The 142,724-nt window shown below is 49.6% G+C and overlaps 1 protein-coding gene and 4 non-coding genes across 5 annotated transcripts in view; 2 read left to right on the forward strand and 3 right to left on the reverse strand.

Annotated features, from left to right (window-relative positions):
• Nucleotides 1–46,599: 46,599 nt before the first annotated feature.
• Nucleotides 46,600–46,671, forward strand: TRNAP-GGG (transfer RNA proline (anticodon GGG)). The gene has a single exon. It is a non-coding gene; the product is annotated as a tRNA-Pro (tRNA).
• Nucleotides 46,672–68,264: 21,593 nt separating this feature from the next.
• LOC132570020 (aquaporin-3-like) lies at nt 68,265–102,722 on the reverse strand. Its single transcript, XM_060236461.1, has 6 exons — nt 102,521–102,722; nt 83,525–83,651; nt 80,664–80,801; nt 74,912–75,033; nt 73,211–73,428; nt 68,265–68,572 (listed from the first exon to the last, which is right to left on the reverse strand). Exons 1-6 carry the CDS (start codon nt 102,626–102,628, stop codon nt 68,401–68,403), a joined length of 885 nt encoding a protein of 294 aa, XP_060092444.1. The 5' UTR covers nt 102,629–102,722; the 3' UTR covers nt 68,265–68,400.
• Nucleotides 102,723–105,030: 2,308 nt separating this feature from the next.
• TRNAP-GGG (transfer RNA proline (anticodon GGG)) lies at nt 105,031–105,102 on the reverse strand. Its single transcript has one exon. It is a non-coding gene; the product is annotated as a tRNA-Pro (tRNA).
• Nucleotides 105,103–128,904: 23,802 nt separating this feature from the next.
• On the reverse strand, nt 128,905–128,976 carry TRNAT-GGU (transfer RNA threonine (anticodon GGU)). The gene has a single exon. It is a non-coding gene; the product is annotated as a tRNA-Thr (tRNA).
• Nucleotides 128,977–142,693: 13,717 nt separating this feature from the next.
• Nucleotides 142,694–142,724, forward strand: part of TRNAI-GAU (transfer RNA isoleucine (anticodon GAU)) — a 72-nt gene continuing 41 nt past the window's right edge. The window contains exon 1 of the tRNA in view: nt 142,694–142,724. This exon is cut by the window's right edge and continues 41 nt beyond it. This is a non-coding gene — a tRNA (tRNA-Ile).

Raw genomic sequence — 142,724 nt, forward strand, 5'->3', positions numbered from 1 at the left:
GTAGATAAAGATATTGGATTTATATCCCGCCCTCCACTCCAAAGAGTCTCAGAGCGGCTCACAATCTCCTTTCCCTTCCTCCCCCACAACAGACACCCTGTGAGGTGGGTGGGGCTGGAGTTTGGTGTATATTGGATTTATATCCCGCCCTCCACTCTGAATCTCAGTCTCAGAGTGGTAACAATCTCCTTTACCTTTCCCCCCCACACACACATACAACAGACACTCTGTGAGATGGGTGGGGCTGAGAGAGCTCTCCCAGAAGCTGCCCTTTCAAGGACAACTCTGCAAGAGCTATGGCTGACCCAAGGCCATTCCAGCAGTTGCAAGTGGAGGAGTGGAGAATCAAACTTGGTTCTCCCAGATAAGAGTTTACGCACTTAACCGCTACACCACGCTGGCTCTTTAGACAGGAGTGCACCAAGGAAGTCCACCAATCAGCTGGGATGACAGCAAAATACAAGAAAACCCCCTTTCGTTTGGCTCTGCCCACGCAAGCGTCCGGTTGTCGTTCCTCTGACTGTGCAGTGTGAGCGCCTGGAACAGCAGCGTTTATTGGGACTTCCCTAAAAGTTAGCAATGCTTAAATAGGGATTGTCCCAGGAGTTCTCCCGTTGGCGCGCGACTGCAATAAAACGTCTCCAAGGTGGGGAACGCCCTCCGGTGCCGGCCAGCCAAGTCAGTTCTGCATCTTGCCTTGGCTATCTTCCACCGAATGGGCGTTCCGCTGCTATGGAACAGCTATCAGGAATACCTCTCTCTGCGCGCCGTTGGCATTCCAGCTTGGCACCCGTACAGGGTAATTTAAAGGGTGCCCTGGGCAAAAGACTGGAAACGCACAGGGCTTTTAGAAGGGCGTGCCGATGTCTTTCAGGAAAGATGAGTCCCTCTTGTTTGCAATAATAATAATAATTGTGCGTTGTCAAGTTTTGGCCAACTAGGGTTGCTAACTACCAGGTGGGGCCTGGAGAGCTTGTAGAATTACAACTGATCTGGAGGAAACGCCTGCTTGGGAAGATGGACTGTAGGGCATTATATCCCACGGAGGTGCCTCAGGTTCCCGCCCTACGTCTTCAAGGAGCCACCTGTTTGGATATTATGACTGCATGCAAGAGGGCCTGGGAGGGAAAGGGTTAAGGGAATTCTCCCTCTCAGATACACTGGGCAGTCGGCCCACCCTCTTCTCATGTCAGGGGTGTCAAACATGCAGCCCGGGGGCCGGATCAGGCCCCTGGAGAGCTCCTATCAGGCCCGCAAGCAACTCATTGTCACCTGCTTCATTCTCCTTCTCTCTTGCTTCCTTCTGCATCACAGCTTGCTTTGCCAGGCTTGCTCAATCGCACAGGAGCTACAGAGCAAAGCCTCTGTTTTCTCCATTGGCTGAGCAGCACATGAAGCAACTTAGGTACAAAAGCTTGCGAAGTCCAGCCATTCCATGATTTCCTCTGGGTCTTAGAGAGCCAGTTCGGTGTAGTGGTTAAGTGTGCAGACTCTTATCTGGGTTTGATTCCCCATTCCTCCACTTGCAACTGCTGGAATGGCCTTGGGTCAGCCATAGCTATCGCAGGAGTTGTCCTTGAAAGGGCAGCTGCTGTGAGAGCCCTCTCAGCCCCACCCACCTCACAGGGTGTCTGTTGTGGGGGGAGAAGATATAGGAGATTGTAAGCCACTCTGAGTCTCGGATTCAGAGAGAAGAGTGGGGTATAAATCTGCAGTCTTATTCTTCGGCTGAAAGCACTGACCATGAGATTTCTGTAATGAACGTCAATAAATCAAAAGTAGGTTTGCAATTTACAGACACACATCTGAACAACACCTGAACAGCATGCTCAGGATGGCTACAGCACAGACATTGTCTCCAGATTTTGAGTAAACAAAATACTGCAGGAGTACTAATCTTTTAAGCATATTTTAAGTTCTTAAACTTGCTTGTTTCCTTTATAATCTTAAGTTCTTAAACTTGCTTGTTTCCTTTATAATGTCTATATTCCTTTATAATGTCTATATCTCTGCTACCTGGCATTACATTTTATGACACACATGGCCTGGCCCGACAAGGTGTCATTTATGTCAGATCCGGCCCTCATAGCAAATGAGTTTGACACCTGCGGGTTAGATGTTGAGCCTCTTTGGGCCTTGCTGGCCTTCTCTATTTTCATCTCCTCCTCCTCCTCCTCCTCTCTTACCTGGGCTTAGAGTTGTAGTATGTTAAGCTTTTTGAAGTTAACATTTCCAATAAGTTAAACATCCTGAGGAACTGGTTGGCCACTGTGTGAGACAGGATGCTGGACCAGATGGACCTTCACTGGTCTGATCCAGCAGGGCTCTTCTGATGTTTTTCTCAGGGGAAGGCCTCGGCCTCTCTATCCTGTTGTTGACCCTCCAGAGGAACTGGTTGGCCACTGTGTGAGACAGGATCCTGGACTAGATGGAGCCTCACTGGTCTCATCCTGCAGGGCTCTTCTGATGTTCTTCTCAGGGGAAGGCCTCAGCATCTCTGCCCTGTTGCTGGCCCTCCAGAGGAACTGGCTGGCCACTGTGTGAGACAGGATCCTGGACTAGATGGGCCTTCACTGGTCTGATCCAGCAGGGCTCTTCTGATGTTCTTCTCAGGGGAAGGCCTCGGCCTCTCTACCCTATTGTTGACCCTCCAGAGGAAGTGACTGGCCACTGTGTGAGACAGGATCCTGGACTAGATGGGCCTTCACTGGTCTCATCCTGCAGGGCTCTCCTGATGTTCTTCTCAGAGGAAGGCCTCGGCCTCTGTGCCCTGTTGTTGGCTGTCCAAAGAAACTTGTTGGCCACTGAGTGAGACAGGATGCAGGACTAGATGGACTATTTTTCGGATCCAGCAGGGCTCTTGTGTTCTTATTGGAGGCTGGTAACCCAAGTAGGCACCCAGAGAGGCAGTGCTAGACCTGAAGGCAGCCTCTGTCTCTGAAAGGAATCTCACCCTCCTGCAGCACCCTCAGGCTGCCTGTCAGACTCCTGAAGAACCCCGCCTTCTTTCTCAGGCTGCAACGCTCCCAGCCCCACCCAGGCTTGGAAGGTGTGATTCAGGTCACAGTACCTTCAACCTGCAGTCATAGCTGGCTTTTTTCCCCCCAGTAGGCTTCCCAACCCTCCCGCCCTGGCGGGGGACCCCAGGATTTCCACCCTCTTCCCCCGCTCCCCCAAAAAATGGAAGCGGGGGGAGAGGGGGGAAACGGCGCCGAGCTGCCGGATCCTGGAGCCGCCCCCTCCCCGCCCACCGCAGTTTCTCCTTCGAGATGGGCCCAGGCTGAGCCCATCTCGGAGGAGCAGCCAAGAGGCGGCAGCAGCACAGGGGAGGGCGAGGCAGGCCAGGAGCATGGCGAGCCGCGAATCCAGGCCCTTCTAGGACCTGGACTTGCGGCTCGCCACGCTCCCGGCCCGCCTCCACCCCCCTCCGCTTCCACCCCAGAGGCGGAGCGGGCGAGGCGGCAGTGGCGCGGCAGCCTCTTCTCTGCTCGCCGTGGCTGCTCCTCCGAGATGGGCTCAGGCTGAGCCCATCTCAGCAGCCACGGTGAGCGGAGAAGAGGCGGCAGCTGCGGGGCGGCTCGCCACGCTCCCTGGCACCGTTTCCCCCCTCCCCCCTAGCTCCACCCCAGTGTCTCCTGGCTCCACCCCCAAAGTCTCCAGATATTTCTGGGGTTGGATTTGGCAACCCTACCCCCCAGAGGCCACCAAGCTAATCCTCATTTGAGCCACACAGAGTTCAAGATCCTGTGAACTTTAGGAGGAGGCATTTGTGAATTTTCTGCATTGTGCATCCTGCGAACCTAGGGGCTTTTTTTGCGGCAGGAACTCCTTTGCATATTAGGCCACACACCCCCTGATGTAGCCAATCCTCCAAGAGCTTACAGGGCTCTTAGCACAGGGCCTGCTGTAAGCTCCAGGAGGACTGGCTACATCAGGGGTGTGTGGCCTAATATGCAAAGGAGTGCCTACTACAAAAAAAAAAGTCCTAGGGGGAGGTATTTGTGAATTTCCTGGTGTCGGGTGTGTGTGTGTAGCCTAATATGCAAATGAGTTCCTGCTGGGCTTTTTCTTTTAAAAAAAGGCCTGGCTGTAAGCATCACCATAGCCCCTGCTGGGAACCCGTGAAGCAAGGCATGTATCGTATTGGGTTACATGCAGGGGTCGTTTTGTAGGAAAACAGGTGGTGGAGCTCATCCAGGAATTGTTATGCAGCTGCACCTGCTATTCAATGGACAAGGAGGTGGGACTTTCAGAAGGAGGAGGCGGAACTCTCAAAAGGAGGAGGCGGAACTCTCAGAAGGAGGAGGTGGAACTCTCAGAAGGAGGAGGCGGAACTCTCAAAAGGAGGAGGCGGAACTCTCAGAAGGAGGAGGTGGAACTCTCAGAAGGAAGAGGCGGAACTCTCAGAAAGGTTCAGGAGCTGCGCTCCTGTGAGCTCCCACTGAATCCGAGACCTGGTTAAATGTATTGGGTTAAATGAGCCTGTTTCGGCAGGGAGGGCAGGATGTAAATCCGATTTTAAAATATAAATAAATAAATATCCTTTGCCTTGGAAGCACTGAAGCTTTACATAGTATCCCCGATCTTCTGTGTTTCCCGATTAAGGGGAAACTGCTGTCCAAACAAATGACAAAGACGATTTGACTCCAAAGGCAGCAAGAGAAAGAAGTTTTACATACAAAAATAGAAGGACTTTGTTGTGTCTTGCATTTCAGTCCTGAAGTTACAACACAGCGAACGCTACAGGGGTGACCAGTGGGAGTCCACTGGTCCCCGGATGTAGCTCGCAAATACGCTCCGCCAATCAAGCTCTGTGGCGGAAAGTTTAACTGGCCAGGATTGGACCTGGCCAGACTGAGGGTTGTTCCGGGGTATGTATATAAGCGGGACCCAGCCCGCATTTCCTCGCCTTGTGAGGTACTCGCTAATAAAGCATGTTGCCTTCAACACGTCTCCCCACTCAGTACATTACAGTGGCGACAAAGGTGGGATACTAGCCAGGTAACTCCCAAGCGGGACTTCGTTGACCTGGCCGGAGACGAGGAAGGCATGCAGTCTAGGGAGACTGAAGCGCCTGCCGCCGCCATGGCTAACCCGAGTGGGACGACGGGCCACCTTGCAGAGTTCAACCCCGCCAACCCCGATAGGTGGGAGACCTATACAGAGCGGGTCGACTGCTACCTATGAGTGAACATGATTACAGATGACAGCTGTAAGAGAGACGTGCTCCTGAGTGTCTGCGGGGAGGCCACATTCGAGATCGCAAAGGGTCTCTCGGCCCCTGCAAAGATCACGGAGAAAACGTACGAGGAGATAGTCAGACTCCCGAATGGGCACTTCTTGCCCCAGCCATCCATCATCGCCCGCCGATTTCTCTTCCACAAGAGGGATCAAGGGGCGGGAGAGACAGCCGCCGTCTACCTGGCCACCTTCCGCCAAATTGCGGGGAACTGCAACTTCGACAAGCTGGATGAAGCCCTGAGAGATCGATTCATCTGGGGCCTCCGAGATGAGAGACTGCAGCAAAATCTCTTCACAAAAGAGGAACTCACCCTCCAACTCGCCTTCAATGAAGCCACCGCGTTCGAGAGAGCAACCAAAGCTTACCACAACCCGCGAGTGGAAGCTGTCCACCAGGAGGAGATGGCACAGGGCAACCCAGAGGAGGAGGAGGCAAACCAGCTCCGTCGCCAACCAGGAATGGGGCCGAGAGCACCCACTAGGCCACGAGCGACCGAGAGACCAGCCAACACCAAGTGCGCCAGCTGTGGAGATCCACACGAGAGACGGGACTGCCCCTATCGCAACGTGGACTGCAGGGAGAGTGGGCCCACATAGTGCAGGCTTGCCGGGCCAAGGCCACCTGCAGACGCCAGTCCACCAACCACGACTCGACCGATGCATACTCAACCGCATCGACTAGCCTGCAGCAGTGGTGGGATTCAGCAGGTTCGCACCAGTTCTATAGAACCGTTACCTAATGCGCTATCGGTTCTATAGAACCGTTTGTTGGTCGGGCACCCTCGGATCAACAGGGACTTTCCCCTCTAAGTGCCTAAAACTCACCAGTTTCTTTTCCCCACCAGACTGCAAAAAAGCCCAAGCGAACAAGTTAGACGCGCGCCCTGCCAGGAATTGCGTCTCACTCCCTCCAGCCCCTTCCAGCTTCACCACTCCCACGTGTGATTAAAACCCAGGCGCCGAGGAAAAAGCAGCTCAAGCTAACCACCGCGGCGCCTTCTGGGACTCGTAGTCCTTGCGCTCAGTAGCGCAGCAGGCAGGAGGCTTGAAAGACTACCAGACCCGGCATGCCCCTTGGCAAAGAAGGGCTCCGCTCGCTCGTGCGCGCCCGCGGAGTCAGGAAGCCCCGCCCACTTTCATTCCTGGAAGGATGAGTAGGCGAAGGTCTGTGGGCTGCAAACGCTTGTGGGGGCGTCGGGCTTGTTTGGGTTTTTGGCAAATGGCAGTCAAATTAGTTGACAGATTTTTCTTTTTGCAGAGAGATAAATATTGGAGCGTGTTGCCATGTATGCAAAACAAGGCTTGATAGCCGGGCTTTTCCCCAGCCAACGGTTGATCTGTTCAGATGGGTTCTGTGGCATGCATTTGGGTGCCCCAACTGTAGTAGCTTTCAGGTGATGGTAAAAAAAAACCTCTGCCTGGACATGTGAGTCCTCCACCCATGTTTGCTCAAGCTTGTATAACCAGCTTTGGTTGGCACACTGCTTTTTTAGGGAGGCCAGCCTTTTAAGCTCACATTGCCAGAGTGACACTTCGTTCTGCAAAGCCAGGGTGTCAAACATTTGACCTGGGGGCCGAATCAGGCCCTCGGAGGGCTCCTATCAGGCCCCTGAGCAACTGACTGTCATCTGCTTCCTTCTTTCTCCTTTCTGTATAACAGCTTGCTTTGCAAGGCTCCCTCAATTGCACAGGAACTGCAGAGCAAAACTTCTATTTTCGCCATTGGCTGAGGCTCCTCCCTTGGGGGGGAAGGAGGAGGAATAGCTTGCTTTGCCAGGCTCCCTCAATCGCACAGCAGAGATACTGAGTGAAGCCTCTCTTCCTTCTATTTGCTGAGGCTCCCCCCCCCCCCCCCAGTCCCCTGGGGAAGGAAGGAAAGAGCCAGAGCTTCCTTTGCCCAGTTCCCTGGATCCCATGGGAGAAATACAAAGAAAGCACCTTTAAGACCAACAAGTGCTAATGCTTTTAGCATGTTTTAAGTTTTTTAGGAAATATATTTGTGTTTGTGTCCTTTATAAAGTTTGTATCTTTGCTACCTAATCTTTAAATAGGAACACACATGGCCCAGCCTGACATGGCCCAGCCAGACAAGGTCTCCTTTATGTCAGATTCGGCCCTCATAACAAAATGAGTTTGACACTTCCATAGCAGTCTGTACACTGGTTGTAACAGGCTTGAACCTCCCACCCCCACCCCGCTTCAGGTTCCACTGCAAGATTCTCTGGTTTGATTTTGGTTCTCTGGCTTGACACATTGGCTTGTGGTTCCTCTGGGATTACTGAGTTCTGTAGAAGTTCTGCTGAACTCGCTGTCTGTCAGTGATTCCTACTTGCAGACATGGGGGGGGGGGGGGTTGCCCTGGAATCAGCTTGCAGGGTTTTCTGTCCCCCCTTCCACTGGAAATAATGTTCAGAGGCCCATAAAATTGGACTCACTCCTTGGTCCAATCGACTTGAAACTTGGGGGTTATTTAAAGCAGGGGTCCCCAACCCCCAGGCCATGGACCGGTCCCGGTCTGTGGTGTGTTAGCATCCAGGCTGCACAGGGACAGCACTCTTGGCTTCCTGGGTCACAGATCTGGGAAGCTGAGAGCGGTGGGATGGATCAGCGGCGTGTGCTCTCCTCCAAGCCCTGCTTCCCAGGCATAGAGGAGAGCAGGCTTGCTCCACCACCCCTTTTGCCCACCCACACAGCCTCACTCCAAAGACGGTGGTGGATGAAAGAGGCAGTGTGGCCTCGCTCTGAGGCTGCCTCCCCTTCCAGGGGAGGTGGCCAGAAGCAGCCCCAGTCTCCCCCGTATTTAAAGTCCCCCATGGGGGCAGGGACATGGGAGCAGGGTGGCCTGGGGCAGCAAGAACCCCTGCACCACCCCCCACAGTCCGTGGAAAAATTGTCTGCTACAAAACTGGTCCCTGGTGCCAAAAAGGTTGGGAGCCATTGATTGAAAGGACAGGCACCAGCAGCTTCCCTGCGATTGTGGTGCTTGTGCCTCTAAAAGCCAGTTTGGTGTAGTGGTTAAGTGTGCGGACTCTTATCTGGGAGAACCGGGTTTGATTCCCCACTCCTCCACTTGCACCTGCTGAAATGGTCTTCGGTCAGCCATAGCTCTGGCAGAGGTTGTCCTTGAAAGGGCAGCTGCTGGGAGAGCCCTCTCCAGCCCCACCCACCTCGCAGGGTGTTTTTTGTGGGGGAGGAAGGGAAAGGAGATTGTGAGCCCCTCTGAGACTCTTCGGAGTGGAGGGCGGGATATAAATCCAATATCTTCTTCTTCTTCTTCTAAAAACAACTCCCCCGGCCACCTGGAAATCTTTCAAAACAACTGTTCCATTTCCCCAGCCATTCCCCATACAGAATAATTGTCCTGAAAAAACTGGAAATGGGGGGCGGGGGGCCCCCTCCAAATCCAATTACCATACAGGTATCTGGAATTCAGGAATCTTGGAATTACCAATATATTCCCAGTCCAATATACCTGAACCTGAAAAGGTACTTTTTTGGCATGTCCCACCCAGGACCCTGGGAATTATATTGTTATGGACAGTTGTTGGTATTTATGGAGAGAAAATGGTTGGATCCAACACTGAAGAGGGAAAAAATAAACATTACTAAGGACATAGGTGTATTAACAGCAGTTAGTGACTAGTTTACCAGGTTTCTATCCTGTTTATCCTTTCTATCAAGAGCCAGTTTGTTGTGGTGGTGAAGTGTGCGGACCCTTGTCTGGAAGAACTGGGTTTTATTCCCCACTCCTCCACTTGCAGCTGCTGGAATGGCCTTGGATCAGCTATAGTTCTTGCAGAGGTTGTCTTTGAAAGAGCAGCTTCTGGAAGAGCTCTCTCAGCTCCACCTACCTCACAGGGAGTCAGTTGTGGGGGAAGAAGATAATGGAAATTGTAAGCCACTCTGAGACTGATTCAGAGAGAAGAGTGGGGTATAAATCTATGGTCTTCTTTTTCTTCTTCTTCTTCTCTTCCTCAAAATTGTTCAAAGAAATTGTTCAAATTGTTCAACGTTAGGAGCAATCATGTTTTATTTAATTGGCCAGAAGAAGAAGCCAAGATTTGTTGCAATCAGAATTCTGGACTGGGAAGACTGAAGGTCAGATTCCTGCAAAACTTACAGGCTGATTTCAATCAGTCACTATCAGTGTAATCCTAAAGCCATTTCCCTATGCAGCCCAGTTGCATAGACCTGCGTGAGAGTCTGAGTTAGATCTCCTAAGGATGGTGCTGTGTCTGTCAGCCCCACCTACTGCACAAGGTTGTGCGGATTTAAAGGGGAAGGCTAGTAAACCATGTATAACATAATGAGTACCTGAATACAAAGATGGGCTACATCAGGGGTAGGGAAATGGCTGAGAAGCTGAATGCATTTTTTGCCTTCACTGTGGAAGATGAGAAGTGTTGCCCGCTCCAGAACCACTAATTTTGGAAGGGGTGTTGAAAGACCTGAGTCAGATTGAGGTGACAAGAGAGGAGGTCCTACAACTGATAGACAAATTAAAAACGAATAAGTCACCAGGTCCGGATGGCATACATCCGAGAGTTCTGAAAGAACTCAAAGTTGAACTTGTTGATCTTCTGACAAAAATATGTAATCTTTCATTGAAATCTGCCTCCGTTCCTGAAAACTGGAAGGTAGCAAATGTCACCCCCATCTTTAAAAAGGGTTCCAGAGGATTTCCGGGAAATTACAGGCCAGTCAGTCTGACTTCAATACCGGGAAAGTTGTTAGAAACCATTATCAAGGACAGAATGAGCAGGCACATTGATGAACACGGGTTATTGAGGAAGACTCAGGATGGGTTCTGTAAGGGAAGATCTTGCCTCACTAACCTGTTACAGTTCTTTGAGGGGGTGGACAAAGGGGACCCAATAGATGTTGTTTACCTTGACTTCCAGAAAGCTTTTGATAAAGTTCCTCATCAAAGGCTCCTTAGAAAGCTTGAGAGTCATGGAGTAAAAGGACAGATCCTCTTGTGGATCAAAAACTGGCTGAGTAATAGGAAACAGAGAGTGAGTATAAATGGGCAGTCTTCACAGTGGAGGACGGTAGTGCCTCTCCCCAAAATACCCTCCCAGTTTCAAAAAGATTGGACCAGGGGGTCCAATTCTATGAGCCCCAAAAGAAGGTGCCTTTATCCTTCATTATTTCCTATGAAAGGAAGGCATTGAAAAGGTGTGCCATCCCTTTAAATGTGAGGGCCAGAACTCCCAATATGGAAATATCTTCAATAAATCTTTCTTTAAACATAATCTAGTTGTCTTTACCTCTTTTACTGTTCTTATTGCAGTATTTAATGCGTGAATTATTAAACTACCTTTCGGTATATCTTTTGATATAGTTAAAATGGTCATTAGGACATAGAACCTGTTGTTAATTTATTTGAATCCCACCACTGGCCTGCAGGTAATGAACTTGCCCCTCACCAGCCCCAATAAGGTCAGGGTGTTGGTCCTAATTGAGGGCGCTCCATGCCTAATGGAGCTGGACTCGGGCTCCTCCATCTCCATAATTTCAAAAGAGTCTCTAAGAAAACTTTGCCCCTGTAGCCGGCCCCAGCTGCGACTGGCTGATTTCATACTGCGGGACTTCCAAAAAAATCCGTACAGATTTTGGGTTGGGCCACTGTAAGGGTAGAGTTTAAGAACTTTAAGGGCACGCAGGAAATACTAGTGGTCAAACGCCAACTCACCACATTACTGGGGCTGGCCTGGTTTCGACCTCCAACAGGAGACCGTGGTCCTGGTACGCCTAGACTTTGAGGGGGCATACCAGAGCCAAATATTCTTTATTTTAGTCGATGCATACACCAAGTGGTTGGAAGTGATTCCCGTAGCTTCAACCTCCACTGCGGCGGCGGTCAGAGCCTTGCGAAGGGTCTTTTGCACTCATGGAATTCCCAAGACCCTCGTCACGGACAATGGGACCGCTTTCACCTCCCAGGAATTCCAGGAGTTTTTGAATAGGCACCTCATCCAGCACATTCAGTCCGCCCCTTTTCATCCAGCCACCAACGGCTAAGCAGAGCGCATGGTCCGCACCACTAAAGAGGCCCTGAGTCGCATCGTACAGGGAGATTGGGACCACCGCCTGGCAGCCTTCCTATTTGATAACAGAATCACCCCCAACCCCATCACCGGGTTAAGTCCTGCCGAGTTTCTAATGGGGAGGAAGTTGATCACGAGGCTAGACAGGCTGCATCCTGACCAGGCTACGGACCTCCGCAGTTCCCCCGAAACCAGGGAAGCCGCTAGGGGATTCTTTCCATGGGATCCGGTATACACGAAGAACTTTGCAAGCGGCCCAGAGTGGTTAGCCGCCCGGGTGCTGCGGGTCACTGGGTCCCACTCCTACGAGGTCTCGACGGAGGGGAGCCAGATTTTAAGGAGGCATATTGACCAGCTGCACCGTCGCACCTTGCCGGAAGAACCGACAGCGATCGGGGGAGTACTAACAGCAACACTCCCAGGAGCTACCCAGCCTATGCCGGCCGCACCGACTATGCAGGCGGAAGAGCACCACAGCGGAGGGAGCAGCCTTCCTCACAATCCTCTCTGGTTCTCACCACCCTGAACAATTTAATGTCATCCGCAAACTTGGCCACTTCACTGCTCACTCCCAACTCCAAATCGTTTATGAACAAGTTAAAGAGCACGGGACCCAGTACTGAGCCCTGCGGCACTCCACTGCTTACCGTCCTCCACTGCAAAGACTGCCCATTTATACTCACTCTCTGCTTCCTATTAATTAGCCAGTTTTTGATCCACAAGAGGACCTGTCCTTTTACTCCATGACCCTCGAGCTTACTAAGGAGCCTTTGATGAGGAACTTTATCAAAAGCTTTCTGGAAGTCAAGGTAGACAACATCTATCGGGTCTCCTTTGTCCACATGTTTGTTCACCCCCTCAAAGAATTGTAACAGGTTAGTGAGGCAAGATCTTCCCTTACAGAACCCATGCTGAGTCTTCCTCAATAACTCGTGTTCATCAATGTGCCTACTCATTCTGTCCTTGATAATGGTTTCTACCAACTTTCCTGGACTTTTATGACTTAGGTGCATTTGACATGAGCCAAAGGTGAGTATTCAAGTCAAGCTGAGCGTTCAGGAAAGGTTTGATGGTATGGTTGCCAGGTCCAATTCAACAAACATCTGGGGACTTTGGGGGTGGAGCCAGGAGACATTGGGGTGGAGCCAGGAGCAAGGGTGTGACAAACAGAAGGAAGGAAAGCAGTCTTGCTGCAAAATAGTAAAGAGCCCAGTAGCACCTTTAAGTCTTACAAATTTTTATTGCAGAGTAAGCTTTTGAGAAACAGAACTCTTTTCGTCAGCTGCAATGCTCAGCATCTGAGGAAGAGAGCTATAATCCCCGAAGGTTTACGCTGCAATAAAATTTGGTAGTCTTAGAGGTACTGCTGGACTCTTTACTATGATGGAAAGAAGAGACAGTTTCCTCAACACAACAACAAGGGCACTCAACACTCTGTGTGAGCCAGCCTCTTACAAGCCACAACTGCACACTCGCTGGGCAGAAACAAAACCAGAAAGTTTGCTGCAGTGAAATGCTGCCATCTGACCACTGGGGAAATGAGGTCACCTCTGCTGTGGTTGATTAAAGAGAGAGAGATTGTGAGATTATAAGACTTTCCCTTCCTCTGAAGATGAGTAAGAACTGTATACTCATCAGGCTTAAATGAACCTCTTGGAGAGGATAGGCGGTGTGAACAGCTAAAGGCAGGGCTGCCCTTCCCCCGCTGACACCTGGGGAGCTCTTGGAATTAAAACTGCTTTCCAGATGACAGACATCAGTTCCCCTGCAGGAAACAGCTGCTTTGGAGGGTGGCCGCTAGATCACGGGTGGCCAAACTGCAGCTCGGGAGACATACACGGCTCTTTCACACATACTGTGTAGCTCATGAAGCTCCCCCCACCTCGTTGGCTGGCTTGGAAGAAGCATTTGTCTCTCTGAATCACCTCCAAGCCAAGCCAGCTGGCGGCTTAGAGAATGCATTTAAAGTTGTTTTCTTTCTACCTCTGCCTCCCTCCCTCTCTGTTAGCCGTCCTTTCTTCCTTTGGTGTGAGACCTCACATAGTATTGAAAATGTCCACTTTTATGACTTGGGTGCAAGAGAACTTGTTATATCCTGGGACGCAGAAGGGGCTGCATTAAAAGTTGTTTTCTTTCCACCTCTCCATCCCTCCCCCTCCATCAGCCTTCCTTCCTTCCTTCCTTCCTTCCTTCCTTCCTTCCTTCCTTCCTTCCTTCCTTCCTTCCTTCCTTCCTTCCTTCCTTCCTTCCTTCCTTCCTTCCTTCCGTGTTAGACCTCACACAGCATTGAAAACACAATACTGAATCTGAAATCAAACTTGAATCGAGTGTAGCTTTAAGACCGCTGTATGATTTTAATGTTTATGTATATAAAAGCCCTATATGGCCGAGGACCTACCTACCTAAGGGACCGCCTCTCCCCATATGTTCCCCAGAGAGCACTGAGATCTAGCTCTCAGAACCTTCTAACAGTCCCTGGGCCAAGAGAAGCTAGGTTGAAGGCTACTAGGGAGCAAGCCTTCTCAGTAATGGCCCCGCGTTGGTGGAACCACCTTCCAGAGATGGTACGAGCCCTGCGGGACCTGAATCAATTCCGCAGGGCTTGCAAAACATTTCTTTTCCAGCTTGCTTTTGAAACAGAACCTGATTAACTTGACGTGCGGCCACCTAGCCATCTTGGGGATATTACAGTATTTTAGCACTCATTTTATATATTTTATCTATTTTAAATAATTTATTGTGTAATTGATTGTATTTGAGACTGTTTGCATTGTTTTACTGAATCATGGAATTGCCATGTCTGTGAGCCGCCCTGAGCCCGCCTTTGGCGGGGGAGGGCAGGATATAAGAATAAAATTATTATTATTATTATTAATAATAATTGTTTATATTTTTAACTATAAATTATGAAATGTTAATTTTAATGCTTAATTTTATATTTTATGTTAGTTTTACATGTTGTAAGCCGCCCTGAGCCACCTAGTGGGAAGGGCGGGATATAAATCTTAGATAGATAGATAGATGATAGATAGATAGATAGATGATAGATAGATAGATAGATAGATGATAGATAGATAGATAGATAGATAGATAGATAGATAGATAGATAGATAGATAGATAGATAGATAGATAGATAGATAGATAGATAGATAGATAGATAGATAGATAGATAGATAGATAAAATGTCCACTTTTATGACTTAGGTGCAAGGGAAATTGTTATATCCTGAAATGTAGGAGAGAACTCATTTAAATTGTTTTCTTTCCACCTCTCCATCCCTCCTTCTCTATCTTCCTTCCTTCCATCCCTCCTTCTCTATCTTCCTTCCTTCCTTCCTTCCTTCCTTCCTTCCTTCCTTCCTTCCTTCCTTCCTTCCTTCCTTCCTTCCTTCCTTCCTTCCCTCCCTCCCTCCCTCCCTCAGTGTGAGAGCTCACACAGTATTGAAAATGTCCACTTTTATGACTTAGGTGCAAGGGAAATTGTTATATCCTGAAATGTAGGAGAGAACTCATTTAAATTGTTTTCTTTCCACCTCTCCCTCCTTCCTTCCTTCCTTCCTTCCTTTCCTCCCTCCCTCCCTCCCTCCCTCCCTCCCTCCCTCCTTCAGTGTGAGAGCTCACACAGTATTGAAAATGTCCACTTTTATGACTTAGGTGCAAGGGAAATTGTTATATCCTGAAATGTAGGAGAGAACTCATTTAAATTGTTTTCTTTCCACCTCTCCCTCCTTCCTTCCTTCCTTCCTTCCTTCCTTCCTTCCTTCCTTCCTTCCTTCCTTCCTTCCTTCCTTCCTTCCTTCCTTCCTTCCTTCCTTCCTTCCTTCCCTCCCTCCCTCCCTCCCTCCCTCCCTCCCTCAGTGTGAGAGCTCACACAGTATTGAAAATGTCCACTTTTATGACTTAGGTGCAAGGGAAATTGTTATATCCTGAAATGTAGGAGAGAACTCATTTAAATTGTTTTCTTTCCACCTCTCCCTCCTTCCTTCCTTCCTTCCTTCCTTTCCTCCCTCCCTCCCTCCCTCCCTCCCTCCCTCCTTCAGTGTGAGAGCTCACACAGTATTGAAAATGTCCACTTTTATGACTTAGGTGCAAGGGAAATTGTTATATCCTGAAATGTAGGAGAGAACTCATTTAAATTGTTTTCTTTCCACCTCTCCATCCCTCCTTCTCTATCTTCCTTCCTTCCTTCCTTCCCTCCTTCCCTCCTCCAGTGTGAGAGCTCACACAGTATTGAAAATGTCCACTTTTATGACTTAGGTGCAAGGGAAATTGTTATATCCTGAAATGTAGGAGAGAACTCATTTAAATTGTTTTCTTTCCACCTCTCCATCCCTCCCTCTCTTTTAGCCTTCCTTCCTTCCTTCCTTCCTTCCTTCCTTCCTTCCTTCCTTCCTTCCTTCCTTCCTTCCTTCCTTCCTTCCTTCCTTCCTTCCTTCCTTCAGTGTGAGACCTCACACAGTATTGAAAATGTCGACCTTTATGATGTAGGTGCAAGGGAACTTGTTATATCCAGGGATGCAGGATAGGATGCATTTCATAATGCATGCTTCAAAAATTCTTCAGGCACCAGACAGGAGAGGTCCTTTGATGGAATATTAATAAGTGAGTGCAATGAGAACCAGTCTGGTGAGACAATCAGAGTGCTGGAACAAAACAGGGTCACACAAAAGCTTATACCTTGAATAAAGAGTCAGTTTGGTGTAGTGGTGAAGTGTGCGGACTCTTATCTGGGAGAACCAGGTTTGATTCCCCACTCCTCCACTTGCAGCTGCTGGAATGGCCTTGGGTCAGCCATAGCTCTGGCAGAGGTTGTCCTTGAAAGGGCAGCTGCTGTGGGAGCCCTCTCCAGCCCCACCCACCTCACAGGGTGTCTGTTGTGGGTTAGGAAGATATAGGAGATTGTGAGCCACTCTGAGTCTCTGATTCAGAGAGAAGGGCGGGCTATAAATCTACAATTCTTCTTCTTCTTCTAAAACTTGGTGGGTCTTAAAGGTGCCACTGGACTCGAACTTCGTTCTACTGCTTTAGACCAGCCCCGCCTACCTCCCTGAATCTGAGTGCTAGAGGAGGATCTGGGAGTCTCAGGTTCGAATCCCTGCTCTGCTGTGGAAGCTTGCTGGGTAACCTTCGGCCTGCCGGAAGGAAGGAAGGAAGGAAGGAAGGAAGGAAGGAAGGAAGGAAGGAAGGAAGGAAGGAAGGAAGGAAGGAAGGAGAAGCTGAGAGCAATGGGGCAGGGGAAGCATTGGCCAGAGGCGCCCCATAGGTGAGGGGGCAACCCAAACGGCTGCCTACCTCACCTACTCCCGCGCTCTGGCCATGCTCAGAGGCCTGTAGTGATATCTTAGGAATTTCTGCCAGGGCTTAGGTAGCACTAAAGGGTGAGTGCCCTCCTCAACCTTGCTGTCTTCCCACCCACCCAAGGGGAGCTGATCTCTGCCATCTACAGATCAGTTGTAATTCTGAGTGATCTCCAACCCTCACCTGGAGATTGGCAACAGTGGTTCCTGTCTATCTGCTGCTGTAACCGGCCCCTCCCTGCTGTGAATGAACATTCTTTTCGTGTCAGTTAAACAGAAAGAGCGGCTACTGTTTTGTCTCATGAACAAGAGCCGGTTTGGTGTAGGGGTTAAGTGTGCAGACTCTTATCTGGGAGAACCAGGTTTGATTCCCCACTCCTCCACTTGCATCTGCTGGAATGGCCTTGGGTCAGCCGTAGCTCTGGCACAGGTTGTCCTTGAAAGGGCAGCTGCTGTGAGAGCCCTCTCAGCCCCACCCACCTCACAGGGTGTCTGTTGTGGGGGAGGAAGGGAAAGGAGATTGTGAGCCGCTCTGAGTCTCTGTCCTTGAAAGGGCAGCTGCTGTGAGAGCCCTCTCAGCCCCACCCACCTCACAGTGTGGCTGTTGTGGGGGAGGAAGGGAAAGGAGATTGTGAGCCGCTCTGAGTCTCTGTCCTTGAAAGGGCAGCTGCTGTGAGAGCCCTCTCCAGCCCCACCCACCTCACAGGGTGTCTGTTGTGGGGGAGGAAGGGAAAGGAGATTGTGAGCCACTCTGAGTCTCTGTCCTTGAAAGGGCAGCTGCTGTGAGAGCCCTCTCAGCCCCACCCACCTCACAGTGTGGCTGTTGTGGGGGGAGAAGATATAGGAGATTGTAAGCCGCTCTGAGTCTCTGTCCTTGAAAGGGCAGCTGCTGTGAGAGCCCTCTCAGCCCCGCCCACCTCACAGGGTGTCTGATTTTGAGCTGGTCTGAAATGTTGGAATGGACCACCAGGGTCATCTAGTCCAACCCCCTGCACAATGCAGAAAACTCACAAATACCTCCCCCTAAATTCTCAGGATCTTCATTGCTGCAGATGGCCATCTAGCCTCTGCTTAAAAACCTTCAAGGAAGGAGAGCCCACCACCTCCCGAGGAAGCCTGTTCCACTGAGGAACTTCTCTAACAGTCAGGAAGTTCATCTTAATGTTGAGCCAGAACTTCTTGATTTAATTTCAACCCATTGGTTCTGGTCCTGCCTTCTGGGGCTACAGAAAACAATTCCAAACCATCCTCTATATGACAGCCCTTCAAGTACTTGAAAATGGTGATCACCTCTTCAATACTAGAAGGGCTCTGAGATTCGGAGTGGAGGGCGGGATATAAATCCAATAGCTTCTTCATCATCTTCTTCTTCTAACCCCACTGGTGGTCCTCCTGATGGCCCCTGGGTTTTGGCCACTGTGTGACACAGAGTGTTGGACTGGATGGGCCATTCATTGGCCTGATCCAACATGGCTTCTCTTCTCTTCTGTTCTTAAAATTGCTTCTTTGGAGGGTGGATTCTGGGGTATACCCAGCTGAGGTCCCTTCCTTTCCCAGGTTCCATCTCCAGGACTTTCTCAACCTAGAGCCGGCAATGTTACTTTGCACCCGTGTTCCCTCTTAAGTTGCAGAGTCTTGTGAGCAAAAATTCTACTTTGTGAGCTCCTGGCATTAAAGTGGTGAGCTGCTGCATCAATGAGTGTGCTCTGGGGCCATCCTTCCTGAGCTAAGACAAAAACGTGTGAGCTGGAGGCTAAAAATCTGAGCTGGCTCACGCTAACTCAGCTTAGAGGGAACACTGCTTGGCACTGGAAAAGGCTGTATTCTTGGAGAGATGGCAGCTACACCCCTACCCGTCCGGGCAAGGGGTGAGATCTGGGCTGTGCTATTATGCCGTTTGCTGGAAAGAACCAGTCTGGGGCTTGGAATGGAATGTGGAACAGGAGAAAGGGGCCAGCATTTTTTGCAGCCGACTTGGGGAAACCCTGATGCTGCTTTGCATTTCAGGAGCTGCTTGACTGTCAATAAAGCCACGGGACAGCAAGAATAAGGACCTCTCCTGACACTGGCTCAACGGGTTCAAAGTTTGAGTCCAGTAGCGGCGCCTTTAAGACCAATAAAAGTTCAGTTCTAGGTATAAGTTTCTGCAGGCATGCACACTTCTTCAAGTTTGGATGTATCTGACAAAGTGTGCATGCACATGAAAGACCAGAATTAAATTTTTCTTTCTTTCTTTCTTTCTTTCTTTCTTTCTTTCTTTCTTTCTTTCTTTCTTTCTTTCTTTCTTTCTTTCTTTCTTTCTTTCTTTCTTTCTTCCTTCCTTCCTTCCTTCCTTCCTTCCTTCCTTCCTTCCTTCCTTCCTTCCTTCCTTCCTTCCTTCCTTCCTTCCTTCCCTTCCCTTCCCTTCCCTTCCCTTCCCTTCCCTTCCCTTCCCTTCCCTTCCCTTCCCTTCCCTTCCCTTCCCTTCCCTTCCCTTCCCTTCCCTTCCCTTCCCTTCCCTTCCCTTTCCTTTCCTTTCCTTTCCTTTCCTTCCCTTCCCTTCCCTTCCCTTCCCTTCCCTTCCCTTCCCTTCCCTTCCCTTCCCTTCCCTTCCCTTCCCTTCCCTCCCTCCAGCCTGGAGTAATATCAGTAAATCCCAACTAGAAATATAAGGAAGCATGAGTCAGATGGGAGAGAAGATGGGAGCTTTGAGTCTTGAAAGCATACACTCCAGACATTGGCCTCAAATTGAGCTGTTCTGTTGCATACCAACACGGCCACCCTCCGAAACAAAAGTTCCAAAACTGTCCCCAAAGGTCCTACCATTTGGGAAAACAGAGAGCCACGACCTGAGGCGAGGAGCCGCTTATGCGCAACTCAGGTGTGATACTTTGCCAAGTGGGGAGGGGAGGGGTGCACGCGTGGGAAGAGTCTCCTGCAAGGCACGCTAGATTTTTTTCTGGTTCCAGACACCCCGAGACAACGGTGTCATTAGGCTGTCTCCCAGATAGGCACCGGCAGGCAGATCCTCTGGGAGGAAAGTACCGGAGGAAGACGCATCGGCAGGGTGTGTGTTGTCGCAGCAACCTTGGCAGGTGGAGGCAACCGTTCCCACCAGACAGGATGTATGTTTTATTTGGGCGGTGGGGTGCAAGAAGAGCCAAGGGAGAGAGAGCTAGTTTAATCCAGCCACAGACACGAAGCGGTGCCTCCAGAAATCATAGAAATGTGATTCATTTTTCCCTTCCCGCCAGAAGCACTGGGCCAGTCGGGGCCTGCATGGATCCCGGGCAAAAGCAGCTCTCGTTTGGGGGGTTTCTTGGAACTTGGGGAAAGGTCCACACCCTGAGTGAGAAGGGGGAGCAACTGTGGGTGGCCATCGAAACCACACAGGTATCAGTGTGGGGTGGAGTGGGGGGGGGGCGGTCTGGTTTGGCTTGAAGTTACAGCAGTTTCTGCCTCTGTGTCTACAAAGTGTGTAATTTTCAGGAGGCCAAATGCAGGAACGTCTGGATAGTATCTCGTGTGCTCGATTTACAAATTGTACACAAATAGACTATTCGCAACATTCATCTCATATAGCCATGAATATAAATCAGACGGTTGCAAATACACAGTTCCAATCACTGCATAATAGCATCCGTGGTAGGCTTGCCAATCCCCAGGTCCCAACGGGGGTTCTTCCGCTTTCCCAGACTCCTTCCCACCCCCAGTTAGCTGGCCAGTGGGGGAAGCCCCGCCCCCAGAGGACCATGTGTCTTTCCACCTCCGGAGGCTTCAGTCTCCGATTGAAACGCTTCCTCTTGGGATGGGCTGTCTGTGTTGCTGTGAAGAAGGTGGCAGCAACTCATGGGTAGAGAGGCCAATACCCCTTCAGAGTCGCCAGAAACCGGGGGGGGGGAGGGAAAGTGGAGGGAAACGTCTGCTGAGCACTTCATTATTCCCTATGAGATCGATTCTCATAGGGTATAATAGGAAATTGATCTGGAGGTTTCAGGGGCTCTGGGGGAGCTGTTTTTTGAGGTAGAGGCATGAAATTTTCAGTATAGTATCTAGTGCCTCTCCCCAAAGTACTCCCCAAGTTTCAAAACGATTGGACCAGGGGGTCCAATTCTATGAGCCCCAAAATAAGGTGCCCCTATCCTTCATTATTTCCTATGGAAGGAAGACATTTAAAAAGGTGTGCTGTCCCTTTAAATGTGATGTCCAGAACTCCCTTGGAGTTCAATAATGCTTGTCACACCCTTGTTCCTGGCTCCTCCCCCAATGTCTCCTGGCTCCACCCCCAAAGTCCCCAAATATTTCTTGAATTGGACTTGGTAACCCTAATCGGTGGAGAAATGCCAGGGAAAGCTACCATCTGATGTTATTAAGCGGTGCTGAGAAGAATCCATTCTGCATACCCTGTAGTTGTCGGCATCGCGACCACACAACGTGGCATCCAGTCAAGAATAAAAGAACACGAAAGACACTGAAGACTTGGCCAACCTAAAAAATCAGCAGTGGCCGAACATAACATAACTCAAACAAGTCACAGGATCTTATTACAAGACACTGTAATACTGGGCAACACATCCAATTAACATGTAGATAGATCCAGGTGGGCGGCCACGTTTGTCTGAAACAATAGAACGAGGGTGACCAAACTTGCTTGACGTAAGAGCCACCCAGATAAACGTCAGATGTTTCGAAGCCACAAGACATAAACGCCAGATGTTTGAGAGCCACAAGACAGGAATGAAGGAAGACATATAGATGGGGGAGGGAGGGAGAGGTAGAAAGAAAGCAACTTGAATTTTAAATGCGTTTTCCAGGCCGCTGGCTGGTTTGGCTTGGAGAAGTGATTTAAAGAGGTGAAGGCAATGGGGGCTCCAAGAGCCACACGATATGTGTGAAACAGCCACATGTGTCTCCCATGCGTCCTTCTCCCTTTTGCTTCCTTCTGCATCACAACTTGCTTTGCCAGACTTGCTCAATCGCACAGGAGCTACAGAGCAAAACCTCAATGTTCTCCACTGACTGAGGCTCCTCCCTTAGGGAGGAAGGGGGAAGGGAGAGCTTGCTTTGCCAGACTTGTGCAATCGCACAGGAGCTGCAGAGCAAAGCTCCTCCCTGGTGCAGAAGATGGGGGAAGGAGAGCTAGCTTTGCCAGGCTCTCTCAGTTGCGCAGCAGAGTTACTGAGCCAAGCCTCTCTTCCTTCTGTTGGCTGAGGCTCATCAAGTCAGCGAGGTGGATTAGGCTGAGTGTGTGCATCGGGGTCCTTTATAAAGCTTATATCTTCCTGAACTGGCATTACATTTTATGACACACGTGGACCAGCCCGACAAGGTCAAGATCCGGCCCTCATGGCAAATGAGTTTGACACCCTTGACTTAGAGGGAACACTTCCCGGCCTGGCTCAGTGCCTTGTCTTTCGTCTGCCTCGTCAGCATCAGTTCTCATCCATCTGCACACATGGGAAGATCTGCACGGGAGCAGGTGGAGATGGAAACAACGAATGAGGCCACCAGCTGTTATCGCTGTGCTTATTGGAGTGATTTTATTAGTCTGTTGCTATTGGTGTTAATGACTGATGGGATGTTTTAGACAGTGGTTTGTGGATGCAATGCTTGTTGCAACCTGCCCTGAGCTCAATAAAACAAAAACAGAAGCTCAATAAAACAAAATAAATTTAAAAATAAAATAAACTGCAGAGATCGGTTCTCCTGGAGGAACCGGCAGCTCCGGAGGGTAGTTTTGAATGGAATGAAATCCCTGCTACAGGCTGTTCCTTCACAAAACTCTGTCTCCTAGAAGCTGTACCTCCACTTGCAGCCGTTGGAATGGCCTTGGGTCAGCAGTGGCTCCCACATAGGTTGTCCTTGAAAGGGCAGCTTCTGTCAGAACTCTCTCAGCCCCACCTACCTCACAGGGTGTCTGTTGAGGGGGAGGAAGATAAAGGAGATTGTGAGCCCCTCAGAGATTTTGAGATTCAGAGTGAAGGGTGGGGTGTTAATCCAATATCTCCTTCTCCTCTTCCTCCTCCTCCTTCTCCTTCTCTTTCTCCTCCTCCACCTCCTTCTGCTCCTTCTCCTTCTCCTCCTCCTTCTCCTCCTCCCCTTTCTCCTCCTCCTTCTCCTCCACCTTCTGCTCCTCCTCCTTTTCCTCCCTCTCCTCCTCCTCCTTTTCCTCCTTCCCCTCCTCTTCCTCCTCCTCCTTCTCCTTCTTTTCCTCCTTCTCCTCCTCCTCTTCCTCCTCCTTCTCCTTCTTTTCCTCCTTCTCCAGGTCCTCCTCCTTCTCCTCCTCTACACATTTCCTAAACTGGAGCTGGCCACTGGAGCTGCTAGCATGGTGATTGTGGGAGATTTGTCAAGACGCGTGGATAGAAGGCAGCTGGTGTGCTGTGCTTCACAAGAACCTCTAATCCCACACCAGCTAACCATGGGGGAAGAAGCCCCGCCCCCACAACCGCAGAGAAGTGTCACGAATTGGGTTCTCCCCAAGCTCCATCTCCAGATTTCCAGAAGTGTCTCCACTTGGATCTGGCATCCCTACCCCTGCATCCTCTGCCTGGCCGCCCTAGCTCCACCTCCTGCGGCAGCCATTTTGTGGCAGCCAGTTTGTTGCTATGCGCACCAGGGCTCATTCTGTAGCAGGACCTCCTTTGCGTATTGAACATATGAAGCTGCCTTCTATGGAATCAGACCTTCAGTCCATCAAAGTCAGTCTTGTCTACTCAGACTGGCAGCGACTCTCCAGGGTCTCCAGCTGAGGTTTTTCACGCCTACTTGCCTGGACCCTTTTTAGTTGGAGATGCCGAGGATTGAACCTGGGACCTTCTGCTTACCAAGCAGATGCTCTACCACTGAGCCACAGCCCCATTCAGGGTCTCCAGCTGACTTTTTTTCACGCCTACTTGCCTGGACCCTTTTGAGTTGGAGGTGCCAGTTATTGAACCTGGGACCTTCTGCTTCCCAAGCAGATGCTCTACCACTGAGCCACAGCCCCATTCATGGCTCTCCAGGGTCTCAAGCAGAGGTGTTTCACGCCTACTTGCCTGGACCCTTTTTAGTTGGAGATGCCGGGGATTGAACCTAGGACCTTCTGCTTACCAAGCAGATGCTCTCACCACTGAGCCACAGCCCCATTCATGGCTCTCCAGGGTCTCCAGCTAAGGTTTTTCATGCCTACTTGCCTGGACGCTTTTTAGTTGGAGATGCTGGGGATTGAAACTGGGACCTTCTGCTTACCAAGCAGATGCTCTACCACTGAGCCACTGTCCCTCCCCAAATTAGGCCACACACCCCAGACGTAGCCATTCCTCCAAGAGCTGACAGGGCTCTTCTTACGGGGCCTACTGTAAGCTGTCAGAGGATTGGCTACATGAGGGTAATATGTAAAGGTGCTCCTGCTACAAAATGAGCCCTGATGGCCACCATGCTGTGTCCGAATTCCAAAGGTGCCCACAGGCTCAAAACGGTTTGGTATCCCTGTGCTATACCCTGTTGGCTTGCAGGGGCTTGCATACTTGAAAGATCTCCTGCACTAATGAGGACTACATCCAAGCCTCAGTCATAAAAGGATTCCGCGCTTCTGCCAGATCTCTTCATTTTCTATGTGTGGGAAGAGCATTCAGGCCTGCAAACCCTTGCCTTATTCCTAAAGCGAGCCCCGGGCAGGCTGCTTGCAAATGTTGGCAAGAGGCAGTGGAAACCCAGCTGCTTGACTTGGGGAGTCCCCTTCATGGCTCCCTTTGCCAGCCCGGCATCTCTTCTCCCATAGCTTGCAGCAGAATTGAAAAACCAGAATTCTCCCCTGGCCTTTCCCTTGATTTTCAGCAAGCTTGAAGGGGAGGGTTGGTGGCTCGGTGGCAGAGCATCTGCTCCGCATGCAGAGGATTCCAGCTTCACAAGAGGATTGGATAAGCATCTGGAGCAGAGGTCCATCAGTGGCTATTAGCCACTCTCTGCCTGGGGCAAGTGATGCTCTGTATTTTTGGTGCTTGGGAGGGACAACAGTGTGAGGACTAGAAGTGTTCTGGCCCCATTGATGGACCTCATGATGGCACCTGAGGTTTTTTACCCCTGTGTGACAGAGTGTTGGACTGGATGGGCCATTGGTCTCATCCAAGATGGCTTCTCTTATGTTCTTATGTGACACAGAGTGTTGGACTGGATGGGCCTTTGGCCTGATCCAACAGGGCTTCTCTTATGTTCTTATGTGACACAGAGTTTTGGACTGGATGGGCCATTGGCCTGATACAACAGGGCTTTTCTTATGTTCTTATGTGACACAGAGTGTTGGACTGGATGGGACACTCGCTTGATCCAACATAGCTTCTCTTATGTTCTTATGTGACACAGAGTGTTGGACTGGATGGGCCACTCGCCTGATCCAACATAGCTTCTCTTATGTTCCTATGCGACACAGAGAGTTGGACTGGATGGGCTATTGGCCTGATCCAACATGGCTTCTCTTATGTTCTTATGTGACACAGAGTGTTGCACTGGATGGGGCCATTGGCATGATCCAATATGGCTTCTCTTATGTTCTTATGTGACACAGAGTGTTGGACTGGATGGGCCACTCGCCTGATCCAACATAGCTTCTCTTATGTTCTTATGTGACACAGAGTGTTGCACTGGATGGGCCATTGGCCTGATCCAACAGGGCTTCTCTTATGTTCTGTGACACAGAGTGTTGGACTGGATGGGCCATTGGCCTGATCCAACAGGGCTTCTCTGATGTTCTTATGTGACACAGAGTGTTGGACTGGATGGGCCATTGGCCTGATCCAACAGGGCTTCTCTGATGTTCTTATGTGACACAGAGTGTTGGACTGGATGGGCCATTGGCCTGATCCAACAGGGCTTCTCTGATGTTCTTATGTGGCACAGAGTGTTGGACTGGATGGGCCATTGGCCTGATCCAACAGGGCTTCTCTTATGTTCTTATGTGACACAGAGTGTTGGACTGGATGGGCCATTGGCCTGATCCAACAGGGCTTCTATTATGTTCTTATGTGACAGAGTGTTGGACTGGATGGGCCATTGGTCTGATCCAAGATGGCTTCTCTTATGTTCTTATGGAGAGCCATTGATAGCCTGAATAGGCAGTGCTGACGGTGATGGCCTGAGGGTCTTCTTCTTCAGTAGAAGGCAGCTTTCCAAATCAGTTGACTTGCTCCACCCCCATGTGATACTTCTGGAATATATAGTGGCAGAAGATAGATCCAGGTGGGGAGCCATGTTGGTCTGAAGCAACAGAACAGAGTTTGAGTCCAGTCAGGGTTGACGGATCCAATTCAAGACATATCTGGAGACTTTGGGGGTGCAGCCAGGAGTCTTTGGGCCGGAGCCAGGAGTAAGGGTGTGACAAGCAGAACTGAACTCCAAAGGGAGTTCTGGCCATCACTTTTAAAGGGACCACACACCTTTTAGATGCCTTCCCTCCATTGGAAATAATGAAGGATAGGGGCACTTTCTTTGGGGGCTTGTAGAATTGGACCCCCGGTCCAATCTTTTTGAAACTTGGAGGATATTTTGGGGAGAGGCACTGGATACTATGCTGAAAATTTGGTGCCTCTACCTAAAAAAAACCTCCACCCCCCCCCCCCCCGAGAGCCCCGGATACCCGCGGATCAATTCTCCATTATACCCTATGAGAATCGGTCTCCATAGGGAATAATGGAGTACCCAGCAGACATCCGCCCCCCCTTCCCGCTTTCTGATGATCCCGAAATGGGGGGAGGGCCTCCAAACCAAGGGATCCCCTGCCTCCACCTGGGGATTGGCAACCTTAAGTCCAGTGGCACCTTTAAGACTAGCAAAGCTTTATTCTGGCTATAAGTTTTTGTGTACATGCACACATGTACATGGGAGGGCTTCTAGTGTCGTGGCCCCACTGATGGACCTCCTGATGGCACCTGGGTTTTTTGGCCTCTGTGTGACACAGAGTGTTGGAATGGATGGGCCATTGGCCTGATCCAACATGGCTTCTCTTATGTTCTCATGTCTGGGGCAGTGATGCTCTGTATTCTTGCTGCTTTGGGGGGGCACGGTGGGAGGGCTTCTAGTGTCCTGGCCCCACTGATGGACCTCCTGATGGCAACTGGGTTCTTTTGGCCACTGTATGACACAGAGTGTTGGACTGGATGGGCTATCGGCCTGATCCAACATGGCTTCTCTTATGTTCACACTTCTTCAGATACTTCTTCAGCGCGTGTGTACATCCCCGGAATAAAACTGTTGGTCTTAAAAGATGCCACCGGAGTCACGCTTTGTTCCGGCGTTTAGGCGTTCAGTTTGGGCCCCCCGTCGAGTAATTAAAATTAGGGTTGGAACAAGAGTTGCCTCGAATACTATATAAAATATAATAAGGTCTGTTGTAGTAAATGTGAGTAGTAGCGTGGTTTGTAGTATGGCGCACGTTGTAAGGAATATTCGTTTCTGATTGTTCGGCTCAGAGGCTGTGAGGTTTTGGTTGGCATAGGGGTCCCAAATCCCCCGCTAGGCCTGGAGACCCCCGATTTGGAGCCTCCTCCTCCCGCTGGCCATAAAAGGGAAAGCGGGGGGGGGAGGGGGAGAATGGCAGCCCTTCCCACCCAGCCCGGATCGCAGCAGCCAGAGCTCTTCCGTTTTCTCAGGCTGCTTCCCGCCCCCAGTCAGCTGGCCGGTGAAGGGAGGGGAGCCCAGCCACGCCCCCAAAGGACCATGTGCCTTTGCACCTCCGGAGGTGAGTGAGTTCTGTCTCCTGCATCAGATTTCCCAGAAAGGGGGGGGGGTGGAGGGGGGTGGAGAGGGAAACGTCTTCTCATAGGGTATAATGGGGAATTGATCTGGAGGTTTCGGGGGCTCTGGGGGAGCTGTTTTTTGAGGTAGAGGCACCAAATTTTCAATATAGTATCTAGTGCCTCTCCCCAAAGTATCCCCCAAATTTCAAAACGATTGGACCAGGGGGTCCAATTCTATGAGCCCCAAAAGAAGGTGCCCTTATCCTTCATTATTTCCTATGGAAGGAAGACATTTAAAAAGGTGTGCTGCCCCTTTAAATGTGATGGCCAGAACTCTCTTGGAGTTCAATTATGCTTGTCACACTCTTGTTCCTGGCTCCGCCCCAATGTCTCCTGGCTCCACCCCCAAAGTCTCCTGGCTCCACCCCCAAAGTCCCCAGATATTTCTTGAATTGGACTTGGCAACCCTAGGTTGGCAAGAATTATAAGTGGAAGAAGTCAGCCTGATAGGATGGATAGGGGGGTTGGGATGGGGCCTAGTATGAGTCATGTGTTTAATGTACAGGGTTTAAGGTTAAGTGACTGAGTGAATCGTTTTAGTATTAATAGGGTGATAATTATTGAGTAGGTGGTGGTGGTGGTGGTGGTGGTGAATATGTGTTTGGTTGGTAGGAGTAGGATGGTTGGAGTGAGTATTAATCCCTGCACAAAAACGCCCTGCGAGGTAGGTGGGGCTGAGAGTTCTGACAGAAACTGCTCTTTCCAGAACAGCCTCTGACAGATTTATGACTGACCCAAGGTAGGGTTACCTTGCCTTGCCTTTTAAATGCCTTCCCTCTGTTTGGAAATAATGAAGGCTAGGAGCACCTTCTTTGGGGGCTCATAGAATTGGACCCCCTAGTTCAATCTTTTTGAAACTTCAGGGTGAGGTATTTTGAGGAGAGGCCCTGGATGCTATGCTGAAAATTTGGTCCCTCTAGCTCAAAGAATAGCCCCCCCCCCCCAAGAGCCCCAGATACCCACAGATCAATTCTCCATTATATCCTATGGGAATTAGTTTCCAGAGGGTATAACGGAGTACCCAGCAGACATTTCCCTTCCCCCCCCTTGACTTGATGATAAAATTACTAATAGAAATCTATTACAGCATAAAGGGTCATAAAAGGATTGTAGGATTTATTGGTAATATTAAGTTAAAATTTGGAGACTTGCAGGTAGAATAAGCTTGGTTCTGTAGTCTATAGTAGAAATAATTGCAATTTGTATAATCTGCTTTTCTTTCTTTCTTTCTTTCTTTCTTTCTTTCTTTCTTTCTTTCTTTCTTTCTTTCTTTCTTTCTTTCTTTCTTTCTTTCTTTCTTTCCCCCTCTTCCTTTTTTACTTAAACGTAATAAAAACTTGACTTTAAGGGATCCCCCAGTTTGGAAGCCCTCCCCCCGCTTCGGGGTTATCAAAAAGGGGAGGAGGCAAAAGTCTGCTGGGCACTCCATTATACGTTATGGAGACCGATTCCCATAGGGTAGAATGAAGAATGGTCATTTTTCTCTGGATCTCTATCGCTTGGAGATGTAGGAGATCTCCTGCCACCACCTGGTGACTTGAGAACCTTGTTATCTTGGTGGAGTTTTTTTGGGGGGGGAGGGGGGGACAGTGGGAGGGCTTCTGGAGTGCTGGCCCTCCTGGTGGACCTCCTAATGGCACCTGGGTTTTTTGGCTACTGTGCGACACAAAGTGTTGGATTGGATGGGCCATTGGCTTGATCCAACATAGCTTCTCTTACGTTCTTATCTGTAGGTTTTAACGGTATATAGTCTGCCTTCAAGCCCAGCCATTGCCTTTAGAAGAAGTGGAATAAATGTTTTAAATTAATAAATAATGAATCGAACATAAGAGAAGCCCTGTTGGATCAGGCCAATGGCCCCTCCCGTCCAACACTCTGTGCCACATAAGAACATAAGAGAAGCCATGTTGGATCAGGCCAGTGGCCCCTCCAGTCCAACACTCTGTGTCACATAAGAACATCAGAGAAGCCATGTTGGATCAGGCCAGTGGCCTGTGTCACACAGTGGCCAAAAATTTTATACACACACACACACACACACACACTGTGGCTAATAGCCACTGATGGACCTCTGATCCATATTTTTATCTAAACCTCTCTTGAAGGTGGCTGTGCTTGTGGCCGCCACCACCACCTGTGGCAGTGAATTCCACGTGTTAATCACCCTTTGGGTGAAGAAGGACTTCCTTTTATCGAGATGCAATCCATGTAGTCATGGGATCAGCTGTCATTCCAGGAGGTCTACAGTTCCCCCTGCCTCGCACCCCTTTCCCCATAAATGTTTGCTCATCGTGGTTTAGCCACCAAGAGGGACCTAACAGAGGAGCTGGACTTTGGGGTCTCCCTCTCTATGGAAATGGGGCTGGGCGGGCCTCACGTTTGACGGGAGCGCAGCTAGCCGGGGTCACACACTTTTGCCGATTCAGTGAAATGAAATTTCCCAGGCCTCGACGACGTGTGCTCATCAGCGGCTCCGAAATTCAAAACACTCATTTATTCCGAACCTGTTGATCTTTCTTTTGCGCCAAGATGGGAGTGGCGGGGAAGGTGTTTGACTCCGGGCCAACAGCTGTTGCTGCAGCTTGTGAGAACTCCACTGCGATGTCTGCTCTTCAGCTGCTGGTAGGAACATTAACGTCGATTCGGCTTGACATTTCTTGCAGCCTAGAGGCAGGATCCAGGGGAGTCCTCTATTGCAGGCGTCCCCAATCCCAGGCTGTGGACCGATACCAGTCCATGGTAGGGTTGCCAATCCCCAGGTCAGGGCAGGGGATCCCCCGATTTAGAGACCCTCCCCCCGCTTCAGGGTCGTCAGAAAGCGGGGCGGGGAGGGGAGGGAAATGTCTGCTGGGAACTCTATTATTCCCTATGGAGATTTATTCCCATAGAAAATCATGGAGAATTGATCCGTGGGTATCTGGGGCTCTGGGGGCCCCTGTTTTTTGGGGTAGAGGCACCAAATTTTCAGTATAGCATCTAGTGCCTCTCCTCAAAATACCCCCCAAGTTTCAAAAAGATTGGACCAGGGGGTCCAATTCTAGGCACCCCCAAAGAAGGTGCCCCTATCCTTCATTATTTCCTATGGAAGAAAGGCATTGAAAAGGTGTGTTGTCCCTTTAAATGTGATGGCCAGAACTCCCTTTGGAGTTCAATTATGCTTGTCACAGCCTTGATCTTGGCTCCACCCCTAATGTCTCCTGGATCCACCCCCAAAGTCTCCTGGCTCCACCCCCAAAATCCCCAGATATTTCTTGGACTCGGCAACCTTAACTGGACTCAAACTTTCTTCTGTTGCTTCAGACCAACATGGCTGCCCACCTGGATCTACTTTCTGCCACTATTTATTCCAGAAGTATCACATGGGGGGTGGGGCAAGAATCGTATGGAATCATAACCCTCTCTGAGCTCCCCCTCTCTGTTTTCTCCAGGCTCTGCCCCCAAATCTCCAGGAATATTCCAGCCCACAGTTGGCAACGCTCAGGGGTGGAATTCTATCCGGTGCTCCTTTGCATATTAGGCCACACACCCCTGATGTAGCCAATCCTCCTGGAGCTTACAGTGGGCCCTGTGAGAAGAGCCCTGTCAGGAATTCTGGCAGGACCTCCTTTGCCTATTAGGCCACACACCCCTGATGTAGCCAATCCTCCTGGAGCTTCCAGCAGGCCCTGTGAGAAGAGCCCTGTAAGGAATTCTAGCAGGACCTCCTTTGCCTATTAGGCCACACACCCCTGATGTAGCCAATCCTCCTGGAGCTTCCAGCAGGCCCTGTGAGAAGAGCCCTGTCAGGAATTCTGGCAGGACCTCCTTTGCCTATTAGGCCACACACCCCTGATGTAGCCAATCCTCCTGGAGCTTCCAGCAGGCCCTGTGAGAAGAGCCCTGTCAGGAATTCTAGCAGGACTCCTTTGCCTATTAGGCCACACACCCCTGATGTAGCCAATCCTCCTGGAGCTTACAGTAGGCCCTGTGAGAAGAGCCCTGTAAGGAATTCTAGCAGGACCTCCTTTGCCTATTAGGCCACACACCCCTGATGTAGCCAATCCTCCTGGAGCTTCCAGTAGGCCCTGTGAGAAGAGCCCTGTAAGGAATTCTAGCAGGACCTCCTTTGCCTATTAGGACACACACCCCTGATGTAGCCAATCCTCCACGAGTTTGCAAAAAAGAACCTTGTAAGCTCTTGGCGGATTGGCTACATAAGGGGGGGGGGATAGCCTAATATGCAAAGGAGCTCCTGCTAGAATTCCACCCCTGGCAATGCTAACAAGAGAGTTGTGACTCACTTTGGAGTCACAGTAGGGTTGCCAGTCCCCCGTTGGGTAACACAGGAGACCACACTTTCACACTACAAATAAACTTTGCTTATAATTCTATTGCTTATTTCTTATTCCATCATACTATATTTGAAACAACAGAAATTATATATGCTGTTCACGTGCATTCCAGCATCAGTTTCCGAAAGGCTCAGTTCCAACAATCAGTCTTTTAAAAAGACCATACACGTGCACTCTCATTCAAATTTCCAAAAGGCTCAATCCTTCGATACTCAGGCTTTGCAAGAGACAGCTCTACATTTAATACGCTCGGGTGGAATCCGAATGACTGGCCAGTGAAGAAAAAGAAGCCGTCTTCTGAAATGATGATGAGGTGCAGAACCAAAGGAGGAAATTCTCTTTAGAGGTATGAAATATTCTCCAAAGAGGCAGCATATGTGTATGGTCTTTTTAGAAGACCTCTCCACGGCAGTTTCTGTGTGTTACCCAATCCCCAGTTGGGGACAGGGGATCTTCCAGTTTGGAGGCCATCCCTCCACTTCAGGGTCATCAGAAAGCAAGGGGGGGATGTCCACTGGGCACTCCATTTTACCCTAAGGAGACTGATTACCATAGGGTATAATGGAGAATTGATCTGTGGTTATCAGCCAGTTTGGTGCAGTGGTTAAGTGTGCGGACTCTTATCTGGGAGAACCGGGTTTGATTCCCCACTCCTCTACTTGCAGCTGCTGGAATGGCCTGGGGTTAGCCATAGCTCTCGCAGGAGTTGTCCTTGAAAGGGCAGCTTCTGGGAAAGCTCTCTCAGCCCCACCCACCTCACAGGGTGTCTGTTGTGGGGGGAGAAGATATTGGAGATTGTAAGCCGCTCTGAATCTCTGATTTAGAGAGAAGGTCGGGGTATAAATCCTCAGTCTTCTTCTTCTCTGTGTAGGGCTGTTTTTTGAGGTACAGGCAACAAATTTTCAGCAAAACACCACCCACCCCCCCGAAGTTCCAAAAAGATTGGACTATTCTATGAGCCCCAAAAGAAGGTGCCCCTATCCTTCACCATTTCCAATGAAGGGAAGGTATTCAAAAGGTGTGTGGTCCCTTTAAATGTGATGGCCAGAACTCCTTTTGGAATTCAATTGTGTTTGTCACACCCTTGCTCCTGGCTTAAACCCCAAATCTCCTGGCTCCACCCCCAAAGTCCCCAGATATTTCTTGAGTTGGACCTGGCAACCCTAGGTCACAGTCTATAGCCTGAGCATGACCCGCTTCATTTTTACTTCCTTGCGTCTGCTGCTTTTGCTCTGAATGGAACCGTCAGGCTTGTTTGCAATTCTGCAAAGTACAGCATGAGCCAGGAAGCTTGCTGATATCAGATCGGGGCTGGAAAAAGCCATTAATTGTACTAAATGAGATTTTTACACACCTGACAGATGTAATAATAACAACACTTAGCATCTACATTGCACCTTTGGGGCCCAAGGCAGGCCCCCAAGTTACCTGGTGGCGTGACTCATACCAAACCTACAAGGCAGTCCCATGATATTCTCTCCCTGTTGATGATGATATTGGATTTATATCCCACCCTTCACGCTGAATCTCAGCGTCTCAGAGCGCCTCACAATCTCCTTTACCTCCCTGCCCTGCAACAGACATCTGGTGAGGTGGGTGGGACTGTGAGAGAACTACAATTTAAGAAGAATATAGACAAGCTGGGCAAGGGGTCCAGAGGAGGGCGATGAAGATGGTGAGGGGTCTGGAGACCAAGTCCTGTGAAGAAAGGTTGAAGGAGCTGGGCATGTTTAGCCTGGAGAGAAGGCGGCTGAGAGGTGATAGGATCACCATCTTCAAGTACTTAAAGGGCTGTCATATAGAGGATGGGGTGGAATTGTTTTCTGTGGCCCCGGAAGGTAGGACCAGAACCAGTGGGTTGAAATTAAATCCAAAGAGTTTCCAGCTCAACATTAGGAAGAACTTCCTGACTGTTAGAGTGGTTCCTCAGTGGAACAGGCTTCCTCCTTGGGAGGTGCTGGGCTCTCCTTCCTTGGAGGGTGACGAAGACGGTGAGGGGTCTGGAGACCAAGTGCTCTGAGGAAAGATTGAAGGAGCTGGGCATGTTTAACCTGGAGAGGAGGTGACTGAGAGGTGACAGGATCACCATCTTCAAGTACTTGAAGGCCTGTCATATAGAGGATGGTTCAGGATTGTTTTCTGTGGCCGCAGAAGGTCAGACCAAAACCAATGGGTTGAAATTAAATCCAAAGAGTTTCCAGCTCAACATTAGGAAGAACTTCCTGACCGTTAGAGCAGTTCCTCAGTGGAACAGGCTTCCTCCTCAGGGGGTGGTGGGCTCTTCTTCCTTGGAGGTTTTTAAACAGAAGCTAGATGGCCATCTGACAGCAATGAAGATCCTGTGAATTTAGGGGGGGGGGGTTTAGGGAGGGGGAGTTTCCTGGATTGTGCAGGAGGTTGGACTAGATAACCCTGGAGGTCCCTTCCAATGCTATGATTCTAAGAATCTGCTTCCTACTCCCTCTTGCTTCCTTCTGCATCACAACTTGCTTTGCCAGACTTGCTCAATCGCACAGGAGCTACAGAGCAAAGCTCCTCCCTGGTGCAGGAAATGGGGGAAGGAGAGCTAGCTTTGCCAGGCTCTCTCAATTGCGCAGCAGAGTTACTCAGCCAAGCCTCCCTCCCTTCTGTTGGCTGAGGCTCATCAAGTCAGTGAGGTGGATTAGGTTGTGTGTGTGCATCGGTGTCCTTTATAAAGTTTATATCTTCCTGAAATAGCATTACTTCTTCACCCAAAGGGTGATTAACATGTGGAATTCACTGCCACAGGAGGTGGTGGCGGCCACAAGCATCGCCAGCTTCAAGAGGGGTTTAGATAAAATATGGAGCAGAGATCCATTAGTGGCTATTAGCCACAATGTGTGTGTATATATAAAAAAATTTTTGCCACTGTGTGACACAGAGTGTTGGACTGGATGGGCCATTGGCCTGATCTAACATGGCTTCTCTTATGTTCTTATTACATTTACACATGGCCCAGCCCGACAGTCAAGATCCGGCCCTCATGGCAAATGAGTTTGACACCCTTGACTTAGAGGGAACACTTCCCGGCCTGGCTCAGTGCCTTGTCTTTCGTCTGCCTCGTCAGCATCAGTTCTCATCCATCTGCACACATGGGAAGATCTGCACGGGAGCAGGTGGAGATGGAAACAACGAATGAGGCCACCAGCTGTTATCGCTGTGCTTATTGGAGTGATTTTATTAGTCTGTTGCTATTGGTGTTAATGACTGATGGGATGTTTTATTTATTTTTATTTATTTATTTATTTAAGATTTATATCCCGCCCTTCCCACAAGTGGCTCAGTGGTTTGTGGATGTAATGCTTGTTGCAACCTGCCCTGAGCTCAATAAAACAAAAACAGAAGCTCAATAAAATAAAATAAAATAAATTTAAAAATAAAATAAACTGCAGGGATCGGTTCTCCTGGAGGAACCGGCAGCTCCGGAGGGTAGTTTTGAATGGAATGAAATCCCTGCGACAGGCTGTCCCTTCCCAAAACTCTGTCTGCTGTAAGCTGTGCCTCCACTTGCAGCCGTTGGAATGGCTTTGGGTCAGCCATGGCTCTCACAGAGGTTGTCCTTGAAAGGGCAGCTTCTGTCAGAGCTCTCTCAGCCCCACCTACCTCACAAGGTGTCTGTTGAGGGGGAGGGAGATAAAGGAGATTGTGAGCCCCTCAGAGACTATGAGATTCAGAGTGAAGGGTGGGGTATAAATCCAATATCTCCTCCTCTTTCTCCTCCTCTTTCTCCTCCTCTTCCTCCTTCTCCTCTTCCTCCTTCTCCTCCTCCTCGTTTTCCTCCTCCACCTCCTCCTCCTCTTCCTCTTTCTCCTCCTCCTCTACCTTCTCCTCCTCCTTTTCCTCCTCCTCTTTCTCCTCCTTCTCCTCCTCCTGTTTCTCTTCCTTCTTCTCCTCCACCTCCTTCTTTTCCTCCTCCTCCTCCTTTTCCTCCTCCTGTTTCTCCTTCTTATTTTCCTCCTTCTCCAACTCCTCCTCCTGTTTCTCCTCCTTCTCCTCTTCCTCCACCTCTTTCTTCTCCTCCTCCACCTCCTTCTCCTCCTCCTTTTCCTCCCTCTCCTCCTTCTCCTTTTCCTCCTTCTCCTGCTCCTCTTCCTCCTTCTTCTCCTCCTCCTCCACCTCCACCTCCTTCTTCTCCTCCTTTCCCTCCCTCTCCTCCTCCTCTTCCTCCTTCTCCTCCTCCTCCGCCTTCTTTTCCTCCTTCTCCAGCCCCTCCTCCTCCTCCTCTACACATTTCCTAAACTGGAGCTGGCCACTGGAGCTGCTAGCATGGTGATTGTGGGAGATTTGTCAAGATGCGTGGATAGCAAGCTCGCTAGTGTGCTGTGCTTCACAAGAGCCTCTAATCCCACACCAGCTAACCGTGGGGGGACAAGCCCCACCCCCACAACCGCAGAGAAGTGTCACGAATTGGGTTCTCCCCAAGCTCCATCTCCAGATCTCCAGAAGTGTCTCCACTTGGATCTGGCACCCCTACCACTGCATCCCCTGCCTGGCCGCCCTAGCTCCACCTCCTGCGGCAGCCATTTTGTGGCAGCCATTTTGCTGCTATGTGCACCAGGGCTCATTCTCCAAAAGCAGCTGTTTCCTCCAGGCAAAATAATCACTGTTGACTGGAGATCAGGTGATCTCCAGGACTCACCTGGAGGTTGGCAACCTTAGCAGTGACTATCCCATTTTAATCTCCACAATAAACGTGTGACTGAGGCTAGGGTGAGGCTTTGGTTCAGGGACAGAACGCAAGCTTTGTAAACCAAAGACGAAGAGATTGAATTGATACCCCACTCTTCACTCCGAATCTGAGAGCAGCTTCCAATCTCCTCCCTCCCTCTCCCCACAACAGACCCCCTGTGAGGTTGGTGGGGCTGAGAGAGCTCTGAGAGAACTTGTGACGGACCCAAGGTCACACCAGCTGGCTGCTTGTGAAGAAGGAATGGGAAATCAAACCTGGTTCTCCCATATTAACATCCCTGCACCAAACTGGCTCTCCTACACCAAACTGGCTCTCCCAGTTCAATCCCTAGTTTATGGGAGTAGATGATGGGGGAAAGACCTTTTCCCTTTACCAGAAGACTAGGGGTGCCAGTCTCCAGGTGGCTACATGAAGATCTAGGAGAACTTGTTCCCTGTTGTGTTTACAGAATGCTGTTAAGAAACTTGACTCCCAATCCCTCTTGCCAGTTCTGAGGCCTGGCCTCAAGGTCCTCTGCCGACCCGGCACCTGGTTGTCACAGAGACCAAAGTCCTTCTTTGGGAGACCCCTGGAGGATTGGCATCCTTGCCAACTGCATGCCTTCCCCCTTCCCGGGACTCCCCTCTTACAGCAGCGTAGTCTAAGGTGGTTGGGGAATTATATGACATTATAGGGGGACTCCACTCTAAGAACATAACATAAGAGAAGCCATGTTAGATCAGACCAATGGCCATCCAGTCCAACACTCTGTATTTTTGGCTTCCCGCCAAAAATCTCTAATATAAAACCCAGTTCCCGCCCAGTAACTGGTTTACCCTCCTGCAGCCTTCTGGGAGACCAGCCTGAAAGACTTCCTGTCCCTCTAGGACAGGGGTAACACACACACACACACACATACACACTGTGGCTAATAGCCACTGATGGACCTCTGCTCCATATTTTTATCTAACCCCCTCTACACCAGTTTGGTGTAGTGGTGAAGTGTGTGGACTCTTATCTGGGAGAACCGGGTTCGATTCCCCACTCCTCCACTTGCACCTGCTGGAATGGCCTTGGGTCAGCCATAGCTCTGGCAGAAGTTGTCCTTGAAAGGGCAGCTGCTGGGAGAGCCCTCTCCAGCCCCACCCACCTCACAGGGTGTCTGTTGTGGGGGAGGAAGGTAAAGGAGATTGTGAGGAAGGTAAAGGAGGGGTGTCAAACATGCAGCCCAGGGGCCAAACCAGGCCCCCAGAGGGCTCCAATCAGACCCCCCGAGCAACTGGCCGTCATCTGCTTCTTTCTCCCTCTCTCTTGCTTCCTTCTGCATCACAGTTTGCTTTGCAAGGCTTGCTCACACAGGAGCTACAGAGCAAAATCTCCTTTTTCCCCATTGGCTGAGGCTTCTCCCTTGGGGAGGAAGGGGGAGGGGAGGCAGAGCTTGTTTTTCCAGGCTCTCTCAATCACAAAGCAGAGCTACTGAGCCAAGCGTCTCTTCTTTTGGCTGAGGCTCCTCCCCCACCAGTCCCCTGGGGACAGAAGGCAGGAAAGAGCCAGAGATTCCTTTGCCCAGTTTCCTGGATCCCATAGGAGGAATACAAAGAAAGCACCTTTAAAACCAATAAGTGCTAACCTCTTAAGAATGTTTTAAGTTTTTTTTTTTTTTTTAAAAATATTTAATTGTGTTTGTCTGTGTCCTTTATAAAGTTTATATGTCTGCTACCTAATCTTAAACAGGTACATACATGGCCCAACTGTCATGGCCCGGCTCGACAAGGTTTCATTTATGTCAGTCTGGTCCTCATAACAAACGAGTTTGACACCCCTGCTCTAGGAGGCTCCCCACAAAATCACCGTACTGGTTCCGGACAGGCTTCCCAATCCCCAGGTCCCAGCGGGGGATCCCCCGATTTTACAGGCTTCCCCCCTCCCCCAGCCAGCTGGCCAGCGGGGGAAGCCCCACCCCCACAGCCATTATGCACCTCCACAAAAGATTCCCATAGGGAATGATGGGGAATTGATCTGTGGGTATCGGGGGCTCTGGGGGGGGCTGTTTTTTGAGGTAGAGGTGCCAAATTTTCAGTATAGCATCTAGTGCCTCTCCCCAAAATGCCTTCCAAGTCTCCAAAGGATTGGACCAGGGGGTCCAATTCTATGAGCCTCAAAAGAGTGTGCCCCTATCCTTCATTATTTCCTATGGAAGGAAGGCATTTTAAAAGGTGTGCCGTCCCTTTAAATGTGATGGCCAGAACTCCCTTGGAGTTCAATTATGCTTGTCACACCCTTGCTCCTGGCTCCGCCCCAATGTCTCCTGGCTCCACCCCCAAAGGCCCCCGGATATTTCTTGAATTGGACTTGGCAACCCTAGTTCCGGAGCAGAGAGGAGGGGGCGGGGGAGGAAGAGACTAGGCCCCAAAGCCTGCCTAGAGTTTAATAGCCTCCTCCAGCTAGCTCTCAGTGAAATACAGTCACAAAATGGCATTTCTCCACAGATGCTATTATGCAGTGATTGGAACTGTGTATTTGCAACCATCTGATTTATATTCATGGCTATACGAGATGGATGTCGCGAATAGTCTATTTGTGTACAATTTGTAAATCGAGCACACGAGATACTATCCAGACGTTCCTGCATTTGGCCTCCTGAAAATTACACACTTTGTAGACACAGAGGCAGAAACTGCTGTAACTTCAAGCCAAACCAGACCACCACCACCCCACTCCACCCCACACTGATACCTGTGTGGTTTCGATGGCCACCCACAGTTGCTCCCCCTTCTCACTCAGGGTGTGGACCTTTCCCCAAGTTCCAAGAAACCCCCCAAACAAGAGCTGCTTTTGCCCGGGATCCATGCAGGCCCCGACTGGCCCAGTGCTTCTGGCGGGAAGGGAAAAATGAATCACATTTCTATGATTTCTGGAGGCACCGCTTCGTGTCTGTGGCTGGATTAAACTAGCTCTCTCTCCCTTGGCTCTTCTTGCACCCCACCGCCCAAATAAAACATACATCCTGTCTGGTGGGAAAGGTTGCCTCCACCTGCCAAGGTTGCTGCGACAACACACACCCTGCCGACGCGTCTTCCTCCGGATCTGCCTGCCGGTGCCTATCTGGGAGACAGCCTAATGACACCGTTGTCTCGGGGTGTCTGGAACCAGAAAAAAATCTAGCATGCCTTGCAGGAGACTCTTCCCACGCGTGCACCCTTCCCCTCCCCACTTGGCAAAGTATCACACCTGAGTTGCGCATAAGCGACTCCTCGCCTCAGGTCGTGGCTCTCTGTTTTCCCAAATGGTAGGACCTTTGGGGACAGTTTTAGAACTTTAGTTTCGGAGGGTGGCCCTGTTGGTATGCAACAGAACAGCTCCATTTGAGGCCAATTTCTGGAGTGTATACTTTCAAGACTCAAAGCTCCCATCTTCTCTGCTGTGGCATAGCCTGACTCATGCTTTCTTATATTTCTAGTTGGGATTTACTGATATTACTCCAGGCTGGAGGGGGAAGGGAAGGGAAGGGAAGGGGAGGGGAGGGAAAGGGAGGAAGGGAGGAAGGGAGGAAGGGAGGAAGGAAGGAAGGAAGGAAGGAAGGAAGGAAGGAAGGAAGGAAGGAAGGAAGGAAGGAAGGAAGGAAGGAAGGAAGGAAGGAAGGAAGGAAGGAAGGAAGGAAGGAAGGAAGGAAGACAGACAAGGTTTAAACCAACCAAGTTTGATTCTGGTATAAACTTTCATGTGCATGCACACTTTGTCAGATACATCCAAACTTGAAGAAGTGTGCATGCCCGCAGAAACTTATACCTAGAACTGAACTTTTATTGGTCTTAAAGGTGCCGCTACTGGACTCAAACTTTGAACCCGTTGAGCCATTGTTAGGAGAGGTCCTTATTCTTGCTGTCCTGTGGCTTGGATCAGGCCAATGGCCCCTCCAGTCCAACACTCTGTGTCACAGAAGAACATCAGAGAAGCCCTGTTGGATCAGGCCAATGGCCCCTCCAATCCAACACTCTGTGTCACAGAAGAACATAAGAGAAGCCCTGCTGGATCAGGCCAATGGCCCATCCAGTCCAACACTCTGTGTCACATAAGAACATCAGAGAAGCCCTGTTGGATCAGGCCAATGGCCCATCCAGTCCAAACACTCTGTGTCACATAAGGACATAAGAGAAGCCATGTTGGATCAGGCCTGTGGCCCCTCCAGTCCAACACTCTGTGTCACACAGTGGCCAATATATGTGTGTACACACACACACACACACACACACACACATATATATATATATATATATATATATATATATATATATACATACATACATACATACTGTGGCTAATAGCCACTGTTGGACCTCTACTCCGTATTTTTATCTAACCCCCTCTTGAAGCTGGCTATGCTTGTAGCCGCCGCCACCACCTCCTGTGGCAGTGAATTCCACATGTTAATCACCCTTTGGGTGAAGAAGGACTTCCTTTTATCCGGAGAAAGAGGAGGAGTTGGAGAAGAAGAAGGAGGAGGAGGAGGAGGAGGAGGAGAAGGAGAAGAAGGAGGAGGAGGAGAAGAAGAAAGAAGCCTAATTGTGGGTCATTTTTGAAGGGAGACGTGGAAGACTGCAGGATGGTGACTTCCTGGTGACTTCCTGTAGCCAATCCTCTAAGAGCTGACAAGGCTCTTTTTTGTAAGCTCTTGGAGGATGGGCTACATCAGGGGGTGTGGCCTAATAGGCAAAGGAGCCCCTCCTAGAATTCCACCCCTGAGCCTCAGCCAACCAGGTCAAGGCAAGAGAGGTTCAGAGGTCGTTTGCTATGGGCTGGTTCTGTATCGTGACTCTGGTCTTCCTTGCTGGTCTCCCCTCCAAAGCCTAACCAGGTGCTGGACCTCCTTAGCTCCTGACAAGATCGGGCTAGCCCGGACCATCGCGGTCAGGACGCCTCGTCGTCTCTGCTTGCTCTTAAATTCCTCGTGCCAAGCCCAAAGTCACCTCCTTTCGTTTTGCCTTCAGGTTTTAAGACGTTTCCCCGGCTGGGCGGTTCCTCACAACCTTGACCTGGACCTGCGTCTATTATTAGGGATTTTTATTAGGCTCGACAGCAGCACTTCATCGTCAGTGCCTGAGGGAGGAGGCAGGCAGGCAGGCAAGGTACAGGCAGCCTAGGGGTCCTTTCTAGGGTTGCCATCTTCCAGGGGGGACCTGGAGATCTCCTGAAATCACAACAGTCAACAATTCCCCTGGAGAAAATGGTTGCTTTGGGGGTGGGACTCTATGGCATTATATCCTTTGGACGGCTCCACCTTTCAAGTCTCCTGGCTCCATCCCCAAAGTCCCCAGATATTTCTTGCATTGGAGTTGGCAACCTGATTGCAAAGACTTTTGCAGAAGCACCGAAGCCGAAGCCGGTGTGGAAAGGAATTGCCGATGTCAGCAATGCCGCAAATTTGGATGCAACCGGGCAAATTGTCCCACAGCAGTGCTGGATTGACATATTTTTGAGTGGGGACAAAACCAAAAAAAAATGGCGCCCCCCCACTCAAAAAGTGGAGGGGGGAAGCCACAGGGGGTTGTTTAAGTGGGGAGGAAGCCATGGGGCTGCCTTTGCTGCGTCTATGCCTTGCGGAGAGAAAGTCTAGGTGTCATCTCCTTGAATTGGACGCCAATCGTGGCCTCTGTGGTCCGACTCCACTTTAGGGTTGCCAGTCCCCAGGCGGGGCCAGGAACAAAGCTGATCCTGAATGCAGAAAAGAAGTTCAGCTATTGCTTTGTATGAATGATTCAGGATCGGTGAAGCTTGTTAAAGCCTCAAGTGAAGCAGGGCTACATGCGCTTCCCTGTCGCTCTATTGCCGCTTTTCGCTTCTACACGCCTTCCCGGCTGAAAGAATTGCGAAGTTGCGCTGTGTCGCCTTAGCGGAATAACGCTGTGGATTCTTCTATGCACACCTTCCTGGCCGAAAGGATTTATCTTCTTGGAATTGCACTTCACGGCTTTTCAAGGCTTTTCCCCCAGACTTCTATCAACAAGAAAGGAACTTTCGATTGAAAGATAAGACTTTGTCTCCGGGGGATTCACGTAATTGTTTTTGTTTTATGTTTTTGTAATTATGTATTACAAGTATTGTCTCTTATTTAACAAGTTACTTATATAAAGTTGTCCATAAGTAAGGTTGGTTGTTCGTGGATGCCTTTGGGCCTTGTTCCTGCTTCACTTTTCCATGTTGCTCTTTGGGTTACTCAATCCCCAGCTGGGGACAGGGGATCCCCTGGGTTGAAATCCCTCCCACTTCAGGGTCATCAGAAAGCGGGGCAGGGAGGGAAATGTCTGCTAGGCACTCCATTATTCCCTATGGAGACGGATTCCCATAGGGTATAGAAGATATTGAAGAAGATATTGGATTTATATCCCGCCCTCCACTCCAAAGAGACTCAGAGCGGCTCACAATCTCCTTCCCCTTCCTCCCCCACAACAGACACCCTGTGAGGTAGATGAAGATATTGGATTTATATCCCGCCCTTCACTCCGAAGAGTCTCAGAGCGGCTCACAAACTCCTTTCTCTTCCTCCCCCCACAACAGACACCCTGTGAGGTAGATGAAGATATTGGATTTATATCCCGCCCTCCACTCCGAAGAGTCTCAGAGCGGCTCACAATCTCCTTTCCCTTCCTCCCCCACAACAGACACCCTGTGAGGTAGATGAAGATATTGGATTTATATCCCGCCTCCACTCCGAAGTCTCAGAGCGGCTCACAATCTCCTTTCCCTCCCTCCCCCACAACAGACACCCTGTGAGGTAGATGAAGATATTGGATTTATATCCCGCCCTCCACTCCGAAGAGTCTCAGAGCGGCTCACCATCTCCTTTCCCTCCCTCCCCCACAACAGACACCCTGTGAGGTAGATGAAGATATTGGATTTATATCCCTCCCTTCACTCCGAAGAGTCTCAGAGCGGCTCACAAACTCCTTTCCCTTCCTCCCCCACAACAGACACCCTGTGAGGTGGGTGGGGCTGGAGAGGGCTCTCACAGCAGCTGCCCTTTCAAGGACAACCTCTGCCAGAGCTATGGCTGACCCAAGGCCATTCTAGCAGGGGCAAGTGGAGGAGTGGGGAATCAAACCCGGTTCTCCCAGATAAGAGTCCGCACACTTAACCACTACACCAAACTGGCTCTCCAGAGAATTGGAGAATAATAGAGAATTGATCTGTGGTTATCTGGGGCTCTGAGGTAGAGGCCCCAAATTTTCAGCATGGCATCCAATGCCTCTCCTCAAAACACCCTCCAAGTTTCAAAAGGATTTGACCAGGGGGGGGGGGTCCAATTCTATGAGCCCCAAAAGAAGGTGCCCCATTCTTCATTATTTCCAATGGTGGGAAGGCACTGAAAAGGTTTGCACCGTGTGGTCCCTTGAAATGTGATGGCCAGAACACCCTTTGGAGTTCAATTGTGCCAATGACGTCGTGTGTCGGCTGCTCTAGTTGCTTCTGGGAAAATATACGGTTTTCCTGGACGCTGTAGCAATTTGGGAGGAAAGCTCTATGGTGCCAAATCTCTCCCCATACGAACCCCAGAGAGTACTGAGGTCAGCGGGAAAGAACCAGCTGAATATCCCTGGGCCGAGGGAGGCCAAATTGAAGAACGCAAGGGAACGGGCCTTCTCTATCGCAGCTCCACACCTGTGGAATCAACTTCCGGACAAAGTGCGGGTCCTGCGGAGTCTTGACCAATTCCGCAGGGCTTGCAAGCGTAGCAGTAGAATAACGAGGCCGCACACTTACTGATTGAAAACGAGGTATTTTACTATTTGGCACCAATAGCAAGGTTCATTTGAGCAGCAAGGCTCCCAAAAATAATGAATCCCGCACACTTCTCAAACCATCCGTTTTAAGCAAAAAAGCAAACCTTCAGGCTGGCCCCTTACACGTTATCTGATTCACATCTACGGCTCTGAATCGTGGGTTTTATACCGTCATCACCTGCGACTCCTCGAGCGCTTTCATCAGCGCTGCCTTCGCACCATCCTCAACATCCACTGGAGTGACTTTGTGACCAACACTGAAGTTCTCAAGCAGGCGGAGGTTACCAGCATCGAGGCACTGCTGTTGAAGACGCAGCTGCGCTGGGCAGGGCATGTTTCCAGGATGGAAAACCACCGCGTTCCCAAGATTGCCCTGTATGGCGAACTCTCCACCGGCCATCGAAATAGAGGGGCACCAAAGAAGAGGTACAAGGACTCCTTGAAGAAATCCCTTGGCACCTGTCGCATCAACCATCACCAGTGGTCTGACCTAGCCTCAGATCGCAAAGCATGGAGGCACACCGTCCACCAGGCTGTCTCTTCTTTTGAGAACGCACGCATAGCTGGTCTTGAGGACAAAAGGAGATTGAGGAAGAATCGCACTGCTACAGCACCAACCCCAAATCAGACTTTTCCCTGCAGCCGCTGTGGCCGGACCTGCCTGTCCCACATTGGTCTTGTCAGCCACCAGCAAGCCTGCAGCAAACGTGGACTATTGCACCCTTCTTAAATCTTCGTTCGCGAAGCCAAGCCGAGAGAGAGAGAGAGAGAGATTCACATCCCCCCTCCCCTTTCTCCCTTGTAGTTTTCCAGTGTGTCTCTGCTTATCTATTCAGCAATAAGTTTTCTTAGAGAAGCCTGTCTGCTTATCAATACACATTTGTGACTCACACCCATTGGAGGCATGTCTGGTTTCTTATCACATTTCAGCTTCTCCAACCATTATATCAGATGCCCTTTCTGCTTCAAGAGCATATTTTCATTTATTATTATATAGGGGTATTCATTAATTATTCAGGGGTCTCCCTTTCATTCCCCCCTTTCAGTTTTCTGAAAGCTTTTTATTATTATTATTTTAAAATCTGAAGGAGACTGACCATGATCATTAAACAAATCAATTCTGTATGCCCACTCAAGGACAGCTTGGTGACAATTTGGTTTTTGACATTCCCAAGAAAGACTGAAATGACACTATAATGGGGTAATGAAATAGTATATTGACAGAGATGGGGTATAGATGGGTCATGGGAGGAGAGAGACAGTGTTGGGATTATCCATTCACACTGGCACATCCCAGTATTTTCCATCTAGAGAAGATGTGTGTGTGGGGAAGAAGGTCACTCAGAGGCATGCCTTGGCTATGCAGCCCAGCCTTCCAATGTGGAGTTTTCCTGATCTCCATCATGGGGCCTTTCTGGGCACACAGACTAGCTTGAGAGGGGGGCCCCATGTCTTTTGAGGCTACCCTCTTTATTTGGCAGCACTCTGGTATCAATTTTCCCCCTTTGGCACCGTCTAGTCCTTGGAGGGTGTGTCACATTTCATGGTGCACTGCCGATCAGACTTCAAACAACCAGGGTTGAGACAAAATTGGGACAAAGGGAAATGGTTTTAGGAATGTCAATTACCAAAAATAGGCTATACATGAGTAAAAATATAAAATAATCCATTCATGGTATATCCATTGAATAATTACATATGTCCAGTCTAAATTTGTGAACATAGATCTTGGAAGGATCCTAGAGAACTTATTTCTTTATCAATAAAACATTACTAGTTACGATGCAAGAATACAAGAACTCGTCTCACTTCTGAAACACATAAGGGACATATGCAAATGACATGCTATAAACTGGATCAACTCATGTGCCTTTATGGCAAACACCTTGTTGTAGCCTAGGTGAGTAAGATACACACATTCAGACATACTTAGAAACATTGCCAGTTCTGGGCAGTCCACACTGGCCACGTGATTACAATACAAAAACCATTTCCTGACTAATTCCTTATTCCCCTCCTCCCTTAGTCTAACGAAAGGTCTTCTTCCTTGAGTTCATGGAGAGTTTGCGTGCTGTATGCATGACAATCTTTTCACAGGGAAATCTGTTTCTGTTGCAGCCAAAAGGAATTCCTTTTCCTGGAAGCACAACTTGGGAGTGGCAGTGGGCTGCTGTTATGATCAGCTGAGGCAACCGGCCTTTTGCTAGGCAGAGGAATTTCCCTGGAAATATGTTTTCTCCACAACTCAATTTGGACGGGGTTCTCGGGGAGGGCTTTCTTCCAACATCAATGAGGCATGACCAAGCAAATTTCAGGACCTCTAGGTAGGGACGGTGGCTCAGTGGTAGAGCATCTGCTTGGGAAGCAGAAGGTCCCAGGTTCAATCCCTGGCATCTCCAAAAAAGGATCCAGGCAAACAGGTGTGAAAAACCTCAGCTTGAGCCCCTGGAGAGCCATGAATGGGGCTGTGGCTCAGTGGTAGAGCATCTGCTTGGGAAGCAGAAGGTCCCAGGTTCAATCCCTGGCATCTCCAAAAAAGGATCCAGGCAAATAGGTGTGAAAAGCCTCAGCTTGAGACCCTGGAGAGCCGCTGCCAGTCTGAGAAGACAATACTGACTTTGATGGACCAAAGGTCTGATTCAGTATAAGGCAGCCTCATATGTTCATATGTAGATATGGAAGAGCCTGGAAAACATACTTAAAGAAACAAACAAATAAAACAGCAATAATAGGTGTTTTTCCCTTTTAAAGCTTTCCTTGGCTGTCCACAAATTGCCATAACTTGAGTCCAACCCTTTTGAGTTAGGGTTGCACACAAATTATCTAAATTAACATGCTTGCTTTGGACAGGAGACTTCCTCCTTCTCACATGGTGTTTCAGTTTGACAAGGTAGCTACCCTTCCAATGCTAAAGGACAGATTTCATACATTATGCAGAACACAAATCCACAATATAACCCATGCATCACTTCTCATGATTCAGGCTAGTGCATATCCATACAGAAAACGAGCACCTCGAGGTTCATGAGAGGTTTTTTATTTTGTTGCAGCAGATATGAATCTTAAAAAGAAAACATGAAATTGTGCACAAAATTTGGAGCTCCAAAAAGAGATTACCAGAATTGAAGTTACCCCTGGATTATGAAAATGGATTTGGGGCAGTGCCAGATGATACCCTATGGAGGCCCTTAGGCAGTCAAAATATCGGGGGGCCCCTCGCAATACCTCTCAGAGTTTGAGCGTCCACCCCACCACCCACAGTCCCCACTGCAGCCTGCAGCCAGCTTCTCAAAAGCCCCTTTGACAAAGCTGCAGGGGTGAGGCAGAGAGAGGCAAACTTGGCGAAGATGCCAGCAGCAGCTACACCAGGCAAGTCGGGCGAAGAGCAGCTCAGTTGCTGGCTGCGCGTGGAGGCTGGGAGGGCTGCAAGCAGGGGGGAAACTGGGAGGAAAGCCAGCCCGGGGCCCCTAAAGGTGTGGGGGCCCATAGGCCAGTGCCTAGTTGGCCTAATTGTTAATCCGGCCCTGGTTTGGGGGAGCAGAGGGGCATCAAAAGGATTTGGTTTCATGGAGTCCAAAGGAACTTTTTGCTCCGTAGGAAATTAGGTCTGTAGTCTGGAGTTCAATTAGGGTTGCCAAGTCCAATTAAAGAAAAATCTGGGGACTTTGGGGGTGGAGCCAGGAGACATTGCGGGTGGAGCCAAGAACAAGGATGTGACAAGCATAATTGAACTCCAAGGGAGTTCTTGCCATCACATTTAAAGAGACAGCACACCTTTTAAAATGCCTTTCTTCCATAGGAAATAATTAAGGATAGGGGCACCATATTTTGGGGCTCATAGAATTGGACCCTCTGGTCCAATCGTTTTGAAACTTGGGGGGTATTTTGGGGAGAGGCACTAGATGCTATACTAAAAATTTGGTGCCTCTACCTCAAAAAATAGCCCCCCCAGAGCCCCCAATACCCACGGATCAATTTCCTATTATTCCCTATGGGAATCGTTCTCCATAGGGAATAATAGAGTGCCTAGTAGACATTTCCCTCCCCCCCCACGCTTTCTAAAGGGGGGAAGGGCCTCCAAACTAGGGAATCCCCTGCCCCCTGCCTCTCACACACACACACTTACCAGATCTTCCTCCGGACAACTCTACTTCCTGTGAAAACGAAAGCAAAGAAAGGGAGGGGCCGTTCTCAGAAGCCCTTTCTGCTTCCTGCCCAGCCTTAAAGGGGCAGACATTTTGCAAACGGCTCAGGAGCTCTACAACATGAAGCCTAAAGGTATGTTCTCCCCCCCCTCCACCCCCCACCCCCGCTTCCAGAGTTTTAAAGAGCGGGAGATGAGGCTGCGAATCCAAAAGTCTCCCGCCAAAGCGGGGGGTTTGGGAAGCCTAAGTTCAATTGTAATTCCAGAAGTTTTCCAGGCCTACTTTGTATTGGGATATTTGATTAGTTTGCTCAGTCATAAAAAATATGATCCTGCGTGCAGGAAATAAATCTCCCAGGAAGGATATTGCAAAAAGGATCCACTTCCAGTTATTCCAGTAGATCCAGTTCACATTCAGGTTGCAGTAAAAAAAAAAAAAAAACAGAGAAGCCTAATCTAGAGAGTCCTTTCCCTGCCACAAATGGGCAGCTAGCCTGGCATTATCATGTGTATGGGAGTCTGTGGGAATTGTCTCTACAGGAGGGACCTGCAGAGACATGTGTCTCCATGGAAGGCCATGTGAGCAAAGGGAGAAGACAAAGGGAGAGAAAGAGGAGGGCCAGAAGGCAACTCCCAGGTTATGTCAAAGAGAGGCATCTTATTCAAGGGGACAACATCTAGACACACTTAAGAGTGATGTAGCACCCCCTGCCCCCCCCCAACGTCCAGGCATGCTGAGTCACTGACCGATTCTCCACTAGCCTTACCCCACTCTCACTCTCCTGTTCTCCGTGGGGCTTCCGTCTGATTTCGCACAGGCTGCCCCAGAGCTGCAACTCGCTCTGCCTCTTTCGCGCAGCAAGCAAGATCCTCTAATAACTGGTGTCTGTTTGCTGTGCGAAAGAGGCGAAGCGAGTTGCAGTCCCAGGTAGGCTTCCCAATCCCCAAGTTCCAGCAGGGGATCCCCTGGTTTTACAGGCTTTCCCCTGCCCCCAGCCAGCTGGCCGGGGGGGGGGGGGGAAGCCCTGCCCCCACCGTCACCATGTACCTCTAAAGTTCCGGCAGGTTTAGAAACCTGCAAACATGTCCGTTTTTAAAATGTGTGCCTTTAAAGTTGAGCAGGAAACAGGAAACAGGAAGTGCCTCATGGGGAAGAGTCAGCAGCAGTTTCGTCAGAGCACAGACCCTCCATTTATTTTGCTTTCATTTTCAGAGCAAGTAAAGTTGTGGAGAAACCAGACGCAGTAAGTGTGTGTGTGACATAGAGAGAGAGAGAGCGGGAGGGAGGGGGCAGGGGATTCCCCGGTTTGGAGGCCCTCCTCCCACTTTAGAAAGCTTTAGAAAGGGGGGAGATGTCTACTGGGCACTCTATTATTCCCTATGGAGAACAATTCCCATAGGGAATAATGGGGAATTGATCCGTGGGTATCTGGGGCTCGGGGGGGGGGGATGTTCTTTGAGGTAGAGGCACCTAATTTGCAGCAATGCATCCAATGCCTTTCCTCAAAACACCCTCCAAGTTTCAAAAGGATTGGATCAGGGGGGCCAATTCTATGAGCCCCCAAAGAAGGTGCCCTTATCCTTTATTATTTCTAATGGAAGGAAGGCATTGAAAAGGTGTGCAGTCCCTTTCAATGTGATGGCCAGATCTCCCTTTGGAGTTCAATCGTGCTTGTTCCAACCTTGCTCATGACTCTACCCCAATGTCTCCTGGCCCCACCCCCAAAGTCTCCTGGCTCCACCCCCAAAGTCCCCAGATATTTCTTGAATTGGACTTGGCAACCCTAGCCTTGGGGCAGCTTGTGTGAAATCTGACAGAAGCCCCGCGGAAAAGAGGAGAGTGAGAGTGGGGTAAGGCTAGTGGGGAATCGGTCACTCACTCCAATACTTGCGACAAAAAGAGGGAGGGAAGTCCAGCTCTTCCCCAACCTTCCCACATTGGTGCCACGCTGTTTCCCCTACCCCAGATCCTCACTAGGGGCGTTCCCTCCCCCCTCCACTATGAGAAGGCTTTTTGTGCAAAAAAAAACAACCTCCCAGCAATTGTAATGTTATCTAGTCCAGGGTTATCTAGCCCAACCCTTTGCAAAATACAGGAATGATTGTTAGCCGCCCTGATTCCGCTCGAGGAGAGGGCGGGATAATAATCCAAAGTAAGTAAACAAATAAATGGTGTTATAATGTTGTAGCAATCTAGCCACTTGTTCCTTTGGATTGCAAATGTTAAAGGTCATTTTGTTGTGGACATGCACCTTCTCCCTTAATTTCTCTGCAACAAAAGGGGGTGCAGACTTTTAAAAAATGCACTGGGAATTTAGAGGAACTAGTAGATAAACCTTTACAGTGTTACTTATAATGCTATAACGATATGTCAGATGCCAGGTTTGCCCAGGTCTGCGTTGGAAAATACCTGAAGACTTTTGGGGGTGGGTCTGGTAGAGGGCTAAGGTTGCCATGTCCAATTCAAGAAATATCTGGGGACTTTGGGGGTGGAGCCAGGAGCAAGCTTGAGACAAGCACAACTGAACTCCAAAGGGAGTTCTCTGGCCATCACATTGAAAGGGACCGCGCACCTTTGAAATGCCTTCCTTCCATAGGAAATCACGAAGGATAGGGGCACCTTCTTTGGGGGCTCATAGAATTGGACCCCCCGGTCCAATCTTTTTGAAATTTGGAGGGTACTTTGGGGAGAGGCACTAGATGCTATACTGAAAATCTGGCGCCTCTACCTCAAAAAACAGCTCCCCCAGAGCCCCAGATACCCGCGGATCAATTCTCCATTATTCTGTAGGGGAATAAATCTCTATAGGGAATAATGGGGTGCCCAGCAGACATTTCCCCCTCCCACGTGCTTTCTGATGACCCTGAGGCGGGGGGAGGGCCTCCAAACCGGGGCATCCCCTGCCCCCACCTGGGGATTGGCAACCCTAGAGAGGGCGGGGTTTGGGGAGGGAAGGGGCCTCAGCATGGTACAATGCCATAGAGACGACCCTTCCAAGCAGTGGTTTTCTCCAGGGGAGCTGATCTCTGCCAGCTGGAGATCAGTTGTAAAAGCAGGCTATCTCCAGGTCCCACCTGGAGGCTGGCAACCCTATCAGTTGGTTATTTTTAAAACCCAAAAGGGTGGTGGCAGCCCTCAAGGAGGACTGGGCTCAGGAAAATGTTGTGTGAATTGGCATTTTGTCAGCAGCTGTAGTGGCAACAGGGAAACCTGTTTTTGAATACCATTTAAAAGGGCACCTAGAATGATTCAAGGGTTGGAACACTTTCCCTAGGAAGAAAGGTTAAAACGCTTGGGGCTCTTTAGCTTGGAGAGACGTCGGCTGCGGGGTGACATGATAGAGGTTGACAAGATGATGCCTGGGATAAAGAAGGTAGCGAAAGAAGTCCTTGTCTTCCTTTCTCACAACACAAGAACTCGTGGACGCTCAATGAAATTGCTGAGCGGTCAGGTTAGAACGGATGAAAGGAAGTCCTTGTGTTAAACCAAACCAGCCAATCCATGTGTGGCTATTGCTTTTAAAAGGTCAGGTGACGGGTGATGTGACAGACCCTGGAGAGCTGCTCCTACTCTAAGTAGGTACTACTGACTTTGATGGACCGGTTGCCTGATCCAGTAGAAGGCGGCTTCATGTTCCCATGAGTTGCATGTTCTCCCCATAGCTGATTCCACCAGCAGATGTTTGAGAGCTTCAAGACATGAACATCAGATTTTGAGAGCTTCAAGACACCATCAGATTTTGAGAGCTTCAAGACATGAACATCAGATTTTGAGAGCTTCAAGACATGAACATCAGATTTTGAGAGCTTCAAGACACCATCAGATGTTTGAGAGCTTCAAGACATGAACATCAGATTTTGAGAGCTTCAAGACATGAACATCAGATTTTGAGAGCTTCAAGACACCATCAGATGTTTGAGAGCTTCAAGACATGAACATCAAATTTTGAGAGCTGCAAGACATGAACATCAGATGTTTGAGAGCTTTATGACATGAACATCAGGTGTTTGAGAGCTGCAAGACATGAACATCAGATGTTTGAGAGCTTCAAGACATGAACTTCAGATGTTTGAGAGCTTCAAGACATGAACATCAGATGTCTGAGAGCTGCAAGACAAAGGAAGGAAGGAAGGAAGGAAGGAAGGAAGGAAGGAAGGAAGGAAGGAAGGAAGGAAGGAAGGAAGGAAGGAAGGAAGGCAACTTTAAATGCATTCTCCAAGCTCATGTTTGAGAGCTTCAAGACATGAACATCAGATGTCTGAGAGCTGCAAGTCAAAGGAAGGAAGGAAGGAAGGAAGGAAGGAAGGAAGGAAGGAAGGAAGGAAGGAAGGAAGGAAGGAAGGAAGGAAGGAAGGAAGGAAGGAAGGCAACTTTAAATGCATTCTCCAAGCTACCAGCTGGCTTGGCTTGGAGAAGTGATTTAAAGAGACAAATGCCTTCTCCACGCCAGCCAATGGGGCTGTGGGGGCTTTGAGAGCCAGACAATACGTGTGAAAGAGCCACACCCAGCTTCTGAGCCACAGTCTGGCCACTCCTGCCGTAGAGTCTCCCATCCAAAGCTGTCCTTTTTCCCAGGGGAGGACAGCAACCCTCATCTGGAGGTTGGGAACCCTAGGCTGTCCACACCCCAATAACATGGAGAGAGTCCCAGAGATCTCAGTTACAAGCAACCCTCAGGGGTAGCAGCCACAGCCGTGTCTTCAAGCGCACCACCTGGTTGGGCTGAAAGGTTGGGCTACCCACTCAGCCTCCAGGTCTTCTCTCCAACTTGTTGGTACAGAAAGTCATTTCTTTTTACTGCCTCCCCTATCAGAAGGAATATTAAACTGTGGCCTGCCACTTTCTGGAGCTCCAGCTCAGAACAAGATCGTCCTGTCTTCCAACAAGTCTGACAGGGCCAAACATTAACCAACTTTACAGAGATGTGGAGGGTTTGGCCGGGACAAGGTGCTGCCTTTCTCAACAGCCCCACATGCCACCCCTCCCGCCCGTCAAGCCACAGAGCCTCACACTTTCCCAGCGCTGGGAGGGGCAACCGAGTCCAGATAAAACAAGAAAACCCCATTAAAAGCTTCCTCCCTAAGTCCGGAGAAATCTCAGGGAAACATTTGTTGGAACAAGTCGTTTCAAGACCGGTTGCTCAGCACCGTAATAAGTCATCTCTCCACCCAGGGCAAGCTCCCAGCTCTGTTGCCCCCACCCCGCCCCGCCCCAAGAAAGCCACATCGGTTGATTTAAGAACGATTGTGAAGCGGCCAAGATGACTGCTTAAAGAAAAGCCTGTTGCGAGCACCCTCTCTCAGAGGTGCAAAATAGCAATGGACGCTTTGCTAGCCGAAGACGTGTATTGAGAGCGGGTGGATAGTAGGGTTGCCAATCCCCAGGCGAGGGCAGGGGATCCCCCGGTTTGGAGGCCCTCCTCCCGCTTCAGGGTCATCAGAAAGCGGGGGGAGGGGAGGGAAATGTCTGCTGGGTACTCACGATTCCCTATGGAGACTTATTCCCATAGAAAATAATGGAGAATTGATCCGTGGATATCTGGGGCTTTGGGGGGGCTGTTTTTGGGGTAGAGGCACCAAATTTTCAGTATAACATCTAGTGCCTCTCCCCAAAATACCCCCCAAGTTTCAAAAAGATTGGACCAGGGGGTCCAATTCTATGAGCCCCCAAAGAAGGTGCCCCTATCCTTCATTATTTCCTATGGAAGGAAGGCTTTTAAAAGATGAGCGGTCCCTTGAAATGTGATGGCCAGAGCTCCCTTTGGAGTTCAATAGTGCTTGTCACACCCTTGCTCCTGGCTCCACCCCCAATGTCTCCTGGTTCCACCCCCAAAGTCTCCTGGCTCCACCCCCAAAGTTCCCAGATATTTCTTGAATTGAACTTGGCAACCTAGTGGATAGCAGTGGCTACTAGATGGGCAGTGACAGGGGTTTTTTTTAGCAGGAACTCCTTTGCATATTAGGCTACACACACCCTGATGTAGCCAATCTTCTTGGAGCTTACAAAAGGCCCTGTACTAAGAGCCCTGCGAGCTCTTGGAGGATTGGCTACATCAGGAGGGTGTGGTCTAATATGCAAAGGAGTTTCTGCTACAAAAAAAAGCCCTGGGCAGCTATGTTTGTGAACAAGATCTTGGGGTATGGGTGGATTGTAAGCTAAACATGAGCGGTCTGTGTGATGCAGTGGCAAAAAAGGGCTAATGCCAGGGGTAGCCAAACCGTGGCTCGGAAAGCCACATGTCGCTCTTTCACACATCCTGTGTGGCTCTCAAAGCCCCCACCGCCCTGTCGGCCAGCTTGGAGAAGGCATTTGTCTCTTCAATTTCTTATTCAAGCCAAGCTAGCCAGGGGCTTGGAGAATGCATTTAAGTTAAAGTTGCTTTCTTTCCACCTCTCCCTCCCTCCTCTCTCTCTCTCTCTCTCTCTCTCCCTTCCTTCCTTCCTTGCAGTTCTCAAACATCTGACATCCATGTCTTGCAGCTCTCAGAGAGCCAGTTTGGGAGAACCGGGTTTGATTCCCCACTCCCCCACTTGCAGCTGCTAGCATGGCCTTGGGTCAGCCATAGCTCTGGCAGAGGTTGTCCTTGAAAGGGCAACTGCTGTGAGACCCCTCTCCAGCCCCACCCACCTCACAGGGTATCTGTTGTGGGGGAGGAAGGTAAAGGAGATTGTGAGCCACTCTGAGACTCTTCGGAGTGGAGGGCGGGATATAAATCCAATATCTTCATCTACCTCACAGGGTGTCTGTTGTGGGGGAGGAAGGGAAAGGAGATTGTGAGCCGCTCTGAGACTCTTCGGAGTGGAGGGCGGGATATAAATCCAATATCTTCATCTACCTCACAGGGTGTCTGTTGTGGGGGAGGAAGGGAAAGGAGATTGTGAGCTGCTCTGAGACTCTTCGGAGTGGAGGGCGGGATATAAATCCAATATCTTCATCTACCTCACAGGGTGTCTGTTGTGGGGGAGGAAGGGAAAGGAGATTGTGAGCTGCTCTGAGACTCTTCGGAGTGGAGGGTGGGATATAAATCCAATATCTTCTTCTTCTTCAAACATCTGACTTTTATTCTGTGTGGCTCTTACATTAAGCAAGTTTGGCCACCCCTGGCTATTGTGGTCTTGGGGTGTACATCAACAGAGGTATAACGTCCACATGGGGGGGAGGACCTTAGGGTTGCCAATCCCCAGGTGGGGGAGGGGGATCCCCTGGTCTGGAGGTCCTCCCCCCGTATTCATATTCTTACCTTTGAATCCTGAGATTCTACTCCTTGGGAAATTGTCAGATCCTATGAAAAACTGGTGATGTTACTGGTGATTTTATTTAAGAATATGGGGTTGTATGTAGGTCGGATGTTGGAAGCGAGTTATGACTGCATCCTCTATCTCTATTTTTGTGGGTGTTGCTGTTGTGTATTGTGTGTTGGTTTGTCCATATTAATTTGTAAGTTTGCTATCTGTTTTTTTTTTTAATAAATAAAAGACATAAAGGAAAAAAAGAAAAACAAACAAAGCACAGAGAGAACACATATTTTGGTAACAGCTGCATGAACAACACTAGCAGCTAGATGGGTGGATGAAGCTAGGGTTGCCAATCCCCAGGTGGGGGCAGGGGATCCTCAGGATTAGAGGCCCTCCCCCAGCTCCAGCGTCATTAGAAAGCAGGCAGAGGGAGGGAAATGTCTGCTACGAACTCCATTATTCCTTATGGAGACTTATTACCATAGGAAATAATGGAAAATTGATCCACAGGTATCTGGGGCTCTAGGGGGACTGTTTTTTTTTAGGTAGAGGCACCAAATTTTCAGTATAGACTTCGGGGGTGGAGCCAGGAGCAAGGGTGTGACAAGCAGAATTGAACTCCAAAGGTGGTTCTGGCCATCACATTTAAAGGGACCACACTCCTTTTAAAATGTCTTCCTTCCATAGGAAATAATGAAGGATAGGGGCAGTTTCTTTGGGGCCTCGTAGAATTGGACCCCCTGGTCCAATCTTTTTGAAACTTTCGGAGTATTTTGGGGAGAGGAGCTGGATGCTATACTGAAAGTTTGGTGCCTCTACCTCAAAAAACAGCCCCCCCCAGAGCCCCAGATACCTGCGGATCAAGTCTCCATTATTTCCTATGGGAATAAGTCTCCATATGGAATAATAGAGTACCCAGCAGATATTTCTCTCCCCTCCCTGCTTTCTGATGACCCTGAAGCGGGGGGAGGGCCTCCAAACCGGGGGATCCCCCGCCCCCACCTGGGGTTTAGGAAGCAGGGGAGACCTCTGTTCTGCAAAGAAGTCAATATGCTGCAGCCGCTCAGTACAAAAGAATTTTTTTAAAGACTCACTATTGAAGGAATCTCATACTATTTTATATCATATAAATAGAGCCAGTTTGGTGTGGAGAGCTAGTTTGGTGTAGCGGACTCTTATCTGGGAGAACCAGGTTTGATTCCCCGCTCCTCCACTTGCACCTGCTGGAATGGCCTTGGGTCAGCCATAGCTCTTGTAGGAGTTGTCCTTGAAAGGGCAGCTTCTGTCAGAGCTCTCTCAGAGCCATTTGCTGAAGTGGCTAAGTGTGCAGACTCTTATCTGGGAGAACCAGGTTTGATTCCCCACTCCTCCACTTGCAGCTGCTGGAATGGCCTTGGGTCAGCCATAGCTCTCGCAGGAGTTTTCCTTGAAAGGGCAGCTGCTGTGAGAGCCCTCTCAGCCGCACCCACTTCACAGGGTGTCTGTTGTGGGGGAGGAAGGTAAAGGAGATTGTGAGCCGCTCTGAGACTGTTCGGAGTGGAGGGCGGGATATAAATCCAATATCTTCATCTACCTCACAGGGTGTCTGTTGTGGGGGAGGAAGGTAAAGGAGATTGTGAGCCGCTCTGAGACTCTTCGGAGTGGAGGGCGGGATATAAATCCAATATCTTCATCTACCTCACAGGGTGTCTGTTGTGGGGGAGGAAGGTAAAGGAGATGGTGAGCCGCTCTGAGACTCTTCGGAGTGGAGGGCGGGATATAAATCCAATATCTTCATCTACCTCACAGGGTGTCTGTTGTCGGGGAGAAAGGGAAAGGAGATTGTGAGCCTCTCTGAGACTCTTCGGAGTGGAGGGCGGGATATAAATCCAATATCTTCATCTACCTCACAGGGTGTCTGTTGTGGGGGAGGAAGGTAAAGGAGATTGTGAGCCGCTCTGAGACTCTTTGGAGTGGAGGGCGGGATAGAAATCAGATATCTTCTTCTTCTTCTTCATATAATGTACCTAGCCAAAATTGTAAATCAAAGTTACAATAGAGCATATGCCGTTTGTCATCAGGAAAGAGTCCATGTAGAGTAAAGATTCCAAAGGTGCGCTTTGACCTCTCCTGAGGGATAACGATGTTGTCTGCGATGCCAAAAGCTACTTTGCAGTACATTGAAGACTCAACACATGAGACAATGTCTTTATAATGAAGTGCAAACGATAACACGTTCCCTAGGTTTGAAAAGCCGTGTTTCGGTTGTAGACCTTGTCTTGATCGATTCACTTCATATTATCTGGAACCAATGCTCGCAAGAATACGCACACAACTATTATTATTCTTATTATAATTTTTATATTCCGCCCATTCCCCCATTGGGGGCTCAGAGCGGAGTACAGCAAACAGAAATGAAATCACAATAAAATCATAATGAAACCAGTTGCAACAGAGGTTTACAAGATGATGCACTTGATGGAGAAAGTAGAGAAAGAAGTCCTTTTCTCCCTTTCTCACAATACAAGAACTCGTGGGCATTCGATGAAATTGCTGAGCAGTCAGGTTAGAATGGATAAAAGGAAGTACTTCTTCACCCAAAGGGTGATTAACATGTGGAATTCACTGCCACAGGAGGTGGCGGCGGCCACAAGCATGGCCACCTTCAAGAGGGGTTTAGATAAAAATATGGAGCAGAGGTCCATCAGTGGCTATTAGCCACAGTGTATACCGTATTTTTCGCACCATAAGACGCACTTTTTCACCCAAAAAAAGTGGGGGGGAAGTGTGTGCATCTTATGGAGCGAAGGTACTGGTATCTACCTTCCTGGGGGGGGGGGGGGGGCGATCCGCTGCCTCTGCCTCTGCCTCTGATCCCGGCGCTTCCCCCGCGCCTGCCTGCCTGGCTCCAGCTCTGACGCTTACAGCAAGCGCCAGGATCGCTCTCTCTGCCCTCCGATCCCGGCGCTTGCTGTAAGCGTCAGAGCTGAAGCCAGGCAGACAGGCATGGAGGAAGCACCCGCCCCCTCCGCAAACCCAGCACTTTGCGAGCGCCGGCTGTGGAGAGGGCAGCGTGCTTCCTCCGTGCCTGCCTTCCTGGCTCCAGCTCTGATGCTTACAGCAAGCGCCGGGATCGGAGGGCAGAGGGAGCGATCCTAGCGCTTGCTGTAAGCGTCAGAGCTGGAGCCAGGCAGGCAGGCCCGGAGGAAGCACGCTGCCCTCTCCACAGCCGGCGCTCGCAAAGCGCTGGGTTTGCGGTGGGGGCAGCGTGGAGCGATCCCATCGCTTGCTGGAACAAGCTGGAGCCAGGCAGGCAGGCGCGGGGGAAGCGGCGGGATCGGAGGCAGTGGATCACCCCCCAGGAAGAAGGTGCGTCCTATTGTCCGGAGCGCCTTAAGGTGCAAAAAATACGGTATATATTTTGCCCACTGTGTTACACAGAGATATCCAACACGGCTTCTCTTATGTTCTTATTCTAATTAACTGGGAAATTAGCATAATTGGAGACTGGTGAGAGGGGGCTAGGGCTGCCCTTTCAAAGACAGCTCTGCCAGAGCTATGGCAGTTCCAAGGCCATTCCAGCAGCTGCAAATGGAGGAGTGGGGAATCAAACCCTGTTTCCCCAGATAAGAGTCCACACGCTTAACGACTGCACCAAACTGGTTCCCCTGAATCACCATGGCGGGTAGCCGCTGATAGACCTCTCCTCCGTAAACCTGTTTGATCCCCGTTTAAAGTCATTTTGTGCAGGAGAACTGATCTCTGTTGTCTGAAGGCCAGTTGTAATTCCAGGAGATCTTCAGCCACCACTGTGAAGTGTGCCGTTTGCTGTCGTGTCCTTTTCAGCCTCGGCAACACCGTTTCCTGAGCTCTTTCTTATCAGCTCAAAGCTTTGACTCATACAGATATCAGATGTGTCGCTCTCCTTCCCAGACGTGTTTTGTATTGCTTACCAGGTAAATTATCAGTGGACGCAAGTGGAGAGGTGGACCGAGGTGGAACCGCCTGCAATCCCACTGTATGACTTGGCTGAGATTAGACAGCGCTCGCACATGTGCATCCTTACACCCATATGAGGTTGCCAAGTCCAATTCAAGAAATAGCTGGGGACTTTGGGGGTGGAGCAAGGAGACTTTGGGGGTGGGGCCATGAGACATTAGGGGTGGAGCCAAGATCAAGGCTGTGACAAGCATAATTGGACTCCAAAGGGAGTTCTGGCCATCACATTTAGAGGGACAGCACACCTTTTCAATTCCTTCCTTCCATAGGAAATAATGAAGGATAGGGGCACCTTCTTTGGGGGCTCATAGAATTGGACCCCCTGGTCCAATATTTTTGAAACTTGGGGGGTATTTTGGGGAAAGATACTAGATGCTATACTGAAAATTTGGTGCCTCTACCCCAAAGAACAGCCCCCCCCAGAGCCCCAGATACCCGCAAATCAATTCTCTATGATTTTCTATGGGAATAAATCTCCATAGGGAATAATAGAGTTCCCAGCAGACATTTCCCTCCCCTCCCCACCCCCTGCTTTCTGACAACCCTGAAGTGGAGGGGGGGTTCTCAGGGGGGGGGGGTTCTATCACCTCTCAGCCGCCTCCTCTCCAGGCTAAACATGCCCAGCTCCTTCAGCCTTTCCTCATAGGACTTGGTCTCCAGACCCCTCACCATCTTTGTCGCCCTCCTCTGGAACCGTTTCAGATTGTCTATATCCTTCTTAAAATGTGGTGCCCAAAACTGAACACAATACTCCAGGTGAGGTCTTACCAGAGCAGAGTAAAGCGATACCATCACTTCACGTGATCTGGACACTATACTTCTGTTGATACAGCCCAAAATTGCATTTGCCTTTTTAGCCACCGCATCACACTGTTGACTCATGTTCAGCGTATGGTCCACTAAGACCCTTAGATCCTTTCGCACGGACTACTGCCCAGAAAAGTCTCCCTCATCCTATAACCATGCATTGAATTTTTTCCTACCTAAATGCAGATCTTTACATTTATCCCTTTGCATTTGTTTTATTGGTTTTAGCCCAGTTTTCCAGCCTGTCAAGGTCATCTAGTATCCTGTTTCTGTCTTCTACAATATAATGTTTTAGCGATCTAGCCATTGCTGCCATGTCCTTTTCAGCCTCGGAAACGTAGTTTCCTGAGCTCTTTCTTATCAGCTCAAAGCTTTGACTCATTCAGATATCAGATTTGCCACTCTCCTTCCCAGATGTGTTTTGTATTGGTTACCAGGTAAATTATCAATGGATGCAAGTGGGGAGGGGCGTAAATGATGGCTGGGAGTACAGCTGAAGCAAGGACAGTGTGGAGGAAAAAACAGACGTGCGAAGCTCCATTGTCATGTCATACACAAAGAGTGGTTTTCTCTACCTGAAAGGGCCCTGAGAGGAGCACTCTGCCCTGTGGGAGAACAGTTACCAGCCTTCAGGTGAACAAGAACATAAGAGAAGCCATGCTGCATCAGACCAATAGCGCATCCAGTCCAACACTCTGTGTCACACAGTGGCCAAAACCCAAGTAGCATCAGGAGATCCACCAGCAGGGTCAGAACTCCAGAAGCCCTCCCACTGTTTCCACACATACACTAGCATCAAGAATACAGAGCATCATTGCCCCAGAAATAAGAACAGAAGAGAAGGCATGTTGGATAGGATTGCCAAGTCCAACTCCAGAAATATCTGGGGACTTTGGGGGTGGAGCCAGGAGATTTTGGGGGTGGAGCCAGGAGACACTGGGGTGGAGCTAGGGGGAGGGGGGGAAACGGCGCCGGGGAGCGTGGCGAGCCGCCCTGTGTTCGGGCAGCGGACGCAGCCTTTGCGTGGGGCTCCCCTCCTCGGCTCACGCCAGCCCAGGCCAGAGCCCAAGCGGCTGGCCTCGAGGATTCCGGGCCAAAGGATGCGCCAGGAGGCCGCAGAGCGCAGGCGGCAGCCGCGAAAAGCAAACCGCATTTGGTGACCTGTTTCCGCTGGGGACGGAGAGTTCGGGGCAGAACAGACAGAGGGGGGGCGTCCTAAGGGAGGTGGCAGGCCCCTTCCCTCCCTCCCTCCCCAAGCCGCAACTCTTTCCTGGGACCTCGACCTTCTCAAATTTAAAGGAAGACTCGAACTCAGTCCCATCCCAGCAGTTTGGGCTGCAGATCAGTAGGAAGCCGTGGCTGCTCCTCCGAGATGGGCTCAGGCTGGGCCCATCTTGGAGGAGCAGCTGCGGTGGAATCGGAGGGGGGGGGTGGAGGCGGGCCGGGGGCGTGGCGAGCCGCGAGTCCAGGTCCTAGAAGGGCCCGGATTCGCGGCTCGCCATGCTCCTGGCCTGCCTCCGCCCTCCCCTTCTCTGGTTTTGCCTCGGAGGCGGGGCGGGCGATGCCGCTGTGCAGCTGCCGCCTCTTCTCCGCTCACTGTGGCTGCTCCTCTGAGATGGGCTCAGCCTGGGCCCATCTCGGAGGAGCAGCTGCGGTGGGCGGGGAGAGGGCAGCAGCGGCGCAGCAGCATTGCCCGCTCCGGGATGGGGCGGCTCACCATGCTCCTTGGCGCCGTTTCCCCCCCTCCCCCCGCTTCTGTTTTATTGGGGAGTGGGGGAAGAGGCTGGAAATCCCGGGGTCCCCCGCCAGGGCGGGAGGGTTGGGAAGCCTAATGTTGGATCAGGCCAATGGCCCATCCATTCCATTTCTCTGTGTCACCCAGTGGCCAAAACCCAGGTGACATCAGGAGGTCCATCAGTGGAGCCAAAACTCCAGAAGCCCTCCCACTGTGCCCCCCCCCAATCGCCAAGAATGCAGAGCATCTTTACCCCAGACATGACAACAGAAGAGAAGCCATGTTGGGTCAGGCCAATGGTCCATCCAGTCCAACACTGTGTCACACAGTGGCCAAAACCCAGTGGCCCAAAACTCAGGAGATCCACCAGCGGGGTCAGAACTCCAAAAGCCCTCCCACTGTTTCCACACATACACCAGCATCAAGATTACAGAGCATCATTGCCCCAGAAATAAGAACAGAAAAGAAGCCATGTTGGATCAGCCAATGGCCCATCCAGTTCAACACTGTGTCAGACAGTGGCCAAAACCCAGGGGCCATCAGGAGATCCACCAGCGGGGTCAGAAGTCCTCCCTCCATCACCCCCCAAGTGCCAAGAATCCAGAGCATCTCTACCCCAGATATAGCATTCCATGTATACTTTGTAGCTAACAGCCACTCATGGACCTCTGCTCCTGTCGTTTCTCCAGTCCCTACTCGAAGCTGTCTATGCTTGTTGCTGCCACTACTTCCTGTGGCAATGAATTCCATGTGTTAATCGCTCTTAGGGTGAAGGAGGACTTCTTTTTATCTGTTCTAAAGCTACTACTACTTCCTGTGGCAATGAATTCCATGTGTTAATTGCTCTTACAGTGAAGGACTTGTTTTTATCTGTTCTAAGGCTACTGCTTGTTAATTTGTTGAGTGCCCATGGAAGAGAAAAGTACTTCTTTCTCTATCTTCTGCTCAGAGCAGGGCCTTTTTGATGGTGGTGCCTCTTGCATAGCACATTGAAGTTAAGCCTGCCAAGACCTTCCTAATGGAGTGAGTCCTGAGGAAAGCAGCAAGAAAGGGGAGGATAATAAGTGACCCTTGCAATATTTTTATTGCTATTTTCTCTTTTTTAGCTGTGTTATTCTATTATGGTGTTGTGGTAACTTTGTTAATATTTTATTGTTGTATTCTGACTATTTCTTAAACTCGTAGAGTTATACATGTGCTTGAAGGAATGCATTAAAAAGAGTATTTAGGCCAAGGATCCCCAACGTTTTGGAGAAGGAGTAGAAGGAGAAGAAGAAGAGTTGATTTTATACCCCACTCTTCACCAGAGTCTCAGGGCAGCCTACAGTCCCCTTTCTCTTCCTCTCCCCACAACAGACACCCTGCGAATTAGATGGGGCTGGGAGAGGTCTGGCAGAACTGCTCTTGAGAGAACACCTCTGAAAGAACTGTGATTGACCCAAGGTCACCCAGCTGGCTGCATGTGGAGAGAGAGTGGGGAATCAAACTCCGCTCTCCAGATAGGCTTCCCAATCCCCAGGTCCCAGCGGGGGATCCCCTGGTTTTACAGGCTTCCCCCCTCCCCCAGCCAGCTGGCCAGCGGGGGAAGCTCCACCCCCACAGCCATTATGCACCTCCAGGAACGATTCCCATAGGGGATGATGGGGAATTGATCCGCGGGTGTCAGGGGCTCTGGAGGGGCTGTTTTTTGAGGTAGAGGTGCCAAATTTTCCGTATAGCATCTAGTGCCTCTCCCCAAACTACCTCCCAAGTTGCAAAAGGATTGGACTAGGGGGTCCAATTCTATGAGCCCCAAAAGAAGATGCCCCTATCCTTCATTATTTTCTATGGAAGGAAGGCATTCTAAAAGGTGTGCCGTCCCTTTAAATGTGATGGCCAGAACTCCCTTTGGAGTTCAATGATGCTTGTCACACCCTTGCTCCTGGCTCCGCCCTCAATGCCTCCTGGCTCCACCCCCAAAGTCCGCAGATATTTCTTGAATTGGACTTGGCAACCCTATCTCCAGATTAGATTCTGCCACACTTAAATGCCACACCAAGCTTGTGGCATCTTTGGAATTCTGACACAGGGTAGTGGGCATAGCCACAAATCGGGGGTTGCAGGAAGTGGGGCCAGCTACACAATGGTGATCCTCAACTCACCCCCCAGCCCCGCAGTGAAGATCCTTGAGCTGTGGTAGCAGCTGCTGCCAAAGCACCATTTAGAAATCTCTGCACAGCCAATCAAATCTCCATGAACCTATCAGAAGCCTTGCTGAGCAAAAGCCCTACCTGGACCCACCCACTTTGTAGAAATACTTGGCAGTTGAAGAAGATGATGATGGTGATATTGGATATATATCCCGCCCTATGCTCTGAATCTAGGAGCGGTCACAATCTCCTTTTACCTTCCCTCACACACACGACAGACACCCTGTGAGGTAGTAGAACAAAATAGGAGTCAAGTTGCGCCTTTAAGACCAACTTAGTTTTATTCAGAACGTACGCTTTCGTGTGCTCTCTAAGCACACTTCATCAGGCGGGGAATACAAGGAATGCATTCTGAGCCACTGACTACCAGCTATGTGTGGCTTTGCTCACTGTACCGGATTCCTCGTCTGATGAAGGGTGCTTAGAGAGCACACGAAAGCTTACGTTCTGAATAAAACTAAGTCGGTCTTAAAGGTGCGACTGGACTCCTGCTTTGTTCTACTACTTCAGACCAACCTACTTCAGACAACCGTTGCGATAGCTATGGATAACCCAAGGCCATTCCAGCAGCTGCAAGTGGAGGAGTGGGAAATCAAACCCGGTTCTCCCAGATAAGAGTCTGCACACTTAACCACTACACCAAACTGGCTCTCCCAGAAGCTGCCCTTTCAAGGACAATGTGAGGGCTATGGCTGACCCAAGGCAGCTGCAAGTGGAGGAGTAGGGAATCAAACCCAGTTCTCCAAGATAAGAGTCCGCACACTTAACCACTACTGGCTCTCTTGTGGTAGGGCTGAAAGAGCTCTTTCAATAGCTGCCCTTTCAAGGACAGCTCTGCCAGAGCTATGGCTGACCCAAGGCTATTCCAGCAGCTGCCAGGGGAGGAGCGGGGAATCAAACCCGGTTCTCCCAAATAAGAGTCCACGCACTTAACCACTACACCAAACTGGATCTCTTGTGGTAGGGCTGAAAGAGCTCTTTCAATAGCTGCCCTTTCAAGGACAGCTCTGCCAGAGCTATGGCTGACCCAAGGCCATTCCAGCAGCTGCCAGGGGAGGAGGGTGGAATCAAACCCGGTTTTCCCAAATAAGAGTCTGCACACTTAACCACTACACCAAACTGGCTCTCTTGTGATAGGGCTGAAAGAGCTCTTTCAATAGCTGCCCTTTCAAGGACAGCTCTGCCAGAGCTATGGCTGAGCTAAGGCCATTCCAGCAGGTGCAAGTGGAGGAGTGGGAATTCAAACCCGGTTCTCCCAAATAAGAGTCCGCGCACTTAACCACTACACCAAACTAGCTCTCCCAGAAGCTGCCCTTTCAAGGACAATGTGAGGGCTATGGCTGACCCAAGGCCATTCCAGCAGCTGCAAGTGGAGGAGTAGGGAATCAAACCCGGTTCTCCCAGATAAGAGTCCGCACACTTAACCACTACACCAAACTGGCTCTCTTGTGGTAGGGCTGAAAGAACATAAGAACAAAGAGCTCTTTCAATAGCTGCCCTTTCAAGGACAGCTCTGCCAGAGCTATGGCTGACCCAAGGCCATTCCAGCAGCTGCCAGGGGAGGAGTGGGGAATCAAACCTGGTTCTCCCAAATAAGAGTCCGCGCACTTAACCACTACGCGAAACTGACTCTCCAGGAAAGATGTTGGATTGTACCACACCACCGCCAGCCTCCTGTTGCGAACCCCACAGGAAGAAGGAATGTGGAAATAGTTAATATTTTTTAAAAAAATTATTTTGAACTGGTGAACAAAGAACAAAGAGGCAGGCATAGTGTTATTTCTTTCTTTATTTAAAAAAAATTGAAAACATTATAAATGGTGCCGGATCTACATGGGCAATGGAATGCAGGTGTTACATGTCTTTACAAAATACATACACACAAGGATCTTTGTTGCAGAGACAGGGGGAAAACCCTCTCTCTTGCCTCAAGTACACATAATAATTTATCTCCGTGGATGCACTTTCCCCTAGATTTGCATTTGTTGATCGACGTGAGGTTTGGAAGGGCTGGAATTGCCGCCTTCTGTCCCACCAGCCAACGGAAGCCTCAAGCTGATTTATATGTGGTGCCCTATGCTTAGGTGACAAGGAAACACAAGAAAGAGATGGGCTGCCTGGTAACCTGGATATTTGGAAGCGGTGGTGGGAAATGCTGTTCGGTTGCCGTCGACTTATAGTGACCGCATAGGCTTTCAGGGGGAGAGGCAGACGGAGATAGTTTGCTATTGCCTCCGTCTGCACAGCGAACCTCTTTGCATATTAGGCCACACCCCGCTGATGTAGCCAATCCTTCTCCAAGAGCTTACAGGGCTCTTAGTACAGGGCCTACCGTAAGCTCCGGGAGGATTGGCTACGTTAGGGGTGTGGCCTAATATGCAAAGGAGTTCCTGCTACAAAAAAAAAAGCCCTGCCGGAATTAACGCTTAGAGCGGCAAGAAAGAGCAATCTTCGTCATTCAAGCGCCAGGCCTTAATCTGAAGCAAACTTCAATTGATTGATTTCAAACACATTTGCTTTGTGGAATCGCGGCCCAGCCAGCACGAACGCAGGTTAGAAGTAACAAATGGATGGGATACAAGATGCACATTGACGCAACCAGAATGCCCCAGGCTTGTCGTCCCCGGAAACCAAAGAGGAAGTCTAGTATTCCTATCCAGAGGCCAACAGTGGCAAACCGCTTCGGAATGTCTCCTGCCTTCCAAACCCCACGAGGAGTGGCCATAAATCAGTTCAATGGCAAAAAAAAGCACGTCCTTTAAAAAAAAAAAACCAAACCAGACCCATTCCCAAGCAAGAATAAAATGTGCGTACTCTCTCCTTCTCACACAAACTTAACAAAAGCCAAACGCCATAACAGCATGTAACAACAGACCGTGTATACATATATTTATATAGTTTATCTCCTTTCTATTTACAAAGCTCGAGACTGTGAAAGGCCTTGAAGGCACCAAAGACACTTTTTGATCTTGAACGAAGCTCCTCGACTTCTTCTTCGACAGCCGTTCCCAGCAGATTTTGAATCCCTCCCCCCCCCCCCCCGCTCCTCAATCTTCTGTCATCGACGTCTTTGCCTCACAGTAGCTTCTTCTGAAGAAACCATCACCCAAGCCGGGCTGCAGCAATCCATCACATCCATTCCACACGACTGGGGACACGATTGCTCTCTTGAAGGGCTCTCACTTAGAGGAGGGCAGGGAGCTTGCAACAAAGGGTTAAAAGGAAGGGCGGGGAGGTACCGGCTGGATCTGGGGAAAAACTTTCTTTGCCGAAAGAGTTGTCCAACAGTGGAGTCAGCTGCTGTGGGAGGTGTTGAGCTCCCCCTCTTTAAGCATTGGTTGGACGAACGCATGGGGCAGGGGGTTGGACTAGATGGCCTCTAGGGCCCCTTCCAACTCGGGGATTCTGTGAACCTTTCCGAGAACAAGCCCGGCCTTTAGGGAGACTCAGCTAACTCTAGGAGTGGAATTGGCCCACAGGCGGGGTTGCCAAGTCCAGATTATGAAATTCCTGGAGATTTGGGGGTGGAGTCTGGGAAGAACAGGTACCTCAGTGGGGTACTGTGCCAGAGTCCAGCCCCCAAAGTAGCCATTTCCTCCAGGGTGGGCTGATCTCTATCATCTGGAGATGAGCTCTAATTCTGGGAGGTCTCCAGGTCCCACCTGGAGGCTGGCAACCCAAGTAACAGGCAGCATTTGCTCCATGAGCCAAATTCTCTTTTTTTCCTACTCCTAATTTACCTGTCGGTCCCAGATCTATTTACAAAGGAAAATGTGAAATCGTTTGAGCCCACATCCCGCCAAAGAGGCGAAATGGCCAGCAAGGAGGTTAAAAGCAAAGCATAAGACTTGGGTTCAGGTTTTCAGAGGAATGACCCTGGGCCCTAACCCTTGTACAACGCTGCTCTCCAACGCAGGCTGAGTAGTGGTGGCCCCACAATGCGGGACAGCGTGGCCATTAAGCAGCTCGCTGAAGCCCCTACATCAAAGGTATTTGAAGAAATTAGGGAGGGAGAAGGGGAAAAATCGGAGGAGAGATTCCTTTTGCCGGTCGTTTTTCCTCTCTCTTTTCATTGGTTGTCGCAGTCCGATTACATTTTTTTATTTTTTAAAAAACCAGTCCATTGGCACGCTGAGGGACAGTCGCTCCCCCCCCCCCCCCCCCCCCGCGCCTTCAAACATTGTCTCTCTGCTTCACATTGGACAGCTTGACGGTTTCCTCGTCGTCGTGAGCTTCAGGGAGCGGCTCATCGTGGCAGCCGACCATCAGCTGGTAGACCCCCACGCCGGCAATGGCTCCAAGGAAAGGGGCAATGATGGGCACCCACCACCACTGCCGGCCTGTCCTGAAAAATACAAGTAGAAAAGAGGGGATTAAGTATGGCAGCCTGGTCTGGTGGTTAGAGAGTTAGCTAAGATCTGGGAGAACTGAGTTCGAATTCTCCCTCTGTTTGGTGTAGTGGTGAAGTGCGCGGACTCTTATCTGGGAGAACCAGGTTTGATTCCCCACTCCTCCATTTGCACCTGCTAGCATGGCCTTGTGTCAGCCCTAGCTCTGGCAGAGGTTGTCCATGAAAGGGCAGCTGCTGTGAGAGCCCTCTCCAGCCCCACCCACCTCACAGGGTGTCTGTTGTGGGGGAGGAAGGGAAAGGAGATTGTGAGCCGCTCTGAGACTCTTTGGAGTGGAGGGCGGGATATAAATCCAATATCTTAATCTACCTCACAGGGTGTCTGTTGTGGGGGAGGAAGGGAAAGGAGATTGTGAGCCATTCTGAGACTCCTTGGAGTGGAGGGCGGGATATAAATCCAATATCTTAATCTACCTCACAGGGGGTCTGTTGTGGGGGAGGAAGGGAAAGGAGATTGTGAGCCACTCTGAGACTCTTCGGAGTGGAGGGTGAGATATAAATCCAATATCTTCATGTACCTCACAGGGGGTCTGTTGTGGGGGAGGAAGGGAAAGGAGATTGTGAGCCACTCTGAGACTCTTCGGAGTGGAGGGTGAGATATAAATCCAATATCTTCATGTACCTCACAGGGGGTCTGTTGTGGGGGAGGAAGGGAAAGGAGATTGTGAGCCGCTCTGAGACTCTTCAGAGTGGAGGGCGGGATATAAATCCAATACCTTCATCTACCTCACAGGGTGTCTGTTGTGGGGGAGGAAGGGAAAGGAGATTGTGAGCCGCTCTGAGACTCTTCAGAGTGGAGGGCGGGATATAAATCCAATATCTTCATCTACCTCACAGGATGTCTGTTGTGGGGGAGGAAGGGAAAGGAGATTGTGAGCCGCTCTGAGACTCTTCAGAGTGGAGGGCGGGATATAAATCCAATATCTTCATCTACCTCACAGGGTGTCTGTTGTGGGGGAGGAAGGGAAAGGAGATTGTGAGCCGCTCTGAGACTCTTTGGAGTGGAGGGCGGGATATAAATCCAATATCTTCATCTACCTCACAGGGGGTCTGTTATGGGGGAGGAAGGGAAAGGAGATTGTGAGCCGCTCTGAGACTCTTCGGAGTGGAGGGCGGGATATAAATCCAATATCTTCATCTACCTCACAGGGTGTCTGTTGTGGGGGAGGGAGGGAAAGGAGATTGTGAGCCGCTCTGAGACTCTTCGGAGTGGAGGGCTGGATATAAATCCAATATCTTCATCTACCTCACAGGGTGTCTGTTGTGGGGAAGGAAGATAAAGGAGATTGTGAGCCGCTCTGAGACTCTTCGGAGTGGAGGGCGGGATATAAATCCAGTATCTTCATCTACCTCACAGGGTGTCTGTTGTTGGGGAGGAAGGTAAAGGAGATTGTCAGCCGCTCTGAGACTCTTCGGAGTGGAGGGCGGAATATAAATCCAATATCTCCTTCTTCTACTGAGCAGACGCCCCTCACCTCAGAGTGGCATTAAAATGCATTATTTCAGGGGTCCTTGGCGTGCTCATAGCACCCACCACCTTTCACCTTGGCTTCTACCAAGAGTTTTTAGAAAACAGAGGGGACAAGTGGCGGATTTCGGATTGGCCCCTGGATTGGCTGGGCAGACTGAAAGAACACTATTGCAGTGGCAGCTGCTACCAGACAGTGTCGGTTTTCACTCCTCTTTCCCAGTGTATTTTTTTAAAATAACCCCTCTTGTCCCCTGCACTTGGGTTTCGTCTGTCTGTTTGACTTTGCCTGCTATGGCAGCCATTTTGTGGCTGACCTTGCATGGTGTGGCAGCCATTTTGTGGTTACATCCATCATCTCATGTCAGAATTGGGGGTTTAGTCAGCCGTGTCATTATATCAAAAGGCTTTGAAGCAGCTCTACTCGCAGAGGTTGACTTTCCCAACAGGCTGATGAAATGAACAGGGTTGGGGCTGTCAGATTTCCCAAACGATGAGAAAGCCTGAATGTGGAGTTGAAATATTTTGAAAAGCAAAAAGAGGACATATTTCCTGACTGGCTACTTCAAACAAGTGATCATCACTATGACAAATCATATTTTAAATACCCCTAACTATTTCAGCTGTGATAACTGAAACGAATGAGGAATATTCCTAACCATCCAACCCCAAAAGTGGATGTTTTCGTCATTTTAAAGAAAACAGCCCCAAAGAATGAATTTAGGGTTACCAATTCTCAGGTGGGGGCAGAGAATCCTCTGGTTTGGAGGCTCCCTCCCCTGCTTCAGAGTCACCAAAAAGCAGGAAAGGGGGGAATTTCTGCTGGGCGCTCCATTATACCCTATGAAGATCGATTCTCATAGGGTATGACGGAGAATTGATCTGTTAGTATCTGGGGCTCGGGGTGGTGGTGTTTTTTGAGTTAAAGGCACCAAATGTTCAGCATAGCATCTGGTGCCTATCCTAAAAACACCCCCCAAGTTTCAAAAAGATTGGACCAGGGGGTCCAAGTCTATGAGGCCCAAGAATAGGTGCCCCTATCCTTCATTATTTCCAATAGAAGAAAGGAAAGCAAAGGTCCCCCGTGCAAGCACCAGTCGTTTCCAACTATGGGGTGACGTTGGTTTCACAACGTTTTCACGGCAGACTTTTGACGGGGTGGTTTGCCATTGCCTTCCCCAGTCATTTCCGCTTTCCCCCCAGCAAGCTGGTACTCCTTTGACCGACCTCGGAAGGATGGAAGGCTGAGTTGCCCTCGAGCCAGCTACCTGAAAACCCAGCTTCCGCCGGGGATTGAACTCAGGTCGCGAGCAGATCTTAGGACTGCAGTACCGCAGCTTTAACACTCTGGGCCACATCTAAAAGATGTGATTTAAAAACCCTTTAAATGTCATGGTTAGAACTCCGTGTTGAGGCTCCAACCTCAAAATCTCCTGGCTCCACCCCCAAAGCCCCAAGATGTTTCTTGAGTCGGACTTGGCGACCCTAGATGGACACCATAAAAAGAGGACATCACTGGTAACCCTACTGAATGTAAACTCAAATAAACATCATTCCAAATATAGATCCCTGTTTGAAGATTTCGCAATGACAAAGAAAAGGGGTTTGCGAGCACACCACTGGACTTAGATCTTATTTTGGACTCTAAACAAAAGATAATTTCTAAGGTATATGACTGGCTGCTTCAAATTAAGATGCAAGATGAGGTTGTGAAGGAAGCATGGATCCGCTGGCTGAAGGATTTCGGCTACAATATAGATTTGGAAGAATGGGAAAGATTATGGAAGCAAAACTTAAAATTGTTGAAACCAGCAGAATGGAAAGAAAACCTATATAAAATGGTCTATAGATGGTATCTTACACCAGATAGGTTGGCCAAAATTTATCCTTCTTACTCTAACAAATGCTGGAAATGTCTAGAAGTTAAAGGGTCTTTGTTTCATATATGGTGGAAATGTAAAGCGGCAAAAAAATATTGGTCGCAGGTGAATATTTGGACCCAAAAAATCCTAAAAATGCATATTAACCATGTACCGGAATTGTATTTGCTGAATATTTGTAGACAGAGTTTGCCTCTTCCTAAACTGAAAATATTATTGTATATAGTTACTACTGCTAGAATTCTATATGCTAAGTACTGGAAAAATGACATAATTCCTAATAGAGATGAGTTTATTAACAAACTGTTGGCTGCCGCAGAATCTGATTTACTATCTACAAGATTAAGAAATGGCAGTGTCCAAAAATGTCAAGAGGAATGGGATCCTGTTTATAAATGGGTTAAAAGTAGAGATGCTGGAATTGAGTAAATATGGGACATTCTTTCTGTTCAATATGTAGATGTTTAATCCTTTCCATCTCCCAGCGTGTATGGCTGGGTAGGTGTTTTGTTTGTTAGATGTTATACTTGTTTGTGTTGATTTGTTTTGTGGGTGATTGAGAATGTTGTTATTTTTGTTCTATATATGTTTTTCTGTTTCTTTTGATTTCTTTACTCTTATCAATAAAATCTTAAAATTTCAAAAAAAAAAATAGATCCCTGTTTGAGGCTAGGGTTGCCAAGTCCAATTTAAGAAATATCTGGGGACTTTGGGGGTGGAGCCAGGAGACATTGGGGTGGAGCCAAAATCAAGGCTGTGACAAGCATCATTGAACTCCAAAGGGAGTTCTGGCCATCACATTTAAAGGGACGGCACACCTTTTCAATGCCTTCCTTCCGTAGGAAATAATGAAGGATAGGGGCACCTTCTTTGGGGGCTCATAGAATTGGACCCCCTGGTCCAATCTTTTTGAAACTTGGGGGATATTTTGGGGAGAGGCACTAGATGCTGTACTGAAAATTTGGTGCCTCTGCCTCAAAAAACAGCTCCCCCCCAGAGCCCCAGATATCCGCGGATCAATTCTCCATGATTTTCTATGGGAATAAATCTCCATAGGGAATAATAGAGTTCCAGGCAGACATTTCCCTCCCCCCCCCCCCGCTTTCTGACGACCCTGAAGCGGGGGGAGGGCCTCCAAACTGGGGATCCCCTGCCCCCACCTGGGGATTGGCAACCCTGTCTGAGACATTGCCTCCGAAGAGCTACAAAGGGCATAAAGCCACTTACGTGAAAACTTCCGTGCCCCACCCAGTGATGGCTGTGAAGAGGCGCGGCCCGAAGTCTCGGGCTGGGTTGACGGCATAGCCGGAGTTGAAGCCCATGGAAGTTCCGATTACCAAGATGACAAATCCGACGGTGAAGGCCTCCAGACCTTTGGGGACTGGGTTGTTGTAGGGGTCGACGATCGCCAGAACACAGACAAGCAGGGCTGCTGTGCCAATAAACTGTGAGGGGAAAAAGAGAAGAATATCTGGTTTAGGCTTCCCAATCCCCAGGTCCCAGCGGTTTTACAGGCTTCCCCCCTCCACCAGCCAGCTGGCCGGCGGGGGAAGCCCCACCCCCACAGCCATTATGCACCTCCATGAACAATTCCCATAAGGAATGATGGGGAATTGATCCGCGGGCTCTGGGGGGGCTATTTTTTGAGGTAGATGTGCCAAATTTTCCGTATAGCATCTAGTGCCTCTTCCCAAAATGCCCCGCAAGTTTCAAAAGTATGGGACCAGGGGGTCCAATTCTACGAGCCCCAAAAGAAGGTGCCCCTATCCTTCATTATTTTCTATGGAAGGAAGGCATTTTAAAAGGTGTGCCGTCCCTTTAAATGTGATGGCCAGAACTCCCTTTGGAGTTCAATTCTGCTTGTCACACCCATGCTCCTGGCTCCGCCCCCAATGTCTCCTGGCCCCACCCCCAAAGTCCCCAGATATTTCTTGAATTGGACTTGGCAACCCTAATCTGGTTTGATTCCTTGAACAATTTTTTTAGCATATGGTTGCCAGCCTCCAGGTGGGGCCTGGAGATCTTTTACAACTGAGCTCCAGCTGGCAGAGATCAGCTCCCCTGGAGAAAAGGGCTGCTTGGAAGGGTGGGCTCTAGGGCCTTCTACCCTCCTGAGGCCCCTCCCCTAACCCCACCCTTTCCCGGATCCACCCCCAAAGTCTCCAGGTGTTTTCCAACACAAACTGGGCAACCGTTAATCCTGTGCAGAGTTCTTTTTCTAGCAGGAGCTTCTCTGTATATTAGGCCATGCCCCCCTGATGTAGCCAATCCTCCAAGAGCTTAGAGGGCTTTTATTACAGGGCCTAGAATAAGCTCCAGGAGGATTGGCTATATCAGAAGAAGAAGAAGAATTGCTGATTTATACCACGCCCTTCTCTCTGAATCGGAGACTCAGCGCGGCTTATACTCTCCTTTATCTTCTCCCTCCACAACAGAGACCCCGTGGGGTGGCCGGGGCTGAGAGGGCTCTCACAGCAGCTGCCCTTTCAAGGACAACCTCTGCCAGAGCTATGGCTGACCCAAGGCCCTTCCAGCAGGTGCAAGTGGAAGAGTGGGGAATCAAACCCGGTTCTCCCCCCGCAACAGACACCCTGTGAGGTGGGTGGGGCTGAGAGGACTCTCACAAGCAGCTGCCCTTTCAAGGACAACTCCTGCAAGAGCTATGGCTGACCCAAGGTCATTCCAGCAGGTGCAAGTGGAGGAGTGGGGAATCAAACCCAGTTCTCCCAGGTAAGAGTCCACGCACTTAACCACTACACCAAACTGGCTCTCAGGGGGCGTGGCCTAATATGCAGAGGAGCTCCTGCTAGAAAAAGAGCCCTGATCCTGTGTGATCTTCAGTCTTCAACTGGAAGCTGGCAGCTCTATGAATATGTTAAGGTACATGACTGTTTTTGAGAAGTGGCCTTCCCCCTCACTCCCACTTACCTGGTCAAAAAATCCGTTCACGGAGTTCAAGTGTTGTGAAGGGTACGTGGCGAAAATCCCAGCTGTGGCATTCTCACCTACGACAAACAGCTGGCTTCCACCCCCGAAGGCCCAGATGGCATCTAGGGGAGAGAAGAAATCAGGAGTTTGACTGGAGAGTTGACACCCCGTTTTTACCTTGATCATCCAACAGGAAAGCGTAGTATGACCTTGAACTAGAGACCCGATCCTTTTTGAGCCTATGGGCACCTTTTGAATTCTGGTGGATGCCACCACAATTCATGGTGGGTGCCACCACAAAATGGCTGTCGTAAGAGGCGGAGCCAGCCACAAAATGGCTGTTGCAGCTTGCCCACATTAATGCTGTCAAGTCCTTTGTGTAGTGGTAGCAGCGCCTGTCGAAACATTTTTTTTTTAAAAAAAAATCCACAGCCAATAAAATCTCCAAGGACCGATCAGAAGCCTTGCTTTGAAAAAGCCCCAAATGACCGTACCCAATTTCTAACAACATGGGGTGGGCACCAGGAAAGATGTTGGTGGGCTGCACCCTCCACTGTCCTAAACTGATCTTGGAAGAAGAAGATGAAGAAGATATTGGATTTATATCCCGCCTTCCACTCCGAAGAGTCTCAGAGCGGCTCACAATCTCCTTTACCTTCTTCCCCCACAACAGACACCCTGTGAGGTAGATAAAGATATTAGATTTATATCCCGCCCTCCACTCTGAAGAGTCTCAGAGCGGCTCACAATCTCCTTTACCTTCTTCCCCCACAACAGACACCCTGTGAGGTAGATGAAGATATTGGATTTATATCCCGCCCTCCACTCTGAAGAGTCTCAGAGCGGCTCACAATCTTCTTTACCTTCTTCCCCCACAACAGACACCCTGTGAGGTGGGTGGGGCTGGAGAGGGCTCTCCCAGCAGCTGCTCTTTCAAGGACAACCTCTGCCAGAGCTATGGCTGACTGAAGGCCATGCTAGCAGGTGCAAGTGGAGGAGTGGGGAATCAAACCCGGTTCTCCCAGATAAGAGTCCGCACACTTAACCACTACACCAAACTGGCTCTCCAGGAGAAAGAATCACATTTAGGTGTGTGTGTTGCTTGGAAGACTTTGCTACTGTTCTTGGATGTTAAGTGAAGACATGCCCTGGGCTCCAAACCCTCAGGGCATCTTAATCGATCGCATCAGCTCCAAGATGATGCAACAACAAAACATGTAAGAGATACGATGTTATCTATCTGTCATTCTCTCTAGAGAGCTTTCTAGTAAGTGTCTCATTAGTTTTGAAGGAGTCAGCCGTAATGCGTCTCCTCCTGTAGGGTTGCCAAGTCCAGTTCAAGAAATAGCTGGGAACTTTGGGGGTGGGGCCAGGAGACTTTGGGGTTGGAGCCAGGAGACATTGGGGTGCAGCCAGGAGCAAGGGTGTCACGAGCATCATTGAACTCCAAAGGGAGCTCTGGACTGGCCATCACATTTCAAGGGACCGCTCATCTTTTAAATGCCTTCCTTCCATAGGAAATCATGAAGGATAGGGGCACCTTCTTTGGGTGCTCATAGAATTGGACCCCCTGGCCCAATCCTTTTGAAACTTAGGGAGTATTTTGGGGAGAGCCACTGGATACTATACTAAAAATTTGGTGCCTCTACCTCAAAAAACAGGGCTCCCAGAGCCCCAGATACCCGTGGATAAATTCTCCATTATTTTCTATGGGAATAAGTCTCTCTAGGAAATCATGAGTACCCAGTAGACATTTCCCTTCGCTTTGTGATGACTCTGAAGCGGAGGGGGGGGCCTCCAAACCAGGGCATCCCCTGCCCCCACCTGGGGATTGGCAACCCTACACTCCTGCCTCATTCGCTGGTTTTTATCAGCCTCATTCGCTGATGTCCATATAAGTCTAATTAACAACCAACTTCACGAAGAGAAGGGGCATTTCATAGGGTGGGGCAAAGCGATAGGATCTTCGTGTACAGCTGCGTAAAAAAAACCCCTGGAAATCTAACAGACATGTTTTGAACCTCGTTGGTATTCTATGAATGTATTGTAAAGTCTGGGTTCCAGTGATAAAGAAGCCTCTGAACGGAAGAAAGACGGATGAAACGTCTTGATAAGCTAGAACAGACGTCTTTGGAAGGGCTTCTTTTAGTTCCATGAAATAAACACTGGAATACTGTTACTCCTTGGTGATTGGAAAGGCTGTTTTTAAACTGTCTTCTGTGAATATCTTTCTGCTACGTGTTCCTGTTCATTTGAATGTTCTATGTGCAAGCTTGGTCAGAACACCACTGACCTCTACGTTACGCTGTTTCGTTGTTTAAAATTTATGGCAGTTTTTTATTTACACAATCCCCAGCTGGAGGCAGGGGATCCCGCGGTTTGGAGGCCATCATCCCACTTCAGGATCTTCAGAAAGCAGGGTGGGGATGTCTGCTGGATGCTCCCAATATTCCCTACGGAAACTGATTCCCATAAGGTATAATAGAGAATTGATCCGTGGGTATCAGGGGCTCTGGGGGGAGCTGTTATTTGAGATAGAGGCACCAAACTTGCAGCATAGCATCCAGTGCCCCTCCCCGAAATACCCTCCAAGTTTCAAAAAGATTGGACCAGGGGGTCCAATTCTATTAGCCCCCCAAAAAGGTGCCCCTATCCTTCATTATTTCCAACTGAGGAAAGACATATAAAAGGTGTGCAGACCCTCTAAATGTGATGGCCAAAATGCCCTTTGGAGCTCAATTATGCTTGTCGCACCCTTGCTCCTGGCTCCACCCCCAATGTCTCCTGGCTCCACCCCCAATGTCTCCTGGCTCCAGCCCCAAAGTCTCCTGGCTCTTCCCCCAAAGTCCCCAGATATTTCTTGAATTGGACCTGGCAATCCTATGAGTAGCTGAGTTGGTCTCAAGCAGAAGAACAAATTTGAGTCCAAAGGCACCCTAAAGACCAGAATTCAGCATTATTGGTCTTAAAGGTGCCACTGAATTCAAAGTTTGTTCTGTTAGGAACTTTGAAATATACATTGAGCTGGATGGGACCCTGTGGGTCATCCAGTTCACCCCCGGATAATGCAGGGAATTCACAGATGCCTCCCCCTCTCCACTTCCCCAGAGACCCCTGCCCAATGCCCAGAGGAAGGCAAAAAACCTCCAGGATAGGGACTCAGCTAATGATCCCCACTGAAGCGTACCAGCCAGCAGAACAAAGTCTGAGACCAGTTCCCCACTAGCTCCTCTTCTCCGCTGGGCTTCTGTTGGATTTCACACGATCTGCCCCGGGGCTGCAACTCTCTCCGCCTCTTCCGTGCAGCAAACAAGATCCTCTAAAAACCAGTTTCTGTTTGTCACATGAAAAAAGCGAAGCGAGTTGCAGCCCCGGGGGAAGATAGTGTGAAATTCAACGGAAGCCCCGCGGGAGAAGAGGAGCGTAAGTAGGGTTGCCAATCCCCAGATGGGGGCAGGGGATCCCCCAGTTTGGAGGCCCTCCCCCCGCTTCAGGGTCGTCAGAAAGCGGGGGGAGGGGAGGGAAATGTCTGCTGGGAACTCTGTTAGTCCCTATGGAGATTTATTCCCATAGAAAATCGTGGAGAACTGATCCACGGATATCTGGGGCTTTGGGGGGGGCTGTTATTTGGGGTAGAGGCACCAAATTTTCAGCATAGCATCTAGTGCCTCTCCCCAAAATACCCCCCAAGTTTCAAAAAGATTGGACCAGGGGGTCCAATTCTATGAGCCCCAAAAGAAGGTGCCCCTATCCATTATTTCCTATGGAAGGAAGGAATTGAAAAGGTGTGCCGTCCCTTGAAATGTGATGGCCAGAACTCCCTTTGGAGTTCAATTATGCTTGTCACAGCCTTGATCTTGGCTCCACCCCTCATGTCTCCTAGCTCCACCCCCAAAGTCTCCTGGCTCCACCCCCAAAGTCCCCAGATATTTCTTGAATTGGACTTGGCAACCCTAAGCGTAAGAGAGGCACAAGGCTAGTGGGAGATCGGTCTGTGTCTGGCGGCAGCTTTAAGAGCAACAAAGTTGAATTCTGGGTCTAAGCTTCCATGTTTGTGCGCACTTCCTCAGCCAATGCAAACTCCGCAGGCTAAAAATGTAGGTGCGTCGGGAGATGCTCAGAGAGTCTGTTAATCAGAGATAAATGCTGTTGCGTTTCAAGTAACCTGCTGCCCGTCTGAGATAAGTCACCATCCATGACGTTTTAAAAACCAGAGAGTGACAGAGACAAGCTGGGTCCACTCTACCCGGAGGGACCCCCCCCTGTTTCAAGCTCGCCTTCCTATAATTACATTATTTTAACTCTGTTGTTTTATTGTTGTAAGCCGCCCTGAGCCTGCTTCCGGGATAGGGCGGGATATAAATCTAAAAATTCAATTAAAACTCAATTCATACAGATTAAAGTCACTTAAATCCCAAAAGAAATGATTTTGACAAACCCCACTGGAATGGAGAAGCACAAAAGGCTCTCTCCTTTCCACAGAAAAAAAAAATTTCCTACTGGGTGATAAGGACATAAGAAGTGTCCAGAATCTAATGACGCTCTCTGATGCTCTTTGAATTCAGGGTCTCAGTCCTAACAATGTGAACTTCCAGGGCCTTTTTTGTAGAAAAAAGTCCACCAGGAATTCATTAGCATATTAGGCCACACACCCCTGATGTTACCATTGTTTCACACAGGGCTTTCGGTAGAGAAAGCCCAGCATAAACTTATTTGCATATTAGGCCACACCCCCTGATGCCAAGCCAGCTAGAACTGTGTTCCCATGCGTTCCTGCTCAAGAAAAGTCCCGCACACGTAAGCGTAAGTGAGATCTGTTGAGTAATATCCTGTTCCTTCCAGCAATAAAACCTGACCTTCAAGGCTTCCCAATCCCCAGGTCCCAGCGGGGGATCCCCGGGTTTTACAGGCTTCCCCCCCCAACCCCCAGCCAGCTGGCCGGTGGGGGAAGCCCCGCCCCCACAGTCACCATGCAGCTCTAGATCTTGGGCAGGTTTAGAAACCTGCAAGCAGGTCCATTTCAAAATGTGTGTGTGTGCCTTTAAAGTTCAACAGGAAGTACTTCATGGGAAGGGTCTGCAGCACAGTCCCTCGGTTTGTTTTGCTTTCGTTTCAAAGCAACTAAGAGTGTGTGTGTGTGAGAGAGAGAGAGAGAGAGCAGCGTAGCCCCTGTTCTTTTCAGATGTCAGGAAGTGGCCGGGGGGGGGGGAGGTGGGGGGGATGTCTACTGGGCAGTTATTCCCTATGGAGAATGATTCCCATAGAGAATAATGGGGAATTGATCTGCAGGTATCGGGGGCTCTGGGGGGGCTATTTTTTGAGGTAGAGGTGCCACATTTTCAGTATAGCATCTAGTGCCTCTCCCCAAAATATCCCCCAAGTTTTGAAACGATTGGATCAGGGGGTCCAATTCTATGAGCCCCAAAAGAAGGTGCGCCTATTCTTCATTATTTCCTATGGAAGGAAAGCATTTTAAAAGGTGTGCTGTCCCTTTAAATGTGATGGCCAGAACTCCCTTGGAGTTCAATGATGCTTGTCACACCCTTGCTCCTGGCCCCACCCCAATGTCTCCTGGCTCCACCCCCAAAGTCCCCAGATATTTCTTGAATTGGACTTGACAACCCTATGTCCTTCCCAAGAGCATGTTCAGAAACAGAGATCCATTCTGGATCTACGAATACACAAATGGTGATCTGAGAAACAGCGCCTGGAGCAAGAGACCTGCACAAACACCGTCAGCACACATGCTTACCAAAGTACAAGCCGTAAACGATGCCAGCTCCCAAGAACGCGCCGATGGTCTGCGCTAAAGTATATATAGGCAACTTTATCCACGGTTCCCGAGCCATAAAGCACATGGCGAAGGTGACGGCTGGGTTCAAATGGCCACCTGCAAAACATTTCAGTTTTAAGGGCTTGATTTGCACAGAAGAAGGGAAAGAAAATACTGCTTTGTCCCTGCAAACGGGAGCGATCACATTGTGTAGGCAACGTAATCCTCAATGCTTAGATTGCCAACTCTCTGGGAGATCAGATGACACAATTAAACCGGGCAAAGTCTAAGGACAAAGGGAATGGGAGCAATTTGTGCCAAGGTAACTCGAGACACATTCTGGAGCTTAAATCCTTCTGCGTGTTTGTGGCTTTTCGAGATTTGGCCAAATCGCACGCAACCCTCTTTGCAATGGCCATAGTCATAATGAAGGGCCCCACGTTAACTTTCCTGTGTGGCCGGCCACCAATTCACAAAATCAAGCAAGTGCGTCAAAAATGGACTTTCTGTTATGATTATAGAAAGTAGATTCAGGTAGGTAGCCCTGCTGGTCCGACGCAGCTGAAGAAAATTTGAGTTCTTTGGAACCCTTAAGACCAACAAAGTTTTATTCAAGGTTTAAACTTTTGTGACCATACACATGCACATGCACATAAAAGCTTATACCTTAGTTATAAAATGTAGATTCAGTTGGGTAGCCATGTTGGTAAGAACATAAGAGAAGCCATGTTGGATCAGACCAATGGCCCATCCAGTCTAACACTCTGTGTCACATAGGAACGTAAGAGAAGCCCTGTTGGATCAGGCCAATGGCCCATCCAGTCCAACACTCTGTGTCACATAGGAACGTAAGAGAAGCCCTGTTGGATCAGGCCAATGGCCCATTTAGTCCAACACTCTGTGTCACATAGGAACGTAAGAGAAGCCATGTTGGATCAGACCAATGGCCCATCCAGTCTAACACTCTGTGTCACATAGGAACGTAAGAGAAGCCATGTTGGATCAGGCCAATGGCCCATCCAGTCCAACACTCTGTGTCACATAAGAACATAAGAGAAGCCCTGTTGGATCAGGCCAGTGGCCCCTCCAGTCCAACACTCTGTGTCACATAAGAACATAAGAGAAGCCATGTTGGATCAGGCCAATGGCCCATCCAGTCCAACACTCTGTGTCACATAAGAACATAAGAGAAGCCATGTGGGATCAGGCCAATGGCCCATCCAGCCCAACACTCTATGTCACATAAGAACATAAGAGAAGCCCTGTTGGATCAGGCCAGTGGCCCCTTCATTCCAACACTCTGTGTCACATAAGAACATAAGAGAAGCCATGTTGGATCAGTCCAGTGGCCCATCCAGTCCAACACTCTGTGTCACATAATAGAAGCCCTGTTGGATCAGGCCAATGGCCCATCCATTCCAACACTCTGTGTCACACAGTGGCCAAAAAAAACCAAGTGCCATCAGGAGGTCCACCAGTGGGGACAGGACACTAGAAGCCCTCCCACTGTCCGCCCCCTCAATACAAGAATACAGAGCATCACTTGCCCCAGACAGAGTTCCAACAATACGCTGTGGCTAAGAGCTACAGATGGACCTCTGCTCCATATACTTATGGCCTGAAGTAGCAGAAGAAAAATTGAGTCCAGTGGCACCTTTAAGACCAACAAAGTTTTATTCAAGGTGCATCTACATGACAGCTTATATTCTGAATAAAACTTTATTGGTCTTAAAGATGCCACTGGGCTCAAAATTCATTACAAAATGTATTTTTTTAAAAGTTTGTCTCAATAATCAACTTATTATTTATAGGGTTGAAAGCCTCCCGGGGGGGGGGGGGCCTGGAGATCAGTAATTCCAACAGCTTTCTAGACTACAGAGTCAGTTTTCCTAGTGTCTTGACCCCACTGGTGGACCTCCTGATGGCACTTGGGGTTTTTGGCCACTGTGTGACACAGAGGATGTGTAGAGAAGACTGCAGATTTATATCCCACCCTTCTCTCTGATTCAGAGACTCAGAGTGGCTTACAATCTCCTATATATTCTCAACTCACAATAGATACCCTGTGAGGTAGGTGGGGCTGAAGAAGAAGAAGATATTGGATTTATACCCCACCCTCCACTCCGAAGAGTCTCAGAGCGGCTCACAATCTCCTTTACCTTCCTCCCCCACAACAGACACCCTGTGAGGTGGGTGGGGCTGGAGAGGGCTCTCACAGCAGCTGCCCTTTCAAGGACAACCTCTGCCAGAGCTATGGCTGACCCAAGGCCATGCTAGCAGGTGCAAGTGGAGGAGTGGGGAATCAAACCCGGTTCTCCCAGATAAGAGTCCGCACACTTAACCACTACACCAAACTGGCTCTCTGAGAGGGCTCTCACAGCAGCTGCCCTTTCAAGGACAACCTCTGCCAGAGCTATGGCTGACCCAAGGCCACTCCAGCAGCTGACAGTGGAGGAGTGGGGAATCAAACCCAGTTCTTCCAGATAAGAATCCATGCACTTAACCACTACACCAAACTGACTCTCAAGTTTGGCTCCAAAGGAGATTGTGAGCCACTCTGAGACTCTGAGATTCAGAGTGAAGGATGGGGTATAAATCCAATATCTCCTATCTTCTTCCTCACAACAATCAGGTGTGAGGCTGAGAGTGTGTGACTGGCCCCAAGGCCCATGGCACAGAGGAGATCTGAACCTGCAGCTCCCTGCTCCTAATCCTGTATTCTAACCAGCACACCACACTAGCTCTCTACATTTGCGCTACTTAAAATTTTACTTGTGGGATACTGAGGTCACCCCTACACATGCAAGGGGGAAGGCAGGCCCCAAAATGCCCATCCATACCTGAGATCTGTCCAGCGATGAGAATCCCCAGCGTCACTGCAAAACCGAAAGCCAGATTGACTGTCAGGAAAGCCCCATGGCTTCCTCTGCTGAGGACGATTTGAGCCACTGAACCACAGCCGAACAACTGAAAAGAGAAAAAAGATGGTCATCAGATACCAGTTTGATGGACCTAAGAATGTAAGAAGAGCCCTGCTGGGTCAGGCTAGTGAGGGTCCATCCAGCCCAGCCTCCTGTCTCACACAGTGGCCAAGCAGTTCCTCAGGAGAAGCAACAACAGGGCAGAGAGGCTGAGGCCTTCCCCTGAGAAGAACATCAGAAGAGCCCTGCTGGGTCAGGCCAGTGGTCCATCTAGTCCAGGAACCTGTCTCACACAATGGCCGATCAGTTCCTCTGGAGGGCCAACAACAGGGCAGAGAGGCCGAGGCCTTCCCCTGAGAAGAACGTCAGAAGAGCCCTGCTGGATCAGGCCAGTGGTCCATCTAGTCCAGGAACCTGTCTCACACAATGGCCAATCAGTTCCTCTGGAGGGCCAACAGGGCAGAGAGGCTGAGGCCTTCATAAGAACATCAGAAGAGCCCCGTTGGATCAGACCAGCAGTGGTCCATTTAGTCCTGCCTCACACAGTGGGCCAAACAGTTCCTTTGGGGGGTCAACAACAGGGCAGAGAGGCCGAGGCCTTCCCCTGAGAAGAACATCAGAAGAACGCTGCTGGAGGAGACCAATGGTCCATCTAGTCCAGCATCCTGTCCCACCCAGTGGCTAACCAGTTCCTCTGGAGGGCCAACAAGAAGGTGCAGAGACTGAGGGCATCCCCTGATGTTGCCTCCTGGCTCTGGGCTTGAGAGGATTAATGCCTCTGAATGTGGAGGTTCCCCTCAGTCACTATAGCTAGTAACCTGATAGACTTATCCTCCATGAATCTATCTAATCTTCTTTATTCCTGTGGCTGTCACTCCATTCTCTGGCAGCAAATTCCACAGTTTAATCCCTCTCTGTGTAAAGTCGTCTTTCCTTTTGTGTGTCCTGAACCTCCTGCCCGTCAGCTTCATTGGATGCCTTTGAGGTCTAGTCTTTGGAGGGGGGAGGGGGGAAGTTCCCTTGGTCCCACCCATCCCCCCTCCCACCCATACTCCCTCTAAGCTGTGGAGTCTTGCTAGAAAAAATTCTGTGAGCAAAAAATGGCTTCTCTTATGTTCTTCTGTGACACAGAGTGTTGGACTGGAGGGGCCACTGGCCTGATCCAACAGGGCTTCTCTTATGTTCTTATGTGACACAGAGTGTCGGACTGGATGGGCCATTGGCCTGATCCAACATGGCTTCTCTTATGTGCTTATGTGACACAGAGTGTTGGACTGGATGGGCCATTGGCCTGATCCAACATGGCTTCTCTTATGTGCTTATGTGACACAGAGTGTTGGACTGGATGGGCCATTGGCCTGGTCCAACAGGGCTTCTCTTATGTGCTTATGTGACACAGAGTGTTGGACTGGAGGGGCCATTGGCCTGATCCAACATGGCTTCTCTTACGTTCTACTTTGTGAACTACTGGCATTAAAGTTCTGAGCTGCTGCATCAATTAGTTTTGCTCTGGGGCCATTTTTCCTGAGCAAAGACAAAAATGGGCACGCCGGAGGCTAAAGAACCATGAGCCAGCAGCTCACACTAGCTCAGCTTAGAGGGAACACTGGTTCGCACACACACACCCCTTAGTTGTCACTTTTCCAAACTGAATCTTAGCCGATGTGAATTTACATTACCTATTAGTATATATATGTTAAGAATACAATCCAAAGTAGACAGTATAAGTAAGAACTTACAATATTTTCTGAAATTAGTTTAAGCGCGTTATAATACTTCCTGTTTATTTTGACGTTACAGTGGCATGCGGAATGTGTCATGTAAGAATTGAATCACGTGTTACTTCTTGACTATTCCACCTACCCCTTCCTCTTTCTTTTTTCTATGGAAACCAAATAAAACTTTAAAAGACAATAAAAAACCCTGAATCCTCTGGTGAGAGCAAAGAGTTAACTTTCCTTTTATGACAGCTACCAAATATTTCCCCTCTCCTACTTCTAGAGGCCTTGAAATGGCTGAAAGGTATGAACAAACAGGTATGACCTGAGCAATAAACTTGCTCTGGAAGAACACCTCGCACTGCAGTTTCTTGAAACGTGCCAGAGTGGCCTCAGGAGACCTTTGCCCAGCCCTCATGGCTAGAGGCCAGTGAAGGAGCCCAGTAGGGAAGTGATGTCATAGAGTCTACTCGGATGGCCAGTGAGGGTGGGACGTGCCTCCCTCCCAGCCCCCATGCCCCCCCCCGCCACTCCAAGCAATGGCAGGGGGGAAACAATAAGCAGTGCTACTGCATGCATCGTGATGAGAGCCAATTTGGTGTAGTGGTTAAGTGTGTGGACTCTTATCTGGGAGAACCGGGTTTGATTCCCCACTCCTCCACTTGCACCTGCTAGCATGGCCTTGGGTCAGCCATAGCTCTGGCAGAGGTTGTCCTTGAAAGGGAAGCTGCTGTGAGAGCCCTCTCCAGCCCCACGCTCCTCACAGGGTGTCTGTTGTGGGGGAGGAAGGGAAAGGTGATTGTGAGCCGCTCTGAGACTCTTCGGAGTGGAGGGCAGGATATAAATCCAATATCTTCATCTATCTCACAGGGTGTCTGTTGTGGGGGAGGAAGGGAAAGGAGATTGTGAGCCGGTCTGAGACTCTTCGGAGTGGAGGGCGGGATATAAATCCAATATCTTCATCTACCTCACAGGGTGTCTGTTGTGGGGGAGGAAGGGAAAGGAGATTGTGAGCCGCTCTGAGACTCTTCGGAGTGGAGGGCGGGATATAAATCCAATATCTTCTTCTTCTTCTTCTTCTATGTCACGTCTGGGAGAATCACGGGAAAATCTGCGATTTCAGGAGAGTCCATCGCTCAGCGTAGAGCCTCTGCTTGGCATGCAGAAGGTCCCTGGTTCAATCCCCGGCATCTCCAGTTAAAAGGAGCAGGCCGGAGGTGGTGGGAAAGACCTCCGCCTGAGACCCTGGAGACCCACTGCCCTACAAGACTGACTTTGAGGGGCCAAGGTCTGGTTGAGTATAAGGTGCTAGGGAAGTTGTCAAGTCCAATCCAAGAAATATCTGGGGACTTTGGGGGTGGAGCCTGGAGACTTTGGGGGAGGGACCAGGAGGCATTGGGGTGGAGCCAGGAATGAGAGTGTGACTAGCATAACTGAAGTCCAAAGGGAGTTCTGGTCATCACATTTAAAGGGACTGCACACCTTTTAAATACCTTCCCTCCATTGGAAATAATGGATAGGGGCACCTTCTTTCAGGGCTCATAGGATTCCCTGGTCCAATCTTTTTGAAACTTGGAGGGTATTTTGGGGAGAGGCACTGGATGCTATGCTGAAAACATGGCGCCTCTATCTCATAAAACAGCTCCACCAGAGCCCCAGATACCCACAAAACAATTCTCCATTATACCCTATGGGAATGGGTCTCCATAGGCAATAACGGAGTGCCCTGCAGACACTTCCCCCACACACACACACACTTTCCGATGACCCTGAAGGGGGGGAGGGCCTCCAAACTGGGGGATCCCCTGCCCCCAACTGGGGACTGGCAACTCTAATAAGGTAGCTTCATGTGTGTCAATTCCAGCAAACATGCTGCCTGTTGCAAGCTCCCCCCCCCCACACACACACACACATCCCTGACCCCAAACCTCAGCTCCTGGTAGAACTATGTCTCTCTTCGTCAGGATCCGAATACAGTTCGCAGAAAAAGCAGGCCTCTGCCAACTGGGAGAAACTGAATTCTGCCAAAGACTTTGAACGTATGAACGTATGAAGCTGCCTTATACTGAATCAGACGCTTGGTCCATCAAAGTCAGTATTGTCTTCTCAGACTGGCAGCGGCTCTCCCGGGTCTCAAGCTGAGGTTATTCACGCCTACTTGCCTGGACCCTTTTTAGCTGGAGATGCCGGGGATTGAACCTGGGACCTTCTGCTTACCAAGCAGGTACTCTACCACTGAGCCACAGCCCCATCCATGGCTCTCCAGGGTCTCAAGCTGAGGTTTTTCACACCTATTTGCCTGGACCTCTTTTAGTTGGAGATGCTGGGGATTGAACCTGGGACCTTCTGCTTCCCAAGCAGATGCTCTACCACTGAGCCACCGTCCCTTCCTGGTGCAAAACTGAAATTAGCTTGGGGCAAAAGTTTCGATCTGATTTCTGCTTTTCTTTTACGTACGTTGAGCTGCAAGCTGTGTCCTGGACGAGTTTATCCGTAAAACTGCCAGCCTCCAGGAGACACCTGGAGATGTCCCACCATTTCCCAGACGATCACGGTGTCGTCTGCCCCAGAAGATCAGACCAGAGCCAATAGGTTGAAATTAAATCAGAAGAGCTTTCAGCTAAACATTAAGAACTTTCTGACCAGTAGAGCAGTTCCTCAGTGGAACAGGCTTCCTCCTTGGGAGGTGGTGGGCTCTCCTTCCTTGGAGATTTTTAAACAGAGGCTCGATGGCCATCTGACAAGCTACGCTGATTAGGGTTGCCAAGTCCAATTCAAGAAATATCTGGCAACTTTGGGGGTGGAGCCAGGAGACTTTGGGCCGGAGCCAGGAGACGTTGGGGCAGAGCCAGTAACAAGGGTATGACAAGCATAATTGAACTCCAAAGGGAGTTCTGGCCCTCACATTTAAAGGGACGGCACACCTTTTCCATTCTTTCCTTCCATAGGAAATAATGAAGGATAGGGGCACCTTCTTTTGGGGCTCATAGAATTGGACCCACTGGTCCAATCGTTTTGAAACTTGGGGGTTATTTTGGGGAGAGGCACTAGGTGTTATACTGAAAATTTGGTGCCTCTGCCCCAAAAAATAGGCCACCCAAGAGCCCCAGATACCCACGGATCAATTCTCCATGATTTTCTATGGGAATAAATCTCCATAGGGAATAATAGAGTTCCCAGCAGACATTTCCCTCCCCCCCCCCCCCCCCGCTTTCTGACGACCCTGAAGCGGGGGGAGGGCCTCCAAACCGGGGGATCCCCTGCCCCCACCAATTCTCCAGGCGTTTCGCAATTCAGAACTGGCAACTCTCATGAGAAGTCAGCCTGCAGAAAAGATCCCCCGTTTGCCTGTGCCAAGCTCTGTGACAACCCAGATCTGGTTGCTCTGCGATTAGTCGTCCTCCCCTCTCCGCTGCTCACCCCACAAAACCCTTTCACACCTTGGCACGGAGGACCAGACCTTCCAGCTCATTCTGTTTGCCCTTGAACATTAAACAAACAGGAACCGATGGGGAGAAAGAGAAAAGAACTGGTAGGCGGCTTGATGTCGTGCTAAACCAAGAAGAGTGTTATCGTCTAGGGTAACGACTCCCCCTGCGAGGGAGGTCAAGACAATCAGGCCCTTTCTGGAAATGGAGTGGGGTTCTCAAGTCCAATTCAAGAAATATCTGCAGACTTTGGGGGTGGAGCCAGAAGACTTCAGTGGCTATTAGCCACAGTGGGTGTATGTATATATAATTTTTTTGGCCACTGTGTGACATAGAGTGTTGGACTGGATGGGCCATTGGCCTGATCCAACATGGCTGCTCTTATGTTCTACTGTGACTCAGAGTGTTGGACTGGATGGGCCATTGCCTGATCCAACAGGGCTTATCTTATGTTCTTATGTGACACAGAGTGTTGGACTGGATGGGCCACTGGCCTGATCCAACATGGCTTCTCTTATGTTCTTATGTGACAAAGAGTGTTGGACTGGATGGGCCATTGGCCTGATCCAACAGGGCTTCTCTTATGTTCTTATGTGACACAGAGGGTTGGACTGGATGGGCCACTGGCCTGATCCAACAGGGCTTCTCTTATGTTCTTATGGGACACAGAGTGTTGGACTGGAGGGGCCATTGGCCTGATCCAACATGGCTTCTCTTATGTTCTTATGTGACACAGAGTGTTGGACTGGAGGGGCCACAGGCCTGATCCAACAGGGCTTCTCTTATGTTCTTATGTGACTCAGAGTGTTGGACTGGATGGGCCATTGCCTGATCCAACATGGCTTCTCTTATGTTCTTCTGTGACACAGAGTGTTGGACTGGATGGGCCACTGGCCTGATCCAACATGGCTTCTCTTATGTTCTTCTGTGACTCAGAGTGTTGGACTGGATGGGCCACTGGCCTGATCCAACATGGCTTCTCTTATGTTCTTCTGTGACACAGAGTGTTGGACTGGATGGGCCACTGGCCTGATCCAACATGGCTTCTCTTATGTTCTTCTGTGACTCAGAGTGTTGGACTGGATGGGCCACTGGCCTGATCCAACATGGCTTCTCTTATGTTCTTCTGTGACTCAGAGTGTTGGACTGGATGGGCCATTGGCCTGATCCAAAGGCTGGGGCTGATGGGAGTTGTAGGCAAAAAAACACCTGGAGAGCTACCGTTGGCCATCCCTGCCACAGGGCATGATGCAGAATTGATCTGCGGGTATCCGAGGATTGAAGGAGGACTGTATTTTGAGATAGAAGCACCAAGTTTTCAGCATAGCATCTGATGCCTCTCCTCAAAAGACCCTCCCAGTTTCAAAAAGATTGGACCAAGGAGGTCCAATCCTATGAGCCCCCCAAAAAGGTGCCCCTATCCTTCATTATTTCCAGTGGAGGGAAGGCATTCAAAAACTGTGCAGTCCCTTGAAATGTGATGGCCAGAACTCCCTTTGCAGTTCCATCGTACTTGTCACAACCTTGCTCCTGGCTCCACCCCCAAAGTCTCCAGGCTCCACCCCCAAAGTCCCCAAATATTTCTTGAATTGGACTTGGCAACCTTAAGGCTTGGAGATCTGCAAACAGGGGAAAACTGGGGGGGTGGGGAGGAGCCAGCCTGGGGCCCCTAAAGGCGTGGGCGCCAGTGCTTCCTTGGCCTAACTGTTAATCCAGCCCTGCCAGGGGAGCTGATCTCTGCCAACTAGAGATCGAATGGGAAAAGCGGGAGATCTCCAGGCCCCACCTGGAGTCTGGCAAACCTACAAGCTACCACACGGTGTCTGTCTGTTGCTCTCTCTCTCTCTCCTTCTGTGCTTATGTACATATAACAGCCTTTCATTAGAAATGCCCTGTTTGAAGAATGATTAAGGAAACTCTTGTTCACAACCCCTCTTTGTTCTAATGTCTAAACACTGGTGAATAGCACTTAATCCAGTGTGCCAGGAACAGCCAGCCGGGGCCATCGATCAGAAACACAACAGCAAAGGGCATCCTAAAGCCGGCACCTGAAAGAATCCGGGTTCAAAGCGCTCAACTACAAAACGCATTTGAATCCCACCGAGCACTTGAATCCAACCTTTCATTTTCAGCAGGGTGTAAAAATGCTAAGATCCTGCAACTGGCAGATTTCGTCCCCGCCCCTCCTGGCCATTCAGATCATGATTAGACAGGGTCTGGCGAGTTGTGCCCAGGGCCAGCATGTGGGAGTAGGTGGCTGCCTAGGGCGCCGCCTCACCACCTAGGGCACCGCCTCACCATCCCTGCTTGCGGCTGACCCTGATTCTGCTGTGTTCTTTCTTTGCTCTGATTGCTCGGAGCTAAGAAAGAACGAGGTGGCTCCTGCTCAGTGCCCTCCGAAGTGGGCAGGGAGCCGGGCAGGGGGGCGTGCTGCTCACCGTCACAATGTCGTCACAATATCACTTCCCCCGATTGAAGTCTGCAGGGGAGATGGCAGGGGGGTTCCACCTGGGGCTGCAGACCCCCTAGGACCGGGGCTGGTTGGGCCCAGGGTTTCCAGGTCTTCCCTGACCACTGGGGGCAGATGGAGGGGGGAGGCTTGCCAGAGCCAGGTTGGGAAACTCCGGGAGATTTGTGGGTGGAGCCTGGGGAGAAGAGGGACCCCAGCCGCCAGCCTCCAAAACATTCATTCTCTCTGGGGGAACTGCTCTTGGAAGTCTGGAGATGAGCTGTCATTCCAGGAGAGCCCCAAGTTCCACCTCGAGATGTTTGTGAATTTCCTGCATTGTTCAGAAGGTTGGACTAGATGACCCTGGAGGTCCCTTCTGACTCTATGAGTCTATGAAATGTCTCTGCTGCTCCAGCAATGACAGTAAAGTGCTCGCTTCAATCAGCCAAATCCAGTGATCTCTCATCTTATGTTATATTTGACTTCCTGACTTCCTTCCTTGCTTCCTTCTTTCCTTCCTTCTTTCCTTCTTCCTTTTCCTTCTTCCCTTTCTTTTCTTTTCTTTTCTTTCTTTTCTTTCCTTTCTTTTCCTTCTTCCTTCCTTCCTTCTTTCCTTCCTTTCTTTTCCTTCCTTCTTTCCTTCCTTCCTTCTTTTCTTTTCTTTTCTTTTCCTTCTTCCTTCCTTTCTTTTCCTTCCTTCCTTCCTTCTTTTTTTTCTTTTCCTTTCCTTTCCTTCTTTCTTCCTTCCTTCTTTCCTTTCTTTTCCTTCTTCCTTCCTTTCTTTTCCTTCCTTCCTTCCTTCCTTTTCCTTTCTTCCTTCTTTTCTTTTCCTTCTTCCTTCCTTCTTTCTTTCCTTTCTTTTTCTTCTTCCTTCCTTTCTTTTTCTTCTTTCCTTGCTTCCTTCTTTCCTTCCTTCTTTCCTCTTTCCTCCCTTTTCTTTCTTCCTTCCTTCCTTCCTTCCTTCCTTCCTTCCTTCCTTCCTTCCTTCCTTCCTTCCTTCCTTCCTTCCTTCCTTCCTTCCTTCTCCAACAGTATATTTTCCATCCATTCAAAAAACAGTTTATTATATTTTCTGTCCAAGTATGTGCCACACATTTCACAATCATAGTGTTTACATACAGCAAATAATATAACCAAAAGTACAAGACAAAGTCTAATAAGTCATATAGCAACTAATGAAATATACCTAACTAATATAAAACGGGGGCGGGGGGGAGCTTGTGTAAATTCACTTGACTCCCATCAGAAGACGTTATCGCAAAGACAAGTCATAAATTATATTAGGGATTGCTTCTTGTGAGATTAGATAAACCAGGCCTCAGATTCAGCAGGAGCTCACAGGAGCACAGCTCCTGAACCTTTCTGAGGGTTCCCCCTCCTCCTCCCCACCTACCTCGTCCATTGAATAGGAGGTGCAGCTGCATAACAATTCCTGGATTAGGAAATCAGGCAGCCAGTCAGCCTCCAGACACTTTGCCACACCCCCAGCAGCCCTTATTAATCCCTGGAGAAGCCCACACCACCCTTTCTCCACTTCTTATGTGATTTTGGGTGGCAGGTGGCTTGCTGGCTTTTTGACTGGGGTGGGTGGCCAGGAGAGCCCCAGGCAAACAAGGCTGGCTGGATCTCTAGCCAACCCAAGCAGGCCTCGCTCGCCTGGGGCTCTCCTTTCTTGCGTATGGTTGCTTTTGGCTGGGAGGGGCATATGAGGCTAATGAGTTATGCTAATGAGCTCCACCACCTATTTTTCTACAAAACAATTCCTGAGATAAGCTAGAATAGAAGAAGAGAGAGGATGTTCAAGCTGAGCACTATTGGCCAACAGTCTATCTGATGGAGAGTGTAGACTGGGACACACCCTAATTTTCTGCCCCTATTCTGGCTCCAGGCTTTCCCTTGATCCCTCATTTATCTCTCTGTGATCAGGCTACGTGCCCAAAACACTCCCTAAGCCTGGGGTTGGTTTTGCCAGTAGGCATACAAGCCCACAGAAGATGAACAGGTCTGGGAAGGTTCCCATTTTGTCTGCGTCAGGAAAGCCTTCCCCGGCGGCCTAAAGCACATGCAGGCTCCCCAGGAAAAGGAAGGCCTCCCAGATGCCAGATTTCGGGTCCTCTCCCTCTCCCACCCTTCCTCCCAGACGTGAAGGGAAGGTTGATGCAGACATCACAGCAAAGAGAGCAGAAGATTAAGAGGCTTAGAGAACTCAAATGACTTCCAGACAGGATCTTCCTTGCAGTTGGCTCGCAAGCAGAAAGTGTTTGCAGAGAACAGAGGGGAGCGTTTAGCAATGCAGGCCAAGGATACGGGACGCAGGAGTGTAGTGTCTAAGGCTGCCAACCTCCAGCTAGAACCTGGAGACCTACCAGAATTCCATCTGTGTTGGACTGTACGACGATAGCTAGATTTGAGTCCAGTAGCACTTCACAGACGTAAGAGAAGCCATGTTGGATCAGGCCAATGGCCCCTCCAGTCCAACACTCTGAGTCACATAAGAACATAAGAGAAGCCATGTTGGATCAGGCCAGTGGCCCATCCAGTCCAACACTCTGTGTCACATAAGAACATAAGAGAAGCCATGTTGGATCAGGCCAAAGGCCCATCCAGTCCAACACTCTGTGTCACATAGGAACATAAGAGAAGCCCTGTTGGATCAGGCCAGTGGCCCATCCAGTCCAACACTCTGTGTCACATAAGAACATAAGAGAAGCCCTGTTGGATCAGGCCAGTGGCCCCTCCAGTCCAACACTCTGTGTCACATAAGAACATAAGAGAAGCCATGTTGGATCAGGCCACTGGCACATCCAGTCCAACACTCTGTGTCACATAAGAACATAAGAGAAGCTCTGTTGGATCAGGCCAATGGCCCCTCCAGTCCAACACTCTGTGTCACATAAGAACATAAGAGAAGCCATGTTGGATCAGGCCAATGGCCCCTCCAGTCCAACACTCTGTGTCACATAAGAACATAAGAGAAGCCATGTTGGATCAGGCCAATGGCCCCTCCAGTCCAACACTCTGTGTCACATAAGAACATAAGAGAAGCCATGTTGGATCAGGCCACTGGCACATCCAGTCCAACACTCTGTGTCACATAAGAACATAAGAGAAGCCCTGTTGGATCAGGCCAATGGCCCCTCCAGTCCAACACTCTGTGTCACATAAGAACATAAGAGAAGCCATGTTGGATCAGGCCACTGGCACATCCAGTCCAACACTCTGTGTCACATAAGAACATAAGAGAAGCCCTGTTGGATCAGGCCAATGGCCCCTCCAGTCCAACACTCTGTGTCACATAAGAACATAAGAGAAGCCATGTTGGATCAGGCCAATCACCCATCCAATCCAACAATCTGTGTCACACAGTGACCAAAAAACCCCAGGTGCTATCAGGAGGTCCACCACTGTGGGGCCAGGAAACTAGAAGGCCTCCCACTGTTGCCCCTCCCAAGCACCAAGAATACAGAGCATCACTTGCCCCAGACAGAGAGTTCCAACAATACGCTGTGGCTAAGAGCCACTGATGGACCTCTGCTCCATATGCTTATCCAAAACATCCATAGACCAACAAGATTTGGGAGGGGCGGGGTGGAGTACGAGCTTTTGAGAGTCAAAGCTCTATAGGGTTGCCAGGTCCAATTCAAGAAATATCTGGGGACTTCGGAGGTGGAGCCAGGAGACATTGAGGGTGGAGCCCAAAGAAAGGTTGTGACAAGCAGAATTGAACTCCAAAGGGAGTTCTGGCCATCACATTTAAAGGGACCGCACACCTTTTAAAATGCCTTCTCTCCTTTGGAAATAATGAAGGATAGGGGCACCTTCTTTGGGGGCTCATAGAATTCGACCCCCTGGTCCAATCTTTTTGAAACGTGGAGGGTATTTTGAGGAGAGGATGCTATGCTGCAAATCTGGTGCTTCAGTCTCAAAAAACAGCCCCCCAGAGCTCCAGATACCCACGGATCAATTCTCCATTATACCCTATGGGGATCGGTCTCCATAGGGAATCACGGAGCACCCAGCAGACATTTCCCTCCCCTCCCTGCTTTCTGATGACCTTGAAGCGAGGGGGAGGGCCTCCAAACCGGGGATCTCCTGCCCCCACCTGGAGATTGGCAACCCTACAATGGAGTCTGACCACAGAGACCACGACTGGCGTGCAATTCAAGGAGATGACACCTGTTCTTTCTCTCTGCAAGGCACAGAGGCAGCAAAGGCAGCCCCACGGCTTCCTCCCCACTTCCTCCCCTGTGGCTTCCCCCCTCCATTTTTTGAGTGGGGGGGGCGCCATTTTTTTGGTTTTGTCCCCACTCAAAAATATGTCGATCCGGCCCTGCTGTGGGACAATTTGCCCTGTTGCATCCAAATTTGCGGCATTGCTGACATCGGCAATTCCTTTCCGCACCGGCTTCGGCTCCAGCTTTATCAGATGCGCTCTGATGCGCTTGGCTGCCCCACCCTCCCAAGGAAGGCGGGAGGGGTTGCCGGGGGGGGGGGCCTTCTGACAAGTCCCAGAAGTCTGTTCGGTGCTTCTGCAAAAGTCTTTGCAATCAGGTTGCCAAGTCCAATTCAAGAAATATCTGGGGACTTTGGGCATGGAGCCAGGAGACTTTGAAGGTGGAGCCAGAAGACTTTGGGGGCGGAGCCAGGAGCAAGGTTGTGACAAGCATAAGTGAATTCCAAAGGGAGTTCTGGCCATCACATTTCAAGGGACTGCTCGCCTTTTTAAATGCCTTCCCTCCGTTGGAAATAATGAAGGATAGGGGCACCTTCTTTGGGAGCTCATAGAATTGGACCCCCTGGTCCAATCCTTTTGAAACGTGGAGGGTGTTTTGAAGAGAGGCATCAGACGCTATGTCGAAAATTTGGTGCCTCTACCTCAAAAAACAGCCCCTCCCAGATCCCCATGGATTAATTTTTCTCCATTATACCCTATGGGGACCAGTCATCATAGGGTATAATGGAGTGCCCAGTAGACATCAGTTCTCCATTATACCCTATGGAAATCAGTCTCCATAGGGAATAATGGAGTGCCCAGCAGACATATATGGCCGAGGACCTGTTTACCTTAGGGACCGTCTCTCCCCATATGTTCCCCAGAGGGTACCCAGATCAGGGACACAGAACCTGTTATCGATCCCTGGGCCGAGGGATGCAAGATGGAAGACCACCCGTGAAAGAGCCTTCTCTACAGCGGCCCCCTGTTGGTGGAACCAGTTTCCGGAAGAAGCAAGAGCCTCGCGGGACCTTGCTCAGTTCCGCAAGGCTTGCAAGACAGCTTTATTTCGTCTTGCTTTTAATGGATAGCTACGTATCAGGATGCTCAAGAAGACGGCAGTTATTGGAACCGACCATTAGCACCAAATGGTTTTAACATGTTTTAATTGTTATGCTGTTTAAGGTTTTAATGAGTGAATGCTCAATATTTGTAAATGTTTGTATTGTTGTCAGCCGCCCTGTGCCTGCTTCGGCAGGGAGGGCGGGATATAAATCCGGTAAAATAAATAAATAAATTCCCTTCCTCCCCCCCTCGCTTTCTGATGAAGCGGGGCAAGGGCCTCCAACCCAGATCTCCTGCTCCCACCTGGAGGTTGGCAACCCTAAATCTAAACTCAAATCTCACTCTTGTATTTTATGGATTAAAACCAGTTGGGCGGCTGCTTCGCTTGGGGTGTCGCCTCCCCCTTCCCTCCCCACTGATTTGTTTTGGCAGGAACTTGTGGGAAGGGGTCTTAATGCAGAAACCGGAGAGGCACATCTGGCTTCCTTCCTTCAGCCTTACGCCGTCCATAATGTTTTCCTGAGACAGAGGGATTTCTTAGAAACAAGATCTTAAAAGCAGAACTATTTAACTTCTTCCCAGTTACGAACTCGAGGAAAGAAAGAAAGAAAGAAAGAAAGAAAGAAAGAAAGAAAGAAAGAAAGAAAGAAAGAAAGAAAGAAAGAAAGAAAGAAAGGAAGGAAGGAAGGAAGGAAGGAAGGAAGGAAGGAAGGAAGGAAGGAAGGAAGGAAGGAAGGAAGGAAGAAAGAAAGAAAGAAAGAAAGGAAGGAAGGAAGGAAGGAAGGAAGGAAGGAAGGAAGGAAGAAAGAAAGAAAGAAAGAAAGAAAGAAAGAAAGAAAGAAAGAAAGAAAGAAAGAAAGAAAGAAAGAAAGAAAGAAAGAAAGAAAGAAAGAAAGAAAGAAAGAAAGAAAGAAAGAAATCCCGCCCTCCACTCCGAATCTCAGAGTCTCAGAGTGGCTCACAATCTCCTTTCCCTTCCTCCCCCACAACAGACACCCTGTGAGGTGAATGGGGCTGAGAGGGCTCTCACAGCAGCTGCCCTTTCAAGGACAACTCTGCCAGAGCTATGGCTGACCCAAGTCCGCTCCAGCAGGTGCAAGTGGAGGAGTGGGGAATCAAACCCGGTTCTCCCAGATAAGAGTCTGCACACTTAACCACTACACCAAACTGGCTCTCACAGAAGCTGCCCTTTCAAGGACAATGTGAGGGCTATGGCTGACCCGGCAGGTGCAAGTGGAGGAGTGGGGAATCAAACCCGGTTCTCCCAGATAAGAGTCCGCACACTTCACCACGACACCAAACTGGAGAGAAGTGGAAAGAAAGCAGCTTTAACTGCATACTCCAAGCCCCCATGTTGGTTGGCTTGGTGAAGGGATCTAAAGACACAAATGCCTTCTCCAAGGCAGCTGATGGGGTGGTGGGGGCTCTGAGAGCCACACAATATGTGAGAAAGAGCAACATGTTGGGCCACCCCTGAACTAGAGTGTCAAGGTGTAGGTTTTCCAGAGTCAATGCCACCTTCGTCAGACACATTCAATTACATTCGACAGAGCGTTAGAGCTGCAGCTGAAATACTCATAGAATCATAGACTAGAATCAAAGAATCCCAGAGTTGGAAGGGGCCCTAGAGGCCATCTAGTCCAACCCCCTGCTCAATGCAGGATCAGCCTAGGGCATCCCTGACAAGGGTTTGTCCTACGTTAAAGATTGCCAGGGAGGGGGGGCTCTCCACCTCTCTATGGAGCCAATCCCACTGTCAGGCAACTCTGGCTGTAAAAAAGGTTTTTCTAATATCCAGCCGGTACCTTCCCACCCTTGATTTAAACCCGTTTAATTGGGTTAATTTGAACACATTTCCTGCGCTCATCCGCTGGACAGTCTGAAAGGGCAAAAACAGTCATATCCGAGGAGATCTGTGTTCTGAGACTTTCTTTTGGCTGGGATCATTCTATGAAATGTTGTGTCCAAAAACGGTGCAGAATGGCAGAACTGGGATGGAAGATACATTCATGCCATGGCAAAGAACGATTTCTTATGCAGGAGAGCTGTGTTCTAGAGGCGAGGCAGAACACAGGAGTGAGGGAACCAACATGACATGGAGAACAGAAGGTGCAGTGAAGGAGAAGAAGAAGAAAACGCCGCCGCCGCCCATGGATTTATATCCTGCCCTCCACCCTAAATCTCAGAGTCTCAGACAGAGTGGCTCACAATCTCCTTTCCGTTCCTTGTCCACAACAGACAACCTGTGAGGTAGATGAAGATATTGGATTTATATCCCTCCCTCCACTCCGAAGAGTCTCAGAGCGGCTCACAATCTCCTTTCCCTTCCTCCCCCACAACAGACACCCTGTGAGATGGGTGGGGCTGGAGAGGGCTCTCACAGCAGCTGCCCTTTCAAGGACAACTCCTATGAGAGCTCTGGCTAACCCAAGACCATTCCAGCAGCTGCAAATGGAGGAGCGGGGAATCAAACCCGGTTCTCCCAGATAACAGTCCACGCGCTTAACCACTACACCAAACGGGCTCTGAAGCTAGGCAAGAGAGGCTGCTGAGAGATTTTTTAGCTCAATCAATCAAAATTTGGAAGGAAGCAGGAAAGAGAGACCGAGAGAGGATAGCCCAGTAGCTGCGGTTCATTTAAGTGGCTCTCCTTTGGAATTTGCCCCTCGGGCAGAAGAAGAAATTCCTTGAACACTTCCTTGATGCAAGCTGTATAGAGCACGGGACTCCAGGTTGGCAGGAACAGGAATCGGCTTTGGGCAGACATGCTTGCTTCCCTGGGTATCGCACAAGGGAAAGCCCCTGCAGATTGGGGCCGCTGCCGATGGTGAGTGAGAAGGAGGACATTTGGATGGGCACCTAAGTGTCTCCGGCCAGCCCTGGTTCTGAGATTGCTTGTTTGTTGCCACTGAGTTCCAAAATAAATATTTCAATCTTATGCTCAACTAAGCAGGTTATTTCGGTGCCCAGGTGAGATCCGACATGCCAGTATGGAGAAATCACTTGTTCCAGCTATTACTTAAGAACATAAGAGAAGCCCTGTTGGATCAGGCCAATGGCCCATCCAGTCCAACACTCTGAGTCACATAAGAACATAAGAGAAGCCCTGTTGGATCAGGCCAATGGCCCCTCCAGTCCAACACTCTGTGTCACATAAGAACAGCCATGTTGGATCAGGCCAATGGCCCATCCAGTCCAATGCTCTGTGTCACATAAGAACATTAGAGAAGCCCTATTGGATCAGGCCAATGACCCCTCCAGTCCAACACTCTGTGTCACATAAGAACAGCCATGTTGGATCAGGCCAATGGCCCATCCAGTCCAACGCTCTGTGTCACATAAGAACATTAGAGAAGCCCTGTTGGATCAGGCCAATGGCCCATCCAGTCCAACACTCTGTGTCACATAAGACCATAAGAGAAGCCCTGCTGGATCAGGCCAGTGGCCCCTCCAGTCCAACACTCTGTGTCACATAAGAACATAAGAGAAGCCCCGTTGGATCAGGCCAATGGCCCATCCAGTCCAACACTCTGTGTAACATAAGAACAGAAGAGAAGCCCTGTTGGATCAGTCCAATGGCCCATCCAGTCCAACGCGCTGTGTCACACAGTGGCCAAAAAACCCAGGTGCCATCAAGAGGTCCACCAGCGGGGCTAGAAACCCTTCCACTGTGCCCTCCCCCCAAGCACAAGAATAGAGAGAATCGCTGCCCCAGACAGAGAGTTCCAATGATAAGCTGTGGCTAATAGCCACTTATGGATCTCTGCTCCATATGCTTATCCATTCCCCTCTTGAAGCTGTCTGTGCTTGAAGCTGCCACCACCTTCTGTGGCAGTGAATTCCACATGTTAATCACTTCCTTTCATCTGTTCTAACCTAACCGCTAAGCAATTTCATTGAATGTCCACGAGGAGAAAAGGACTTCTTTCTCTCCTTTCTCCATCCCATGCATTATCTTGCCAACCTCTATCCTGTCCCCCCGCAGTCGACGTTTCTCCAAGCTCAAGAGCCCCAAGCGTTTTAACCTTTCTTCATAGGGGAAGTGTTTCAACCCTTGAATCATTCTAGTGAGAGAAACCTGGAGATTTTCGCCAGTAAGGCAAGGACTCAAAGGTGGCTCCTCCAGTTCTTCTGACTCCCAGCACTCAAACTGAGATGACAGGGATGCGTGCCCGCAAAATGACATTGGTTTCTACCCCTCCCGCTCCAGGACACAAACATATGCCGCACTCAATGGACAAAACCAGCAACACCGATTTCTCAGATGTGCACCCATAAGGACTCCTTCAGACAATCTCTTTCTGCCGGATTCTCACCCTGGGGTGTTCACAAAAGTCACAACGGACCACTGGAATCTACCATTTTTAACATGGCCCTTTTGAAAAGCTCATAGGTACAAACGTTTCAATTCAGCACACCTTTCTTTATCAGCAAACTGTACAAAACTGCGGAGCGGGCTGTAATCTCCTTTCTCCCCTTGCAGCAGTAAAGAAGATAAGCAAAGAACAATATAATTTTTCTTATGTTTCCTTGTAAACGTCACCCGCGTTTTGTAAGAGAGGGGAGATGGCAAGAGGCCAGGGCAAAGCCTGTGAGATCTGGATTCGAGAGCTCCCGGGGAGATGTGAGAAATTACCTAGGCAGGTGGATTCACACATTACGCAGGTCAAACCCAAGACCAATACTCCCTCTAAGCATCTTGTGAGCAGCAATTCTGCTTTGTGAGCTACTGGCATTAAAGTTGTGAGCTTCTTCATCAATTAGTTTGCTCTGGACCCACTTTCCTGAACTGAGACAAAAATGTGTGAGCTCACACCAACTCAGCTTCGAGGGAACATTGCCCACGACATACACTTAAGAAGGCGCTGCGGTCAGTCCGAAGTGAAGGCACATTTTTGGACGTTTATCCTCTGCGCACTGCACTTTGTTCAGTGTACGCATCAACCAGATGGGCACCCCAAAAGTTTGTGTGCAAAACTCACCCTTGAATAGATGTGAACCTGTAACAATAGGACGTAGGCTGAGAATGAGTTTTAGAAGCTTATGGTGAGAATTCAGACGTTTAGAAGCTTATTGTGAAAATTCAGGCGTTAGTATGTCTGCTCCCAAGGAAAGATGGCACGCTCGTCTCAGTTCGTTTCTTGCTTCATGCCTTGTCGTCTCTCCTGTCCTTCTAACAAAACTTGTGGCAGGGTGGAAACTGTTCACGTCCTCCCCTGCCACGAATTTTGTTAGTCTTTAAGGTACTATTGGGCTCTTGATCTTTTCTACTGTGAAAATTTGAGCACTTTCATTCCAAGTCCTAGCGCCAGCAAACGTTATAGAAGTGGATTCTAGAAGGACAGGAGAGACGAGGCGCGAAGCGAGAAACGAACCGTGTTGAGAGCAAATGAGATTGGTGCAGCAGCATGCAAACTTTGGGGTTGCACAGAGCTCTTCGTGACCGTGCTACGGTCCGGTATAACTCAACACTTTTGCCCATTTCCGCACCAACCAGAAAAGGTTTTGTTCCTGATTCTCTCTAGCACTTCAGGGCAAAGGGAGAGGAATGCTTCCCAGACAAACAGAAACGACGAAAGGAGTGCTGATATTTGTGAATCGTGCCAAACCCTGTGCAACCGTTCTTCTAAATCAGGGGTGGCCAGACGCGCTTAATAGAAGAGCCAGACAGAATACACATCAGATGTTTGAGAGCCACAAGGCGTGAACGTCAGATGTTCGAGAGCCTCCAGACAAGAACGAAGGGAGGGAGGGAGGGAAGGAGGGAAGAAAGCAATTTTAAATGCAAGCCACCGGTTTGGCTCGGAGAAGTGATTTAAAAAGAGAATGACCTTCTCCAAGCTGGCTGACGGGGCGGTGGGGGCTTCAAGAGCCACACAATATGTGTGAAAGAGCCACATGTGGCTCCTGAGCCGCAGTTTGGCCACCCCTGTTCTAAATCACCATTCAAATATTACTCAGCCCCCAGATCAGCATTTTGGCAAAGCTCCCTCACGGCCCACCCAATCGAAAACCCAGCACCCGGGTTCCCGGTCCACTTACCACCAGCACCAAGGTCCCCAAGCATTCGGCCAGAGCTTGCCGGATGAGTTTATTCCTGATCTTCAGCCTCTGCCCCACTGCTGACAGCACCTCCTTCTGCCTGCCCATCGCGGTGGCTGGTTTCTCCTCCTAGGCTTGGGTGTGCAGACGAGAGAATCCCTCTCAGTTCTTTGGAGGCTGGCTTCTCAGTGGCTGTTTATCAGATCAGAGAGCGGCCTCGTCTTATAAACGTGCTGGGCGATCCCGGAGACGCCTCCCTTCAACAACTCCACCCAGCTGCTTTTCAAGTGCAACTTTATTTTTTTTTTCTTGACAGCATAAGACGGAGTGGTTTTATTGGCTCTTTTTTTTTTTAAAGTGAGTCACTGCCATCTGAACCACAGCCTTGTGAAGGAGGGTGTCTGGGCGTGGACCAGTTGTAGTCCATTGATCTGCTGCTACGGCCAGCGAGAGGTGCCCTTTGCTCTAAATATTTGTCAATAAAACATCTTAAAGTGCGTGGAAGTAAGTTCCCGTTCTTCTAATGGTTCTCCTGAATTGAAAATGCTACATCAGCTTCATTGGCTTAAGGATCACACTGGGTTTTTTTTTTTTTTGTCACAATAGACAAAAGGACAATATGCAAACTATGTTCAATATACAAAATACATTTTAAAAAATCAGAAATCATCACCATCGCACAGATATACACATGAGCCTCTGGGGCAGTGATGCTCTGTATTCTTGGTGCTTGGGGGGCAATAGTGGGAGGGCTTCTTGTGTCCTGGCCCCACTGGTGGACCTCCTGATAACACCTGGTCTTTTTGGACACTGTGTGACACAGAGTGTTGGACTGGATGGCCCACTGGCCTGATCCAACAGGGCTTCTCTTGTGTTCTTATGTGACACAAAGTGTTGGACTGGATGGGCCTTTGGCCTGATCCAACAGGGCTTCTCTTATGTGACACAGAGTGTTGGATTGGATGGACCATTGGCCTGATCCAACAGGGCTTCTCTTCTGTTCTTATGTGACACAGAGTGTTGGACTGGATGGACCACTGGCCTGATCCAACAGGGCTTCTCTTGTGTTCTTATGTGACACAGAGTGTTGGACTGGATGGGCCTTTGGCCTGATCCAACAGGGCTTCTCTTATGTTTTTATGTGACACAGAGTGTTGGACTGGATGGGCCATTGGCCTGATCCAACATGGCTTCTCTTATGTTCTTATGTGACACAGAGTGTTGGACTGGATGGGCCATTGGCCTGATCCAACATGGCTTCTCTTACGTTCTTATGTGACACAGAGTGTTGGACTGGATGGGCCACCGGCCTGATCCAACATGGCTTCTCTTATGTTCTTATGTGACACAGAGTGTTGGACTGGATGGGCCATTGGCCTGATCCAACAGGGCTTCTCTTATGTTCTTATGTGACACAGAGTGTTGGATTGGATGGGCCATTGGCCTGATTTGACATGGCTTCTCTTCTGTTCTTCTGTTCTAAGCCCCTGCACAGGATTCCTTTTGAGTTGGGGAATCAGACTCTAAGCTTGTTTAGGAATAGGATCTCAGCCTTGGAACATGACTGGCAAGACTGCCTCTGAGCATGTGAGGATTCCCTTCCCCACATGTCAGAAATTAGGAGGAAGGATTCTTGATCCAAAAGGCATACCCACCATTCACAAGCCAAATCCTCTTATTCCATTCATTTAATCATTCATTCATTCATTCATTCATTCATTCACTCACTCACTCATTCACTAATTCATTCATTCATTCATTCATTGGTTCATTCATGGATTTGAGCCCAAGCTCAGAACGCTAACCACTAGGAAATTATGGCTCTCAATGCAAAGATCCTTGAAATACACTGGAAATAGCCTGTCTGCTTCTTTGTCCAGTCAGGATGGTGCAGCCCGGCCCAAGTGGCTGAATCAAACCTGGCTGTCTTGGTGCTTGGAAGCATTGAGTCTAATGTGACCTCCAGATTTTTGCTGCAGAAGCAAGCAGTGCCTAAAATCTGCAATCCCTCTACTGGGTCAAGAGTAAAGGGTCTTCTCCTAGGCTTGCCAGCTCTGGAGAGGGAAATTCCTGGAGATTTGGAGGAGAAGTCAAGAGATGAGCGATTGGCAGGGTATAATGTCATAGAATCCTCCTTCCAAAGCAGCCCTTTTCTCCAGGGAAACTGGTCTCTGTCACATGGAGATTGGTTTTAAAAGCAGGAGATCTCCTGGTCCTGCCTGGAGGTTGGCAGCCCTACCTTCTCCCCCAATAAGACTCTCAGACAAACTGAAGCACCCTCCAGGGGCTATGTAAAATAACCTGATTTTTTTTTCCTGATAGGTATTTTTGATATTATTACTTGTTGGACTGATTTCGTTGCAAAATATGACTAATTTGGACATATGAAGCTGCCTTATACTGAATCAGACCCTTGGTCCATCAAAGTCAGTATTGTCTTCTCAGACTGGCAGCGGCTCTCCAGGGTCTCCAGCTGAGGTTTTTCACTCCTATTTGCCTGGACCCTTTTTTGGAGATGCCAGGGATTGAACCTGGGACCTTCTGCTTCCCAAGCAGATGCTCTACCACTGAGCCACAGCCCCATTCATGGCTCTCCAGGGTCTCCAGCTGAGGTTATTCACACCTATTTGCCTGGACCCTTTTTGGAGATGCCAGGGGTTGAACCTGGGACCTTCTGCTTCCCAAGCAGATGCTCTACCACTGAGCCACAGCCCCATTCATGGCTCTCCAGGGTCTCCAGCTGAGGTTATTCACACCTATTTGCCTGGACCCTTTTTGGAGATGCCAGGGGTTGAACCTGGGACCTTCTGCTTCCCAAGCAGATGCTCTACCACTGAGCCACAGCCCCATTCATGGCTCTCCAGGGTCTCCAGCTGAGGTTATTCACACCTATTTGCCTGGACCCTTTTTGGAGATGCCAGGGGTTGAACCTGGGACCTTCTGCTTCCCAAGCAGATGCTCTACCACTGAGCCACCGTCCCTACCCAATTTACTTTTCTTTTAAAAAGTGGGCAGACAAAAACAGAAGGTATTGCAGACTTGCAAAGAATGAGGTCTATAAAAAGGCAGGGGATACACTTTTAAAATCAGATTTCTCTTTAAAAGTTTCAATATTTATTGCATTCATACACCACTTTTCTTCCTAATGGGGACCCAAAGTGGCATACAATATTCTCCCAAAATATTGTGTGCCTCCTATAGGTACAGCTATTCGGACAGATGTCCGAATATTTTCCAAATATTGCCCTTTTCCCTGTTGGCAGTTAGAATTCTTCAGGTTTGTCAGAGTTTCTCCCACAGGCAGCAAATGACCCATTAAGGGAAGCAAAGGAATGTGTAGTAACAATAGAAGGTACATTACAATTTTGGCAGCTGGCCCGTAGATGGCACTGTGCCATGAAATTTCATTAAAGGACATTCGAACAGTGTAGATGGACAAAGCAGGAGTTAAGTTGCATCTTTAAGACCAACCAAGTTGGATTCCGAACGTAAGCTTTCGTGTGCTCTCTAAGCACACTTCATCAGACGAGGGGATCAATACCTGATCCCCACGTCTGATGAAGTGTGCTTAGAGACTGACCAAGAGAGAGATCTTGGGGTCGTGGTAGATAACTCACTGAAAATGTCAAGGCAGTGTGCGATTGCAATAAAAAAGGCCAACGCCATGCTGGGAATTATTAGGAAGGGACTTGAAAACAAATCAGCCAGTATCATAATGCCCCTGTATAAATCGATGGTGAGGTCTCATTTGGAGTACTGTGTGCAGTTCTGGTCACCGCACCTCAAAAAGGATATTCTCTCTCTCTCTCTCTCTCTCTCTCTCTCTCTCTCTCTCTCTCGGCTTGGCTTCGCGAACGAAGATTTAAGAAGGGTGCAGTAGTCCACGTCTGCTGCAGGCTCGCTGGTGGCTGACAAGACCAATACGGGACAGGCAGGTCCGGCCACAGTGGCTGCAGGGAAAAGTCTGATTTGAGGTTGGTGCTGTAGCAGTGCGATTCTTCCTCAATCTCCTTTTGTTGTTGTTATTTTTTGACCGCAAGTAAGGATGCCCGTTGACCGCGGCTAGCCAACTGGGGGGGAGGAGACGAGCTTTGTTTAGGCCACCTTTTCTAGGCCCCTCTCCGTGTGGAGCAAGCAGTGCTGTCCCTAGATAAGGCTGCTTGGTCGTTCAGGGTGCTGCCGAAAAATGCTTTCGTCTCCGGGTCAGCATCAGGCGACCAATACCCTGAACCGCCTACATGCAGGATCGGGACTGCAGCTTCCAGGGCCACCTTCCACCTGCCGTTTCGCCCCTTGCCCATCGCTGCAGGACTTAGTGTGTTGTGGGTTGTGGATATGCCCTTCAGGCCTGCGCAGAGGAATTTTTAGGTGAAGCGCAGTGTGCGCGGTACTGGCTCCACCCTTTCACCTGGGGGTCATCTGCCATGGCCCAGTAGGCCGGGACGCCGGCAGCGAGTCCTCCAGGTGGTAGGTGTTACATTAACGAGCTCTATCTGCCCGGGTTTGATGTTAGAGTTTTCCTTCTCTTAGGCTGGTGGGCCCAGCCTGCCCATCCGGTTATACCGCCGGACATTCGGTCGCACCATGACGTAACAAACTCTGTGAAAAACGGGGGGGGACCAGCGAGAAGGTGTTGTCACGGATGCATTAATGCAGGAGAGGCCATTGCAGTGACCATCTGCCAGGCATAGACAGACAGTGACCACGCGGCGTTCACTACACCGGGAAGGAGAGGCTATGTATTGCGCATACACTTCCCCTGGGAGGGCAGGATACCCAGAGGGAGCCCACCCCACCCCCACCCCATCCCAAAAAGGATATTATAGCATTGGAAAAAGTCCAGAAAAGGGCAACTAGAATGATTAAAGGAGTGGAAAACTTTCCCTATGAAGGAAGGTTGAAACACTTGGGGCTCTTTAGCCTGGAGAAACGTCGACTGCGGGGTGCCATGATAGAGGTCTACAAGATTATGCATGGGATGGAGAAATTAGTGAAAGAGGTCCTTTTCTCCCTTTCTCACAATACAAGAACTTGTGGGCATTCAATGAAATTGCTGAGCAGTCAGATTAAAACGGATAAAAGGAAGTACTTCTTCACCCAAAGGGTGGTTAACAAGTGGAATTCACTGCCACAGGAGGTGGTGGCAGCTACAAGCATAGCCAGCTTCAAGAGGGGATTGGATAAAAATACAGAGCAGAGGTCCATCAGTGGCTATTAGTCACAGTGTGTGTGTGTGTGTGTGTGTGTGTACATATATTAGCCACTGTGTGATACAGAGTGTTGGACTGGAGGGGCCATTGGTCTGATCCAACATGGCTTCTCTTATGTGACACAGAGTGTTGGACTGGATGGGCCATTGGCCTGATCCAACAGGACTTCTCTTATGTTCTTATGTGACACAGAGTGTTGGACTGGATGGGCCATTGGCCTGATCCAACATGGCTTCTCTTCTGTTCTTATGTGACACAGAGCGTTGGACTGGATGGGCCATTGGCTTGATCCAACATGGCTTCTCTTATGTAGAGAGCACACGAGAGCTTACGTTCTGAATCAAACTTGGCTGGTCTTAAAGGTGCAACTTGACTCCTGCTGTGTTCAACTGCTTTAGACCAACACGGCTGCTCACTTAGATCTACAGTGTAGAGTTCGTGGCACAGAATGCCAGACGGCTGATGCGTTCTGTTTCAGCATACCGTTCAGTCACGCAAAGCAGTCGTGCCACTGGCTCGAGAGACGCCGAAAGATTCATCCAGGCAGTTCAAAGGAAAAGCATTCCTGGGCAGATGTGAATCCAGATGCAAATGCATCTGCTTTTGTCATAAACATATGGATCAGGGGCCCATCTCCTCCAGCACTGCGATTCCGGTAGCAGAGTTGGCACAACGTAGTGGTTACGAATGCTGGGCGAGGACCTTAGAGACACAAGTGCGAATCCCTGCACTGCCATGGATGCTTGCTGGGAGACCTTGGACCACTCATGTGATCTCAGTCTACACTACCTCACAGGATTGTTACGAGGATAAAATGGAGGAGGATGTAAGCTATTTTGGGTCCCCGTTAGAAGAAGAAGAAGATATTGGATTTATATCCCGCCCTCCACTCCTTAGAGTCTCAGAGCGGCTCACAATCTCCTTTCCCTTCCTCCCCCACAACAGACACCCTGTGAGGTGGGTGGAACTGAGAGGGCTCTCACGGCAGCTGCCCTTTCAAGGACAACCTCTGCCAGAGCTATGGCTGACCCAAGGCCATTCCAGCAGGTGCAAGTGGAGGAGTGGGGAATCAAACCCGGTTCTCCCAGTGAAGAGTCCGCACACTTAACCACTACACCAAACTGGCTCTCCTACACCACTACACCAAACTGGTTAGGGAGAAAGTTGGGACATAAATGAAGGAAACAAATGAATAATAGTGGCCAGTTAGTGGCATCTGGGAAGCGTAAAAGACCCTTTTCTCTCTTGCATCTGATGAAGGGAGCTGTGATTCCCAAAAGCTCAGACCCTAAAAATATTGGTGGTCTCTAAGGTGCAACTGGACCCAAATCTACCTCTTCATCTTCGCCCTGAGCCACTTGGTGGGAAGGGTGGGATATAAATCATAAAATAAATAAATAAATAAATCTCATACTTATTTATATTTTGATTTATATTTCGATTTATATCCTGCCCTTCCCACCGAAGTGGCTCAGGGCGGCTTATTGCCAGCATCAGCTTTGCGGTTTTTGAAAGTGTAGATTTCATAAAATCATAGAGTTGGAAGGAGCCTCCAGGGTCATCTAGTCCAGCCCTCTGCACAATGCAGGAAACTCACAAACACCTCCCCCTAAATTCACAGGATCCGCATTGCTGTCAGAGGGCCATCCAGCCGCTGTTTCAAAACCTCCAAGGAAGGAGAGCCCACCACCTCCCAAGGAGGAAGCCTGTTAGAATCATAGAAGAGGAACTGCTCTAACGGTCTGGAAGTTCTTCCTAATGTTGAGCCGGAAACTCTTCTGACAACTTCAACCCATTGGTTCTGGTCCTATCTTCAGGGGCCACAGAAAACAATTCCACACCATCCTCTATATGACAGCCCTTCAAGGACTTGAAGATGGTGATCCTATCACCTCTCAGCTGCCTGCTCTCCAGGCTAAACATGCCCAGCTCCTTCAACCTTTCCTCAGAGGACTTGGTCTCCAGACCCCTCACCATCTTTGTCACCCTCCTCTGAACCCGTTCCAGCTTGTCAATATCCTTCTTAAAATGGGGTGCCCAAAACTGAACACAATACTCCAGGTGAGGTCTTACTAGAGCAGAGTAAAGCGATACCATCACATCACGTGATCTGGACACTATACTTCGGTTGATACAGGCCAGATTGCATTTGCCTTTTTAGCCGCTGCATCACACTGTTGGCTCATGTTCAGCGTATGACCCACTAAGACCCCTAGATCCTCTTCACACAGACTACTGCTAAGACAAGCCTCCCCCATCCTATAACCATGCATTGGGGATTTCCTACCTAAATGCAGAACTTTATATTATCCCTTTTAAAATTCATCTTGCCCTCAGTGCTAACACAGCAATTCACAAGGCTGTCTGTGCTGGAGGCCAGTGCCATATCTTGTGGCAGTGAGTTCCATGGATCTTGTGGCAGGGGTTCCATGGCATCCTCTACAACAAGTTTCACATTTTAATCAATCTCCGTGCAAAGTATTTTCCCCTTTTGTCTATCCTGAACCTACGTCCCATCAGTCTGGTGTAGTGGTGAAGTGCGTGGGCTCTTATCTGGGAGATAAGGATGGTTTTATAATTGAAATTGTAACTATTGTATATGATTTTATTGTACATTGTGTTTACATGTTCTTATAAGGAAGTACTTCTTCACCCAAAGGGTGATTAACATGTGGAATTCACTGCCACAGGAGGTGGTGGCGGCCACAAGTATAGCCACCTTCAAGAGGGGTTTAGATAAAAATATGGAGCACAGGTCCATCAGTGGCTATTAGCCACAGTGTATGTGTGTATATAAATTTTTTTGCCACTGTGTGACACAGAGTGTTGGACTGGATGGGCCGTTGGCCTGATCCAACATGGCTTCTCTTATGTTCTTATGTTCTTATGAGCCGCCCTGAGCCTGCTTTGCGGGGAGGGCGGGATATAAATAAAAAGTATTATTATTATTATTATTATTATTATTATTATTATTATTATTATTATTATTATTATTATTATTATTATTATTATTATTATTATTATTATTATTATCTTGATTTGATTCCCCACTCCTCTACTTGCACCTGCTGGAATGGTCTTGGGTTAGCCAGAGCTATTGCAGGAGCTGTCCTTGAAAGGGCAGCTGCTGTGGGAGCCCTCTCAGACCCACCCATTTCACAGGGTGTCTGTTGTGGGGGGAAAAGACAAAGGAGATTGTAAGCCGATCTGAGTCTTTGATTCAGAGAGAAGGGCTTAGTATAAATTTGCAACTCTTCTTCTTCTTCTTCTTCTTCACTGGATGTCCTCCAACTGGGACTTGCAGATCTCCTGGGATTATTTACCACTGATCTACAAGTAACAGAGCTCAGTTTCCCGCAGAAAACAGATGCTTTGGGGAGTGGACTGCATGCCCCTAATACTCCACTGAGATCCTGAGATAGAGGTTGACAAGATTATGCATGGGATGGAGAAAGTAGAGAAAGAAGTCCTTTTCTCCCTTTCTCACAATACAAGAACTCGTGGGCATTCCATGATATTGCTGAGCAGTCAGGTTAGAACGGATAAAAGGAAGTACTTCTTCACCCAAAGGGTGATTTACACATGGAATTCACTGTCACAGGAGGTGGTGGCGGCTACAAGTATAGACAGCTCCAAGAGGGGATTGAATAAACATATGGAGCAGAGGTCCACCAGTGGCTATTAGCCACGGCATATTGATTGAACTCTCTGTCTGATGGACCTCCTGATGGCACCTGGGCTTTTTGGCCACTGTGTGACACAGAGTGTTGGACGGGATGGGCCATTGGCCTGATCCAACAGGGCTTCTCTTATGTTGTTATGTTCTCTTATCCTCCCTAGGCTCCGCCCCCCAGATCTCCAGGAATTCCCCAATCCATGGTTGACAACCCCAACCACAGATCCCCACAACTTACACCCAGTGATCTCTTGTGTTGATTCTCGTTTTCTGCATTCGGTTTGGATTTTATGTTATATCGCAGCTATCAATAGGATTTTTGTAGCTCTTTGAGCAATTTATACAGCAGTATGCAATATTGAGCTGCATTAACAGAAGTCTAGTGTCCAGATCATGTGAAGTGATGGTATCACTTTACTCTGCTCTGGTAAGACCTCACCTGGTCTTGTGTTCGGTTTTGGGCACCACATTTTTAGAAGGATCTAGACAAGCCGGAATGGGTCCAAAGGAGGTCGACGAAGATGGTGAGGGGTCTGGAGACCAAGTTCTATGAAGAAAGGTTGAAGGAGTTGGGCATGTTTAGCCTGGAGAGGAAGCGGCTGAGAGGTGATAGGATCACTATCTTCAAGTACTTGAAGGGCTGTCATCTAGAGGATGGGGTGGAATTGTTTTCTGTGGCCCCGGAAGGTAGGACCAGAACCAATGGGTTGAAATTAAATCAAAAGAGTTTCAGGCTCAACATTAGGAAGAACTTCCAGACCATTAGAGCGGTTCCTCAGTGGAACAGGCTTCCTCGGGAGGTGGTGGGCTCTCCTTCCTTGGAGGTTTTTAAACAGAGACTAGATGGCCCTCTGACAGCAGTGAAGATCCTGTGAATTTAGGGGGAGGTGTTTGTGAGTTTCCTGCATTGTGCAGGGGGTTGGACTAGATGACCCTGGAGGTCCATTCCAGCTAGGGTTGCCAATCCCCAGGTGGGGGCAGGGGATCCCCCGGTTTGGAGGCGCCCCCCCGCTTCAGGGTCATCAGAAAGCGGGGGGAGGGGAGGGAAATATCTGCTGGGAACTTTATTATTCCCTATGGAGAAGTTTTCCCATAGGAAATAATGGAGAATGGATCTGCTGGTGTCTGGGGCTCTGGGGGGGCTGTTTTTTACGTAGATGCCCCAAATTTGCAGCGTAGCATCTGGTGCCTCTCCCCAAAATACCGTCCAAGTTTCAAAAAGATTGGACCAGGGGGTCCAATTCTATGTGCCCCAAAAGAAGGTGCCCCTATCCTTCATTATTTCCTATGGAAGGAAGGCATTGAAAAGGCGTTCAGTCCCTTGAAATGTGATGGCCAGAACTCCCTTTGGAGTTCAATTGTGCTCGTCACAACCTTGCTCCTGGCTCCACCCCCAATGTCTCCTGGCTCCACCCCAAAGTCTCCTGGCTCCATCTCCACAGTCCCCGGACATTTCTTGAATTGGACTTGGCAACCCTAATTCCAGCTCTATGATTCTATTGTCTGTTGTTGTGTCCACTGTTATTTATTTATTTATTTGCTTTCTTTATTGCTCGCCTCTCTCCCTGAGACTCATAGTGGATTACACGAAATAAAACTATGCAGCCCGACGGCATGAGATATCTAATAAGCAGTATGATAGGACTGGAGCAACAAATCAGAAACAAGAAAAAAAGCATCAGACATAATAGGTCAATGATGCAGAAAGTTTGGAAACTGCAGTCACATCACAAGAGATGACTACCTTAATTAGCTATGTTGTGCAGTTCCATGACTGTTAACCCTTTCTCCTTGGCCCATATTCCCGGTGAAAACGGCACCCAAAGTCTCTCGAAGTTGCTCTTGAAAAGAAGTAATGAGAGATTTCTGTAATGATACGAAGCTTCTGAAACGGTACGAAATTTCCGAATTGGTACTACACTTCGATAATTGTACGAGCTTTCTGTAATGATACAAACATTTCTGTAACAAGCAATGAATACCTAGGAACACATTATCCTTGAACGCATGAAGCTGCGTTATACTGAATCCATCAAGGCATGTTTAGCCTGGAGAGGAGGCGGCTGAGAGGTGATAGGATCACCATCTTCAAGTCCCTGAAGGGCTGTCCTATAGAGGATGGGGTGGAATTGTTTTCTGTGGCCCTGGAAGGTAGGACCAGAACCAACGGGTTGAAATTAAATCAAAAGAGTTTCAGGCTCAACATTAGGAAGAACTTCCTGACCGTTAGAGCGGTTCCTCAGTGGAACAGGCTTCCTCAGGAGGTGGCGGGCTCTCCTTCCTTGGAGGTTTTTAAGCAGAGGCTAGATGGCCATCTGACAGCAATTGGGATCCTGTGAATTTAGGGGGAGGTCTTTGTGAGATTTCTGCATTGTGCAGGAGGTTGAACTAGATGACCCTGGAGGTCCCTTCCAACTCTTCTATGATTCCAACAGGCTTCCTCCTTGGGAGGTAGTGGGCTCTCCTTCCTTGGAGGTTTTTCAACAGAGGCTAGATGGCCATCTGACAGCAATGAGGATCCTGTGAATTTAGGGGGAGGTCTTTGTGAGTTTCCTGCATTGTGCAAGGGGTTGGACTAGATGACCCTGGAGGCACCTTCCAACTCTTCTATGATTCTAACAGGCTTCCTCCTTGGGAGGTAGTGTGGGCTCTCCTTGAAATATGAAGCTGCCTTATACTGAATCAGACCCTTGGTCCATCAAACTCAGTATTGTCTTCTCAGTATTGCCTTCCTTGGCGGTTTTTCAACAGAGGCTAGATGGCCATCTGACAGCAATGTGGATCCTGTGAATTTAGGGGGAGGCGTTTGTGAGTTTCCTGCATTGTGCAGGGGGTTGGACTAGATGGCCCTGGAGGTCCCTTCCAACTCTTCTATGATTCTAACAGGCTCCCTCCTCGGGAGATGGTGGGCTCTCCTTCCTTGGAGGTTTTTCAACAGAGGCTAGATGGCCATCTGACACCAATGAAGATCCTGTGAATTTAAGGGAAGGTATTGGTGATTTCCCTGCATTGTGCAGGGGGTTGGACTAGATGACCCTGCAGTTCCTTTCCAGCTCTATGATTCTATGAACTTCCTGACCATTAGAGCGATTCCTCAGTGGAACAGGCTTCCTCGGGAGGTGGCGGGCTCTCCTTCCTTGAAGGTTTTGAAACAGAGGCTAGATGGCCCTCTGACAACAGTGAAGATCCTGTGAATTTAGGGGGAGGCCTTGGTGAGTTTCCTGCATTGTGCAGGGGGTTGGACTAGATGACCCTGGAGGTCCATTCCAATTCTAGGATTCTAAGAGTAGCATTGTCTACTCAGTCTGGCAGCAGCTCTTCAAGCAGGGGTCTTTTGCATCACCTCCTATCTGGTCCTTTCGACCAGAGACGACGAGCACCGAACCTGGGACCTTCTGCATGCCGAGCAGAGGCTCTACCACTGAGCCACGGCCCCTCCATTCACACATGAAGGTCACCATGGATGGTTGCGCCCATGAACGCACATGCGTGAGCCAGTCCAAGTGCCTCAGCACCAACTTCAAAGCAACCCAGCCATACGTGGGCATTTATGAAGCAGCCCTCTGGAAAAGGAAGCGCCGCAATTTGCTTCTGACTCAACAAAAATCCATCCCTACCCCACGTTGAGCAAGGGGCCTTCTCTGATCCATGAATCACTCTCATATACCCCAAATGAGAGCAGTGACGCAAGAGGCGTTTGTAGCGCTGGTTAATCACTGCAGTGAGCACATGCAGGAAAACCGCCATCTGTCACCCAGCCGTCCTCCCTGATGCTCGGCCCCGAAGGATTGCGCAACTTTTTCTTAGGCTGCGCAGCCCATGCGTTGGAGTGTTGCACAATGCAATTGCTCATCTCATAAGCGGGCAGAAGAGGCCCTTGAAATGTTGCCAGTGTGCCCTGGAAAGCAAAGATGGAGCAGATGAAGGGTGTGGAGGCAAAGATTAATTTGAAACATGAGAATTTTGCACATACATAGTTTCAAGGGGGTAACTGTGTTGGCCTGCCATCGAAGAGCAAGAGGTATGTCATAAGACCAGAACATAAGTACATAAGAGAAGTCATGCTGGATCAGACCAATGGCCCATCCAGTCCAATACCCTGTGTTACACAGTGGCCAAAAAAACCCCAGGTGCCATCAGGAGGTCCACCAGTGGGGTCAGGACACTAGAAGCCCTCCCACTGTTGTTCCCCCACCAAGCACCAAGAATACAGAGCATCACTACCCCAAACATATGAACATAAGAGAAGCCATGTTGGATCAGGCCAATGGCCCATCCAGTCCAACACTCTGTGTCACACAGTGGCCAAAAAAAACCCAGGTGCCATCAGGAGGTCCACCAGAGGGGTCAGGACACTAGAAGCCCTCCCACTGTTGTTCCCCCACCAAGCACCAAGAATACAGAGCATCACTGCCCCAGACATATGAACATAAGAGAAGCCATGTTGGATCAGGCCAATGGCCCATCCAGTCCAATACCCTGTGTTACACAGTGGCCAAAAAACCCCCAGGTGCCATCAGGAGGTCCACCAGTGGGGTCAGGACACTAGAAGCCCTCCCACTGTTGTTCCCCCACCAAGCACCAAGAATACAGAGCATCACTACCCCAGACATATGAACATAAGAGAAGCCATGTTGGATCAGGCCAATGGCCCATCCAGTCCAACACTCTGTGTCACACAGTGGCCAAAAAAAACCCAGGTGCCATCAGGAGGTCCACCAGAGGGGTCAGGACACTAGAAGCCCTCCCACTGTTGTTCCCCCACCAAGCACCAAGAATACAGAGCATCACTGCCCCAGACATATGAACATAAGAGAAGCCATGTTGGATCAGGCCAATGGCTCATCCAGTCCAAACACTCTGTGTCACATAAGAACATGAGAGAAGCCATGCTGGATCAGGCCAATGGCTCATCCAGTCCAACACCCTGTGTCACACGGTGGTCAAAAACTCCCCAGGCACCATCAGGAAATTCACCAGTGGGGCCAGGACACTAGAATCCCTCCACTGTTGTCCCCCACCAAGCACCAAGAATACAGAGCATCACTGTCCCAGACATAAGAACATAAGAGAAGCCATGTTGGATCAGGCCAATAGCCCATCCAGTCCAACACCCTGTGTAACTAAGTGGCCAAAAAACCCCTAGGTGCCATCAGGAGGTCCACCAGTGGGGCAAGGAAACTAGAAGCCCTCCCACTATTGCCCCGCCAGCACCAAGAATACAGAGCATCATTGTCCCAGACATAAAAACATAAGAGAATCCATGTTGGATCAGGCCAGTGGCCCATCCAGTCCGTGTCACACAGTGGCCAAAAAACCCAGGTGCCATCAGGAGGTCCCTCAGTGGGGCCAGGACACTAGAAGCCCTCCCACTGTTGCCCTCCCCAAGCACCATGAATACCGAGCATCACTTGCCCTGGACAGAGAGTTCCAACAATAAGCTGTGGCTAATAGCCACTGATAGACCCCCGCTCCAGATGTTGATCCAATCCCCTCTTGAAGCTGTCTATGCTTGTAGCCGCCGCCACCTCCTGTGAACTCCATTTCATGTTCAGGAACACCTGACCACATGAAGCTGCCTTCTACCGAACCAGACCCTTGGTTCATGATGGTCAGTGTCGTCTACTCAGACTGGCGGGGGCTCTCCAAGCTTTCAAGCGGAGGTCTTTTGTTGTGTACTGGATTCAAGTGAAGACTGTATTAGGTGTTCCTGCCTGGCTCATTGGAACTATCCGAACGGAGCTTGGGGACTTGGGACCAATGGGCAGCAGGATCCACACATCCCTGCTGCCCTGCACCAATCATTGACCCCTGCCGGTTTGAATGATCCAATAGCGTGCCTGCAAGGGTACCCTGAGTTGTATATAGTTGGCCCGTTGGCCAGTCTTGGGAGTGCAGCCCCCAACCATGCTGTATCTAATACAGAGCTGATGATCACTACCTAGGGTTGCCAATCCCCAGATGGGGGCAGGGGATCCCCCGGTTTGGAGGCCCTCCCCCCGCTTCAGGGTCATCAGAAAGCCGGGGGAGGGGAGGGAAATGTCTGCTGGGAACTCTGTTATTCCCTGTGTAGATTTATCCCCATAGAAAATCATGGAGAATTGATCTGCGGGTATCTGGGGCTCTGGGGGGGGGTCTGTTTTTTGGGGTAGAGGCACCAAATTTTCAGCATAACATCTAGTGCCTCTCCCCAAAATACCCCCCCCCCATGTTTCAAAAAGATTGGACCAGGGGGTCCAATTCTATGAGCCCCAAAAGAAGGTGCCCCTAGCCTTCATTATTTCCTATGGAAGGAAGGCATCTAAAAAGGTGTGCCGTCCCTTTAAATGTGATGGCCAGAACTCCCTTTGGAGTTCAATTATACTTGTCACAGTCTTGATCTTGGCTCCACCCCTAATGTCTCCTGGTTCCACCCCCAAAGTCTCCTGTCTCCACCCCCAAAGTTCCCAGATATTTCTTGAATTGGACTTAGCAACCCTATCACTACCTCCTCACCTCTTCATTGCATGAAACACACTATATTATATATTTCGTAGCATCCACTGCCAGGTCCGTTAACTGGCGAAGCCAGGGACTGAATCTGGGCCCTTGGGAGTAAACTCCATTGAAATCAGTGGGACTTGCGTTCAACAAAAGACAGACTGAAGCAGCAGGCTGCTTGGTAAGTATATCTTAGTTTATGGTTGCCAAGCCCAGCTAAGGTATGGAGATTTCCTGGCATTGCAACTGATTTCAAGACAACAGCGACCAGTTCCCTTGCAGAAAACGGCTGCCTTGGAAGATGGACTCTATAGCCTTATACCCTGTTGCTAGGGTTACCAAGTCCAATCCCAGAAATATCTGGGGACTTTGGGGGTGGAGCCTGGAGACACTGGGGTGGAGCTAGGGGGGAGGGGGGAAACGGCACCGGGGAGCGTGGCGAGCCGCCCCGTCTCAGAGCGGGCGACGCCGCTGCGCAGCTGCCGCCTCTTCTCTGCTCGCCGTGGCTGCTCCTCCGAGATGGGCTCAGGCTGAGCCCATCGCGGAGGAGCAGCTGCGGTCGGGCAGGGGGGGCGGCAGTGGCGCAGTGGTCTCGCCCGCTCCGCTCCGCCTCTGGGGTGGAATCGGAGGGGGGGTGGAGGCGGGCCGGGGGCGTGGCGAGTCGTGAGTCCGAGTCCTAGAAGGGCCCGGATTCGTGGCTCGCCATGCTCCTGGCCTGCCTTCACCCTCCCCTTCTCTGGTTTTGCCTGCGCTGCTGCCGCCTCTTGGCTGCTCCTCCGAGATGGGCTCAGCCTGGGCCCATCTCGGAGGAGCAGCTGCGGTGGGCGGGGAGGGGGCGGCAGCGGTGCAGCGGCCTCGCCCGCTCCAGGATGGGGTGGCTCGCCATGCTCCCCGGCGCTGTTTCCCCCCTCCCCCCGCTTCCGTTTTTTTGGGGAGCGGGGGAAGAGGGTAGAAATCCTGGGGTCCCCCGCCAGGGCAGGATTGTTGGGAAGCCTACCTGTTGCTGTGATCTAGGGTTGCCCAGTAGTGGAATTCTAACAGGAGCTCCTTTGCATATTAGGCCACACCTAATATGCTCGTCATTTCCTCTGGAGGGCCAGCAACAGGGCAGAGAGACCAAAGCCATCCCCTGAGAAGAGCCTCCGAAGAGCCTTGCTGTATCAGACCAGTGAGGGTTCATCTAGTCCAGCCTCCCATCTCACGCAGGGGCTGGTCAGTTTCTCAGAGAGGCTGAGGCCTTCCCCTGATAAGAGCAATAGAAGAGTCCTGCTGGATCAGACCAGTGAAGATCCATCTAGTCCAGCATCCTGTCTCATGCAATGCTCAGACGGTTCTTCTGGAAGGGCAGAGAGGCCGAGACCTTCCCCTGAGACGAACATCAGAAGAGCCCTGCTGGGTCAGACCAGAGAGGGTCCATCTAGTGCAGTCTCCTGTCTCACAAAGAGGCCAACCAGTTTCTCTGTAGGGCCAACAACAGGGCAGAGAGGCCAAGGCCTTCCTCTGAAAAGAACCTCTGAAGAGCCTTGCTGGATCAGACCATGGAGGGTCCATCTAGTCCAGCCTCCCATCTCACGCAGGAGCTGGTCAGTTCCTCAGAGAGGCTGAGGCCTTCCCCTGATAAGAGCACTAGAAGAGCCCTGCTGGATCGGACCAGTGAAGGTCCATCTAGTCCAGGATACTGTCTCACACAGTGGCCAGCCAATTCCCCTGGACAGCCAGCAACAGGCCAAAGAGGCTGAGGCCTTCAAAGAACACCCCCCCCCCCCCCGATGTAGCCAATCCTCCAAGAGCTGTTTTTGGTAAGCTCTTGGAAGATTGGCTACATCTTGGGGGTGTGGCCTAATATGCAAAGGAGTTCCTGCTACAAAAGAAGCCCTGCTAATAAGTGTGTCGTTGAGGATCAACCCGCTCATGGTGATGACCCGCGGCTCCACCTCCTGAGGTTTTCAAGGCGAGAGACATCCAGAGGTGATTTGCCACTGTCTGCTCCTGAATATCAGCCTCCATTTTCCTTGGTGGTCTCCCATCCAGACACCAAGTCTGCTAAACTTCCCAGCTCTGACGAGGGAGGGCTGGTTTGGCCTATTTAGGGCTGCTCATAAAATCAGTAGCACCGGGCACTATTTACATTTGTCTGAAACGCTTATCTGCAAAAGCCGAGACAACCGAGGCAATCTTGATCAGAGGTCAGTTCTAGGTATTGCTCCAGTCTGCAAAATTAGTGTCTTAACAGCTTGGTTTGAAACAGTCTTAAAATGGACCACGACACTCTCTTATCCCATAGCGCATGTTCTATAGGCCATGGTGCTACGACAACTGCAGTCTAAGACTTTGAAACTGTGTTAACTGTCCCTTGGACCGACCATCCCATAAAACAAAGAAGAAGAAGAAGATGATATTGGATTTATATCCCGCCCTCCACTCCGAAGAGTCTCAGAGCGGCACACAATCTCCTTTCCCTTCCTCCCCCACAACAGACACCCTGTGAGGTAGATGAAGATATTGGATTTATATCCCGCCCTCCACTCCGAAGAGTCTCAGAGCGGCACATAATCTCCTTTACCTTCCTCCCCCACAACAGACACCCTGTGAGGTAGATGAAGATATTGGATTTATATCCCGCCCTCCACTCCGAAGAGTCTCAGAGCGGCTCACAATCTCCTTTCCCTTCTTCCCCCACAACAGACACCCTGTGAGGTAGATGAAGATATTGGATTTATATCCCGCCCTCCACTCCGAAGAGTCTCAGAGCGGCACACAATCTCCTTTACCTTCCTCCCCCACAACAGACACCCTGTGAGGTAGATGAAGATATTGGATTTATATCCCGCCCTCCACTCCGAAGAGTCTCAGAGCGGCTCACAGTCTCCTTTCCCTTCCTCCCCCACAACAGACACCCTGTGAGGTGGGTGGGGCTGGAGAGGGCTCTCACAGCAGCTGCCCTTTCAAGGACAACCTCTGCCAGAGCTATGGCTAACCCAAGGCCATTCCAGCAGGTGCAAGTGGAGGAGTGGGGAATCAAACCCAGTTCTCCCAGATAAGAGTCCGCACACTTCACCACTACACCAAACTGGCTCTCCAGGAAAAAGGAAAGGTCCCCTGTGCAAGCACCAGTTGTTTCCGACTCTGGGGTGACGTGTTCACAGCAGACTTTCTACGGGGTGGTTTGCCATTGCCTACCCCAGTCATTTACACTCCCCCCCCCCCCAGCAAGCTGGGGACTCATTTTACTTCATGCAGCACTGGAGAATGCGGATAGGTCATAGAGATTCTCTGACAGGATCTTGAGTTGGGATGGTGTGACAAGCATAACAACTCCAAAAGGAGTTCTGGCCATCGCATTTCAAGGGACCACACACCTTTTCAATGCCTTCCCTCCATTGGAAATAATGAAGGATAGGGACACCAGTTGAGAGCTGAGGCTCTACCACTGATCCACAGCCCCATTCATGGCTCTCCAGGGTCTCAAGCTGAGGTTTTTCACACCTCTTTGCCTGGACCCTTTTTAGTTGGAGATGCCGGGGATTGAACCTGGGACCTTCTGCTTACCAAGCAGGTACTCTACCACTGAGCCACCATCCCAGTCCATGTATGTAAATGGATGTAAATGGATGTGTATAAGCATAAGTACACTGTACACAGCGTTTTATTTCCTGTTCCACCTGGGAATTGGCAACCCATGGTATGAATCCCCTGCTTACCTGCAGACTTTTGTAGATTGGACCAGATGCCAGGTCATGCAGTTGAGACAGGCCCATCTGAGAGTATCTGTCCGAAAAGGGCTTTGTGAATGCAGTTCTAAATTATGGTTTCGAGGAAGTTTTTCCCCACATTAGCATGGAAGTGCTGAACCCGAAGTCTGGGGAAATTCCCCTATGGAGATGAGATTACTACACGCCCTGTTATCTCCCTCATTCGGTAGGTTGAGTTGTAATTTGAATCCATTACAAGTTGGCGTTCTTGGTTGGGTCCCATTTCAGCCACAGACGTAGCATCTGGAAAATATATGATGAGTGTATAAATGAACATATGAACATATATGAACATGTGAAGCTGCCTTCTACTGAATCAGACCCTCGGTCCATCAAAGTCAGTCTTGTCTACTCAGACTGGCAGCAGGTCTCCAGAGTCTCCAGCTGAGGTTTTTCACACCTATTTGCCTGGACCCTTTTGAGTTGGAGATGCCGGGATTGAACCTGGGACCTTCTGCTTCCCAAGCAGATGCTCTACCACTGAGCCACCGTCCCTCCCCTGCTCTCCAGGGTCCCAAGCTGAGGTTTTTCACACCTATTTGCCTGGACCCTTTTAAGTTGGAGATGCCGGGATTGAAGCTGGGACCTCCTGCTTACCAAGTAGATGCTCTACCGCTGAGCCACCGTCCCTCCCCTGCTCTCCAGGGTCTCAAGATGAGGTTTTTCACAACTACTTGCCTGGACCCTTTTTAGTTGGAAATGCTGGGGATTGAACCTGGGACCTTCTGCTTCCCAAGCAGATGCTCTACCACTGAGCCACCGTCCCATTCATGGCTCTCCAGGGTCTCAAGATGAGGTTTTTCACAACTACCTGCCTGGACCCTTTTTAGTTGGAAATGCTGGGGATTGAACCTGGGACCTTCTGCTTCCCAAGCAGATGCTCTACCACTGAGCCACCGTCCCTCCCCTGCTCTCCAGGGTCTCCAGCTCAGGTTTTTCACAACTACTTGCCTGGACCCTTTTTAGTTGGAAATGCTGGGGATTGAACCTGGGACCTTCTGCTTCCCAAGCAGATGCTCTACCACTGAGCCACCGTCCCATTCATGGCTCTCCAGGGTCTCAAGCTCAGGTTTTTCACAACTACCTGCCTGGACCCTTTTTAGTGGGAGATGCTGGGGATTGAACCTGGGACCTTCTGATTACCAAGCAGATGCTCTACCACTGAGCCACAGCCCCATTCATGACTCTCCAGTGTCTCAAGCTGAGGTTTTTCACGCCTACTTGCCTGGACCCTTTTTAGTTGGAATGCCGGGGATTGAACCTGGGACCTTCTGCTTCCCAAGCAGATGCTCTACCACTGAGCCACAGCCCCATTCATGGCTCTCCAGGGTCTCAAGCTGAGGTTTTTCACACCTATTTGCCTGGACCCTTTTTAGTTGGAGATGCTGGGGACTGAACCTGGGACCTTCTGCTTCCCAAGCAGATGCTCTACCACTGAGCCACAGCCCCATTCATGACTCTCCAGTGTCTCAAGCTGAGGTTTTTCACGCCTACTTGCCTGGACCCTTTTTAGTTGGAATGCCGGGGATTGAACCTGGGACCTTCTGCTTCCCAAGCAGATGCTCTACCACTGAGCCACAGCCCCATTCATGGCTCTCCAGGGTCTCAAGCTGAGGTTTTTCACACCTATTTGCCTGGACCCTTTTTAGTTGGAGATGCTGGGGACTGAACCTGGGACCTTCTGCTTCCCAAGCAGATGCTCTACCACTGAGCCACAGCCCCATTCATGGCTCTCCAGGGTCTCAAGCTGAGGTTTTTCACGCCGACTTGCCTGGACCCTTTTTAGTGGGAGATGCTGAGGATTGAACCTGGGACCTTCTGCTTCCCAAGCAGATGCTCTACCACTGAGCCACAGCCCCATTCATGGCTCTCCAGGGTCTCAAGCTGAGGTTTTTCACGCCGACTTGCCTGGACCCTTTTTAGTTGGAGATGCCGGGGATTGAACCTGGGACCTTCTGCTTACCAAGCAGATGCTCTACCACTGAGCCAACGTCCCTCCCCTCAATCTGCCCTTGTTGGGCTTTATGGCTTTATTCAGGCTCATGCACACACACTCACAAAGCAGCAAAATAAGCACAGTTTGCAAGCCCACACACTTTTATGATTTGGCTAGGGTTGCCAGGTCTGTGTCGGAAAATACATGGAGACTTTGGGGGTGGAGCTGGGAGAGGGGAGGGTTTGGGGAGGGGAGGGGCCTCAGCATGGTACAGTACCCGAGAGTCCACCCTGCAAAACAGCCATTTCCTCCAGGGGAGCTAATCTCTGCCAACTAGAGATCAATTGTAAAAGCAGATCTCCAGGCCCCACCTGGAGAATGGCAACCCAATCTGGCACACCAGAAGTTAAGCAGTCTCTCTACGCATGTGGCTTCAGCTCATGACTGAGCCCGTGGCTTTTTGAGAAACCTTCAGAAGGTGAGTTGTCTCCAGATGTGGTGGGTTAAGGTGACCACTGGAAAGTGAGAAGCAACAGGTTTGACTCAACTGGCCAGAAGAAGGAGGGCACATCCCAGGGAGTTGAATCTCCAGTATTTTAGGATTCTGATCGCTGACTGTCAAGTCTAAAGAAGGCCTGCATGGTTCACAACACAAGTCAAGGAAGCTAAGAAAAGGGGATTAGCTAGATCCATGGAGGATGAGTCTATCAGTGTCTACTAGCCATGGTTGCTGAAGGGGGGGGCCTCCACATTCAGAGACACTCATCCCCTGAATCCAAGAGCCAGGAGGCAACATAAGAGAAGGCTTCAACCACTCTGCCCTGTTGTTGGCCCTCCAGAGGAACTGGTTGGCCCCTGTGTGAGACAGGAGGCTGAACTAGATGGACTCTCACTGGTCTGATCCAACAGGGCTCTTCTGATGTTCTTCTCAGGGGAAGGCCTCGGCCTCTATGTCCTGTTGTTGACCCTCCAGAGGAACTGGTTGGCTACTGTGTGAGACAGGAGGCTGGACTTGACTGACCCCTGGTCTGATCCAGCAGGGCTCATCTGATGTTCTTCTCAAGGGAAGGCCTCAGGCTCACTGCCCTGTTGTTGGCCCTTCAGAGGAACTGGCTGGACCTTGCATGAGACAGGATCTAGACTAGATGGACTCTCACTGGCCTGATCCAGCAGGGCTTTTCTGATGTTCTTGTGAAGGCCTTGGCCTCCATGCTCTTTTGTTGGCCATCCAGAGGAATTGGCTGGCCACTGTGTGAGACAGCATGCTGGACTCGATGGATCCTCACTGGTCTCATCCAGCAGAGATCTTCTGATGTTCTTTGAAGGCCTCAGCCTCTATGGCCTGTTGTTGGCTGTCCAGGGGAATTGGCTGGCCACTGTGTGAAACAGTATCCTGGACTAGATGGACCTTCACTGGTCAAATCCAGCAGGGCTCTTCTAGTGTTTTTTTCAGGGGAAGGCCTCAGCCTCTCTGAGAAACTGACCAGCCCCTCATGAGATGGGAGGCTGGACAAGATGAACCCTCCATGGTCTGATCCTGATCATGGTCTGCCCTGTTGTTGGCCCTACAGAGGAACTGATCGGCCACTGTGTGAGACAGGATGCCGGACTAGATGGACTCTCACTGGCCTGATCCAGCAGGGTTCTTCTAATGCTCTTCTCAGGGGAAGGCCTCGGCCTCTCTGCCCTGTTGTTGGCCTACTAGAGAAACTGACTGGCCCCTGCATGAGACAGGATGCTGGACTAGATGGACTATTGGTCTCATCCAGCAGGGCTCTACTTATGTTCTCGTGAAGGCCTCAACCTCTATGCCTCGTTGGTCTTCAAGAGGAACTGGATGACTGCTGTGCTGTGTGAGGAAAGAAAAGGGGCTAGTTGAACCACTGGACTGATCCAGCAAGGCTCTTCTGATGTTATCTTCCTCTGGCTAAGTTGATCTCAGAAACAGCACTGCCCACCCCCTCTTCCCTGCAACACATATTCCTACTTCCGGTGACATCAATGAGATCATGAATTCCCAAAAGACATATAGTGAAACTCTCACCCAGTGAGATTTCTGAAGAGCTCATTCAGTGTAAACGATGTCACTGAGTCAACCACCTCCCTGGCCCTTGAGGTGTTTTTCGCACACAGTGCAGCCAGTGCGTGAGCCTGGATCATTCCGCATTTTGTGTGACTCATGTTTTTGCCTAACTGTAACACCATTGTGCGTGGAAGGATGGGCAGGGAAGGAAGCCATCAGAACTGTCGATCATCCTTCCGGACAAGTCAAGTCAACCTTTTTTTTTAAATGATAGCTTTGGAGAGATTTCACTCCTTCAGTGAAAAGATTTCAGCCCGCCAGACAGACTTCAGGCAGTGATGTGGGAGCCAAAGGATTTATAGGGTTTTAAAATCCACGGAGCCAGCGTGATTGACACCGGCGTATTGCTCTTCTGCAGTATACCATTATGTGTGGGACATTTTCCAAAAGTGAGGTCCAGAGTTCACCTGCGGAACTGAAGATGTTTTGTGGGGAAGTTTGACCTGGGGTCTCTGAGGCTGGCCACGAGTAACCTCGTCTAGAAAATGAGAGCCAGTTTGGTGTAGTGGTTAAGTGTGCAGACTCTTATCTGAGAGACCCGGGTTTGATTCTCCACTCCTCCACTTGCACCTGCTAGCATGGCCTTGGGTCAGCCATAGCTCTGGCAAAGGTTGTCCTTGAAAGCCCTCTCAGCCCCACCCACCCCACAACGGACACCATGTGAGGTGGGTGGAGAAGATACAGGAGATTGTAAACTGCTCTGAATCTCTGATTCAGAGAGAAGGGCGGGGTACAAATCTGCAGTCTGCAGTCACCCTTTTCAGGATGGCCTTTGCCAGCTGAGCGACTGATGTTAGGTGACTTCTATCACCATTATATTTATGAACAGAATTAGCACCTAAAATCTATTTGTAATCGTATTTGTTTTAAATGGGAATGTTTTTAAGACTAATGTGATTTTAAACCTCTGTATAATTATATGAATATGTTGTTAGCCGCCCTCAGCCCGCTTCAGCGGGGAGGGAGGGATATAAATAAAATTTTATTATTATTATTATTATTATTATTATTATTGATTCCCCACTCTTGCACATGCAGCTGCTGGAATTAGCCATAGCTCTCGCAGGAGTTGTCCTTGAAAGGGCAGCTGCTGTGAGAGCCCTCTCAGCCCCACCCACCTCACAGGGTGTCTGTTGTGGGGGAGGAAGGGAAAGGAGATTGTGAGCCGCTCTGAGACTCTTCGGAGTGGAGGGCGGGATATAAATCCAATATCTTCATCTACCTCACAGGGTGTCTGTTGTGGGGGAGAAAGGGAAAGGAGATTGTGAGCCGCTCTGAGACTCTTTGGAGTGGAGGGCGGGATATAAATCCAATATCTTCATCTACCTCACAGGGTGTCTGTTGTGGGGGAGGAAAGGAAAGGAGATTGTGAGCCGCTCTGAGACTCTTCGGAGTGGAGGGCGGGATATAAATCCAATATCTTCATCTACCTCACAGGGTGTCTGTTGTGGGGGAGGAAAGGAAAGGAGATTGTGAGCCGCTCTGAGACTCTTCGGAGTGGAGGGCGGGATATAAATCCAATATCTTCATCTACCTCACAGGGTGTCTGTTGTGGGGGAGGAAGGGAAAGGAGATTGTGAGCCACTCTGAGACTCTTCGGAGTGGAGGGCGGGATATAAATCCAATATCTTCATCTACCTCAGGGTGTCTGTTGTGGGGGGGAGGAAGGGAAAGGAGATTGTGAGCCGCTCTGAGACTCTTCGGAGTGGAGGGCGGGCTATAAATCCAATATCTTCATCTACCTCACAGGGTGTCTGTTGTGGGGGGGGGGGAAGGTAAAGGAGATTGTGAGCCGCTCTGAGACTCTTCGGAGTGGAGGGCGGGATATAAATCCAATATCTTCATCTACCTCACAGGGTGTCTGTTGTGGGGGAGGAAGGGAAAGGAGATTGTGAGCCACTCTGAGACTCTTCGGAGTGGAGGGCGGGATATAAATCCAATATCTTCATCTACCTCACAGGGTGTCTGTTGTGGGGGGGAGGAAGGGAAAGGAGATTGTGAGCCGCTCTGAGACTCTTCGGAGTGGAGGGCGGGATATAAATCCAATATCTTCATCTACCTCACAGGGTGTCTGTTGTGGGGGGGAGGAAGGGAAAGGAGATTGTGAGCCGCTCTGAGACTCTTCGGAGTGGAGGGCGGGATATAAATCCAATATCTTCATCTACCTCACAGGGTGTCTGTTGTGGGGGAGGAAGGGAAAGGAGATTGTGAGCCGCTCTGAGACTCTTCGGAGTGGAGGGCGGGATATAAATCCAGTATCTTCATCTACCTCACAGGGTGTCTGTTGTGGGGGAGGAAGGGAAAGGAGATTGTGAGCTGTTTTGAGACTCTGGTTTAGAGAGAAGGGCGGGGTATAAATCTGCAGTCTTCTTCTCTTCATGTGGTGGTAGAAGGCGTCATCGATTTGTAGCCAACTTGTGGTGATCTAATAAGGTTTTCAGGACAAGAGACATTGAGAGGGGTTTTGCCATTGCCTGCTCCTGCGCTGCAACCCTGGACTTCTTTGGTGGTCTCCCATCCAAGTACTGGAGCAGAGGTCCATCAGTGGCTATTAGCCACAGCTTATTGTTGGAACTCTGTCTGGGGCAGTGATGCTCTGTATTCTTGTGTTGGGGGGGGCACAGTGGAAGGGCATCCTGGCCCCACTGGTGGATCTCTTGATGGCATTTGGGTTTTTTGGCCACTGTGTGACACAGAGTGTTGAACTGGATGGGCCATTGGCTTGATCCAACATGGCTTCTCTTATGTTCTTATGTGACACAGAGTGTTGGACTGGATGGGCCATTGGCTTGATCCAACATGGCTTCTCTTATGTTCTTATGTGACACAGAGTGTTGGACTGGATGGGCCATTGGCCTGATCCAACATGGCTTCTCTTATGTTCTTATGTGACACAGAGTGTTGAACTGGATGGGCCATTGGCTTGATCCAACATGGCTTCTCTTATGTTCTTATGTGACACAGAGTGTTGGACTGGATGGGCCATTGGCCTGATCCAACAGGGCTTCTCTTATGTGACACAGAGTGTTGGACTGGATGGGCCATTGGCCTGATCCAACAGGGTCTCCAGCTGAGGTTATTCACACCTACTTGCCTGGACCCTTTTTAGTTGGAGATGCCGGGGATTGAACCTGGGACCTTCTGCTTACCAAGCAGATGCTCTAGCACTGAGCCACAACCCCATTCATGGTTCTCCAGGGTCTCAAGCTGAGGTTTTTCATGCCTATTTGCCTGGACCCTTTTTAGTTGGAGATGCCAGGGATCGAACCTGGGACCTTCTGCTTACCAAGCAGATGCTCTACCACTGAGCCACAGCCCCATTCATGGCTCTCCAGGGTCTCCAGCTGAGGTTTTTCACGCCTACTTGCCTGGACCCTTTTTACTTGGAGATGCCGGGGATTGAACCTGGGACCTTCTGCTTACCAAGCAGATGCTCTACCCCTGAGCCACCGCCCTTCCAGGTCTTACAATAATGCAGTAATTTCTTAATCTTAGACTAATGTGAAATTATTTTATAATCGTTATCTGTGACCTAAAGTGGGAATACGAACTGGGCCTCATTCTAGTTAACTTCTAGATATACTTCGTTTTACCCTGATGTGAGTCCTGGTTCTTGCATGGAAAGTATCCAACCTCCCCCCCCACCCCCCTTTCCCCCAGCGAGGACCTCTGATGAGAGCCCAGCTGGTTGCTACACAGCAGCAGGAACCCGTTATCGACAAGCAACAGCTGGGCTTTCGAGCGCTCATTCTATCAAGGATATTTCCTTGTGGCTTCCCTCTTGGCTAAGCCAATGGGAATGTCCCCCCTCCAAGGGGGCTGACTGCCATGCGTTGGACAAAGCTGGAGGACCGAGATAAAACGATGGTGGTTGCCAAGTTTCATGGTAGTCAGTGTGAGATACAAATGGGGCTATAGTAGCTGATGTTTTAGGGCAGGGGTTCCCAACCCCAGGCCCATGGTCTGTTAGCAATCGAGCCATGAGTTGTATATTTATTTCATTATATATTACAATGTAGTAGTAACAACAACAACAATAATAAGACATTAGATTTATATCCTGCCCTCCACTCCAAATCTCAGAGCGACTCACAATCTCCTTTATCTTCCTCCCCCACAACAGACACCCTGTGAGGTGGGTGGGGCTGAGAGAGCTCTCCCAGAAGCTGCCCTTTTGAGGACAGAGTCTCAGAGCAGCCTGCAATCTCCTTTCCCTTCCTCCCCCACAAAAGACATCCTGTGAGGTGGGTGGGGCTGAGAGAGCTCTTCCAGAAGCTGCCCTTTCGAGGACAGAGTCTCAGAGCAGCCTGAAATCTCCTTTCCCTTCCTCCCCCACAAAAGACACCCTGTGAGGTGGGTGGGGCTGAGAGAGCTCTTCCAGAAGCTGCCCTTTCGAGGACAGAGTCTCAGAGCGGCCTACAATCTCCTTTCCCTGCCTCCCACACAACAGACACCCTGTGAGGTAGGTGAGGCTGAGAGACCTCTCCCAGAAGCTGCCCTTTCAAGAACAGAGTCTCAGAGTGGCCTACAATCTCCTTTCTCTACCTCCCCCACAACAGACTAGGGTTGCCAAGTCCAATTCAAGAAATATCTGGGGACTTTGGGGGTGGAGCCAGGAACAAGGGTGTGACAAACATGATTGAACTCCAAGGGAGTTCTGGCCATCACATTTAAAGGGACAGCACACCTTTTTAAATGTCTTCCTTCCATAGGAAATAGGTATATAAATTATTATTGAAATGGTCTACAGAGGATGAAGCGATTAAATCTCAAATGATAAAGTGGGCAATTAACATAAATAAAGATATTCAGATGGAACAATGGGAATATCTATGGAAGAACTCTATGAAAATATCGACATGTAACAATATTAAAGAAATTTTTAATGTTTTAATGTTTTAAAATGTTATACAGATGGTATATGACTCCTAAGAAACTTTCGAAAATAAACAACCAGATGTCTGATCGATGCTGGAAATGTAAAAAACATGAAGGATCTTTCTATCACATGTGGTGGACTTGTGAAAAGGCTATATACAATTTTGGCAAATGATTCAGCAAGAAATTTCAAAGATTTTGGGCTACAATATAAAGAAAGCACCTGAAATCTTTTTGTTGGGATTACGAATGGAAAGTTTTCCGAAACAAGACAGAACATTGCTTTGGTACATGCTTTTGGCTGCACGGACATTATATGCGCAGTTGTGGAAGCAAAATAAATTACGAGAAAAATGGGACTGGATTATGAAAATTATGCATTGGAGCGAAATGGACAAACTTACTAGAACTTTAAAAGAACTTGATATAGATAAATATAACAGGGAATGGGAGAAATTCCAAAAGTATGTTGAAAAACAGTGGAAGGTGAAAGGACATTTGGTGATTTTTAATAATGGTTAACTTTTTTCTTTCTTTTTTTAGTGTAAAATGTCAACTCCAGATAAAGTAAAATTATGGAAATATTCAGTGTTTTTTGCATATGAGGATGGGGATTTATAGATAACAATTAAGATAGATAATACCAAAAATTAAGTATAGTAATTTTATAAGACTATTAATTAGGATAGAAAATAATAGTAATAAGTAATTTTATTCTTATTTGTATTTTATTATCGTTATAAGAAGATATTGGATTTATATCCCGCCCTCCACTCCGAAGAGTCTCAGAGCGGCTCACCATCTCCTTTCCCTTCTTCCCCCACAACAGACACCCTGTGAGGTGGGTGGGGCTGAGAGAGCTCTCACAGCAGCTGCCCTTTCAAGGACAACCTCTGCCAGAGCTATGGCTGACCCAAGGCCATTCCAGCAGGTGCAAGTGGAGGAGTGGGGAATCAAACCCGGTTCTCCCAGATAAGAGTCCGCACACTTAACCACTACACCAAACTGGCTCTCCAGTTTTTAGAAGGTTCTTAATAGGTTAATATTACTTTTTTTTCTTTTTGTATTTTACATTGAATGCACCGGGGAAGTCATAAAAAGGGGGGAGGGAGATGGGAAATGTGATGCAATATGTTTGATGTTTATTTTTGGATGATTATTGATTGATGTTGCTGAATAATAAAAATTGTTTTACACCATAGGAAATAATGAATGATAGGGGCACCTTCTTTTGGGGCTCATAGAATTGGACCCCCTGGCCCAATCATTATGAAACTTGGAGGGTACTTTGGGGAGAAGCACTAGATACTATACTGAAAATTTGGTGCCTCTACCTCAAAAAACAGCTCCCCCAGAGCCCCTGAAACCTCCAGAGCAATTCGCCATTATACCCTATGAGAATCAATCTCCACATAGGGAATAATGAAGTACTCAGCAGACGTTCCTTCCCTTCCCCCCGCCCCCGTTTTCTGGTGACTCTGAAGTGAGGGCTTGGCCTCTCTACTCACGAGTTGCAGCCAACTTCTTCAAAGTAACACAGACACCCCATCCCAAGAGGAAGCCTTTCCAATTGGAGACTGGAGCCTCTGGAGGGGAAAAAATCACATGGTGGCTTTGGGGGCGGAGCTTCCCCCCGCTGGCCAGTTGACTGGGGGCAGAAAGGAGACTGGGAAAGCGGAAGAACCCCCGCTGGGGCCTGGGGATTGGCAAGCCTACAACAGACACCCTCCGAGGTAGGTGGGGCTGAGAGAGCTCTCCCCAGAAGCTGCCCTTTCAAGGACAATTCTGCAAGAGCTATGGCTGACCCGAGGCCATTCCAGCAGCTGCAAGTGGAGGAGTGGGGAATCAAACCCGGTTCCCCGAGATAAGAGTGTGCACAGTTAACCACCACACCGATAAAGTACGAAATTGTATCATCCCGAAACCATCCCCCCACCCCCCTCGGTCCGTGGAAAAATCGTCTTCCACAAAACCGGTCCCTGGTGCCAAAAAGGTTGAGGACTGCTGTTTTAGTGAACACCCATGAAGCTGCCTTATACTGAATGAGACCACTGCTCCATCAAAGTAAGTATAATATCGTCTACTGAGGCTGGCAGCGGCACTCCAGGATCTCAGGTTGAGATCTTTGGCATCACCAACTTCCTAGTCCCTTTTCACTGGAAATGCCAGGGATTGAACCTGGGACTTTCTGCTTGCCAAGCGGAAGCTCTGACAGTGAGCCACGCCCTCTCCCACCATTACGCCATTGAGGTTAAAAAGGGCTTTTTTTCGTAGCAGGAACTCCTTTGCCTATCAGGCCACAACCCTCTGATGTAGCCAACCCTCCTGGGGCTTACAGTAGGCCCTGTGCTAAGAGCCCTGAAAGCTCTTGGGGGATTGGCTGCATCAGGGGGTGTGGTCTAATAGGCAAATGAGTCCCTGCTATATAAAAAGCCCTGGAGGTTACTGTTGTCTCCTCAGACTGGCAGCAGCTCTCCAGGGTCTTAGGCCAAGGTCTTGCACATCACCGACTCCTTGGTCCATTTCCCTGGAAATGCGGAGGGTTGAGCTTGGGATCTTCTGCAAGCCAGGCGGGTACTCTACCACTGTGCCCCATCCCATCCCTGTACTGTGTGTGTACCACATGGCAGCCATCTTGCCTCTTTGGCACTAGAGCATGAATCATTCTGGCGAGGTGGTTTCTCGCCAGGAAGGGATACAGTTGCCATGCCAACACACGCTAATGGAAACTGACGAGCTTCTAGTTATCCCTCACATAGCATATTGTGTTCAGTTTTGGGTACCACATTTTAAGAAGGATATAGACAAGCTGGGAGGGGTCCAGAGGAGGGCGACGAAGATGGTGAGGGGTCTGCAGACCAAGTCCTATGAGGAAAGGTTGAAGGAGCTGGGCATGTTTAGCCTGGAGAGGAGGCGGCTGAGAGGTAAGAGGATCACCATCTTCAAGTACTTGAAGGGCTGTCCTATAGAGGATGGGGGGTCTGGAGACCAAGTCCTATGAGGAAAGGTTGAAGGAGCTGGGCATGTTTAGCCTGGAGAGGAGGCGGCTGAGAGGTGATAGGCTCACCATCTTCAAGTACTTGAAGGGCTGTCCTATAGAGGATGAGGGGTCTGGAGACCAAGTCCTATGAGGAAAGGTTGAAGGAGCTGGGCATGTTTAGTCTGGAGAGGAGGAGGCTGAGAGGTGATAGGATCACCGTCTTCAAGTACTTGAAGGGCTGTCCTATAGAGGATGAGGGGTCTGCAGACCAAGTCCTATGAGGAAAGGTTGAAGGAGCTGGGGATGTTTAGCCTGGAGAGGAGGCGGCTGAGAGGTGATAGGATCACCATTTTCGAGTATTTGAAGGGCTGTCCTATTGAGGATGAGGGGTCTGGAGACCAAGTCCTATGAGGAAAGGTTGAAAGAGCTGGGGATGTTTAGCCTGGATAGGAGGCGGCTGAGAGGTGATAGGATCACCATCTTCAAGTACTTGAAGGGCTGTCCTATAGAGGATGAGGGGTCTGGAGACCAAGTCCTATGAGGAAAGGTTGAAGGAGCTGGGGATGTTTAGCCTGGAGAGGAGGCGGCTGAGAGGTGATAGGATCACCATCTTCGTGTATTTGAAGGGCTGTCCTATAGAGGATGAGGGGTCTGGGGACCAAGTCCTATGAGGAAAGGTTGAAGGAGCTGGGCATGTTTAGCCTGGAGAGGAGGCGGCTGAGAGGTGATAGGATCACCATCTTCGAGTATTTGAAGGGCTGTCCTATAGAGGATGAGGGGTCTGGAGACCAAGTCCTATGAGGAAAGGTTGAAGGAGCTGGGCATGTTTAGTCTGGAGAGGAGGAGGCTGAGAGGTGATAGGCTCACCATCTTCAAGTACTTGAAGGGCTGTCCTATAGAGGATGAGGGGTCTGGAGACCAAGTCCTATGAGGAAAGGCAGAAGGAGCTGGGGATGTTTGGCCTGGAGAGGAGGCGGCTGAGAGGTGATAGGATCACCATTTTCGAGTATTTGAAGGGCTGTCCTATAGAGGATGAGGGGTCTGGAGACCAAGTCCTATGAGGAAAGGTTGAAAGAGCTGGGGATGTTTAGCCTGGAGAGGAGGCGGCTGAGAGGTGATAGGATCACCATCTTCAAGTACTTGAAGGGCTGTCCTATAGAGGATGAGGGGTCTGGAGACCAAGTCCTATGAGGAAAGGTTGAAGGAGCTGGGGATGTTTAGCCTGGAGAGGAGGCGGCTGAGAGGTGATAGGATCACCATCTTCGAGTATTTGAAGGGCTGTCCTATAGAGGATGAGGGGTCTGGAGACCAAGTCCTATGAGGAAAGGTTGAAGGAGCTGGGGATGTTTAGCCTGGAGGGGAGGCGGCTGAGAGGATCACCATCTTCGAGTATTTGAAGGGCTGTCCTATAGAGGATGAGGGGTCTGAAGACCAAGTCCTATGAGGAAAGGCAGAAGGAGCTGGGGATGTTTGGCCTGGAGAGGAGGCGGCTGAGAGGTGATAGGATCATCATTTTCGAGTATTTGAAGGGCTGTCCTATAGAGGATGAGGGGTCTGGAGACCAAGTCCTATGAGGAAAGGCAGAAGGAGCTGGGGATGTTTAGCCTGGAGAGGAGGCGGCTGAGAGGTGATAGGATCACCATCTTCAAGTACTTGAAGGGCTGTCCTATAGAGGATGAGGGGTCTGGAGACCAAGTCCTATGAGGAAATGTTGAAGGAGCTGGGGATGTTTAGCCTGGAGAGGAGGCGGCTGAGAGGAGATAGGATCACCATCTTCAAGTATTTGAAGGGCTGTCATATAGAGGATGGGGGGTCTGGAGACCAAGTCATATGAGGAAAGGTTGAAGGAGCTGGGGATGTTTAGCCTGGAGAGGAGGCGGCTGAGAGGTGATAGGATCACCATCTTCGAGTACTTGAAGGGCTGTCCTATAGAGGATGAGGGGTCTGGAGACCAAGTCCTATGAGGAAAGGCAGAAGGAGCTGGGGATGTTTGGCCTGGAGAGGAGGCGGCTGAGAGGTGATATGTGGAAGGGCATTTGCCTTAGCTAGATATTCTGCCCTTCCATCTGCAGGTATGCAAGGCAGGTACAATAAAATCCCTTACTCTGAACAGCTATGCTCATGCCCCTTAAGCGAGGTTGAACCTGTACAGCATGTTTTTCAGTTGCCCGTGTTATAGGGAAGCTAGTTTTAGAATTATTACTCCATTAGTTGATAGGACACCTGGTTATATTAATAGAAACAAAGCAAGACTCTATTGGCTCTTATCAGATAAGAATCCAGAGATTACATATGCAGTCGCTGAGTTCTGTGCATCAATTCTTAGACTGTGGTTATTTGCATTTTAAAGGTTCTTAAACTTAGATTTTTTACTATGTATATTACGTCTGTTTTTACTTCTCCATATTATGTTTATACTGTATCCTGGTCTCGAGGCTGTAATAAACTATGATGATGATGATTGATGATGATAATGAGAGGTGATAGGATCACCATCTCCAAGTACTTGAAGGGCTGTCATCTAGAGGATGGGGTGGAATTGTTTTCTGTTGCCCCAGAAGGTAGGACCAGAACCAACGGGTTGAAATTAAATCAGAAGAGTTTCCGGCTCAACATTAGGAAGAGCTTCCTGCCCGTTAGAGTGGTTTCTCAGTGAACAGGATTCCTCCTTGGAGTGGAGCTAGGAGACTTTGGGGGTGGAGCCAGGAGACATTAGGGGTGGGGCCAAGATCAAGGCTGTGACAAGTATAATTGAACTCCAAAGGGAGTTCTGGCCATCACATTTAAAGGGACGGCACACCTTTTTAGATGCCTTCCTTCCATAGGAAATAATGAAGGATAGGGGCACCTTCTTTTGGGGCTCATAGAATTGGACCCCCTGGTCCAATCTTTTTGAAACTTGGAGGGTATTTTGGGGAGAGGCACTAGATGCTGTACTAAAAAATTGGTGCCTCTACCTCAAAAAACAGCCCCCCCCCCAGAGCCCCAGATATATGTGAATCAATTCTCCATTATTTTCTATGGGAATAAATCTCCATAGGGAATAATAGAGTTCCCAGCAGACATATCCCTCCCCTCCCCCCGCTTTCTGATGACCCTGAAGCTGGGGGAGGGCCTTCAAACCGGGGGATCCCCTGCCCCCACCTGGGGATTGGCAACCCTATCTTGGGCCTCCGTTGCTGTCTTGGGATAGAGGCAACAATCGGAATGATACAGAACGGGGCAAAAGAAGTCCTTTCTATTGTCCCTCCAGAACTTTCCGTCAAGTTAAGTTTCCCTGGGAGAAATCACTCCCCCTTTCTGCCTTATCTAAACCAACTGCTCTCCAAACCAGCCTGAGAAGGGGAGAAAAGTGACAATTACCTACGGGAGGGGCGTATTTCTATGTCAGCAGAAATCTTGCTCAATTGTTTACTGGTGTTTGGCTCTGGCAAGCCTCCCTCTGTGGACACACCCGCCTCACCAAGGATGTGAAGAGGAGCTGGCCTTGGGGCTAGCAAATCATGCTTGGGCTGATTCTCACCTTTTCTTCTATGCAGGACGGGGCATGTTTGAGAAGATGGCGCCAGTTGCTAGGTGCAGAACGTTTTCCCTTCAATGCTTCTTTCTTTCCTTTTGCCCTGGAGAGAGAGCAACAAAAAAACCCCCTAACTATAGTTGGAGACCCAACGGTGAGCCAGAACAACCCAGTCCTGGACCAAACCAAAGAACTGTCTAGAAACTCTGCATCCCAGAGCAAGGAGGCAACATCATGCGAAGGCCTCAGCCTGTATGCCCTGCTGTTGGCCCTCCAGAGGAACTGGTTGGCCCCTGTGTGAGGCAGGAGGCTGGACTAGATGGACCCCGCTGGTCTGATCCAGCAGGGCTCTTCTGATGTTCTTCTCAGGGGAAGACCTCGGCCTCTCTGCCTTGTTGGCCCTCCAGAGGAATTGGTCAGCCACTGTGTGAGACAGGAGGCTGGACTGGATGGACCTTCACTGGTCTGATCCAGCAGGGCTCTTCTGATGTTCTTCTCAGGGGAAGGCCTCAGCCTCAATGTCCTGTTGCTGGACCTCCAGAGGAACTGGCTGGCCACTGTGTGAGATAGGATGCTCGACTGGATGGACCTTCATTTCTCTGATCCATCGGGGCTCTTCTGATATTCTTCTTAGGGGAAGGCCTCAGCCTCGACGTCCTGAGTGAGACAGTGTGTGAGACAGGAGGCTGGACTGGATGGACCCTCACTGGTCTGACCCAGCAGGGCTCTTCTTGTTATTAGCAGAAGGCATCAGCCTCTGTCCTGTTGTTGGCCCCCCAGAAGATCTTGTTGGCCATTGTGTGAAGCAAGATGCTGGATTAGATGGACCATTGGTTTGATCCAGTAGGGTTCTTCTGATGTTCTTATCAGGGGAAGGCCGCAGCCTCTATGCCCTGTTGTTGGCCCTCTAGAGGAACCGCTGGCCACTGTGTGAGACAGGAGGCTGGACTAAATGAACCACTGGCTTGGTCCTTAGTCTTCTTTTGTAGGTGGACCTTCTCCTCTCTCTCTCTCGGCTTGACTTCGCGAACGAAGATTTAAGAAAGGTGCAGTAGTCCACGTCTGCTGCAGGCTTGCTGGTGGCTGACAAGACCAATGCGGGACAGGCAGGTCCGGCCACAGTGGCTGCAGGGAAAAGTCTGATTTGGGGTTGGTGCTGTAGCAGTGCGATTCTTCCTCAATCTCCTTTTGTCCTCAAGACCAGCTATGCGTGCGTTCTCAAAGGGAGAGACAGCCTGGTGGATGGAGTGCCTCCATGCTTTGCGATCTGAGGCTAGGTCAGACCACTGGTGATGGTTGATGCGACAGGTGCCAAGGGATTTCTTCAAGGAGTCCTTGTACCTCTTCTTTGGTGCCCCTCTATTTCGATGGCCGGTGGAGAGTTCGCCATACAGGGCAATCTTGGGAAGGCGGTGGTTTTCCATCCTGGAAATATGCCCTGCCCAGCGCAGCTGCGTCTTCTACAGCAGTGCCTCGATGCTTGTAACCTCCACTCGCTTGAGGACTTGTGTTGGTCACAAAGTCGCTCCAGTGGATGTTGAGGATGGTGCAAAGACAGTGCTGATGAAAGCGCTCAAGAAGTCGCAGGTGATGACGGTATAGAACCCACGATTTAGAGCTGTAGTTGAGGGTTGTCTTCACAACCGCTTTGTAAACATTGATCTTTGTGCCTTTCTTCAGATGCTTATTGCTCCACACTCTTTTATGCAGTCGGCCAAATGCACGGTTTGCCTTTGCCATCCTATTGTCAATCTCCTTGTCGATCTTGGCGTCTGAGGAGATGATGCACCCCAGGTAGCTGAACTGTAGGTGGACCATTGCAGTGTATAATGCCGTACAGTCCATTCTCCAAAGCAGCCATTTCTTCCAGGGGAACTGACCTCACCTCTGTTGAACGGAGCTCAATTGTAATAGCAGGAGAGTTTCAGGTGTCGCCTGGAGGTTGACGGCCCCATAACAACCCTGTCTGAATTTTGGACTCTTCCACCTTTTCGCTGCCAAGATGAATGAATGGCAACACTTTGAATCAGGAAGACGCCCTGCCCCCATTCACCACAAAATCTTCTGCTCTGCGTCTAGGAGACGGGGAGGGCCAAAATGGGGGGTTTTGAACGGGCTATTAACCGATTCTCTGTAATTAGCAGAAGGGGATGAGCCTTAACCGGAGTAACCAGGGACAATAAAAGAAGGCATTCGCCCCTATGTCGCACGTTCCGTAACATAAACCACACCATTCTCTTAATTTCAGTTCCAATTAGTCCCACAGGCAGAATGTGACTTGTGCTAGAGAGAAAGGAATGGGTGCTGAATAACTGGCATAAGGGGAGAGGCAGGGTTTTACTGCAGCAACTACCTTAGGGTGGTAGCTGGAGATCTCCTATAATTCTAACTTTTCTCCAGGCTATAGAGTAGGGCTTGCAAGTTCCCACTGGGCAGCAAGAACATAAAACACAGCGCTTCCGTGATTACCAGCCTCAGACACTAAAGAAACAATAACAGCATTATCAAAAGCTTAGTGTGTTCTATGTCACGTAAAGCGCAGACACAACTCAATAATTTAGGAAACAGAACATCCCAAAATAGCCATCAGAAAGTCCAATTTTTGAAGCAGTCCAATTCTGTTTCCTTGACGAAAAGTCTGATGTAGCCCTAGAGAAGAGCGGTGAGCGATGTCCAAGTAGATTCAAATTTTAAGGCAGCCAGCAATCCAATTATTGCGGAAAGGATGTACCATTGCCTCATTTCGCAATCGCTTCTTCAAGCTGTGTGACATTAAAAAACAAAGACATCAGCATAGCACTAGAAAGAAACCTGGGATAGAAAAGAATAAGAAACATATCTACCATCAAGTAAATCAATTTCAGATACAAGGGTACGAACGCCCAGAAATTCAAGTCTCCACATTCCAAGCCACTGGGAGCAACTTAATGCATACCCATTAGTGCTAAGCACCAACTTATACATCCACAGGTGAATCATATTAGGGGTGTGGTCACACGTACCATTAAAAACGTGTGTGTAGCGCTCAATATTGATTCGATGCAGGGCAGTTCAGACGAGCATCCAAGAATGCGATTCATTCTGTTGTGCGCGATCAGACATCCAATACTATCATGCTCCTTTCTTGGAGCATGCGTAATCAGATGGTGATTTCTGGGAGGGGAGGGGGTCCATTGAACATGCGCCCAACTGTTTGGAGCTGGGAAATCAAAACTTTCTTCAGAGGCAGGGGGGAAGGGCGAAAGTTTCCAGGATTAACGTTGCCGATCCAAACCACGGAACTGCCAGGAATTATTTTCCTAGAAATTGGCAGTGACAATGATATCTTGAAATCCTCCACATTGAAAAAAAAGAATTTTTTCCTGTTCTGAATAGTGGGATAACATTTCCGCCCCCCCTCCGATCCTGTGTTGATTGGAGAAGCAGAAGCGTCACCTCAGATTCCCGTATGATCTGGCAATGCGCATGTGAGAGGCAGTATCGCGCGTGAGCTGTCCAAACAACAAAAAGCTGATCTTGTGCCGCTGTTTTGAAAAAGGGCCGGACTTTATGTGCTGCCAAATTAACGCGGCACTGATCCGCAGCAAGTCGGAACGACCCTGGATGACGCTCGATTGCCAGATGTGCATGTCTGAACGAACCCATTTAATCCGTCAGCCAGACGGAGCTGTGTCGTCACTAATGGTACGTGCGACCGCACCCTAGGCGTTCCTTAAAGGTATATTCCCTATAGTCATTGTCATATCCAAACTAGTAATCATTCTAAAGAAATCATTCTAAATAACAGATTTTAGAACCGGAGGTTATTAATACCACACGGTTTAAGTTCATACACACAACAAAAAGCAATCCAGTTGGATTCAAAATCTGCCGTGAGATTTCGGGAGCTGCGGTGTCTCCTAAGCTCCCGTTTGCAGGGCTGTTACGTTGGTGCTGGGAGCCCTGCCCAGGCCTGGTTTGTGAGCCGAATCCTGAAAGCTCACTTCTGGAGGGCTGTTTGCAAGGGCGGGTGTTTTCCTTCCTTGTTTTGGAATCTCAAACATGCGTGAGACAATGCGGCCTCTCACGGTTTGTTTTCTCAGGGTGTTCTGCTCTCGATCGGATATTAATGGGTAATTTGAGGATAGTCGTTTTTTTTGCAAAGGCTGCAGGTGAGATCACATGTTCTCCGAGGTGTCTCAGATTTCATCCCGGCATGGTGCAAAGAGAGCAAATGAGCTCCTGCTGGGCTTTTTTTGACAAAAAATCCCTACTATAGTTCCCTGCCCACCTGAAAAGAAGAGATACTTTATCTCAACAATGGTGTATCTCAGGAAAGACAAGAAGAAAGAAGAAGAAGAAGAAGACATAGAGGAGGAGGAGGATACCTTTATCTTCTCCCCCAACAACAGACACCCCAAGCCGTGAGGCAAGAGGGGCTGAGAGAGCTCTGACAGCAGCTGCCCTGTCAAGGACAACTCCTGCGAGAACTATGGCTGACCCGAGGCCATTCCAGCAGGTGCAAGTGGAGGAGTGGGGAATCAAAGAAGAAGACTGAAGATTTATACCACGCCCTTCTTTCTGAATCAGAGACTCAGAGCGGCTCACAATCTCCTGTATCTTCTCCCCCGACAGACACCCTGTGAGGTGGGTGGGGCTGAGAGAGCTCTCACAGAAGCTGCCCTTTCAAGGACAACTCCTCCAAGAGCTATGGCTGACCCACGGCCATGCCAGCAGCTGCAAGTGGAGGAGTGGGGAATCAAACCCGGTTCTCCCAGAGAAGAGAGCTCTGGCTGACCCAAGGCCATTCCAGCAGCTGCAAGTGGAGGAGTGGGGAATCAAACCCGGTTCTCCCAGAGAAAAGAGCTCTGGCTGACCCAAGGCCATTCCAGCAGCTGCAAGTGAAGGAGTGGGGAATCAAACCCGGTTCTCCCACATAAGAGTCCGCGCAATTAACCACTGTACCAAACTGGCACCCCCGCAATGTCCAGGCAAGCTGAGTTGCTCACGCCAACAATTGTACACTGCTGAAGTCCCTCCCTGTAGCCAGCAGGGAGGACTCAGCTTCAAGAGGGCTGAAGCTTTCCTGACTGTGCCTGCAGACATTTTGGAAACCCTTACATTTTTAAGTTTGGGTGGGCTTTAGGATTCTTTTGTCCTGTGGGGATGGGGCTCGTCCAGGGGGGCATTGCCCCCAAGTGCCCTACTGCGGATACGGGCCTGCAGCAGCAGCCATTTTGTGGCGGTATCCCCTATGCTGTGTTAGAAATCCAAATATCTTCCCTTTAACCCAAATCTTGTCAGATCTCAGAAGCTAAATAGGGCCAGCCGTGACTAACATAAGAACAAGAGAAGCCCTGTAGGATCAGGCCAGTGGCCCATCCAGTCCAATGCTCTGTGTCACATAAGAACAGAAGAGAACCCCTGTTGGATCAGGCCAGTGGCCCACCCAGTCCAACACTCTCTGTCACATAAGAACATAAGAGAAGGGTCCAGGCAAGTAGGTGTGAATAACCTCAGCTGGAGACCCCAGAGAGCCATGAATGGGGCTGTGGCTCAGTGGTAGAGCATCTGCTTGATAAGCAGAAGGTCCCAGGTTCAATCCCCAGCATCTCCAACTAAAAAGGGTCCAGGCAAGTAGGCGTGAAAAACCTCAGCTGGAGACCCTGGAGAGCCATGAATGGGGCTGTGGCTCAGTGGTAGAGCATCTGCT

Source organism: Heteronotia binoei, chromosome 4 (assembly GCF_032191835.1).
Source record: "Heteronotia binoei isolate CCM8104 ecotype False Entrance Well chromosome 4, APGP_CSIRO_Hbin_v1, whole genome shotgun sequence".
Lineage (NCBI taxonomy): Eukaryota > Metazoa > Chordata > Lepidosauria > Squamata > Gekkonidae > Heteronotia > Heteronotia binoei.

Bases quoted from the DNA above. Each gene is read 5' to 3' on its own strand.
- LOC132570020 (XM_060236461.1), bottom strand. From the start codon at position 102,628: ATGGGCAGGCAGAAGGAGGTGCTGTCAGCAGTGGGGCAGAGGCTGAAG. The intron at 83,652-102,520 runs GTAAGTGGACCG...TTCTCTTTTCAG, and splicing joins TGGGGACCTTGGTGCTGGTG to TTGTTCGGCTGTGGTTCAGT. The intron at 73,429-74,911 runs GTAAGTGGGAGT...TTCCCCTCACAG, and splicing joins TGAACGGATTTTTTGACCAG to TTTATTGGCACAGCAGCCCT.